General features: G+C 39.9%; 1 protein-coding gene across 1 annotated transcript; it reads left to right on the forward strand.

Moving 5' to 3' along the window:
- The first annotated feature begins 13,440 nt into the window (after nt 1-13,440).
- On the forward strand, nt 13,441-76,528 carry LOC136875756 (glycosyltransferase 8 domain-containing protein 1). The gene is made up of 7 exons (XM_067149330.2): nt 13,441-13,699; nt 22,456-22,704; nt 25,612-25,765; nt 61,169-61,341; nt 63,380-63,653; nt 63,889-64,001; nt 76,259-76,528. Exons 1-7 carry the CDS (start codon nt 13,672-13,674, stop codon nt 76,429-76,431), a joined length of 1,164 nt encoding a protein of 387 aa, XP_067005431.2. The 5' UTR covers nt 13,441-13,671; the 3' UTR covers nt 76,432-76,528.
- The last annotated feature ends 67,651 nt before the right edge of the window (nt 76,529-144,179 follow it).

A 144,179-nucleotide genomic window follows, 5' to 3' on the forward strand; every position in this document is an offset into this window, starting at 1 on the left:
TGCGTGGCGAGTTAGAACAATACATATAGCCTATGTGCCAACTTTCATGGTGTTCGGTCCGACACTTGATTCTACTTACACAGTGCTAATACTACATTCATTGCTCATACACATCGACCCGTACACGACAAAACATTCTTCAAGGAGCGCAAGATGTGCACTTGTCATGGCCTTCTAGGAACACATGTGATTACTCCTAGAATGACCGAGATCGATAACTGCAGTCTCTTAAGTCCGGCCAGTATCCAGTATTCGGGATATAGTGGGTTCGAACCCCACTGTCGGCACCCCTGAAGATAGTTTTCCGTGGTTTCCCATCTTCACACCAGTGGGTCTGTGCCTTAATTAAGGCCACGGCCGCTTCCTTACCACTCCCAGCCCTTTCCTATCTCATCGTCGCCATAAGACCTATCTGTGTCGGCGCGACGTAAAACCAATTGTAAAAACTCTTAGAATGGAGCATAGCAATTCACAGCTGATTTGGGAGCCATTTTTGCGGGTCACGTTATTCGTGGACCATCTTCCTCCTCGCGATACAATGGCGGGTCATCTCTTCGTCCTGCATAGTCACAATCAGCATTTGTTATTCCTGAGAATTGAGACGTCGATATGATTTTTGCGATCGATTGAACGGTATAGAAATTGATATGCTGCAGTGCCACCTAGTGGCGAGTTACTACAAAGTGGATAGCGCTAAAATATTCTTCGTTCTCGGTCAGTTTAGACATTTTATTCCTCATCTCTTCTTGCCCCCATGCCGAAGGGGGTGATAAGGGGTGCAAAATGCGGTAGAATAACACCCAGAGTATCCCTTGCCTGTACCTGTCGTAAGAGGCGTTTACTTGAACGATATCCAGAGGGCCACTGTTTTCTCAGCATCCCCGAAAATGCGTTGGACACCAATATTGGTCGTTTTCGTTTTTGTTTTTGTTTTTTTGCTAGGGGCTTTACGTCGCACCGACACAGATAGGTCTTATGGCGACGATGGGATAGGAAAGGCCTAGGAGTTGGAAGGAAGCGGCCGTGGCCTTAATTAAGGTACAGCCCCAGCATTTGCCTGGTGTGAAAATGGGAAACCACGGAAAACCATTTTCAGGGCTGCCGATAGTGGGATCTATGGCACTCCCTCTCCTAAGGTTGCTACTGTGTAGAGATGAGAAGAATGCAAGAATGAGGAATGTGGCCTGCAAGCACGAACATCCTGTTCTGCTCAGACAGATCGGCTCTTATCTGCTCTTATCTGCTACACGAAAACATTGACTTACACTTCGCAGTTTGCTGGATTACAACTGACAAGAGCGAAGAGCTGCCATTAGAAGATAATGTAAATTCGCCTGGGTAGTAGCGGAGTTGCTATGGTAACCACTGCGTCACTGGCTCTGCTGGTGAAAACCCCTTCGCCCCGTGCCTCACCCAGCATGTGCATTCTTCTGATCTCCCAACAATAGTGGTATCTTGCCCCCACGGTCATTTTTCCAGATAGTAAGTGATATGTGTATCAAGTTTGGTTGAGAGCTATGCTGGAACATACACACATTCTTCCGTAATCTCGGTCATTTAGTATATTTTCTTTTGCAACCCAACTCACCTCCATGTTCCCCTGCGCTAGAATAACACCGACGGTATCCCCTGCTTGTCGTAAGAGGTGACTAAAAGGGTCCCAGGTTCTTAAATTTGGAGCGTGGGTCGGCGACCATGGGACCTTCGCTGAGTTTTGGCATTGCTTCAACTTACTTGTGTCAGGCTCATCACTTTCATCTATCCTATCCGTCCTCACTTGGTCGACTCTTGTTCTTGTTATTTTATTTCATTGGCCGTTACCTACATTTTTCGAAGCGTCGGAGCTCTTCAATTTTCCCTCTGATTAATTAATAGAGGACGGTTGCTTAATTTTACTTCCTCTTAAAACCAATAATCATCACCACTACCACCACCACCACTATCTCTCACCCCCATGGCGATGGGGCTGAACTTGGACCTAAATCGACATCTGGAGTGCATTTATTCATCTCATTGACCCCGAAAACTATGTATTCTACATTAATATTGGTCATTTTATATTATTTTTATATTTCACCCCAGCCCCTAGGAGTGCTATTCAGGATGAAATTTGACTTAAACAGCATTTTGAGTGGCATAGTTCATCTCAGTGTACCCGAAAACTACTAATATCGTTCGTTTTCGATTACTTTTACATTTCACCCCCTCCCCTAGGGGTGGTAGGGGTGACCTGCCCCCACACTATATATTCCACGTAGCAAGTCATATTTGTACCAAGTTTGACTCATAAAACATGGCGGTGTCTTCCCATTCTCCTATATACAACATTTATTACCGGACTATCGTGATGTAGCGTAAGGGTACGTCCAAGATGCACGCTGGTTTTCTGAGTCAGACAGTCGGCGCCGAGTCGGCATAAGTATATCCTTTGTTGCTAAGCGGGACTGGCCATAATGCACCTGCGCGCAGGAAGCCTGCACATTGGTAGTCTGACTCAGATGTTTACCGGAATGATTAGTTCATTCTGGTTTCAGACAACCTGCCGCGCAGGCTATTGATTTTCGTGTTGAGTGTGATAATTCGCTCACTTCTTCGTAAGCCTGTATTCAATTTTTAACAAAATAAAATAAAACGTATCCGAACTCATTCTGAAATATTCGAAAAATCTGTTTTCGTCGGCAAGTAACTGTGGAAAAAAGGTGTTTGTACTCCCCGTAAATATATGAATTGGATATATATCACTTCTCATTCGTTTTAACTTGGTTGTAACGTTGTCACTTAGCAGCAATAGAGCTGCAGCCTGTTATCTTGTTAGTTCAATGCTACACTGATCAGTTGTACCTCATATATTTTCTTTTGTGGCAGCCATGTCTGCTCTGACAACCAGCTTTCATAATGGCCACATTCCACCTGCCGCTCGGAGTCAGACAGGCAGCGCCGACTGTCTGACTCAGACAACCAGCGCGCATCTTGGACGTACCCTAACCTGCTGTCGCCTAGCGACAATCCGTCCATCAAGTCGTTCCAACCTTGGTGCGGCTTTACAATTAAATAAAATTACCTAAAATTACTCATCATAAAAACTACCCATCGGATTTCGTTCAAACCACTTCATAATCCCTCTCAGAAGTAATAAGAACAAACTGTGAAATTTTCAGCGAAATCCGTCAAGTATTTTTTGAGTCTATTAATCTCAAATAGCCTATACTGTACTAACATCCAATTTTATATAGATGTGTGAAATATGAAATATTTTTAAACATTCCACCACTAAGGGGTTAAGTAAGCTTCGGAAACGAAACTATTCATCCCCCGAAAACGTTTGACGTACCGGTACCAAGCTGTAATTTTATAAGCAGGTTGTTCTTTTTAAGTCTTAAGTGTCAAAGACGATATAGGCCTAGGCCTACTTCAAATGATTTCTCCCATAAGGGTTTTAGGTAGAATTCACTCTGACAATCACAATCTTCATTCCTCCGAAACCGTTTCACGTACGAACCTTAAATTTTACATGAAGTTTGGTCATCTGTGTCCTACATTTAAAGAAGAAATATTTTTCCAACATTCTACCCCTAAAATGATTGTTTTATTCATTTCTCCATTACTGTTTGACGTACGAAGTAAAAATTAAACATGGTGGTCGCTTAATTCCTCCAAAATCGTTTTATATGCGAACTGAGGGTGTATTTTACAGGTTCAACCGACAGTGGACTCTCCAAAATGTAAAACTTTGGAAGATAACTTTCAGTTTTAAACCGTAGCAAAGCACGCGTTTATCGCTAGTTGATTTATAAATTCGCGCCTGCAATCGTAATTTCCACCACCGCCGTCTCGATCCTCTTATACTGCCTGCTCTATGCCATTAGTTTAACACAGGAAGGCGCGACTACCAATATTTGTCCAAGTCGCCGTAAGAGTGCAGCAGTAGACTCACAATGCTCGCTGTCAGTTTGGGTGTAGCACTGTGTTACTGGTGCATGAATGTTTGTGAAAAGCTGAGTTTTTTCGTACAATGAGTAAACGTGGCTGGTCACTTCCGTTCGTGCCAGGTATATTTTTCGTAGAACTGAAACTTCAGATTCTTTCCCCGAAATATTCAACTGCTGTGTACCATTTTGCCAGTCTCGTCAAGGTGGTTCGCAGCCAGAAAAGATACGACTCCATGAAATGCCGTCTAGAAGGGAATTAAGAGAAAAGCGGCTGTCGGCTTTATCTAGGCAAGGACCTAATAAAGGAAGTAATTGGATATCCTCAGATTACTCTCGCATCTGTGCCATTACACCTTATTTCAGATGGTGATGGAGCCTCCGCGGCTCAGGCGGCAGCACGCCGGCCTCTCACCGCTGGGTTCTGCGGTTTAAATCCCGGTCACTCCATATGAGATTTGTGATGGACAAAGCGGAAACGGAACAGGTTTTTCTCCGGATACTCCGGTTTTCCCTGTCATATTTCATTCCAGCAACACTCTCGAATATCATTTCATTTCATCTGTCATTCATTAATCATTGCCCCGGAGGAGTGCGACAGGCTTCGGCAGCCAGCACAATTCCTATCCTCGCTGCTAGATGGGGCTTCATTCATTCCATTACTGACCCGGTCGAATGACTGGAAACAGGCTGCGTTTTTTTTTTTTCCAGACGGTGATTAAAGCCGTGGAGGATAGTGGATTCCTGGTAATAACAATTGTTACGGACAATCACAAAACAAACGTCTTCATATTTAGACATTTTGGACAACCTCAGATATCCAGATGATAATATTCCAATCAAACTAGAAACAGGAAATCAATCCTAATGTCCGACTCGTTGCTGAACGGTCAGCGTACTGGCCTTCGGTTCAGAGGGTCCCGGATTCGATTCCCGGCCGGGTCGTGGATTTTAACCTTAATTGGTTAATTGCTACGGCACGGGGGCTGGGTGTATGTGTTGTCTTCATGATCATTTCATCCTCATCACGACGCGCAGGTCGCCTACGGGAGTCAAATAGAAAGACCTGCACCTGGCGAGCCGAACCCGTTCTGGGATATCCCGGCACTAAAAGCCATACGACATTTCATTTCAATCCTAATTTGCGGGTACTACGTTCGTGTTGTTGAAGAGAGGATGGAGTGTGACATTTGTGTCAGCAACATCTCACTGCCTAGAGCTTCGACACTGCTAAATAGAACTGATTAACCATCAGGACAGAGGAGGAGTTCGATACCCAAAAACTTGTATTGTTGCTCTGATGAAGTATCTGCAGGAGTTCGTTTAAGCTGCTGTGCCCTATTGTCGAAGTCCTTCAAACGTACGAGCGTAATACGAGGACTTGCGACGTCTTCCCTTTCAGAATACCGGGCGAGTTGGCCGTGCGGTTGGGAGCGCGCAGCAGCTGTGAGCTTGCATCCGGGAGATAGTGCGTTCGAACTCCACTGTCGGCAGCCCTGAAGATGGATTTCCGTGGTTTCCCACTTTTACAGCAGGCAAATGCTGGGGATGTACCTTAATTAAGGCCACGGCCGCTTCCTTCCCATTCCTAGGCCTTTCTACCCCATCGTCGCCATAAGAACTATCTGTGTTGGTTTGACGTAAAATCAAATAGAAAGAACAACCCTTTCAGGATGTGTTTTGTTACAGTGTGAGATCAAAGAACATCAGCAAACTGTTAGTGATATTATCCTAACAATCATCAATCAAAAGATTTATTTCATTCCCTCACCTCATACGAGGCGGGGCGGGCTATCAGCTCAACTAAGGAGCTCTTCGGCCGTAGAAAGGAAAGTATCCATGGAGAAGAGAAAACGTAGGGGGTATGTGTCGTACATACCAGAGAAAGGAGTGACGTAGTGAACTGGCGTAAGGAGACCGGGACAACAAGCCGGGACCCCGGGGAGACCCGCAAGGCACCCCGCACAGACAAAACCCCCGTGAACACGAGAGGGAATGGAGAGGAGAATTTTATTTATAGCAACGTATCTCGGGCGCGCATTCCGAAAGAGACAATGTTACAGAGAATGACAGAGAGTTACATAATTACATTGCATATAATGTGCTGGTACAATGAGTGGGGTCGGTAGAAAGTTGGAGGAAGGAATAGGGTAGTATGGAGAGAGGAAGTAATAGAGGCTTGTGGTCATGTTAGTGATGGAAGTAGCGAGTAAACGAAGAAGGTCCAAGATCGGGAGGGGCGGTAGGAGGAAGTTGGGTTGGGGAGCGGTGACGTTAATAGGTGGCGGGGTGGGGGTGGGAGGCGGGACCGGAGGGGGCGAGGAGAGGGGGTGTTAGGAGAAGAACGGTCATGACGGGGTGGGGAGCGGGAATGTTCCACTCTGTAAGACCTTCCGCGGAGACGGACGCCAGTGGTGATCAGCCGGTCGACGTCGGTGGCAGGCGAGAGTTGAAGGCGGACTATGAATGTTGGGCTGTGATCGTTGAAGATCCGGAACGCTCGACGGGCCGGGACACCTTTCAGTTGAAGTTCATGGAGGATATCTTGTTCCGTGATGGCCGGGTCAATGCCACGAAGGACACAGCTCACAGACGATGGGAGTTGCCGCGTTGTGGCGTCGGATGACGGTTCTTGATGAGAAGGCGGAGCCTGAGATGTGGTAGTCTGGGGATTGGCAGGGGATTGCAAGGGACTCGAAAAAGAGAGAGGTAGGGAGGTGGTGGAAGTAGACATGATAGGAGAAGAGTGGCTAGACGTGGTAATGACGGACGAAGTAGTCAGGGGAATGGAGGCAGAAGTGGTGAAGGTAGAAGTAGTGGTGGTAGACGTAACGGAGGTGGGAGGCGGTGGGGACGGTATGTTGCGAGAAGAACGGGGTTGGACAGTGAGAGGGGGGGGGGGGTCAGGAAGGTAGCGCAGATCATGTAAAAGACACTGTGGAGTAGGCACCACTTCATGGAGTCTGCCAGAGATGAGGTCGCCACTGGTGATGAAACGAGCCACTTCATCTTGTTCTCGGAAGAAGGCCAGGACTTCCGGTGAAGTTTGACCAGAGGACTTGTCTTGGAGCCGGACAACTTCCCATATCCCGATGCAGGCACGGTGAAGTTCGAGACAGATGAATTGGTCCGAGAAGGTAGTGTCCACGCCTTTAATGAGGCAGGTATACATGGTGGAAGGGAAAGGCAACAGCCAACTGGGCGTCTGCCCGTTAGATTATTTTTGGGCCGACTGAGCTGCAGCAGAGAAGAGCACCACCCAGCCGAAAAAATCGTGGACATGCGACGTACGAAGAGGATGATATTATCCTAACCAAGTTCGTAAGACCTCTATTATTTGATATTGCGTTGGCAAGAACACAAAAAGTACGGTACCACTCCAAGCCTTCGTCCAGGAAAATCGCTAGCTGCTTTACGTCGCACCGACACAGATAGGTCTTATGGTGACGATGGGACAGGGAAGGGCTAGGAGTGGGAAGGAAGCGGCCATGGCCTTAATTAAGGTACAGCCCCAACATTTGCCTGGTGTGAAAATGGGAAACCACGGAAAACCATCTTCAGGGCTGCCGACAGTGGGGCTCGAACCCACGATCTCCCGGATGCAAGCTCACAGCCGCGCGCCTCTACGCGCACGGCCAACTCGCCCGGTCCAGGAAAATCTTTAAATTGTGCATGAAGAGGCCAACTGCGACTTCATACAGGTAATATTGCCGATATTTAATATTACTGATGTAATTTACGAGCTTCAGTGAACATATAACCATAAAGCATAGTGTTTTGTAGTCTGTCGTCATTAGAATAAATTTAGAACATAGTGCGTCTCTATCTGCCATCTAGCGGAGAAATTTTGTCGCTGCGTAGTCGCAAAAAGTCTCGCATAGAGCATGCAGTCTAGGAGGATCGAGATCACGATTACTAGACTAGACGGTAGGGGTCATCAATTGGGTGCGCAGTAGCATGCCACGCCTCCTGACGTCACGCGTTAACCATGTTCGCTAAACGAAGCAGAACACCATTAGTCTAGTGATGGTGTTTACCTTCTCAACAGTGTAAGAGTTTAATTTTTCTGTGCTGTTCTGTGCCATGGTGTGTTGTGCGGCCGCTGGTTGCTCTAACCACGATAGACATCAGAAGGACTTAGACATTAAATTGCATCGTTTTCCAAAGAACAGTGAAACTTTAAAATTTGACATGATTTACGGCCTGACATTTAAATTTGCCACTGAGTAGTAATGATTTAGCGAGTCAGTTTTGTAAAGATCGTGAAATAAGGGCACAAAAGCGAAATCATCGTAAGGAGATATGGCAAATTCTACAATCGCAGGCGCCAATTGAAGCAGAAAATGTTAATAATGCAATCTTGAGGAAGGAATTAGATAACAAAAGTAAACACCAGTCCGCCTCTGTGGTGCAGTGGTTAGTGTGATTACGTGCCATCCCCGGAGGCCCGGGTTCGATTCCCGGCTCTGCCACGAAATTTGAAAAGTGGTACGAGGGATGAAACGGGGTCCACTCAGCCTCCGTACGTCAAATGAGTAGAGGTGTGTTCTATTCCCACCTGAGTCATCCTGGAAGTGGTTTTCAGTGGTTTCCCGCTTCTCCTCCAGGCAAATGCCGGGATGGTACCTAACTTAAGGCCACGGTCAATTCCTTCCCTCTTCCTTGTCTATCCGTTTCAATCCTCCCATACCCCTCCCACAAGGTCCCTGTTCAGAATAGCAGGTGAGGCCGCTTGGGCGAGGTACTGGTCATTCTCCCCAGTTGTATCCCCCGACCCAATGTCTCACGTTCCAGGACACTGCCCTTGAGGTGGTAGAAGTGGGATCCCTCGCTGAGTCCGAGGGAAAAACCAACCCTGGAGGGTAAACAGATTAAGAAGAAAATGGAAAATGAATTTAGTGCCTTCCATGGAAACGACATTAAGAAATGTTCAGAAGATTTTAGGTTTTTAAAGGAAAAAAGAAAAGAAAAACATCCTGATCTTGAAGATTTCGTTGTTTTATGTTTCGTTAGAACCAGAACGTTCATAAGGATGAAAAACATAAACAAACATAGGCTCATGAATTATTGCAAGAGGTGTAAACGAACTCCTAATGAAAAAAGAAGTGTTAAAAAAATAAAGAGTTGTTCGATAGACTGATTTTGAAGTAATGTAAAACAACCAAGTAAACCTCTGGTGTAAATATTTTGTGTGGAACCTATATAATGTAAATATGTATACAGTTTTACTACCATAATATATATAATAATAATTAGGAGTATTCATTAGGTGTTTTTAAATATTGAACATTTGATCGCATTTTCTGACTGAGGGTTTTCTCCGCACCACATTTCTATATGGCCTAAGCCCCACCAAAATATTGTAACCCCTAATATGGTGGAAGAGGTTGACGTTTCTTCAGGGGATTTTTACCAAAATTCCACCGGCCAATACACATTTATAAATAAAAACTTATACATAAATATAATATTAGATGTTTTTAATACTACTTAACACCAACAATCCACCAAAACAACGGTAAAAAGCATCCCGCGCGATTGGTCATGTTTCTTTAATTTTTGTAACTAGTTTTAGAAATAAAACTACGTATAAGATCGTTCTAAAATCACTGAATGGATAGAAAATACGAAAACCGAACCGTAAATACTTTATTTGCGAGGCGAAAGATAATTTATTAGTGAGAAAGCTACTGGAATAGTTCGTGTTAAGCACAGTGTTATTATATTACTTGTAATGTTCTGAAAAATACTGAAATAAATTACAACTTAATTACCTACACATAACAACTGCAATTATATTTGACAAAACTGAAAAATATTTAGCAAGTGGTTAAATAAAAACAAGCAAATCATTAATAGAAACGCACAATTACAATGGGTCGTGTTCACTGCAAGCCCGGCAGTGGGGATCACATGACGTCACCAGCCAAAGTGAGACTGCGCGTGACCCCTACCGTCTAGTCTAGTAACCGTGATCGAGATGGCGATGATTTCCACCACGGCCGACTGGATCCCTCGCTCCGCTCCTTGACAATCGCTTGGGAAGCCCAGCATAAAGCTGTAATTGGAAAGTTTCACCGTAATGCCGCTGGAGCGCTGGCCTACTACCCACTGACAGGAAGCTGTATACCGCAAATTACCGCATTTCCAGTTTTATTTATATGGTTTCGCTGTCGTAAATGTTGGCAATGGGTTCGCAATGAGGTTCTTGTTGGCCTAATATTGAGATCTGATAGTTATGCGCTAGGGAGTTTATTTTTTATTGTGTAGTGTGGGGATTATATTTTTTAAATTGTGTTTACAAATCTTGGAATTTGTGACATTCTTGTGCACCTTGTCGTACTTTGAGCAGAAATGTTATGGAAACAAGAACAAAGTGATTTCTCGCTGTAACTTCGTCCTGAACAAGAATTTTAATTTTTGCGCTAATTCGTTTTTTAATGATGTGGTGATTTGCTTTTCTTTAACTGTGTTAGGAAATATTCGAATATGTATTGCTGTGTGCCTTTTTTGTATTACGAACAGGAAAAAAAGAGCAAAGGGACACTATCATTTCACGAATTCTCTGTAGACCAGGACAAAACTACGGAGTGGCTAAGAGCAGGAATTACTCTCATCTTAGTTTTCCGTTTCTATTTCGGGTATTTACCTTCGTTCTTTCTTTCTTTCCTTCTTTCTTACTCTGTTTACCCCTCCAGGGTTGGCTTTTCTCTCGGACTCAGTGAGGGATCCCACCTCAAGGGTAGTGCCCTGGAGCGTGAGACTGCGCGTCGGGGGATACAACTGGGAAGGATGACCAGTACCTCGCCCAGGCGGCCTCAACTTCTATGCTGAACAGGGGCCTTGTGTTGGGGATGGGAAGATTGGAAGGCATAGACAAGGAAGAGGGAAGGAAGCAGCCGTGGCCTTAAGTTAGTTACCATACCGGCATTTTCTTGGAGGAGAAGTGGGAAACTATGGAAAACCACTTCGAGGTTTCTGAGTGGGAATCGATACCCCCTGTACACAGTTGACCTCCCAAGGCTGAGTGGACCCCGTTCCAGCCTTCATACCACTTTTTAAATTTCATGGCAGGGCCAGGAATCGAACCCGGGCCTCCGGGAGTGGCAGCTAATCACGCTAATCAGGTATTTTTACCCATGAATTTTCTTTCATAGAATAATCCTTTAGGCGATGTCGTATTTGCCATATAAGAGCAACACAACACATTTTTATCCAAGATAATCTGAACTTTAACATTTAAACATTGGCAAGTAAGAATCACTACTGCTATGACAGCAAGGCCATCGTATGAAGTGTTGTTACCTGAGCAATGGGGCCGATGACCTAAATGTTAGGCCCCTTTAGACAACAAGCATCATCATCGAGCAGAGAACAGTTTACAATGTATTTACTCAAAATACTTTTCTCTCACTGAATTTTTATTTAAAATTCTTCTTCTTCTTTTTCTGCTATTTGTTTTACGTCGCACCGACACAGATAGGTCTTATGACGCCGGTGGAATAGGAAAGGGCTAGCAGTGGGAAGGAACCGGCCGTGGCCTTAATTAAGGTACAGCCTCATGTGAAAATGGGAAACCACGGAAAACCATCTCCAGGGCTGCCGACAGTGGGGTTCGAACCCACTGTCTCCCGGATGCAAGCTCACAGCTCACAGCTGCACGCCGCGCGGCCAACTTGTTCCACCCTACTGCATTTCAAGTAAAAATTATTGTCTGAATTTAACACGGCCAACTTGCCCGGTATTTAATATTCTAGTGAAAGGTATGAATGAAATGTAATCTGAAACTATATATATTGAAAATAAAATTTAAACATGTTTGAGTCAAAATATATATGTTATGCATACAACGAATATGGAAAAACTAAGACTTTTATGTTTTGTCCAGCCCCCTTCCTGAGAGCAGCGCCTGAACAATTTTAAAACTGTAATTGAACAATGACTCAATCTCAATATTAACATCAGAAGACAAAAGTATTGCGGTAAGTTCCGCTACGTATCTAAATGCCATGATAATAAAAACGATTACTATTATTCCTCACAATTAAGGAACGTCAGTTGGACTACTCTATCCTCCGCGATTTCATTTCACGACGTTATGTTGGCACATATTGGTTAGTCCACACCAAAGTTAATAAACAATGTTAACGAAAACATTTCTCAAGATGTTAATAAACTCTTGTTAACAAACCTCTTTAACATTGTGTCCACACCAAATAAACTTTTGTTAACAAACTTCTTTAACATTGTGTCCATACCAAAATATCTGTTTGTGAGGTTACAATGGATAAGGTCAGGAAGAAGAAAATACAGCTGCAGCTTTCATTATTTTAATGAGTGCAATTAGAGAAAAATGCAGACACAAAGTGTGGCAAAGAAAAATATTGGAAAAGCGTTTAGAATTAAGTTTGGAGAGGACACTTAGGCCCATGTCAGAACTTTCAATTCATGATGCAGCAGGCTTTCAAAACTTTCTGAGAATGTCCCCACAAGACTTTCAGTTCTTGTTGACAGTAATTGAGTCTGAAATTGGAAGAAAGGATACAAATTTATCGGAATGTCATCTGCATTAATGTTAGACTAAGTATAACTTGAAGATTCCTAGCGACTAGTGACTCCTACCAATGATCATGTAAGAGTGTAAGAGAAATACTCCTACACTTCACTTATGTATTTGTATGGTGTATATGAGTTGCTTCCAATTCGACAGTCGATTTCAAAAATTAATAAAAGTATTGTATTCCGCGCTACGAATTTGCGTGTTCTAATTGCGTCTTTGCGCATGTGCGAACCGAAATGTTAACGAAAACACGAAATGTTAATGAAAAGTTTCATTCACAAAAGTTAAAGAAATTTTGTTTATCAACATGCTCGAAAAGTTAATGAACACGCTATTTTGTTTATTAACTGACAGAAATGTTCATGAACATTGTTCATTAACAATGTTTATTAACAAAGTTAACGAAAACATCTTGGTGTGGACGTACCTTATCAATGACAGTAGCCTTTAGGATCAATCATTTTAACAATATTAGTCAATGTAACATACTATTTTATTCCCTAAATTAAGATACATCGGCAATCAGAGTCAATATCAGAACGTCAGCTGGACTAAGTCATCTCCCCGCAGTTTCATTTCACGACATCATTTTGGCAAATATCAACGAAAGTAACCTTTAGGATTAATAATTTTAACAGTATTAACCTATGTAACATTCTCCATAACTCTAAATTACGATAAATCGGCAATCAACATCAATACATTTTCCATAAAGAAGAATGCATTTCTACCGCAAATAGGTCGGCCGCCAGCGCCACGTGTCGAGCTGTGTAACTACTCCGATTACAGTGCGTGGACCCGATTGTCAAGGCCGGTAAGGAGCTACTGAGAGCGACGCATCAAGTCGGCCGTGTTTCCACTTTCGACTTATTCTCTTTGCTAGGGGGCTGAGGCGCTGCGATCGTAGGTTTTCAAAATGTCTTCTCACTGTTGTGTCAATATTGAACTACGAAATGAGTAGTGAAATGTCTTATATTTTTTTTACAAGTGATGAAAAATATCACTCTTTTGACGCAACGGAAAAGAAAATCGTAAACTGAAATGTCCACTCCTACAGTAATGATGCCCTAGTAAAAGATAATACCGGTGCATCGTTCTAAATGGATGCATGTAAGGCGCGGTCTGCCAACGAGCGGAATACGTGAAGCATTTATATGAAAATGAAGCTAGTTTGACGGCTTAAAAATGAATACTTCTTTGCGAATTAAATTTGGTGAGTGGGCTTGAGAATGCTTGCTCGTGAATTTTAATTTTACTGCATGAGCTTGGTTTCTCTAGGACCAACTACAGTACCGGTACCTCAGTACGGTACTTAACCTCCTTAAATCCTCTGCTTGAATGCACCATTTGCTTCCTTGTGAATACGATCATTACTTTATGCTTTACCGGCTCATAATAATACTAGTAGTGAAGCAAGTTCTTCCAGAATTATCATTATCGGTACAACATCGTCAAAACTCGTTATTTACGGTTGATCCAAGCCGTGCTAGAAACGTTTAGACATAGCTTACTCTGTGATGGGTTTATTAATGGGCAGGATAGGTCCCAATGATAACCCTTGTCAATGAAATCATGAGTGAAAATGATCAATGATCACCTTGTACACTTTAGACCCATTGAACAAGAAATGTTTCCTGTCAGGTTCTACATATACTCCTTTGGAATTAGAAAACATTAACTTTTCAATATTCCCATCCCAGTTTTCTGATTTAATTTTTGTATATAATTATGACTGATATTGATATTGGTTTTTGTGTATAGAAAAATGTCTGTACACAGTAGGCTAGATACAAATTAGGCTATACCTTCAAACTCTGTGGTTATTTTAATAACAATAAGTGAAATGTGCAAAGAGTTTAATAGTTATTTGTCTTAACAGTACTCGTTGATTGATCTTGTTCTTTTTTTTTGCACTTATGTATGTGGTAGCGATCACACACTTCCTCACATAGAGAGCACACACACTCGTCATTCATCTCATAGAATAGCTTAGTTGCACATAGCTTATGGTGGAAGCCATGGACTGCCATCCTTGTAACTACATGTCACTGTTCGTAGTTCGCTTCTGTCCATTTTCGCTCTAGCATGGCGCGGTGGCATAGAATTCAAGGTTGATTTGGGCTCGTTTCATTCTTCTCTCTTCAATTATCTTTGCCCTTTGTCTTGTGAATGGCAGAACTAGATTGATTCTTAGATCCTCAATATAGAATGCCTCTTTACAAAGTTTGTACACTAATTTGGACTTTGTGTTCGTAGGCACACCTAATTCTCGCTTTAGAAATCTGGCTTTTAGTTTCTCAAGAGCTCTAAAGTCAGCCACATATAACTTTTCCCAAATAATTTCAATGCCATAGGTGGCAATTGGACTTATTGCAGCATGAAATTTTTTGGAGGTCTTTAATTCTGTAAATCGCTTTGATGGTTGTTGTTGCCCTTTCCTTTATGTGCATTCTCTAGGAGTTGATTGTCGTTTATAAGATTATTCCAAGGTGTTTGAAGGAATTTGTTATGTTTAGGTCTCTGTTCTGAAATTCAATTTTGTCCTTTGTTGCAGCTCTTCCTCCTTATCTGAAGATCATCATTACTGTCTTAGATTCGTTTATCTGCAGATCATTTTCTTCTGGCCATGTTTCCAGCTTGTTCACTACTTCCTGAAGGTCTTCCAAGTTGGATGACCCAATTACCATGTCATCAGCATATATGTGATGTGATACTGTTTCACTCAATTCTACTATTTTCAGTACGTCTGCAGTTGCAATGTTGAATAGTATTGGACTAATTTGGTCTCCCTGCATTACTCCATTGGTCTGGTAAATATCTTGGGAAAGAGAGATGCCATTACTTATGTTAACTATGTTGTATTCTAGGATGTAATGCTGTGTGTTTCTCCAATCATTTATGCTAGTTTCTTAATCACTACTTTTCTGTTTAGGGTGTCAAAGGCTTTTGTGTAATCGATGAATCGATCGATGTAATCGATGCATAGTATTTCGCTTTTGGAAATCTTAAGGCCTGTTCTACTTCATTTATTAGGTTCGTTATTGCCTGCAGTGTCGAGCGATGTTTTCTGAAGCCATACTGATGTTCAGGGAGGAGATGGTCCGTTTCCCTCACTAATCGGTCCGTAATTATTCTCATAAAGATCTTGAAAGCATTGTTTTCTAGGGTGATGCCTCTAAATGAGTTTGGGTCCATGTTGTCTCCTTTTCCTTTATAGATTATTTTTTTCATGGACCTCCTCCAAGATCCAGGTATTTGTGCGCTGTCCAGACACGCATTAAATGACTCAGTCCACACTTCTAGGAGTACATCTTGGGTTGCCTTGATAAGTTCATTGTAGATCCCATTAGGACCAGCAGCTTTCCTGCTTTTGGTTTTTGATATGGCTTGTTTCACCTCATGAGTCGTTATTGGGATTGGGTGCAACTTTGGTTGACTTCCTGTTCGTGTTGATACATTTGTGATTGGAGTGGTGCACTTCAGGTTGAGGATGTTATTGAAATGGTTTTCCCACACGTCCGTTTGCATTGTCGTGGTTTGCTGGACTTTGTTCTGTTTTAAGACGAACGGGTCTCTGTTCGCCTCTTCGACTAATTTTTCTGCTTCTTGTTCCTGATAATGCCGTTTTTTATCTTTTAGAGTGAGTTTGTACTTTTTTCGTTTCATTGAGTATTCTTTAATGTCCTCTGTTTCTCCGCTATGCCGCGCTTTAAGGAGGGCTTGCAGTGTTATACGTCTTAGTTCATAGCATTCCCTGTCAAACCACTGCTTCGCATTTCTTATAGGGGACGGTGACTGACCTAATGCTGTCTTCTATGGTTTTCACAGCTAGATCGAGGTTGTTGGTTTTAAGGTGGTGTATCGCTTCCTTCGCACCATTCCGTAAGTTCTCCGTCCTGTTTTCAGTGATTTTTCTCACCAGTGTGGGTGCCATGTTGGTATTTTATGTTTCCTTTACTGTTGATTTAATTTCAATGTATGTCTTAATGGGAATGTGCTTCCTGAGCGGTGTGTTGGCCGATGACCACAGTCCACCTTGTGATAGAGCTTAGTGATGTTCCCTTGATAAACATTAGATCTATGGCACTTGCACCGTTGTGCGCAAAGTACGTTAGAAGCTCTTTGCTGTTTACCAGTTTGAAATTCTCTTCTCTCATTAGATTAAAGATTAACTCACTTTTATGGTCTGGCTTGTCTAGCCTGCAGTTTAGATCCCCAGCAATTATAACATTTTCTTCAGATTCAGTTAGAGAGATTGGTCGGGCAACTGACTCAAACGCATCTTCCGTTGATGATGGTGGCTGCATGTAAAGTCCTACGATTGTGATATTTGTTGTGAAGACAATAATCATGTTGTCCTCTGTGCGTGTTTTCGTTACTTTGCCCATTGTGTTGTTATAAAGACAGGAGACACACCCTGTGGTTCAGCCTTCTGCTTTTGGGTTACCAGAGCGTGCACTCCGTAGTAGTCCGGAACGTCCATGAATTCAGTTAGAAAGGTTTCTGTTAGGATAACTAGGTCAATTGTGAAAAGTACTTGACTAGTAGAGATCTTTGCTGCACTTATCAATCCTTCGATGTTCCATAGTAGGACGGGCAGCTTTTGGCTGGTACTCATTTTATTATCCTCTGTTGAGCAAGACCCCGTGATGTTGTGAGGGGCGAAATCAATATCTTCGCACTGTGACGTCTTTTGGCCAGAAGGACGGTTCATAAGCTTTTTCCTTTTCCTGAAAGTCTATTCCAATCACGAAAGCTTTATTGCGACCCAGTGTTGTCAACTCTGCATGTTATGCATCCTTGGATTCCTCCGTCTTTCATATGTCATGTTATATCGTCTGCGGTTGTTGTTTCATGCAGTTTCCCCACGTATAGCCAAGTATTTCTTGATTCAGCTTTGAGGTTGCTTGATGATTGGGCCTTTGAACCTGAGGTTGTTGGTGCGTTCCTCCTTACAGCTTCTGTCCAAACATGCTCATCATTTATTGATCTTGCCCGATTGGGTCCTCTCGTGGGTGAAGAATGAGCAGGGATTGCTGCAGGGCCTGAATCTCTTCTGGTATATTCTTCTTCAGAGGGCTTTGAACCGGGGGCTTTTGATACTTCCCTTCTTGCTTCCATTCATTCATTTGCCCTGTTGGTCCTTCCTTCTGGTTTATCAGATGTTACCGTAGGCGAGTGGATTACGAAGATTTCGGGATCAGTTTCGTTTCTGTCGTATTTTACTTGCCGATCATTTTCCCTTAGGATTTTAGGGTGTATTCCTGCAGAAGTTTTCTCCGTAAGTTCTTGTAAATCACACTGCTGAGATTTAGTTTTGTTTAGTGTCTTCTCGTGTTTTCTTAGAAGATTGACTTGTTCGGTATCTGTTTCCTAGGGTGGTGGGGGTTTGTTATTATTGGTATCATGGGTTTCTCCTATGGTTCCGGGCAATCTTCTTCCTTGCGTTAGACTCTTTTCGTTTAAAATAACCTTTATCTTTCCATCAGTCTTTGAATCAAGGGCGAGTTAAAATATTTAAGAATTAACTCTAACTTTTGGACAATTTCAGGTTTTTTAATTTTTTTATTTGAGTCTCAGTTTTCTCTTGTTTCTTATTTATTTCTTTCAGACTGTCTTTCAGATTCTCAGGTTCTTAGCATCTGTATTTATGAGTGTCTTGCATTGAGGGCACATCCACAACAGAGAGCACGATTTTCGTTTTAAAATGTCAAATTCGCCACTGGATATTCCAGCACAATCCTTATGAAACCGTGAGTTGCATGGTCCATCGCATCCTACAACGATCTCTGTCTCTCTCAGGTCTTTCTTGCAAACTCCGCAGAGTGTGTCGTCGTCAGCGCTGCTGTTTTTTGCTGGCATGGTCAGCTGGGAGAAGGTACTTTTGGAGATGCTTTACGTGCTCTCTTTATTTAATGATACAATAAATATATCTTCTCTGTGCTAATCTGGGTTGTGTTCCTTATCTCTCATGACACATGTCGTATTTCACCATCTGGATGATTTTAAATTACTTTCGCTGAGTTCGCATACGAGTAATTCTATTGTAGGATGAGTTCCTCACTTGTGTTTCATGCGAGTAGCCTTTTACTACGGCTTTCTCGGTTAAGATACAGTAAACTGTAACACGCTGAGAGAGGGGGGGAAAAAAGTAAATACTTAAAAGAAATGTCACTCTGATTTCCTAATAGACTGTTGAATTTAGGGCTATACTAAACTTCAGTTTAAACCAAGCTCGACAAAATTAAAGAACTCAAACGAAACCGTTACAACGCCCATTTAAAATGTGGTAACATTTTCATGTAATGAACGACTTATTCACCTTAATATCAGTTTTTATATCTGATAAGCCATGATTTCAAATGACCGTCACTATCGATATCCACTTGTTTGAATCAACAATGCCCTCCTCCAGACCTGGAAACATCCACATTCAACTATCCTTCTATATATTTAGATCATTAGGAAAGGCATTCTTAATACTACATATGAACAGCATATGAATTACGCCATACTATTGAGAAGCTATTTGCCTTGTATGCAGTCTTTAAAATCATGGAGTTTGGACAGCCAAAGTAGGGGACTGCCTGTAGGGGTGAAGTAGAGTGGGGACTTCGAGGGCCCTGGGACCGCTATGGTAGCTGTGAAGGCCCTTCAGGAACTCTGAAAAGTTGTGGCAAAAGGGGGCTCTGGTTAAGACGCAGCAGGTCGTTATGCTACTTAGGTTCCAAAATGGGTAAAAAAAAAAAAAAAAAAAAAGTAAATAAATGCAATGTAAATTTTAATCTTATACCAGTTGCATAGTATTATTTGAAGTAATTCCACATACTGTATATGAGTTGACTGTGTTTGTAAGTATAGGAGATATTATAAGTAGAATTTTGTAAACAATATCAATTTATTAAGGATGATCTGTTTGTTTAATAGAAAAAAAATTGTTAGCATAAATTGTATATTATTCTAGAAAAAAAGAATTTTTCTCTTGTTAATTTAAAATTTAGTGCTTGACAATAATGTATTTCAGTGTACCATTTGCCACCGAGGTAGACACCTCATTTGCAAATAAAGAGATTTTGATTTCATTTCATTTCATTTCATTTGATTTTATAATGCACTAAATCCTTATGCGGTCACTTCTCACAATAAGCCACGGAAATAACAAAAAATATTGACACTAAGATGTACACACTCGTCATGAATGATTATCAGGTACAAATCCAATTCAAAATTGCTTAATAAAGGATCACACCTTTAGCTTTACAACTCACACCACCTATAAGTGTAGGCTACGCCAAATCACAATCACAGCGCCATATACTCTAGAATTACGCTATCATGCAACATTGGTGGCAATTAATATGTTGCTTCCTGTTTAAACACACAACCTGAAAACACATAATACACGACAAAATATGAATCCAGCTGCCCTCCTCCAGACCTGGAAACATCCACATTCAACTATCTGTATATATAAAATAAGAGTTTTGTCTGTACATTGCTCAATATTTGAAAAGGATGGTATTTCTGTATCAGTCATGCCCATAGTAACAAGGAAATGCATTTTTAATTTTCCGTAATTTCTGTCTGTCTGTATGTATGTATGTACGCGCATCACGAGAAAACGGCTGAAGATAATTTTTTAAAAATCGGTAAGCCGGGAATAAGTCGATAAAATCTAGGCCATAAATAATTTTTTCACGCTGAGAGAAATGGTAGTTTAGGGGACGGCCTAAAATGTAATTCTCAAATATTTATATTATTAGTGGTCCTATTTAATGAAAACCAGTAATGTTCTAAAATAAGTTGCTACAACATAAACTATAAATAATCTTATTCACTCTGAAAGAAATGGTAGTTTAGGGGAAGGCCTAAAATTTTATTCGCAAATATTTGTTATTAATGGTCCTATCTTAATTAAAATAGGTATGCAAAGTCGGCGAATAAGTCGCTACAATCTACGTCATAAATAATCTCATTCACGCTGAGAAAAATGGTAGTTTAGGGAAAGACCTAAAATTTAATTCTCAAATATTTGTTATTAGTTGTCCCTTCGTAAATAAAATCGGTACGCAAAGTCGGGGAATAAGTCGCTACAATCTAGGCCATAAATAACTTTGTTCACGCTGAGCGAAATGGTAGTTTAGGGGAAGGCCCAAAATTTAATTCTCGAATATTTGTGTTATTAGTGGTCTTATTGACAATTACTATATACATAAAGTTACATAGTATTAAATTTCCGATCATTTAGGTCTTACACATTTTGACCGTACCGGCTATGATAACGGAGATATTCATGAATATGGTTTTTTGTTGCTAAGATCATATCAGTGCCGTCACGAGAAAATGGGTTAACAGAATTTAATGAAAATCGGTATGTAAAGTCGGGGAATAAGGAACTACAGTCTACGCTATAATTAATTTTATAAGACGGCCTTATATTACAGAGTCGAAAGAAAACTGAATCTGAAGGCCTACAATACAGAAAACTCATAACATTGATCAACAATAACATTACATTGACCATTGTTTGTTGTGATTCACTTTGTGTGTCTGTTGCCATTCATCTCCGATTGATGGGATTACTGCTGTATACCGAGTTTTTTTTAATTTGTTCTACGTCGCGCCGACACAGATCGGACTCATGGCGACGATGGGATACGAAAGGGCTAGGAGTGAGAAGGAAGCAGCCCCTACGTTAATTACGTTACAGCCCCAGCATTTTCCTGATGTGAAAATTGGAGACCACAGCAAACTGTCTTCAAGGCTGTCGACAGTGTAGTTCGAACCCACTACCTCCAGGATCGAAGCGCACAGCTATGCGCCGCTAACCGCACAGCAAACTCACCCGGTCGTACCGAGTATAACAGCCTGCCTGAAAATTGGCGGGAAGTAGCTGGGGAGTTAGATAAATTTCTGATACTACTGATACGTAACAAACTGGTTCATCATAGCATTCGAGCTATTCAGTTCCTACTCTGAGGCACTGATTGGAATGAGCAGTGTGCATATTTAAGGGAATAATGGCAGAGAAGTGTTCACGGCTGTTTGCGGTCTGGTCATTGCAGCACGGGAACTTTGGACTGTTAGATCGGCACCGTAGTACTGTTTGTTAAAAGTGAGAAAATGTGCGGTTTATTAATTTGATCGAGTATTTTATATAACATTGCTTTTAATCACTACATTCCTTCTGACGACTTCAGGTAGGAAAACCACAAAGACAGTCTTTCTGAGAATCCTGTAGCGAAGCACGGGTACATCAGCTAGTCCTTCTATATATTTAGATCATTCTCTCTGCTAGGGGCTTTACGTCGCACCGACACAGATAGGTCTTATGGCGACGATGGGATAGGAAAGGCCTAGGAGTTGGAGGGAAGCGGCCGTGGCCTTATTTAAGGTACAGCCCCAGCATTTGCCTGGTGTGAAAAGGGGAAACCACGGAAAACCATCTTCAGGGCTGCCGATATTGGGATTCGAACCTACTATCTCCCGGATGCAAGCTCACAGCCGCGCGCCTCTACGCGCACGGCCAACTCGCCCAGTATTTAGATCATTAGGAAAGGCATTCTTAATACTACTATCATAAATATTCTCTTTTCATTCTTAAACTTAAAATAACCCTGGTATGTCTGTGGTTATTTTCATTGCATGAGGAAGTCACCAGAAGACTTTGTAAAATATCTAGGAGACAAATAGATTATTTCTTATGGGACTTAAACATTCCTCAGAAATGTTACAAGAACCATGACTTCCTCTTAAGACAATGATTACCATCACCACCGTGACATTATGTAGCATGTTAATCACGTTGCCAGTCCAGCATTCTATCACTGACGATAAGTGCAAGATTACATTTCAAGAATTTCAGCTTTTCCATCACATAGAGTGTCTATTTTACAGACTCCATTTAGTTGAAGACTCTTCTATATGGCTGTCAATTATCTTGCTACATAACTATTTTATTTGTTCCAGGTGGGCTTCTTGCTCTGGTGATCTGTTGGTGTGTCTTCATGGTTTATTTGGTATCCTATCTTGAGTGGATGCCACCCTTACCTCTGCTGCAGCAGTTCCAAAACTCAGGCCCTAGTGACTATCATATGCAGGAGAGCAAGCCCCTTCTGCTCCCTAAGCTGGCAAAAAATGACATATTTCCAGAAACTTTTCACCAAGAATATTTGAAACATAAAATCTTAACTACCACCATAAAATCTTTAGCAGCTGGTAAGTAGTATCCTACCAATGATAGGCTATATCAATATTAACTAGTATTATTTTGAAGATGACCTAGGAGAACTGAGTGCCCAATAGGAAATAGAAAAATGAAGCAGGTTGATCATTTGTAGGCCTGAGTTACTTCAGGTGTGTATTCCCCAAAGATGGCAGTATAGTCAGTTTTATGACTTGAGTTTATACTGAGAACAAAGGATGAGTTGATCGAAATAGTCCCCTGGGGCTCTTAACTTGGGAGCATTGGTTAGTGACCAGGGGGCCCTTAGCTGAGTCCTGGCATTGCTTCCACTTACTTGTGCTAGGCTCTTCACTTTCATCTGTCCTATCCAATCTCCCTTGGTCAACTTGTGTTCTTTGCCAACCTCGACGGTATTAGTTAGCAAGGCCTAGGGAGTCTTTCAGTTTCACGCCATTCATGACCCATGTTTTTCTTTGGCCAATACCTTCATTTTTTGAAGTGTCAGGTCCCTTCCATCTTTCTCTCTGATTAATGTTGATAGAGGATGGTTGCCCATTTGTACTTCCTTTTAAAACAATAATCACCACCATCACTGCTGGATCAAAATATATTTTTCATATACTTCAGATTACACAAAAGCAATTACTGATACAGGAACTACTATTACTAAAATGTTTTCATTCCTCCCCTGAAGGGGGAGGCGGGCCTCTTAGATGGTAACGCCATCTCTCAAGCCAGGAGATTTGTTATGGTGAAGGAGATGTTCGGAGAAGATGAGGGGGTTGGCGGCCGTGGCGTATACTAGGAACTGTCCCGGCATTCTCCTCAGTGCAGGAGAATGGAATACCACAGAAAACCATTCTCAGGATATCTGACTGTTGGGGCCAGCATTGAGGTCCAGCCCTCCCGAATGTAGAGGCGCAGAGCCACATCAGAACTGTGGCCACCCCTCCTCTGCTCGGTTGGCCGGTTGGAGTGCAGAGCTGTTGGACCACAGACCAGCCGCGGCCACCTGTATGCCGAGACCCACTCTGCATCTGCTGACCTGATACAGAAAGATACCAGTATAATATCAATGAAGACTGGAGATGTTCATAATCAAGAGATAAGGATCAAAGGAGGAATATTGCACATTGTACGTAGGCTATTTTCAAACTAGCCCATCTATGTGATAAAATGAGTAAGGCTAGGTTACTTACATCATGGACTCAATTGAGGACAAGAGGAGAAGAAAGAGAGATATTCACATCTTTAGTTCTTAACTGTTGTCTTTTAGAACTTCCTACAAACAAATGGGGATAGGGATGGACTCCTGCACCAAGTAGGCCTTCCTGTCCTTGAGGAAAAATATTTACAATTTTCAAGTATAGTTATGTTCAAAATCACACTTCTGTAAGAGCTAATTTAAAAATGAGTTGTTCTCACTGATAGATATCTATAACTTATATTTACTTTGAACTTTCTGATCTTTCAAGGCATTTACTGCTCAAAACATGTGTGGTTTTTCTTTGATGTATGTTTTAGTTGTAATAGTTTAGCTCTTGAATTAAATAACTTACATGATAAGACTTTTGTATGCTGCATTTCTTGAGTATTAAAAAAATATATATTTCTGACTTCTTCAACTTTATTTAGCCTATTTCTCTTACAATTAAAAAACTTAAATTTTCCATAGCCTACTTGAAGTTAAAATCTAATAATGTAGCCTATCATTTTTATATTCTCTTAAAATTAAAACTGCCAGGCCGAGTGGCTCAGACGATTTTGGCACTGGCCTTCTGACTCCCACCTCGGCAGGTTCGATCCTGGCTCAATCCGGTGGTATTTGAAGGTGCTCAAATACATCAGCCTCGTGTCGGTAGATTTACTGGCATGTAAAAGAACTCCGGTGGAACTAAATTCCGAAAACCATAAAAGTAGTTAGTGGGACGTAAAACAAACAACATAATTATTACTAACCTTTTCACTGCCAAGTTTTGATGACCTGGCGAACCCTCTGGGCCGGGTTTCTTATAAAGGAAGAAGCACTTTTACAGATAAATTTTTACTGATACTATTAATGGAATGCATATCATCCCCTTAGCCCCGCAGCCCAATATAGGGGCCAGGTTTGAAGTGAGGTTATATTTTACAGCATCTTTTTACGACCGGAGGCCCTTCTCAGTTGAGAAGATAATGAATATGAAATGAATGCTGGTGAATGAAACTGGGGAAGGAAGTGGAAGGAATCAGCTGTGACTTATGAATAGGAACTGTCCCAGCATTTGCTTGGGAGTGAAAAAGGAAAACCATAAATAAAAATTCTCAGGACAGCTGACGGTGGTTCAGGAGATAGTAGGTTTGAACCCCACTGTTTTTCCGTGGTTTCCCATTTTCACACCAGGCAAATGCTGGGGCTGTACCTTAATTAAGGCCATGGCCGCTTCCCTCCCAGTCCTAGCCCTTTCCTGTCCCATCGTCGCCATAAGACATATCTGTATCGGTGCGACGTAAAGCCAATAGCAAAAATAAAAAGCTGACGGTGGGGTTTGAACCCACTTGCCTGCCGAATGCAGAGTTTGGCTCCATAGCCGTAGCATCTTAACATGCACAGCTACTCCGTTCAGTGATATTACTGAAATATAATAAAATATTGTTGATCCAAGAGCTGGTATCATCAAGATCATTAACATTTGGGGGAAAAAAGAATTTATTTGAGGAGGGGATGACAATTCTGCATGAGATTCATAATTACGACTTTGTCTCACACTTTCTTGTAATGGAATTTCAAATAATGACACTATATCCCATTTATTTATGAGATCGGTGAAGTACACGCTGCACCAAAAAGTATATATATGGGTTTGGCATTGAATGGATTAAAGATAAAACTTTTTGTTGCCTTCTTGTATTTATAACTTTGGATTGAAGATAAATTTGTACTTTTCTTTTTTTTACAGCGACACCACTGAGTCCAGTAGTACGAGTGATTGTAACAGGAGACAGTTTAACTATAGGAGGTCTGGTGGCTCTTATCAACAGCATCCTGAGTAACACAAAAAGCCATGTAAAATTCTACATCGTCATCACCGAGGAGGAACTTCCACATCTTAAGTATGTCTGTTTCACTGCCATTCTGAATTTTACATAGTACAGTTCAGTAATATTAATTTTTTTTTTTAATAACAAATATGGAATGAAAACAACTATTTAATTACTTTTGGAAAAGTAAAACAAAATATAATTGGTTTAAAGAAGTTCAGAATGATTTAGAAGAGCTGAATATTACAATGAAGCAAATTGAAAATAGAGAAGAAAAAAGGATTCTCAAGAAAAAACAAATAAGATTGTCATTAAAAACTGTACAACACAAACAATATGTCATATCTGATGAAGAAAGGGCAGCCAGGTCAGCCAGAATGAAGAGGTTTTGGGAAAGGAAGAAGATGATGCACCCTAAATCTTCAGTTAATTCTTTGTTAACGTAAATGTATTTGGGTTTGATTTAAGTGCTCCAATGTGGGCATAAACTATGTAAATAAATAAATAAATATGGAATGGAAAGAAATAGACAAGTGATAAATCAAGACATGTATAGAAATATAGGAACATATAGTAGGATAAACACAATGACAGAAGAGGGAGCAATGAAAAAGGAGACAAAGACGAACATGAAAACACAGAAGGACAAAGGCAATTTCCACATCTTTGTGCACTGCTGTCTTCAAATAGATTGGCTCTTTTCTAATTAAAAAGTATTTTAGCATGCATATTTACAATATCTTCATGTAATTCCCAGTATTCCACAATTTGTTGATTGTAACCATTGAAGTCAAGCTGAGTCTAGCATTGCTAGCTTCCTTTCTTTCATATTTGCTGTCGAATGATATCAGCCAACTCTTGAGTTCTTGTTCTTTGAGAACTGTGGATTGAGAATATCTCAGCCCTCACTATCTTTTATTGGCATTCTTGACACAGCCAGATATTTGTATTTATACTTCAAGGTCCTCATAAAATTTGTATATATAAAATAGGAGTTTTATCTGTACATTACTCAAAATTTAAAAAGGATGGTATTTCTGTACCAGTCATGTCCATAGTAATAGGAAATGCATTTTTTAATTTTCCATAATTTCTGTCCGTCTGTCTGAATGTATGTTTGTACACACATCACGAGAAAACAGCTGAAGAGAATTTAATGAAAATCGGTATGTAAAGTCTGGAAATAAGTCGCTACGATCTAGGCCATAAATAATCTTTTTCACGCTGGGAGAAATGGTAGTTTAGGGGAAGGCTTAAAATTTACTTCTCAAATATTCATTTTATTAGTGGTCCTTTCTTAATTAAAATCGGTATGCAAAGTCAGGGAATAAGTCGCTACAATCTACGTCATAAATAATCTTATTCATGCTGAGAGAAATGGTAGTTTAGGGGAAGGCCTAAAATTTAATTCTCAAATATTTGTTATCTGTTGTCCTATTGTAATGAAAATTGGTATTCAAAGTCGGGGAATAAGTCGCTACAATCTACGTCATAAATAATCTTATTCACGCTGAGAGAAATGGTAGTTTAGGGGAAGGCCTAAAATTTAATTCTCAAATATTTGTTATCTGTTGTCCTATTGTAATAAAAATCGGTATGTAAAGTCGGGGAATAAGTCGCTGCAATCTAGGCCGTAAAAACTTTATTTACGCTGAGCGAAATGGTAGTTAGGGGAAGGCCCAAAATTTAAAATATTTGTGTTATTAGTGGTCTTATTGACCAATACTATATAACTTAAGTATTATAGTCTTAAATTTCCGATCATTTATGTCTAATACATTTTTACCGTATTGGCTATGATAACGGAGATATTCATGAATTTGAATTTTTGTTGCTAAGTTCATATCAGCGCTGTCACGAGAAAATGGATAAACAGAATTTAATGAAAATTGGTATGTAAAGTCGGGGAATAAGGAAGTACTGTCTACGCTATAATTAATTTTATAAGACGCCCTAATATTACAGAGTCAAAAGAAAATTGAATGTGTAGGTCTACAATACAGAAAGCTCATAATATTGATCAACAATAACATTACGTTGACCATTGTTTATTGTGATGTGCTTTATGTCTCTGTTGCCACTCATCTGTGATAGATGGAATTACTGCTGTATAACAAGATTTTTTTTAATTTGCTTAACGTCGCGCCGACACAGATAGGACTCATGGTGACGATGGGATATGAAAGGGCTAGGAGTGGGAAGGAAATGGTCCTGACATTAATTACGTTACAGCTCCAGCATTTCTCTGATGTGCAAATGACAGACCACGGAAAACCATCTTCAGGGCCGTCAACAGTGGAGTTAGAACCCACTACCTCCCGGATCCAAGCTCAGAGCTGCTCACCCCTAACCGCACAGCCAACTCACCCGGTCGTACCAAGTATAACAGCCTGCCTGAATATTGGCAGGAAGTAGCTGGAGAGTTAGATAAGTTCCTGATACTACTGATATGTAACAAACTGGTTCATCATAGCATTCAATTCCTACTCTGAGGCACTGATTGGAATGAGCAGTATGCATAATTAACAGAATAATGGCAGAGAAGTGTTCACGGTTGTCTGCGGTCTGGCCATTGCAGCACTGGAACTTTGGACTGTTAGATAGGCACCGTATTACTGTTCGTTAAAAGTGAGGAAATGTGCAGTTTTAAAATTTGATCGAGTATTTTATATGATAACATTGCTTTTAATCGCTACATTCCTACTGACGACTTCAAGTAGGAAAACCACAAAGACAGTCTTTCTGAGAATCCTGTTGTTGCGGCTTTTGTGTTGGTACTCGTCTGCCGCATTTCATTTTGTAACAGTTGGCAATGTGCTGCTGCGTTTTTGTTTTATACACAGACACTGAACATGGCGACCGGCAGCAGTACACGTGTTTTGGTGTACCTCCGAATTTGTTGTACATAATGTGTAAATATGCAGTGTTTTATTCATGTGTAATAAATGTTTGAATCACCTTGTGAGTGATGTGTTTGTGTCTGCTCGTTTGGGGCAGTCTGGTCCTCCATTTGATTTGTTTCAAAATTGTATTTGAGCGCCTATGGAACTGAACCTTGTTATGTGCGGCCGATATGTTGTTTCGTCGTTCGCAACATAAAATTTTGGTCCTTCCGGGCCGCGATGAGAATCATTGTGAACTTTGAACATTGTGCTAGTCACCAGAAAATTGTTATCGTCATGAATTGCTGCCTGCAATCGCCGTTTGAACATAGCAACGAGCTTGGCGCGAAAAGCATCGTGAACAGTTATTGTATAAAAGCACCAGGATGTCGTGCTTAAGGCTAATTACTACGAATGGTTGAATTCGTCATATTGAGATTTCAACGAAGTCTACATTGTTTTGGAACTGCTTTGATATCGCACGTTAACAATCTGTGGAAGTTACCACGTGCTAATGCATTTGTTCTTGTGAGCCGTTTACGCCAGCTTGTATCTGATACCCTGATGTTCGAGATGTTAAATGCTACTTAATTTGGACTCCAGCGAACATTACATCGCAGACGTCATCCTTTGGACTTTCCAGTCACTTGAGCATGTGATTCCAGCCAAGGAGTGTTTCCAGTGGTAGTGATGATTGATGATACAGCACCGCCATGTACTGTAAGTCTGTTCCATTTGTCTTTATTGTTCCTATCTTGACTAGGGTGGACATCCTGCTTGATATCCTAACCCTACTGCTAGCACTTTTCGTGTATAGAATTAACAGATTTGTCTTGACTTCTCATGGGCATTATACGATTTCGTGCTAATAATTTGTTGGGCCGCTTTGTGTATTTTGTATATTTTAGAACGTACGTGGTTTATTATACGTTATTTCATGCTTTTGTGCATCTACCTACATTGTTGGTTCCATTCAAAGACTGTCACTCATTCTAACAATGCAAATGAATGCAGTGCACTGATTATAGGGCTTATTGTTTGTATAGTCACCATAGTTGTAAGATTGATTTCTATTATTATCTTGTCAATAATTGATTACCTCAACTATTCATCATGGTGTTTGAATCCGAAGCAAAGGCTGTTCAAAAACGTGGTCTACTTAAAAGGTCATTAACTCACCTTGAAAATTACTTAAAGCAAGATAACATCAACCATCACGAACTAATTTCTAGGCAAAATAGGCTGCCAGAAATTTGGAAGGAATTCAGCATTGTTAGGGAGTATCTAGAATGTGAATTAGACTCAAAATCTAGCGAAACTCACTTTGGAGAGCATGATGAATTTGAAAACAGATATCATGCAATAGTTGCTAGGATTCAAGAATTGCTTTGCTCATTTGAGAGACCCACAAGTCCAAGCAATGCATCCATTATTTCTGATAACTCTACTCGGTCCAACTGTAGCTTGAAGCTCCCGCCCATTGAATTGCCTGTTTTTAAAGGAGATTTGACAAAATACTTGAGTTTCAGGAACACCTTTCAAAGCTTAGTTATTAACAATACCCGCATTGGCAATGTGCAAAGACTACACTACCTATTGTCGTCTCTTCAAGGCGAACCTAGGGATTTGTTAGATAACCTATCCATATGTGCTGATAATTTCACTGTTGCTTGGAATTTAATTGATGAAAGGTACAATAACAAACGCTTGATTATTTCACAGCACGTAAAACATTTGCTCAATCTCCATAATTGTACTAGTGGATCTTCCGTTGAATATCGCAAATTGATAAACCAAGTAAAATCTAATCTTAGTGCTGTTGACAATTTAGAGGGTCAGGTTCCACTACATGAAATTTTGCTACAGGAATTGATTCTAAGTAAGATCAAGTCCAACCATAGAAGTGAATGGGAAAACAAATTTGCCTCTACTGATATTCCCACACTAAATAATTTGATTGATTTCTTGGAAAGAAAATGTCAAACACTAGAGCTAACAGAATGCAAGAAACCTGTTATTGAGCAAAAACGAGACTTAAAATCCAACTTAAAAGCCCTTCACATTGCCAACAATAGCACTTCCTTGAATTGTAGGTTTTGCAAACTTGATAATCACAGCATTTCTAATTGTAGAAAGTTCAAACAAGCAAACATTGATCATCGTCGCAAGTTTGTGAGGGAAAATAAACTTTGTTATCTTTGTTTTTCCGCTTCTCATGTTTCTAAACATTGTAAGCAAAACAAATGCTCCCAGTGTAATGGGCCCCACAACTTATTGGTTCACAAGGAACAAACAAGTCCCAATAATAACAATAATAATATGAATGCTACAAGTTCTGCAATTGTTTCACCCACTGCCATGAAGGTTGTTTCAGGACTAGGTTCTAATGTTTTGCTGAGCACAGCGTGTGTAGGAATAAAAAATAGCTCAGGAGAGATTATACTAGTTAAAGCTTTGTTAGACTCTGCGAGTCAATTATCCTTTGTGACTTCTGATCTTGTCAAGAAGCTTGGTATCCGTACTAGGTCTTGTCGTCTACCTATTGTTGGTATAGGCAATTCGAATGTGTCTCCTGTAAGTTCCACATGTAACCTTGTTTTGTTCTCAAATGTATCAGATTATACATTGAAGTTGAACTGTGCTGTAGTGAACACAATCACAAGTCCACTTCCGGCGCAGGAAATTGATTGTTCCAATTGGGTTATTCCTGATGATATTATTTTGAGTGATAGGACATTTAATCAGCCCTCTACTATTGATATTTTGCTAGGTGCTGATGTCTACTATGAAATTGTGTCTTCTAATATTTTGCATAAGAAGGGTTATCCCGCCTTATTAGATACCGAATTTGGTTGGGTGCTGTCAGGCACTTTCCCTGAGTCGTGCATTAAGAATAATGCCAAGGCTCGTCGTGCTAATCTTGTAAAACTTGATTCTATTGACACTAAACTCCAAAGGTTTTGGGAGCTTGAAGAACTTCATCAACCAGTTCTTACTCCTGAAGAAAGGGCTTGTGAAGAACACTTTGTGAATAGTGTTCAAAGAGATGATTCTGGTAGGTTTGTTGTCAAACTTCCTATTCGTGCTGAAGTGCCACCTGTAGCTGAGTCTAAGCATAATGCTGTTAGAAGGCTCAAACAGATGGAAAATAAATTTGCTAAGCTTCCAGACTTGAAAAGGAAGTATGTAGATTTCATGCGTGAATACAGTGAAATGGGTCACATGGAAATTGCTCCTCCAGAGACCTCTAACTCTGTAAGCTTTTACTTGCCCCATCATTGTGTGCTCAAGGATTCTAGCACTACAACCAAGTTGAGAGTTGTTTTTGATGGAAGTTGTGAATCATCAAATGGGACAGCATTGAATTCTATGTTAATGGTTGGTCCTACTATTCAGCCTGACTTGCTGTCCATTGTTTTAAGGTTCAGAACCTATTTTGTTGCTCTTACGGCTGACATTGCTAAGATGTATAGATGTGTGCTAATTCATCCTGACCACAGAAATCTTCAGAAAATTGTCTGGCGTGAATCTACTGATGAAGAAATCAAGGACTACCGTCTTACTACTGTCACATACGGTACAAGTTCCGCCCCTTTTCTTGCTACGAGATGTCTAGTTCAACTTGCTGATGAACACAAGGAATCTCACCCCACTGCATCAGAGATCATTCGCTCTTGTTTTTATGTTGATGACCTGCTGACAGGTACTAGTTCAGTTGAAGAAGCTAAGGAGCTTCAATCAGAAATCTCTTCTGTGCTTGATAGTGCACATTTTCATCTTAGAAAATGGACGTCAAATTGTCCAGAAGCTCTTGCCAATGTCCCTGTAGAGGATAGAGAAATGTTGTCACCTTGTAACCTCACTAAGGATGAAGCTATTAAAACATTAGGTATCGTGTGGCATCCTAAATGTGATGAGTTTCAGTTTCAAATAAATTTGAAGAAAGCACCTAAGGAAGTCACTAAGAGAAGCATTCTCACTATCATTGCTTCCATATTTGATCCCCTTGGATTGTTAGGATGTGCCGTAGTTAAGTGTAAACTTATCCTGCAGTCTCTTTGGCAGTTGAAAATTGATTGGGATTTTGTGTTAGAACCTTCATCTGAAATTATTGAAATCTGGAATGCTATCTACAGTGAGCTCCCCTTGCTTAATGACCTCAGAGTGCAAAGAAATGTAATGCCCTTTGCTAAGAATAAGGTTATTGAAATCCATGGCTTTTCTGACGCTTCAGAAGCTGCCTATGGTGCTTGTGTGTATATTAGGACAGTATCTGATAATGATGAGGTATCAGTGATCCTGTTGACTTCTAAATCGAGAGTTGCTCCATTAAAACAGCAATCTATTGCCCGTTTAGAGCTTTGTGCTGCTCTATTGCTTTCTCGCCTAATGAGTAAGGTAACTGAATCGCTGAAATTGCACATTCCTTTCTCAACATACTGCTGGACTGACAGCACGATAGTTCTGTGTTGGTTACAAAACCCGCCAATTGTTGGAAAACCTTTGTCGCTAATAGAGTTGCTGAAATTCAATCCCTCACTTCAGTCTCAGACTGGAGACACGTACCGACCCACAGCAATCCAGCTGACCACTTGTCTCGAGGTGTTTTACCCTCACAAATGTTTTCTCTTGATGTATGGTGGCATGGACCATCCTGGTTGCGCGAATTATTCCCGGTGTACCCTGATTTTGTTGCGAATAATACACCATCTGCTGTGAATGCAGAATCGAAACCCTCTTTGAGAGTCTTGCTAGTTAATATGCACCCACCTGAGTTAGAGAAGTTTTCGTCCTTTCTCAAACTTAAGCGAGTTTATAGCTATGTTCTGAGATTTATTACCAATGTTCGCTCCACTAAGGATGCTCGTGTCATTGGTCCACTCACCCCTGAAGAACTGATGATTAGTGAAATGAAAATAATAAGTCTGATGCAAGCTATTGAGTATGGTAAGGAACTTCATGACTTGAGGTCTAATCATGTAGTTGCCTCTTCGAGCTCATTGAAAACTTTGAATCCATTCCTCGATGATTACGGGTTGTTGAGAGTCGGTAGTCGACTCATGAATTCTCAGTTGGAATACAATGAAAAACACCCCATCATTCTTCCTCCGAAACACTTTGTTACTAAATTGATTGCTAAACATGAACATGAGATGCTATTGCATTCCGGCCCTCAGGCTGTATTGTTTTCCTTGCGTAACAGATTTTGGATTCCACGTGGGAAGACGGTTGTTCGTGGTGTGATCCATTCATGCTATAAGTGCTTCAAGAGCAAACCTCCACTCACCACTCACATAATGGGTCAGTTACCCACGTATAGAGTTGAGCCATCATTACCCTTTGTTAAGGTTGGTCTTGATTATGGTGGCCCAATCATCATTAAAGGTGATAACCCGAGGAGTAAGATAAAGTTTAAAGCGTACATTGCTCTCTTTGTTTGTCTTGTCACTAAAGCAATACATCTTGAAACTGTGAAGAGTCTAACGACTCAGGACTTCCTCGCCGCATTTAGAAGATTCACGGCGCGTAGAGGATTTCCAAATCTCATCTTGAGTGATAATGGCACAAATTTTGTTGGAGCCAACAATGAGTTATTAAGATTTATTAAGGATAGCTCTACTGAAATAGAGGAATATTCATCTAATTTGAATGTGAATTGGAAATTTATTCCACCCTCCAGTCCTCATTTCGGTGGGCTTTGGGAAGCTGGAATAAAGTCCACAAAATCACTTTTAAAGCGGACCCTAGGAAAATGCATTCTTAATTTTGAAGAGCTGAATACTCTTTTGTATCAAATTGAGTCTGTGTTGAACTCGAGACCTCTCTGTTCAATGACTGACGACCCCAATGATCAATGCTATTTGACACCTGGACATTTTCTAGTAGGGAGACGATTGACCTCTATCCCCTCTCCAGACATATCCAACAGCTCCCGCTCCTGTCTAACTAAATGGAATTTGGTGCAACAGCTGTATCACGATTTTTGGCAGAGGTGGTCAAAAGAATACATACAATCACTTCAACAAAGACGTAAATGGTCTTCTATAGGAAAGTGGACTCCAACTGTGGGAGATTTAGTGCTTCTAAGGGAGGATAACCTTCCTCCTCTGGTTTGGAAAACTGGTATAATCCAGGAGCTCCATCCTGGTTGTGACAACATTACTCGTGTGGTCAGTGTAAAGACTAAAACTGGTCTTTTGCGCCGTGCCATAGTGAAATTGTGTCCATTGCCCAAGGATGTTGTATAGTTGTATATTTGTATATGTTGTATCTGAGTTTACTTTTTTATTAATTTGTCTGTGATGAACATGAACACTTGACTTTGATTTTGAGTGTTGAGATCCCTCAAAGGGGGGAGTATGTTGCGGCTTTTGTGTTGGTACTCGTCTGCCGCATTTCATTTTGTAACAGTTGGCAATGTGCTGCTGCGTTTTTGTTTTATACACAGACACTGAACATGGCGACCGGCAGCAGTACACGTGTTTTGGTGTACCTCCGAATTTGTTGTACATAATGTGTAAATATGCAGTGTTTTATTCATGTGTAATAAATGTTTGAATCACCTTGTGAGTGATGTGTTTGTGTCTGCTCGTTTGGGGCAGTCTGGTCCTCCATTTGATTTGTTTCAAAATTGTATTTGAGCGCCTATGGAACTGAACCTTGTTATGTGCGGCCGATATGTTGTTTCGTCGTTCGCAACACCTGTAGTGAAGCACGGGTACATCAGCTAGTCTGAAATATAAAGTGGAGAAGAAGTAGAAGAAGCAAATAAACAAATTGAAATGCAACCACAGAATAATTGTTCTGTTGTAGGAAGCTGCTAAAAGAACAATTTGCTTGTAGCCTACTTCTTCATAATGCAGTCATTGTGAGATAAATATTCAGGAACTCTCAACTGCTAAATTGAGAAATTTGCAAAATAGACATTTGGGTCCTTTTCCTAGATTTTTGGTTATGTTTGGAATGAACTCTCTTAACTTCTGCTCTCTTGTCTGGTGTTTTTTTTTTTTTAATGGTGCCTGGTGTTATGATAAGTTTTCTCTGTTCTTAATTAATAGCCGTGGTGTCATAAACAGTTGAACCATGTAGCACTTGCAAGTTTTTGTGTGGCCATTTTCTCTGCACAGAATAGTAGTTGCAGCTATGAAATCTGCTCTGTGATAATTGCGAATTCTTTGTAATAACTTTGCTAGCCAAAGTTCTAATGTGAAATATTTTGCAGGTGCAGCAGTGATATATTCCTTTCTCCTATATAGTGTGACACATTAATTTGATGCAACTTCTAAGTCAATTGATGATCTTTTAAAATACCCATTTAACAAAATGTATAAATGGCTTATAGATTAATAGACTCATTTATGGCTTAGTTAAAAAGGCTAGTGCAACTTTATGCTTGTTTATCATCTGCATTCCTGTTTGCATTATTATGGTAAAAAATAAACTCATGTCCTCGTCCTGGGGTGGGGGCAGCTCTTTTCAGGCATACACCAGTGGAGGTGAGCTGCATGTACTATTTTATCCACAGCCAGCCCTCCTGCCATGTTTAAATTTCTGGCAGTGCCAAGAATCGAACCCTGGCCACCAAGGATTGCAGCTAACTGTGCTAACCATTGGGCTACAGAGGCTGACATTATTATGATCATTTTATGTACCGGTAGTTTATTCTCTGTAAATTTGTTTATATAGGCCTAATATTTTGTTTATATTAATGTTTTATCCATTTCTATTTGTGTTATGTTGTCATTATTTATGATCATTAGGATTTGGAATATTGTCCAACCACCAATATTCTGTATTAACATGTGACTGTATTTAATGTACTTACTGTACTGTATTCATCTCTTGTTTCCATAACAGCCTGCATTTGATGTAGGAAGAAATCAAAATTTAAAAAATAATAGCTGGAAACTGATATAAGCAAGTAATACATCCTTTTAAGAGGAAAACAAATAAAAGATGTCATTAATTGATAAAATAATTTGGGCCGATTGCAGAAACAGCATTTAGACGATGTCTACGGTTAAACAATGCCTAAGTATGGCTGCCGCATTGCAGAGACGTTATTTATTACTTAGACACTGTCTAAAACCGATGTTCAACCGGTCATGTTTAAACACTGCCGAGAGCACTGTTTAACCTCACGTGACAGGAGTGAATCACAATCAGAGGTTATGTACCGTGAAATATGTAATTTGTATTATCATGTTGAGACGATTCCGGGAAGAAAGGTTAGTCCGACGGCCTCTCTGTGGGTCGCCCGCTGCTAAATCGCAGCAATTCGTTTGACATGCACGGGGAGATAATAAAAAAATAAGGTTCCGCTTTACGAGAGACTTGTTTCTTGAGACTGACAAAGTGACAGGCCGGTAACTGTCAACTTGAATACAATTCTTGGCAATCGATAAATTTTATTATATACATGGGGTAATTTCCATGGAATTATAGGTCACTTCGACTACATACATATCACAATTACGTGTCCCGATCGTCTGAGGGCTGTCACATACATCAATCGGGAGAGATTCACTTATATTTACTGCCAAGTAAACACACATAATAGTGAAAACTAAAAAGTAGGTTGTATGGGATTTTTACATATATAATCACATAGGTTTTCGGTAACTATCAGATAGAAAAAGGCAAGTGGTGGTGATTATCGTTTAAAGAGGACTGGGGAAGAAGAGCCGTGGCCATAATAGCCCTAGTATTTGCCTGGTGTAAAAATGGGGAAACTACGGAAAACAATCTTCACGGCTATCGATGATGCGTTTCGAATCTACGATCTCCAGAATGCAAGCTACATCTATATGGCCCGTACAACACACTCGGTTACACATTACTATTGCTTCATCTTCCCTTCGTCGAAGCTACCGTATTTATGAGTAGATTACACTCACTGTAACAACATTATAATGAAAGCTACACTTCCCCGTACGGTGGCGTGTCGCTTTAGTGTCAATAATATTATGAGATTTAATTTGCACCGAAAGCGATACTCTTATCTGTGGGCAAGTCATGCTCAGCCATATTTGAGTAATGTGTAGGAAGACAAACAGCTGACTGGTGTTCGGCGCGCGCACCGACGAATTTCATTGGTTGCGACAAGCAAAGAGTTACATGAAAGATACTTCAGTCTCCATTTTCAAACCAAAATTGAAACTTTAAGGGATGTCTAGTTAAACATCGACTGAACATTGTTTATGCAATGGAAGATCGTGAATGATTTAGACGTTGTTTAGGTAGACGATGCCTAAGGCTTAAAACTAGTCATCGTTTCTGCAATCGGCCCTTTATGTTGAAGGAGTGGACAACAACTTCACATTTGACCACAGAAATTAGACAGACATGTTTTATTCTATTTCATGAAATACTTCCTCTCATGCAGAGGCTGCATTGCGACAAAGTATACTTTTGCATTTATTTTGAGAAGGGAAATAGATATACTGTACTTGAGAAATGTTGAAGGTAACCTAATTGTAACAGTGATTTCTTAGAAATATCAGTGAGCCCCTTAAGGCTATGATGGCAATCTCCCGAAACGTAACTGGCAGAGACATCTGTTTCCAGAAATTAGTGGCAAAAGCGGGAATCGTTCCCCTTGCTCCAATCATTAGACCTACTGTGTCACTTTACTCTATCTGGTATTTCTCCCTGTAGTAAGGAATTGTTGGTAAGTAAATATTCCTTTTCTCTAGGTTAACATCTGAGGGCTCCAACTTATGGCTTTCAAAGCGAATTGTGGGGTCGATGATGTAACCTCTCCTCTTATTCTTGAAAGCAATGATGTCATTCCTTCTGTGGCTTCCGTTATCCGCTAAGCTATGAACCTCTTCAAATACCTGGAAACCATGGTCTTTTAGCGTTGCCGCAATTAACGAGCGGATGTTATGATGACGCGTACTCCTTAAAAGTTCACCATGAGGACAAGATCCCAGAACATGTGCAAGAGTTTCAATCTCCTTGAGGCAGCGCCTACAAAGGGAATCGTTCTGAGATTTTCCTGGTACCGATCTAACTGCTGAAATGTTTGCTGTCATCTTAATTGCTTCACGCCATTCACTACATGATAAGCCTTGATGGTCTCGAATCCAGGAGTTGGCAGGAGTATATTCATTGTACAAACATACACCTCTTCCTTTCTGCTGCAAGTTACTCCACTCACTGAATGCCCTTTCTCTCAGTATTCTTCTCACTTTCCTGGCATCTGTTATTTCTAGGCGTGATTGTAGCAAATTGTCAGATGGAGGGACATTGAGGGATTGTAGTGAGAGAGTTATTTCTTCTTTCAGATTTCTTGTAGCACGGATGTATTCGTCACCTGAGCTTAATAGTACCTTACAGATGTTAATGTGCTGAAGAGCTTCCCAAGTGCCGCAGAAGAGTCCCAACCCCTTATATTTTTTCTCAGTGTAGACCATTCCATTAGGAATGTCTGCAGGTATTTGAAGAATTTCCTTAAGAGCACTTCGAATTAGTATGTCTGTATCAGCAAGGAACTTTTTCGGAATCTTCTCTGGCTTGATAGTTTGGAATGGGTATATGAGAGATGGGCATATAACTGTGTTTATTACTTTAAATTTCTGGTCACCGGGCGAGTTGGCCGTGCGCGTAGAGGCGCGCGGCTGTGAGCTTGCATCCGGGAGATAGTAGGTTCGAGTCCCACTATCGGCAGCCCTGAAGATGGTTTTCCGTGGTTTCCCATTTTCACACCAGGCAAATGCTGGGGCTGTACCTTAATTAAGGCCACGGCCGCTTCCTTCCAACTCCTAGGCCTTTCCTATCCCATCGTCGCCATAAGACCTATCTGTGTCGGTGCGACGTAAAGCCCCTAGCAAAAAAAAAAAAAAAATTTCTGGACAGCCTGTAATAGTGGAGAAGAAACCAATTTCTCCATTTTATTCTGTAATTTTTTAAGCTCCTGTGTAGGTTGAAAAATTATTTCATTTGAAAATTTAACTCCCAGATAGCGGATTGTTTCTCCACCAATATAAATGGTCCGTTATTGGACATTATAAATTTTCCAGCTAACTCATTCCTGGTTGCCAGCGTTTCGCCCCCATGTGCTAGGCTGGGCTCATCAGTTGGTACCCAACACACCTACCAAGACGCTGGATAGTGCATACCGTGGAGGCCACTGCGTAGGCTAATTGTAGCCACCGGCAGTGCCAATGCACTATGAGACACATTGTCTCATTATCAAAAATTGATGCCTGCTTGGCCATCAGATGATGTAGATGTTGATTCCCATAGGGAATCAGAAATAATTGTTCCGAATGAGTAAATTTATAATACCAATATAAATGGTCCGTTATTGGACATTGCATTGGCACTGCCGGTGGCTACAATTAGCCTACGCAGTGGCCTCCACGGTATGCACTATCCAGCGTCTTGGTAGGTGTGTTGGGTACCAACTGATGAGCCCAGCCTAGCACATGGGGGCGAAACGCTGGCAACCAGGAATGAGTTAGCTGGAAAATTTATAATGTCCAATAACGGACCATTTATATTGGTATTATAAATTTACTCATTCGGAACAATTATTTCTGATTCCCTATGGGAATCAACATCTACATCATCTGATGGCCAAGCAGGCATCAATTTTTGATAATGAGACAATGTGTCTCATAGTGCATTGGCACTGCCGGTGGCTACAATTAGCCTACGCAGTGGCCTCCACGGTATGCACTATCCAGCGTCTTGGTAGGTGTGTTGGGTACCAACTGATGAGCCCAGCCTAGCACATGGGGGCGAAACGCTGGCAACCAGGAATGAGTTAGCTGGAAAATTTATAATGTCCAATAACGGACCATTTATATTGGTATTATAAATTTACTCATTCGGAACAATTATTTCTGATTCCCTATGGGAATCAACATCTACATCATCTGATGGCCAAGCAGGCATCAATTTTTGATAATGAGACAATGTGTCTCATAGTGCATTGGCACTGCCGGTGGCTACAATTAGCCTACGCAGTGGCCTCCACGGTATGCACTATCCAGCGTCTTGGTAGGTGTGTTGGGTACCAACTGATGAGCCCAGCCTAGCACATGGGGGCGAAATGCTGGCAACCAGGAATGAGTTAGCTGGAAAATTTATAATGTCCAATAACGGACCATTTATATTGGTATTATAAATTTACTCATTCGGAACAATTATTTCTGATTCCCTATGGGAATCAACATCTACATCATTGTTTCTCCACGTCGCAAACTCGATGTATCGTAGCTCTCAAATTCAGCTGGGTCTTCGATTAACTTTCCGCGTTCGATGCAGATTGCCGTACATTTCATTGGGTTGATATAAAGCCCTATTTCATGAAATCTCCTTGTGAATATTTTCCAGACCGGGCGAGTTGGCCGTGCGTGTAGAGGCGTGCGGCTGTGAGCTTGCGTCCGGGAGATAGTAGGTTCGAATCCCACTATCGGCAGCCCTGAAGATGGTTTTCCGTGGTTTCCCATTTTCACACCAGGCAAATGCTGGGGCTGTACCTTAATTAAGGCCACGGCCGATTCCTTCCAACTCCTAGGCCTTTCCTATCCCATCGTCGCCATAAGACCTATCTATGTCGGTGCGACGTAAAGCCCCTAGCAAAAAAAATATATATATATATTTTCGAGAGCTCAAGTACTGCTGTTCGACTATTTCCTATGACAGCCAAGTCATCAGCAAAACCCACAATCGTTAAAGGTGGAAGATGTGGTACTAAAGAAAATCCATAGTGGCTTTTGAGAGAGTCTTCAGTTAGTTCGTTTAAAATATGATCTGTCGCTAGATTGTAGAGACAGGGAGAAAGAGGTGAGCCCTGCATAACACCCCATTTTAGGCTTAAGGTGGCTGTCTTTCCAGTTACAGTTTCTATTTTTGTAGTGTTTTTTGTCTGGAGATTAACTATTAGTTCCTTTAATTTCTCCGGTATTCCTAATGTCCTCAAGGTCTCATGTAAATGAAGGTGCCCAATGTTGTCAAACGCGTTTCTGACGTCTAGAAAAATCACTGTTAGATCAGTTTTGTTCTGTTTCGCAGAATTTAAAACCGAATCAAGTGTAGAAGTATTGATATGTGTACCGGCTGAAGATATAAATCCCCGTTGTTGTGGATGCCGGCTGAAGATATAAATCCCCGTTGTTGTGGATTAAAAGCAACGTATTCTCTCAGGCGTTTATCAAGAGCTCGCTCAATTACTCTCCTAACAACAGAAAATATTGTGATTGGTCTCCAGTTTGCAATGTCAGCAGGGGCACCCCCCTTGTGTATAAGAACAGTTCTTGCCATTCTAAAACACGGTGGTACCTGTCCTGTTTGAAGCATACGAGTGGCTATTGTGGCAATTATCTCGGAAGCGATGTCACTTTTAATATCTCTGACGATGACGTAATCAGGTCCAAGTGAAGTGTCCACCACAATTCTACTTGTTGCAAGCTGTATTTCATCTTTAGATATAACATCATTAAACGTGTCATTGTAAACCATTTGTGTAGCTTCACTCACTTTTGGGGGATAATTTTCTCTCACTCAATTATTTTCATGTCCTAACATTTCATGGAAATAGCCATATACGTGTTGAGAATTAATCAGACATCTTTCATTGTTTTCATGAAGGACAGTTCTAACTGCTTTCCTACGTTGATTGTGGATGTGAAATTGAGTTAACTGATATAAATACTTACTTCGTCTTTTTTCTCTATCCCTATTAGCGGACCTTTGCGGATTTGAACTTTGTTTATATCCTTTTTCCGTATTAACATACGATTTCTTTTTACGCGGCTCGTAAAATTTCCTTGCTGGGTGTTTAGACCCAGGCAAAAAATCAATTGCAGTGGACAGAAACTTTAGAAAGTCTTCTACAAATAAGAAAAATTCAGAATCACTGATGTCACCTTGTAGCTTTTCCCTCCATATCACCATTTGCTCTTTGTAGTACGAGTTATGTGTGTTTTGTTGTTTTATTTCTTTTCTAGATTCATGCCCTTGTTCTGCAGATGATCCTAAATTTATTTCAGTACTTACTTGGTGGTTCGATTCCCCAGCTATCTGTCTATTCACTAGCCGTGTTCGGTGCTCATTCGGATGTGCTTTTGAGATATGAATATTGACCTCCCGAGTGGACTTAAACAGTTGCCTGCAATGGTTACACACAGGCTGAGAGGAATTACTTTTGTCATTAGCTGAAACATTACTTCTGTTTGAATCATCCATCTCAATGCATGATGTGTCAGCAGAGGTGTATAAACTTCGGTTAACCGTACTTACGTGATCACCAGCTGATCATTCAAGTGCTATGGTAACTAAGCACTTTAAGTAAATAAACAAATATGGCTTCCCAGACTGAAGATGTATACACATTCAATTTGAAAAGATTATATCAAAAAAATATACTGACGAAAACACAGATAACATAGTATCATATAAAAATCAATATAAATAACCACAATCACAATCCTATTATGCTGAAGAATACATCACTTAAAAGATTAATCCTATTAATCCTATAAAGACCACATGCAAGTGTACTTAGAATGCCAATGAGTGGTTCCTACTTAGGTGTCTTGGAGCATTACACTTCCTTATCCACTAGAATAATCTCATTCATTCAGCATAATAATAATAATAATAATAATAATAATAATAATTTATTCAATTGGTTTTCAAGTCCATGTTACATCCAATGATTCTACGCATTTATATACACACTTTTTGCACACCATTTACAGTACCAGGACCGCCTCCATCTGGTCCATCATTCTTTGCAAGTCCTCCGTCCATAACTCATTATCCAAGTTGCCTCATATGAAGTCGATTAGCACACTCTCACACGTTCTTTTTAGTATGATGGTCTGTAAGTAGGCCTGTAGCTGTTTGCTCGCTTCCAGTTTGTCCATGTGCTTTTTGAACAAGTTGGTGACTAGCCCGTCCCACGTTATTACCACAGGAACCATCGTCACCTTGGCTCCATTGTACATAAGTGAGAGTTCTTTGGCTAGCATCTCATACTTTCCTCCTTTAGTGGCTTCAGTCTGTTTCAGGATATTTTTTTTTTCTTCTGTGATTCCAAATTCAATTAATAGGATTTCATTCTTTACAAGATCATGTATCATCAGATCCAGTTTGTTGTGTTCAAGGTGAAGCTCAGTCTGTTTGATGTCGTCTGACTTTATTCTAATCCGCTGATTGGATATGGCATTTTCCACTTTATAGTTCCTTATTTTCTTAGAATTATTCAGCCCATACTTTTTGGTGAACATGAAATGCAAGCATCTGACATCATTGTGGCGTTTCTTGTAGTCCAAATTAAGCATTCGTCCACATTGTATTGCCAGATGGTCTAGTATCTTACTGACCTAGTTGCAGTGTGGGCACCTCTGGAATATACTCCCATGACTAAAGATGTTTCTGTCTTGTATCTTACAGAACATTCCTACTTCCTGTAGAGATATATTCCCCCTCATTAGCCATAACGATGACTGTTTTACATCTACATATTTCTCCTGTTGTTCACGGAACAATGTGGAATGCATTGACTTAGCCATGATTCGATCCATTTGCATCTGTTTTTGTTTCTGCTTAACTACTTTATGATCTTTGTCAGGGGATAGAGATAAAACTAACGAGCAATTTTAAAATGTTGTTGGTAAAGCCATAGTGACCTTGCTGTTTGAAGGTTTCATATTATTAACAACTTTTTTCCACTTCTTCACAGACAACCATTCTCCATTTGAAATGTAAGTCAGTTTGAAATTTAAGCTTCTTATCGTTTCAATAGCCATACTACTTGATTGTTGAAATTTATAACAGATGCCTTCCACTGAATGGATGAAGTAATTATTAAATTAGGATCATTTATAGCCTCAGGTTTTTGTAGTACTGTAGATGATGCAACACCCTTAATTACTGTTCAAGCTGCTTTACACGAATTCTTAGAATTTTGTATAAAAATCAATATTTTCAGAAATTTCAGCTCTCTGAGTGCCACTTTAAATTTGTTCCATATGCAAACATGTGCCTTTTTGGTATTTAATGTGTTCTGGAAATTATGTAGTGTATAGAAGAGCATAACCTTTCTTTATAAAACTTTATGTTCAGCAGTATACCATTTTACTTCATGTTTAGTTTTCTGATGATCAGTAGATTTCTTAGTCCATATAAGGGGACAATAATAGTTAAACACTTCAATAATGACACTGAAAAACATATTACAACATTCTAGAACTGAATACTCCAGTTTTCTGAAAACACATGCACTAAATAACTCTTAAGTACCAGTAACTCAATATTCTGTTGTGTAATTTTTCTAATATTGAAACTGGCAAATAAGTTAATTTGGGAGGGAGGGTTTACACAAGTAGTACAAGAATTGACTCGTCTCAACAACTTGCTAGATGTATTCTTGGTTAAACCATGGGAAATTGTTGATAAAACTGAGGTAATTGAAGGCATAGGTGACCATAAGGCTGTAATAATGGTTGTAGGACTTGTACCAAAAATGCTTAATAAGAGGGTCACACAAGACAAGAATTTATACAGAAAAACTAAAGTTGATGAATTTGGGACTTACCTTAAATCACAATTCAGTTGTTGGATAAGTGAAGAGAGTAATGTGGATACACTTTGGGCTAAATTTAAAGGAATCATTTGGGAAAGAGGGAATAGATTTGTACCTGTTAAGAAGGGTAAAATGACTTCAGACCCTGTTTATTATACAAGGGAAATAAGGAAATTAAAAAGAAAATGTAGAATAGTAAACAGGAAAATCAAAGAGGGTAGGGAGAATAGAGAAACTAGAAAAAAGCTAATGAGGGAACTGAATAGAGTGATAAAGGAAGCAAAAGAGAAATATATGAATGGCATACTTCAAGAGGGTAATGACCACAAAGGGAAATGGAAAAAGATGTATTCATATACACTGACTGACAGAGCAAATGCAACACCAAGAAGGAGTGGTCAGAACTTTATGCCAATTGCAGGGTAGACTGACGTCACTGAGGTATGCTCATGATGTGAAATGCGCCGCTGTGCTGCGCACGTAGCGAACAATAAATGGGACATGGCGTTGGCGAATGGCCCACTTCATACCGTGATTTCTCAGCCGACAGTCATTGTAGAACGTGTTGTCGTGTGCCACAGGACACGTGTATAGCTAAGAATGCCAGGCCGCCGTCAACGGAGGCATTTCCAGCAGACAGACGACTTTACGAGGGGTATGGTGATCGGGCTGAGAAGGGCAGGTTGGTCGCTTCGTCAAATCGCAGCCGATACCCATAGGGATGTGTCCACGGTGCAGCGCCTGTGGCGAAGATGGTTGGCGCAGGGACATGTGGCACGTGCGAGGGGTCCAGGCGCAGCCCGAGTGACGTCAGCACGCGAGGATCGGCGCATCCGCCGCCAAGCGGTGGCAGCCCCACACGCCACGTCAACCGCCATTCTTCAGCATGTGCAAGACACCCTGGCTGTTCCAATATCGACCAGAACAATTTCCCGTCGATTGGTTGAAGGAGGCCTGCACTCCCGGTGTCCGCTCAGAAGACTACCATTGACTCCACAGCATAGACGTGCACGCCTGGCATGGTGCCGGGCTAGAGCGACTTGGATGAGGGAATGGCGGAACGTCGTGTTCTCCGATGAGTCACGCTTCTGTTCTGTCAGTGATAGTCACCGCAGACGAGTGTGGCGTCGGCGTGGAGAAAGGTCAAATCCGGCAGTAACTGTGGAGCGCCCTACCGCTAGACAACGCGGCATCATGGTTTGGGGCGCTATTGCGTATGATTCCACGTCACCTCTAGTGCGTATTCAAGGCACGTTAAATGCCCACCGCTACGTGCAGCATGTGCTGCGGCCGGTGGCACTCTCATACCTTCAGGGGCTGCCCAATGCTCTGTTTCAGCAGGATAATGCCCGCCCACACACTGCTCGCATCTCCCAACAGGCTCTACGAGGTGTACAGATGCTTCCGTGGCCAGCGTACTCTCCGGATCTCTCACCAATCGAACACGTGTGGGATCTCATTGGACGCCATTTGCAAACTCTGCCCCAGCCTCGTACGGACGACCAACTGTGGCAAATGGTTGACAGAGAATGGAGAACCATCCCTCAGGACACCATCCGCACTCTTATTGACTCTGTACCTCGACGTGTTTCTGCGTGCATCGCCGCTCGCGGTGGTCCTACATCCTACTGAGTCGATGCCATGCGCATTGTGTAACCTGCATATCGGTTTGAAATAAACATCAATTATTCATCCGTGCCGTCTCTCTTTTTTCCCCAACTTTCATCCCTTTCGAACCACTCCTTCTTGGTGTTGCATTTGCTCTGTCAGTCAGTGTATTAGGAATCAAAAAGGAAAAGGAATCCAAATTCCTACAATGGTGGGAGAAGGGGGGTGAACACTATTCAACAGATACTGAGAAAGCAAATCTATTTAGTAGGGAATTCAGAGATTCAGTAGAAGATTGTCAGGAGTTGGAAACAGTAACAGAAGATAGAGAGGGAGAGACACATAGGGAAACAAGAAGCTTCTCATTCACAAATGAAGATATTTTCAGAGAAATCCAACTGCTTCAGCAAGGAAAAGCAGCAGGAAGTGATCAAATTACTGGGGAGGTATTAAAGACAGTGGGGTGGTACATAGTGCCTTATTTAAAATTTCTCTTTGACTATGTCATAAATAATAGTGTAATACCAAAAGAATGGAAGGAATCTATAATAATACCAATTTATAAAGGAAAGGGTGATAAAAGGAAACCAGAGAACTACAGACCAATCAGCCTGACCAGTATAGTTTGTAAAATACTGGAGAGTTTAGTAGCATAGTACATCAGAGGGATATGTGATGATAAAAGTTGGTTCATGAGGAGCCAGTATGGATTTAGAAAGAAATTTTCTTGTGAGGCACAACTGGTGGGATTTCAGCAGGACATATCAGATCAATTAGATTCAGGAGGCCAGTTAGATTGCATAGCCATAGATCTTTCCAAAGCGTTTGATAGAGTGGAACATGGAATATTATTAAAGAAATTGGAGGGAATAGGATTGGACGTAAGGGTTATACATTGGATAAGAACATTTCTAAATTCAAGGGTTCAGAAAGTCAAAGTAGGAAATAATATATCACAGGAAGAGAAAGTTTGGAAGGGAATCGCAAGGGTAGTATAATCGGTCCGTTACTTTTCTTAATATACACAAATGATTTAGGGAACAATATAACATCAAAAATAAGATTGTATGCAGATGATATAATTGTTTATAGGGAAATAAATAACATTGCGGATTGCTCAGAATTACAAAGGGACCTTGAAAGTATCCAACAGTGGGTTGAAGAAAATAATATGAAGGTTAATGGAGGCAAATCAACTGTTACAACATTTACAAACAGGAGCTTTAAAACTGAATTTGAATATACTTTGGATGAGGTAGTTATCCCAAAAGATGGCAAGTGCGAATACTTAGGTGTGAGATTTGAAAGTAATTTGCACTGGAAGGGTCATGTTGATGACATTGTTGGGAAAGCATACAGATCGTTACATGTCATAATGAGGCTACTTAAAGGATGCAACAAAGAATTAAAAGAAAAAAGTTACTTAAGTATGGTTCGTCCATTATTGGAATATGCAAACAATGTTTGGGATCCTCACCAAGAATACCTAATAAAAGAAATAAATAGTGTGCAGAGGAAAGCAGCAAGATTTGTAACAGGGGATTTCAGGAGAAACAGTAGTGTATCAGAAATGTTAGAGGAACTTGGGTGGGAAACTCTAAGTAAGAGAAGGGAGAAAACTAGACTTATAGGATTATATAGAGCCTATACAGGAGAAGAAGCAAGGGGAGAAATCCGTGAGAGGCTTCAGTTGGAAAATAATTATATTGGCAGAACTGACCACAAGTATAAAATTAGAAGAAATTTTAGCAGAAGCGACTGGGGTAAATTTTCATTCATTGGGAAGGGCGTGAAGGAGTGGAACAGTTTACCATGGGTAGTGTTTGATCCTTTTCCAAAATCTGTACAGGTATTCAAGAAGAGAATAAACAGCAACAGGGAAAACAAATGAAATGTTAGAGGGCATTCGACCAGTGCAGGCTATTGTAAATTTAAAAATGTGTGTTAAAAAAAAAAAATTAATTCCATCCCCTTGAGACGATATTAAATAATGTGAGCCTCCCCCTTATAAACATTTTGAACTGGCCTGTGAGCCCTAGAATATCTGTGTCAATTCAATGCTCGACTTCTCGTTTAATGCTAATGTAAGCCGTGGGGCGTTCTCCTAGCTCTGGTTGGTCGCGCATGCGCAGTCCTCCTACCAGGCAAAACTGGCCTGCTCCTCGCTTGCTTGCCGGTGGGAGTCGGCGTCCTGTAGCCGCCATGGATAGACGTGTATGTGAGTGTTCCGCTATGCGGCGGATGGTGGTGCTGAAACCCCCATGAAACCAACTTAAGAGGGATTATCCCTTACTCTATTAGTTGCTGGCCTCCTACTGTTTCACTGGATTATGTTTTTGCTACGATAATCCCCAGGATCCTTGGTGAACAACTTTAGTTCACGGCCTCGTGGTTGCCGGTCTTCAATAACAATGGCCAAGGTTTGAACTTCTCAATTTTTCTGGACTCAAAGGTATGTAACTGTTTTGGATTAAAGTATTTCTGGGGAAGCAAGAAGATTTATGTGTTTCGGCGTACTTCAAGATAACTGTAATAATAATAATAATAATATTTGGATTAAGACTTCCTCTTCGAAAATTGTGCTGGATATCGTGTGCGTCTGTGAACGTTAGGAAACGGTTTCGGCAATTAATCATTTTAGAATGCAGTTCGCACGGTGAAAAAAAAATTGTATGTTTATCGTAAAATTCTGTAAAAGTTTTTTTTGCACTTGATTGTACAATAAGGTGTGAACCAAGGCGCAGTTTCCAAGGTAGCGGGGTTAGCTTTCCTTCGGGTTCCTTGCCTTTTGGGTTTTATTCCTCCTTTTTGTTCTTTTTGCATTGTTTCCGGGATCTCTGTTTTATTTTTGATTTTAAACCGTTGGTTTCTTCTCTTTTGTAGACCGTGCTTTGTTTTGTCCGTTACTATGGCAACGTGTGTTTGGGTAATTGTTGTGGGGTTTTGTTTTACCGCGGTTGTTGTTGGTTGATGTGTTCTTGTGGGATGAAAATATTTTTGTTGCCTGGTATCGTTGGCATTTATTTCATATAAAGTGATTTATTTCGGCCTACCTTTGGTCGTTTCGTCTCGTTCTTTGGCTGGGCGAAAAGTGTAACTCCTTCCTTTAATTTCGTGTGCCCTTGGAAATTGTCCTTGGTAGAAATTGGAACGAATTGTGGTAAAGTTAAAAGGCAACCGGCCTAAAGGTCATGGGACTAGGGTTTGTTTACTAAACATGGTATTTGTTTTTTTTTCTTAAACGCGTGATCGATCACACTTAAATCAATATTTAATTATCTTGTTTGACGGTATGGAGGTCACTGTTGTTTTTTTTTCCTTGTTGATTTTTACGATTTAGTTCCTTTATTTTGTTAAATGAAGTCTGCATTTTCTTTTTTAAAGCTGCCTCATTGGTTATTTATTTATTAATCATATTAATTTCTTGCAGGTTAATCCAATTATTGTTAGTCAAGTATTTACTTTCTTTTAAACAATATGGTTCAAAGTATTTTCTGAATTTATAATGAACCTAGGTCCACTCCTAATATTATCTTGAAATGTTACCTCTCATTTAAATGTCTATTAAAGTTTCCTTTTTCATATCACTTAAAAGTTGGTTTTCATTTACCACATTTGGTGCAGCGCTGCAACTATTTTCTTGTTTGGTTGTCCACGGACCTTAAGTCGCTTTCCTCCACGTTTTGGGTAAGTGTCTCTTTTTCTTCCTTTGGGTAATTTTAGTATCATGTTGTTGGCTGGTGCCGTTTTTATCCTTGGAATTTTTTGATGTACTGTGACTTGTTGCTTCTTTTTCGCCCTTGTTTTCTCTTGTGTTCGCTTAAACTACCCTCTTGGGGCGGACACAATAGCAACCTTCACACCAGTGTCTCTGTCTCTCTCTCTCTCTCTCTCTCTCTCTTTTTCTCCCTCTCTCTCTCTCTCTTTTCCTATCTCCTTCTTTTCCCTCAACTGGTGGGGTAAGGTTATTAACCTCATCACCGCTGGGATATTTCCGGGGTCCTAGAGGGTGGTGACCGGTTAGAGTGGTAGCAGAGCGGTGGTTGTTTGTTGTTCCACTGTTGTTGCTCTGCTGCCTAATCTCTGTTGTTTCTGCCTTGTGCAGCCTAACTTTCCTCCCCTCCTACCCTTGCTCGGTGCAGTGCTGTGGCGAATGTTGGCGGATGGAAATCAAAAATTGAAAAACTAAAGGTGTTGTTGTCAATAACTATTGTAAAAGGAAATGCAAGGATCTCGTGTAATTCCCTATGTTATTTGTTTCATGTACCTGTGTTTTGGAGTTCCCTGTTGCTTTCAACTGTGTTTATGCTGAGCTGTATGGACTTATCTACTTGCTGATTATGATTTTGAAACCCTTTGGGTACCGGTGCTGTGAATTCTGCTTCTGCCTTGCTGTTTCGAGGTGACCTGTAAATTTTTCTTCCTTTTTCCTGGCGGATTTGGTGAGTGATTGCATGTAATTAATTATTCTGGGTTGGTGGAAGTTGTAATAATTGAACAACTTGTAATGGAGTATGACTTGGTTGACTCAGGGCTACTGGTGTACTACCGGTTGGTACATGTCCTGTATTATGTGTACTGGCTGTCAACCTTGTATTTTTGCTGCCTACCTGCATACTGTGGTTGCGATTTCGGTGGGAATTAATCTGGTTTAATCGTGGAGAGCTTTTCTGATCATTATGTTATGTGAAGGTTGCTCGGTTGCTTTTGGAGAGTGACATAGGGTGTCCTGGGATCACCTTGTTGTGTTACCTGTTCTGGCCTTGCTTTGGGCTCCGAGACTTAATGTGGTTATTATCATTTCTAGCATATTTCCTGTATGGTACCTTGGTGGTGTACATGCTAACCATTTATTTGTCTTCTAAATTTAATACCTTCTTACTGCGTTAACTCTGGTGTGTGATTCTGATTATAATTTGACCTGGCCACTAATCATGTCCAAATATGCCTACTCATATGTGTAATCGGTTATGTGCTGAAGTGCAACGGTGATGTGTTATGCCCTTTCATGGTTTTGAAATGTGACCTGGTGTTATGGTATTGGTGGTCGTATGTGCTTTTCATTTAATTGGTGCTGTGTGGGTAAGTTATTTGCCCCTACTAACTTATGGCTAACCTCTGTTGTTTCCATGCCAGTGACCGTTCTTGGCTGTTAGTGTCTGATAATCTAGTGGACAATATCATGGTATTTTGAAACTTATCTAGCCTGTAATGTTTCTGTGCTCTTTGGTTGGTTTTTAAGTTGGAAATTGCTTAACCTTACTTGTCTTTTATTATTTCTTTAAATTTTGGTTTAAGTTTCTGTTATCTGAAGTGTAGTTGGCTTTTAGTGTGGCGTTAAATATGCACCCTTGTGAGATCCTGTCTGGTTTATTTGACCTGTTACTAGTGAGGTGTTCCCATCCTTGTGTGGAATTTGGTATATTGAAATCTGCCTATATGATGTGCCTCAATCATTACCGAGCTGTGGTGTGTTTCTGCTTTGACTGAGTGCTGTGTGTTGTCGGTTTGTGTGTCCTTTCATTTCATCATCCCACCCGTGAATATGTATGTATGTCTGGTCTTGGTTTGTAATTGGAATTATCTTTCTGTCAACTGCTCGTGAGGCAGTCATCAGTTGTGGTTGGGCCATGTTGGCCGGTATTAGGTTGGGATAACTGGATGGCCTTGTGCCTGAGCTATTATAGTTTTAACTGGTTTTTTCCTTCCTGATTATTGGTCGGACGTACTTAGCTATTTCTGGTGTGTCGTGAACCATCTTCCTCGTGTAACCTATCAACTAGTTCTAGGATATTTATCTGGTGTCTGGGCCACTTCAAGTTTTGCTACTCGTAACTTGCCTTGCTGTGTAGTAATTAATCTGACTGACCTTTTCTGAACTACTGCTTTGGATTTCATCCTGCTGTAAACATTACTTGGTGGTTGAGTGTTTCTTATGCCCGATTATTCACTCCATTTTGGTATCGTGCACTACCGTGGTAATTATAGGCCTAGAATATGTGTTGTCAAAATTTGGTTAACCTATTGGTACTTATCTAATTCCTTTGAGTTGTGGGTTCAAGTATTCCTTACCATATCTACTTGTCGGGTCTTGTGTTGTGTTGTTGATGATCCTCTGCCTGAGGGGTGGTATATGCCCTTTTGAACCTTCATTGGGATGGCTTTGGACATATGTAAGGTGGTTGTGTTGTGACGGTACCGTGGATTATTTTTGGGGATTTATTTTGGGGTGGCATGAGAACTTCACGGCATGTTGTTGAGGATGTTAGTGTTCCTTTAATCCCTTTGTGGAGCTGACACATGTCCGGTGTGGTTGGTCATGGTTTGGGTTATTCTTTGTGTTGTATTATTTGGTGATGTTGGCACCTTGGTATGGGCAGTGTTCGTGTCTGTCTTTGATTTACCTCCGTGTTCTGTGGATATGGCCATTTTCTTCTACATGAATCTACTACTCTCAGAATTAGCTTGTTGGTTTTCAGTAATGTGTCTGTTTTGTTTGCTCGGGTTTTCTTTCCCTGTCTCCCATGCATTTCCTATTGATCTGATGTCGTGTCTGTAACTTCTTCTACTGTAATGCTCATTTTAATTTTACCTACCACTCTATGGTGTTTCATTCTTCACAGTGGATCTCTTGTGTCTGTTGACTTTGGTGTTTGTCATCTTACCGTGCTCTGGGTTTGCTACTCTGGTATGGGACGGAGTAGTGCTCCCTTGGTCGGTACTGGAATCTTCCTGCGAGTAGATTATGGGGTCTTCTTGTAGAGTTCTGCCTTCTTCATGCTACTGTGAGCATTTTCCATGGACCCGCCTCGTATTCCGCCACTTATGTTTTATTTGCTTGCTCTCCTGGTGGATAGGAGAAAGTACCTGTTGGCTGTAGAGCGACAGTGTGATGGAAAAGTCACTTATTTGTAGACCGGGTAATGCCGAGACCCTATTGGGTATCCGGTGGTGTACGTTGTGTGCGTCATTGCTCGAAATTTTCCATTTTGGTTTTCCGATCTGAGGTTTTATTTTGCCTTTTAATTTGATTGGCTGGCCATTGTGGAATTAATGTGTATTTAAGGTTCTGTGTAGTAGGTTGGTTACTGATTCCAGATTGTGTTCCCTCCTGTGTTTCTTCTATCCCTATTTCTGTCCCGTTTAGTCCATGTTGCTTATTTGTGACTAATGATGTGTGCGGTTGCTTGGTGTTGCTTGGCTGTTTTGTTGTCGATGACAGACTGTTCGCGAACCCTCCATCTGGATACCTTAAGAAGTCTCCAACTGGTCCAGTCAATCCTTCCCTTGCTCTAAACATGTTAACCCTTTTAAGCCTTGGATTTTCCATATTTAATACCCTAACTCTGACTTCTTGAAGCTGGATTTATCTATTGCGTTTTGGTTTCTTGTCCTCACTCTTATTCAACTAGGTGGTGTATTTTGATGTGGGAAGTTGAACCTGTATTTGAAATTTTTTCTTTTCCTAATGCTCTTGTCAGTGGATCTCGGAATCTGTTAGTGGTCGATTCTTCACTGTGTCGTGGCCCTGTATCTACTAAATTCAATATCTTGGACTTAACTTGCCTTCTTTGGTGTACTCCTGTATAATGATCTTTGTCTAGATGAAAAACCTTCTTGACCTATGTCATATTTATTTATGTTTAGTTAGTGGTGGTAAGCCGTTGTACCGTTGTGATGGTACTTGTGGACTAGGTGTTGTTTCACTCAGAGTTTCTGATCTGTACTTCTGTGGAATATTGCTATTTGGCACTGCGGTTATGGCACCTTATGTTGTGGTTGATGCTCTTGATTATGGGTTGTTGTTTTTGCTGTAATTTTTAAAACCTGGGTATTGGGTTGCTAACCGAATCGAGTGTTGAAGTTTGAGGTCTTGTTTGGCTATGGTGATGGGTGTGGTTGCTCGTTCCATTCTGGTATTATGGATACTCCGTGTACTGACTGGTGCTTACCCTGTTGACTACTCACTTCTATATTTGAGTGGTGTACCGTGGCCCTGACTCAATCAAGCGTAACAAAACTGTATGGATCTAGATTTGACGGTTCACTTATTTTGAAGATTACATTCACCAATTGCGCCTTCTTTGGTCCTCCCCTGATCCCGTTGTGCGTTTCTATCCCCTGTTGTCACCCTTTGCAACCCGAGATCATGCATTCCCTTAATATCAAAGGAGACTTGTAAAGGTATTCATGCATTGAAAATTAATTTACCACCGTGCTTGAGAAAATAACCTGGATGCGTGGACTTATAGTCGTGTGGTTTTCGTTTAATTTTGGGTCAGTATATCTGTGATTAGTGTGAGAGTTGCCGAACCCCAAGGTGAACTGCGTCATGTGTCATAAACTATATCATTGTCTGATGCATTGAAAACTATGTGTATTGGGTGAAACTGAATATTTGGCGAACTCTGGTCATTGTGCACTCTATTTGATGACAAACTTTACTCTGGTGATTTTCCGAGTGCTCGGTTAACGTTTCTGGACACTGTTGTTGATCGCACCCCGCCAATTATTTCTAAAAACTATGTGATATGGAACTGTGTATTGGACTATTAACCTGGTCATGTGAACTTCTAACTGAAATTAGTTAATCTTGGTGGTCGTTTCCTGTTGGACTACTTCGCCCAAATTTAGTATATATGTGACCACCACATCATCATCGTGTTATGCATGAGATTTTGTCGTCGATTCGGGGCGGGAGGGCTGAGACGATATTAAATAATGTGAGCCTCCCCCTTATAAACATTTTGAACTGGCCTGTGAGCCCTAGAATATCTGTGTCAATTCAATGCTCGACTTCTCGTTTAATGCTAATGTAAGCCGTGGGGCGTTCTCCTAGCTCTGGTTGGTCGCGCATGCGCAGTCCTCCTACCAGGCAAAACTGGCCTGCTCCTCGCTTGCTTGCCGGTGGGAGTCGGCGTCCTGTAGCCGCCATGGATAGACGTGTATGTGAGTGTTCCGCTATGCGGCGGATGGTGGTGCTGAAACCCCCATGAAACCAACTTAAGAGGGATTATCCCTTACTCTATTAGTTGCTGGCCTCCTACTGTTTCACTGGATTATGTTTTTGCTACGATAATCCCCAGGATCCTTGGTGAACAACTTTAGTTCACGGCCTCGTGGTTGCCGGTCTTCAATAACAATGGCCAAGGTTTGAACTTCTCAATTTTTCTGGACTCAAAGGTATGTAACTGTTTTGGATTAAAGTATTTCTGGGGAAGCAAGAAGATTTATGTGTTTCGGCGTACTTCAAGATAACTGTAATAATAATAATAATAATATTTGGATTAAGACTTCCTCTTCGAAAATTGTGCTGGATATCGTGTGCGTCTGTGAACGTTAGGAAACGGTTTCGGCAATTAATCATTTTAGAATGCAGTTCGCACGGTGAAAAAAAAATTGTATGTTTATCGTAAAATTCTGTAAAAGTTTTTTTTGCACTTGATTGTACAATAAGGTGTGAACCAAGGCGCAGTTTCCAAGGTAGCGGGGTTAGCTTTCCTTCGGGTTCCTTGCCTTTTGGGTTTTATTCCTCCTTTTTGTTCTTTTTGCATTGTTTCCGGGATCTCTGTTTTATTTTTGATTTTAAACCGTTGGTTTCTTCTCTTTTGTAGACCGTGCTTTGTTTTGTCCGTTACTATGGCAACGTGTGTTTGGGTAATTGTTGTGGGGTTTTGTTTTACCGCGGTTGTTGTTGGTTGATGTGTTCTTGTGGGATGAAAATATTTTTGTTGCCTGGTATCGTTGGCATTTATTTCATATAAAGTGATTTATTTCGGCCTACCTTTGGTCGTTTCGTCTCGTTCTTTGGCTGGGCGAAAAGTGTAACTCCTTCCTTTAATTTCGTGTGCCCTTGGAAATTGTCCTTGGTAGAAATTGGAACGAATTGTGGTAAAGTTAAAAGGCAACCGGCCTAAAGGTCATGGGACTAGGGTTTGTTTACTAAACATGGTATTTGTTTTTTTTTCTTAAACGCGTGATCGATCACACTTAAATCAATATTTAATTATCTTGTTTGACGGTATGGAGGTCACTGTTGTTTTTTTTTCCTTGTTGATTTTTACGATTTAGTTCCTTTATTTTGTTAAATGAAGTCTGCATTTTCTTTTTTAAAGCTGCCTCATTGGTTATTTATTTATTAATCATATTAATTTCTTGCAGGTTAATCCAATTATTGTTAGTCAAGTATTTACTTTCTTTTAAACAATATGGTTCAAAGTATTTTCTGAATTTATAATGAACCTAGGTCCACTCCTAATATTATCTTGAAATGTTACCTCTCATTTAAATGTCTATTAAAGTTTCCTTTTTCATATCACTTAAAAGTTGGTTTTCATTTACCACATTTGGTGCAGCGCTGCAACTATTTTCTTGTTTGGTTGTCCACGGACCTTAAGTCGCTTTCCTCCACGTTTTGGGTAAGTGTCTCTTTTTCTTCCTTTGGGTAATTTTAGTATCATGTTGTTGGCTGGTGCCGTTTTTATCCTTGGAATTTTTTGATGTACTGTGACTTGTTGCTTCTTTTTCGCCCTTGTTTTCTCTTGTGTTCGCTTAAACTACCCTCTTGGGGCGGACACAATAGCAACCTTCACACCAGTGTCTCTGTCTCTCTCTCTCTCTCTCTCTCTCTCTCTCTCTCTCTCTTTTTCTCCCTCTCTCTCTCTCTCTTTTCCTATCTCCTTCTTTTCCCTCAACTGGTGGGGTAAGGTTATTAACCTCATCACCGCTGGGATATTTCCGGGGTCCTAGAGGGTGGTGACCGGTTAGAAAATAATATAATGATATAATTGTTTATAGGGAAATAAATAACATTGCGGATTGCTCAGAATTACAAAGGGACCTTGAAAGTATCCAACAGTGGGTTGAAGAAAATAATATGAAGGTTAATGGAGGCAAATCAACTGTTACAACATTTACAAACAGGAGCTTTAAAACTGAATTTGAATATACTTTGGATGAGGTAGTTATCCCAAAAGATGGCAAGTGCGAATACTTAGGTGTGAGATTTGAAAGTAATTTGCACTGGAAGGGTCATGTTGATGACATTGTTGGGAAAGCATACAGATCGTTACATGTCATAATGAGGCTACTTAAAGGATGCAACAAAGAATTAAAAGAAAAAAGTTACTTAAGTATGGTTCGTCCATTATTGGAATATGCAAACAATGTTTGGGATCCTCACCAAGAATACCTAATAAAAGAAATAAATAGTGTGCAGAGGAAAGCAGCAAGATTTGTAACAGGGGATTTCAGGAGAAACAGTAGTGTATCAGAAATGTTAGAGGAACTTGGGTGGGAAACTCTAAGTAAGAGAAGGGAGAAAACTAGACTTATAGGATTATATAGAGCCTATACAGGAGAAGAAGCAAGGGGAGAAATCCGTGAGAGGCTTCAGTTGGAAAATAATTATATTGGCAGAACTGACCACAAGTATAAAATTAGAAGAAATTTTAGCAGAAGCGACTGGGGTAAATTTTCATTCATTGGGAAGGGCGTGAAGGAGTGGAACAGTTTACCATGGGTAGTGTTTGATCCTTTTCCAAAATCTGTACAGGTATTCAAGAAGAGAATAAACAGCAACAGGGAAAACAAATGAAATGTTAGAGGGCATTCGACCAGTGCAGGCTATTGTAAATTTAAAAATGTGTGTTAAAAAAAAAATTAATTCCATCCCCTGATCCATGGAGTTTGGACAGCCAAAGTAGGGGACTGCCTGTAGGGGTGAAGTACAGTGGGGACTTCGAGGGCCCTGGGACCATTACGGTAGCTGTGAAGGCCCTTCAGGAACTCTGAAAAGTGGTGGCAAAAGGGGGCTCTGGTTAAGACGCAGCAGGTCGTTATGCTACTTAGGTTCCAAATTGGGTAAAAAGAAAAAAAACGTAAATAAATGCAATGTAAATTTTAATCTTATACCAGTTGCATAGTATTATTTGAAGTAATTCCACATACTGTATATGAGTTGACTATGAGATATTATAAGTAGAATTTTGTAAACAATATAAATTTATTAAGGATGATCTGTTTGTTTAATAGAAAAAATTGTTGGCATAAATTGTATATTATTCTAGGGAAAAAAAATTTCTTCTCTTGTTAATTTAAAATTTAGTGCTTGACAATAATGTATTTTAGTGTACCATTTGCCACCGAGGTAGACACCTCATTTGCAAATAAAGAGATTTTGATTTTGATGATCAGTGAGTTTGGATTTTCATTTGTTTTACCAGGTTGAAGTACATTAAATATTACCCCAGCATGATCAGATAGACAAGGATTAACAACTCATACCTGAAAACATTGAGGGCTAAAATCAGTGAAGATATTGTCTAAGCAGGACTGTCCACGTATTGGTTCATTAACAGTACGATATAATCCATAACATTTAAAAAGATTACAAACCATGCTACTTTCTTTATAAGAAAATCTAAGATCTACATTAAGGTCCCCACATATTATTATTATTATTTTAGGCCTAGACTTTAATATCTTATCAATAAGAAAGATATTTATACTGCTGGAAGGAAGACGATAAAAGGCTACCAGGACTAGGTTAAATTCAGAAAGCAAAATAGCTACTGGTTCTCAATGATATTCAACAGAAAACTGAGACACATCCATAACTTCATATACCAAGCAAAAAAGGATAGAAATACAGCACACACTCCAGACTGATTGGTTTAACAGAATGCATCAGCTAGAATAAAACCATTAAGCTGAATGAATTCCACCTCTCTCTTATGCAACCAATGTTCATTAATATAGAGTATATCAAAATTATAATTTAATTTAATTTTGCATAATGTGCATAAGTAGAGTAGGGTACTTAATATTAAATCTTAAGCACTTTCACAGAATTTTGTCAGAGATATTTCTCTGTGCTTACATGTCAGTTAGTGATATCTGTCACATCTGTTATCACAAAGTTTGCATACACATAGTTCTCCCAGTTGACGGTAGATGTCTCTTGTGCAGATACAGTGGTGAAAACCATAAACTGCAAAACGTGTCATGATGTGTCTCAGTGCATAATTGGCTTTTATCCATTCTCTGTTGATTGCATCTGTAGTGTAAAACTCAGGAAAAGTTTCCTCCCTTTTTTTCTGGTATATCAAAAGTATAATCCCTTACGAATGCATTTAGTTCTAGAGTTTTATTTCTTAAGCTACAAATATTTAGGTGAAAAATGCTTAAACTTATACCAGTAGTTATTTCACTGTGATTAAATTTGTTTCCCATACCTCTACTGGATTCCTTATGTTTAATTTTGTTTAGATTATAATTAGTAGTAATAGTAGTTGCCTTATAACCCTAGTTGCCATCACCTTCATTATTGCTACTACTATACTTATTTGAGTTAAAGAGTGAAATGTGGAACTTTAAGAAAAGGAATTTACCTTGCTCACAATGATCACCACATACTACTGTAAAAGCTCAAATTAAGGCGACCAGATGTCCGGCCCCGCGGTGTAGGGGGTAACACGTCCGCCTGTCACTCGGCGGCCACGGGTTCGATTCCCGGCCGGGTCAGGGGTTTTTAATTGTAAATTATTAATATCCCTGGCCTGAGGACTGGGTGTTTGTGTCGTCCTTAACGTTCCTTTCCTCACATTCAACACTTTACACTTCCGCCATTACAAAATACACGCAAAATACATGCATATGGTGCAAGTAGGGGCAAAAGATCTTTCTAGGTCAACGCCCCGAACAAATAGCATTTAAAAAAAAAAAAAAGAGGCCACCAGATTCTTGTACCATGAAAGACTTTCAGTTCCATAGTGAAGGTACTAAGTATTTATAAGTGAGCATCAATCAGTAACATACATTTGCAAACCCTGTTATTGTTGTTGGTGTTTGAAACAGACAATTCAGATATTATTCATAACTATAGGAGCATGCTTAATGTAACAAGTGCAGCTGTTCAGTAGAATTAGCAATAGAGATTCTTCGAAAAAGAAGGTGATACAGATTCACTCTTACAGAAAAGGTTTCATTATCTCATATCATTCACAAAACATACCGTACATGCTTCTTTCAAATTGTATGACCTCCAAAGAAGTCTTCATGTACCCCCTGGGGTATGTGTACTTAGGTTGAATACTATTGCTCTAGATAAATACCACTGCTCTGGATAATGGAGTTTTGTATTTTGGGAATTAGCCTCAGTCCAGATCACCTCTATCTCTTGAGCCGTTTTTGTACCGAAAAAAGAAGCCCAGGCACATAAGCATGCAGTTAATCTATATAAAGTCTAAAATATGCCTGTATTAAAACTGGTTCACCTATTCTAAAGAGAATATCACTCTTTTCTTTAGAGCTCATATGACGTTTATATTGTCTATATAAATTGAATTGTAAGTATGGAAATAATAGTCTTTAGCAACTGAGTTGAATAATAACTTAATTTTCTAAGCAGTGAGTATTTAGTTTTATAACTATATTCCATAGGACTTGGATTCATTCCACAAAACTGCACACAATGGATTATGAGATACATACTGTGCCACTGAGTGGGAACAAGGCAGCTGCTCACCTGAGGAAAGTGAAAATGGAAATGAATCTCTACTTCCCAAACTTAGAAGGCAAGGTGATTTATATGGACAATGATATTATTGTACAAGGTACGAGTTCATTGTGTTTCTTTTTTACTTTTTTCACCATTCGTTATCCTGACCGTATGGAAGCTAGAACTGTAGGATGCTAATTAGTTTATTATCTCTAGATCTAAAACTTCTGAAATACCATATGTATATGTTTTTGGACTGTATAAAAGCTCAAATTAAGGCAACCAGATTCTAGTACCATGAAAGACTCAGTTCCACAGTGAAGGTACTTAAGTATTTAGAACTGAACATAATTATTCTGTCATAATTTACTTCATCTTGACACTGGTGGAAAATGATATTATTCATGCATAACAAAATCTGAAATTTTGACTGCAAATTAGAAATTATGGGCAAATGAAAGTTCTTTTGACACTTGACTTCAAAGCAGATTATGTCATCATTTTCTCCTTAAAACTGCAATTACCACAATATTGAATTTGTTTGTTTATCAAGTACATAGATCAGATAAAGTTATCAACACCAGAAAACAAATGTTAGCACTCTCATTGCTTTTGGTAAAATACATTTGACAGTTTCCAGATTGAACTTGTCTTATTTCTAATTGTACTTTTGATGGATTCCATTGTATTTTAGTATAATAGATTGGCAAAGTCAGTAGCACTGTCAGTTAATCATTGTCCTTCTGTTCCCAAAATAGCAGCATCGATCACAATCGAGGTCAATGTCATTTTTGAAGTTATTTAAATGTGACAACTCCATGTTCTTGGCTTTCTGCTCATGAGAGAGTTGTTGTGAGACAAAATTCTGACACCCTCCATCTCTTAAAATTGCCACTTACATTTTCTATCTAGTTATCATTATGCCTTTTCAAAATATTGTCCCATGCACTGAATAGCTAATAAAGTGCATATCGTTATATTTTCTCTAAACATTCTCTTCGCCCATGGGCAGATCTCCCCATTTTACTCAGACTGTCTTTTGGGGTCTACATGCCATTCCTTCTCACTATTAAAGAAACTGAGCGAGTTGGTCGTGCGGTTAGGGGCATGCAGCTGTGAGCTTGCATTCGGGAGATAGTGGGTTTGGGCAGCCTTGGCTTTCCGTTGTTTCCTATTTTCACACCAGATTTTCCTATTTTCACACCAGATAAATGTTGGGTCTGTACCTTAATTAAGGCCACAGCTGCTTTGTTCCCATTCCAAGCCCTTTCTTATCCCATCATTGCCATAAAACCTATCTGTGTTGGTGCAAAGTAAAGCCAATTGAAAAAAAAAAAAAAAAAAAAAAGGGCCTGTTAAAGAAAATACCTGTGTTACTAACTGTAACTTTAGATGTGAAAAATGCTTTTAAAGGCTCTTGAGAAACCAAATTAAATTTTAGGGTCCAAAATGGGACTGCAGTAAATAGTGGATGACCAAGTTCTTTGACTTGAAACATCTGGAGAACAAGGCTAACCTGTTCAATGAAGTACCTAAGCCAACATAGTGTCACTTCATACCACGATTGCTTGTCTGTTGTTTTTGTTTTATTTTTTGTTTTGTTTTTTTAATACTTACTTTGAAATTCCTCATAAACATATAGTAATGTACTGTTTACAGTATTTTGTGTCAGAATTTCAGTTTGACCATTTGCACAAAAATGTAATCTTTTCTGCCAGTTTCTGTGATGAAGGGAGCTGTATCTCAGTAGACTCTGATATAACTGTCTTTCCTGTAACACCACAAAACTTGAATTGTTCCTTAAGTAACATGAATATCAGCATCTACTCCTCATCAAATACTTTTTATTTGCTATAGTTAGAACACATTAGTTGGAGCATTCTTCATTAACAAACTCCAACACACCCAAAATCCTTTATTGCTTGGGATGACAAAGATGTACTAAACACACTACACTAACATTTCAATTTCAATTGCTGCTGAAACCAGCTCTGAAATCATAGAAAATTATTTTTGCAAAAGTTTATCATTAAGTTCATCAAATTCAAATAGCAGGCAGCAACCTTTCATTATAATAGTATACACTCAAAACTTTCATTATAATCTAAAATGTAGTTCTATGAATATATCCTTGTAATTAATGTGTATTTTAGGTGACATCATGGAGTTATATGCTGTGAAGATTCAACCTAATACCTATGGAGCATTTGCACAAGATTGCAGTAGTTCATCTGCTCGAGCAGGTGGTGCCATGGGTCGACCAAGATATGCTTCACACATCAACCTCCATCACAGTCATATCCTGGACCTTGATATTGATGGCTCTGCTTGTCCATTTGCTACGGGAGTATTTGTTGCCAATATTAGTGAGTGGAAAGAGAAGGATGTCTTCGAGCGACTTCAGGGTTGGGTGGACGCACATAAAGAGTACTTATAATTCAGGCTCTATCTGCATGACATTTCATTGTGGCATGTGAAGGATGTTATTTGCATACTTTTGCCTTCAAATGAAAGGTAAGATGCAGCTATTGCTCACATCTTTCCCATGTACACCAATGATAACCCTTACCGTAGTTTTTGTTGTTCTTTCATAATTAAGGAATTGTTATTTTACTACTGTATATATAGATACTAAACATGTAAACATTTCACTTGTTTTCAGAGGACCTATCACTGGACTGAATCCAGGAGTGGATGAAATTGAGGCAGCTATGTTGATAGAATTTTATGGAAAAATAACTGCCCTTGATCCTCTCTGGCATATCCAGCATTTGGGTATGTTCATGTAGTTAAAAATTTAACAAATTGTAACATTAATCTTTTAACCTCATTGGGCATTTAAGAGAAAAGAATAACTGTTAGAAGCATAATCTTACTTGATGTACATACAGTATCCCAGTATCAAATAATCTAACATTGAAAGAATTGGTTTAATCTGTTAACTAGCTGAAGGAGTTTAATTTGTAAATAAGAGATTACATATTTTTCCTTTTCTTTTCCTGCAAAAGATTTTATTTGCATAATTCTGTTATGACCACCTTCTTTTTTTTTCCGCCTCTATGGTGTAGTGGTTAGTGTCATTAGGTAACCCGGAGGCCCGGGTTTAATTCCCGACTCTGCCACGAAATTTGAAAAGTGGTACAAGGGCTGGAGCGGGGTCCACTCAGCCTTGGGAGGTCAACTGAGTAGAGGGAGATGCGATTCCCATCTCAGCCATCCTAGAAGTGGTTTTCCATGGTTTCCCACTTCTCCTCCAGGTAGGCTAAATGTCGGGATGGTACCTAAGTTAAGGCCATGGCTGCTTCCTTCCCTCTTCCTTGCCTGTCCCTTCCAGTCTTCCCATCCCGCCACCCAGGTCCCTGTTCAGCATAGCATCACCTGCTGTCTGGGCAAGGTACTGGTCCCCCGACCCAAAGTCTCATGCTCCAGGACACTGCCCTTGAGGCGGTAGAGGTGGGATCCCTCACTGAGTCCGAGGAAAAAAACCGACCCTGGAGGGTAAACAGATTAAAAAAGAAAGTTTTTTAAATGGATTATCTGGCATTGTAGTACAGTACTTACTTGCTGCCATGGCTACTGTTAACCCAGTTGGAACCTGACCTCACCAACGCACTGCTGACATTTATTTTTTATTTTTATTTTTTTTCTATCTGATACATCACACTTCGTCAGGCCCATCCTCCTTATATCTTTCCCAACCTGATCCCATGGTCTTGGTTTAGGTTTTGTTGGTGGCTGCCTTCCCTATGGTACAGCACACCACACTTTCCTAATCATGGTATTCACTTCCTAGCTCATGATATGACCTGCCCATCTCAGTGTCCTGCTCTTAATCCCCTTAAACAGTTCTCTGAGTTCCAAGCTACCGGGTGAGTTGGCCATGCGGTTAGGGGCACGCAGCTGTGAGCTTGCATCCAGGAGATAGTGGGTTCGAGCCCCACTGTCGGCAGCCCTGAAGATGGTTTTCCGTGGTTTCCCATTTTCACACCAGGCAAATGCTGAGGCTGTACCTTAATTAAGGCCACGGCCACTTCCTTCCCCTTCCTAGGCCTTTCCTATCCCATTGTCACCATAAGACCTATCTGTGTCGGTGCAACGTAAAACCAATTCTGAAAAGAAAAAAAAAAAAGTTCCCAGCTATGCTGTATTCTCCAATCTCCCTCCTTGTAAGTTGGTCCAAAAACCCTCCACAAGGTTGTGATCTTTCTTTCTTTTTTTATTCAAGATCCTGTTTTCTGCTTTGTTAATTAGTACTGGACGTATTATTGTTGTATATACATGCTGGTTTTGGTGTGGTGAGACAACAGTTTGAATCCCATTAGCTTCTTACAAGTATAGAAGCTTCTGTATGCTGAATTTAATCTGCTCAGAATCTCTGTTTTATCTGTGTTTTTGTTGGATAACTCTACACCAAGATAGGTAAATTTAGCCATGTTTTGAAAGTTGTGGTTTCCAATGCGTAGTATATTCTGGCTGCTCTGTTGGTGTGCTTTTCCTAGGCCGATTCTCATAAACTTCATCTAATATCATCTATTTTTAGTCTATATACTCTGCAGACAAGCTCCTGGAAGTAGTGGAGACGTTCAAATACCTGGGGAGTGAATTAATGGTAAATGGTCGCTTGGACGCTGAGATTAGTAAGAAGATTCAAGCTGGATGCTGTTTCTATCATAGTGTAAGAAACATGTTATGGGACAAAGATATTCCAATGGAAGCAAAGGAAACTATGTACAAGATGTATTACGTACCCTTAACAACTTACAGAACAGAAACTTGGACAATGACAAAGAAGGATGAGAGTCGAATACAGGCAGCCGAAATGAAGTTCTTGATGAGTATGATACAAAAGAGTAGAAGAGACAAAATAAGGAATGAGAAAATCTGGGAAGAAATTGGAGTGGAAAAAATGAATGAGAGAATAGAGAAGAGCCGACTAAGATGGTTTGGGCACATAAAGCAGATGAGTGATGAAAGAATGTCAAAAAGAAAAGGAGATGGAAATGCAAATGCAAGGAAGGAGAGGCCATGGACGACCACAATTGAGATGGAAGAACACGATCCAACGCAGTATTATAGAAAGAAACCTGGACTGGGACACAGTGTTGGAGGAGGAGTGGTGGAAAGACCAAAGAAAGTGGAGAGGAATCATATTTGCCCCTACCTGGCTACAGCTGCATAAAGGGAAATAATGACGATGATGATGATGATGATGATGATGATGATGATGATGATGATGATGATGATGATGATACTCTGTTAATGTTATTAACTTAATAATAAATAATTAATACAACAAGAGATAGTGCCAATTTCTGTTTCACTAGACTAATTTGTTTCTTTTATTCACTTATTAAGTGAATAATTTTATCTTGGCCCACAGTTTACCCGTTGGTGCACCGCCAATCATGGCAATGTCTGTAATGGGGGAAATTAGGATGAGGGTAATTGTTGGTCCATACTTTGCTGAGTGGTTATGAAATAATCATGTTGAGGTGATGAAATTTCAATGGGAGATATTGCCAATTTCTGCTTCAGTGGACTAATTGTTATCTTTTGTTTTATGTTACTTATTAAGTGAATATTTTTATTTGACCCGTGGTTTATTTTTAATAATTTAAAGTTTTATTCTTGGTTAGTTGTTTACTTTTTTTTTTTGCACTAGGTGAGTTGGCCATGCGGTTAGGAGCGTGCAGCTGTGAGCTCGCATCCGGGAGATAGTGGGTTCAAACCCCACTGTCGGCAGCCCTGATGATGGTTTTCCGTGTTTTCCCATTTTCACACCAGGCAAATGCTGGGGCTGTACCTTAATTAAGGCCACGGCCGCTTCCTTCCCATTCCTAGGCCTTTCCTGTCCCATCGTCGCCATAAGACCTATCTGTGTCGGTGCGACATAAAGCAACTAGCATATATTTTACAAATCGATTTTTGTGAACACCTCATCTTGTATTAAGCAATTATTGCTATGTCATCAACAAAAGCAAGGACATTAACCTCTTAGAGTGGGAGCCATCAGAACACACGTCAGTTGCTGTTACAGGAGGAGGCCAGTATTCAGCGTGAGTTAGGAACGTAAAATGTGTGATATTGGAACTGATGTAACTCAATAGTTTCAGCGCAAATACACACACAATTTTGATACAATATAACACACTCTTTCACAATTCTTGGACCAGGTACATCACACAAAATACGTCTCTCTAAACTACATTGGTAGACATACCTTCCCACTGGATTGCACAGGCATCTGTCACGCAAAGATCACGGCTCAACATCATGCACCATGCTATTGCTTTCACTTCTCGCATTCATTTCTGCCACAGTAACACCTCTTATCAACAAATAATCATTAGAATCAAGAGTTATTGTAACTGTTGTTCTCAAGTAAAGAAATACTCTCATCAGAAAACCCTGCTTTACGGCTACCAGCGATGGCTGGTTGTCACATTGCTAAAATTGATGACTTTCAAGTTGTTCAAAGGAAAAGAAAAATATCAACAGGTAGCGTAAAATATATGAGGGTTGGGGCAAAAGTCATTGCCATTTTCTTTCTTGCAGATACAGCCCAGTTGGAATATGCAACTTACGAGGGGGGATCAAATATAAACGGGATTTTACTTTTTATTTAAATTCATTTAGTGAAAAACACAAGGTAATTACAATTTATTTTTCCACATAGTTTCCTGCTTTGGAAATGCATTTGTCCCAGTGTATGGGCAGCTTTTTGATGCCCTCATCGTAAAAAGAACAGGGTCTTGTCATCAGCCAGTTGCACGCCAAGACTTCCACACTCAAGTCATCTTCAAATCATTGCCCTCCTAGAGCTTCTTTAAGCGGTCCAAAGAAATGGAAATCGCAGGGCGATAAGTCTGGTCTGTAAGGAGAATAAGCAAGTGTGGTCCAGTGCATTTCCTGTAGCTTGGAGACAGTTAGAGCTGCTGTATGGGGCCGCGCATTGTCGTAGAGAATGACCTGTCGAATTGGTTGGTCTCGTCTTTTGCAGCGATATGCAACCCTCGCCTTGTTCAACAACTCGCAGTAGTAAACAGCATTGATTGTGCTTCACTCATGCATGTCGATCGTCGTCAGTGATGTATTTAACCGCACAAATATTTTCGTCTATAATGCTGGTCTGAGGACAGCGATCGTGTTGCTGATTTTCCACACATTCTCGTCCTTCCTTGAACTTTTTATGCCAGGCAAACGCACGTGTCCTTGACAGTGTTTGATCACCGAACTGTGCAGTCAATCTCTGGTAAATTTCCGCCGCTGTAACACCTTCACAAACAAGAAATTTTATAATTATGTGTTGCACAGTGGAGGGGTGCATCTGTTGCTCATCATCATGAGCGTTACTGACGAAACAGTGGGAAATATCTAACAGCACGCTCTCGCCACTCCTAACAGTCCCGCCTAAGCATAGCAGAAGCGTGGGGCCAGTCCGACCAACTGTTGATGTTCAGGAACAACAAGCACACCTCCTACATTACAGCATAGCACAGCCCACATCCAGTTGACATGACAAAAGTGGGTCTAAAGGCCCTCAAAGTCTCCTGCAACGTTCACCACACACTGCCAACAATGTGGGAGGCACTGAATACCATCTGCATCACCATTTGCTGTATCATGTGTGAATCAGGTCATCAGTTGTCGCACAGCATTGGCAATGTCCTCTCATGTCACAAACCACCTACCACGTAGTGGTTCCTTTACTTTTTGTATGAGATGAAAGTCACAGGGTGAAAGAACAGGGAAGTATGGCAGGTGCTCCAATTGTTCCCATCCCCAGTGTCTTGGTTGCCATCGTACACGCTGCTTTGTGTAGTTTTGTGTTATCGTGCAGCATGATTACACTGTTCACAAGATCAGGATGTTTCTCCGTAATGCCACGTTGTAGCTGTCGTACCAGGAAGTCCCTGTAGTACTCTGCGCTCACTGTTCTACCATGTGGAATGAAGTGGCACACAATGACACCCTGACGTCATACGCAACGATCACCATCAATTTCACGGGGGAAGGATTCTGACAGAACTTCTGCTGCCTTGGTGATCCAACATGTCTCCACTCTGCGGACTGACCTTTGAGTTCCGGTTCGTATGCTCTGGCCCAAAATTTATCAGTGCTGATTATGTGTGACAGGAAGTAGTCGCCATCCTGTTGCCAGTGTGCAAGGTGGTCGGAGTATGTTGCATATCACATCCACTGTTGAACTTCCATCAGTGCATGCGGTACCCACTGCTATGCAAATTTGTGCAGTTGCAGCTCTGCCCGCAATATTCTGTGGATGGTGCATTTCTCGATGCCACTTGCCCTCTCTAACTCCATTAGTCTTCCTCCAGGAGCAGTTCGATAACAGAACGTGCCACATCGGTCCGCATACTGACAGGTCGTCCGAGCATTGCTGATCACAGGTTCCCACACGTCCTTGCTGAAACTTTCCTAACCACCATACTACTGTACAGTTGGGAGAGCATTATTCCCAATGGCTTCCATCAATTCACTTGACATTCTCTAGCATTTCTCCCCCAGAGAATGGCTGTTTTGATGTATACGTGCTGCTCAACTCAGATTACTTCCATTTCACATGACGCTCGCCACACAAGTGATTTCACAATGCTGTCTGTGCTACTACCAGCAGTCACACAGCCATCTGTTGTTGTGAATACACACTATGCCTGCATAGCTTCCATGCAACAAATAGCAGTTTGTGATCCACTCACTTATCTGCCAGGAAAAAAATAGTTGTAGTGACTTTTGCCCCAACACTCGTATACACCAAAAGGAAGAGGGAAAGAAAGAAAGGCTGACTTAGTTCACAATCCCTACAACAGACGGTAGTATAATACAAAGACTACATGTTGCATACTAGTGTGACAGTCCACATTTGCCAACGTTTGTCGCGCGCTGTATCTAAAACAACACTCTGTGCTGTAAGGTTAAGTGTAGTTCCTATCTTGATCAGAATGTTTGCAGTGCTCGGCAAATTGAATGCTGTTATTCGTAGGGTCAATGTGCTTCCCACCATATGCATGGAGATGCATTCTAACAGAAAAGGCACAAGATCATAAACATCACCCAGGCTGAATACAGGATGCTCTAAAAGTATCACAACTTTTGTGTGAAATACTGACACACAAAAGTTAATACTAAATAACCTTTCTTAAAGATGTTCAGTGATGAATCAACATTTGCTGAGGCTAAGATTTCTGGACAATGATTGCAAGAAAATTATTCTCTAAAGAACAATGAGTGTGATTGTAGCTAACCCAAAGTTTTTTGGAAATGCTCTCAGCACAGTACAATTTAAGTATTAGGCCTAAATCCAGAAAATTAATAAATGGAGTTTTGACTTTAATTGAAATTATATTATTTTGCTCCACAAAATTCAGACTGATACATGTGTACACAAAAGTCTCCAGTCACCTCACTGAACATATTCCGGCTATGCATCTGAGGGTATATAAGTGCTGGTACGAGGTTTCAACATAATACGTCTGTCAAAATGAGTCAGTGTTGAGAATTGAGTGAGTTCAAACAGGGCGTGATTGTAGGGGCCTGCAAGTTTGGGAGTTCCATCAGAGAGATTTCACATGATTTATATGTGCCTAGGTACCCAATTATCACTCTGGTAGGCTGAAGAAATTAACTGATAGTAACTGCTGAACTCTAAAGCATTCCTTATGAAACAATCATCAGACATCCTTGTCAACTATTGCAGTGGACTTCCGTTGCAGGTCAGAGCAGAGGTCATTGACAGACCAATCTGTCGAGAGGTAATAAGACTCAGTTTTCCGGGTCGTGCTGCTGCCCAGAAGCCACTGATCACACAAATAAATATGCAAAATCAGATAGAGTGTTGCAAACAACACTGTCATTGGTCTCTGGAGCTGTAGAAGAAGGATTTATGGAGTGACGAGTCACAGTATATGCTGTGGCACTCAAATAGGTGTGTGTAGACCTTACGGATGCATAACAAACAGTATTGAGTGTATTGTGGCAACAGTGAAATTCAGTTGAGATGGTATGATGGTCTGGGGCTGTTCTTCCTGGTTTGGGTTTAGACCATTAGTTCTGATTGGTGGCACAGTAAACACAGATGTTTGTAATTAGACATTTTCTGTAGCAACATGGTAATGCTCCTGTCCAGTCCACAAATCAGTGACTGTTACATCCCACTTCAAAGAAAATCAAATGGATGTGCTGGACTTGCCTTCTCAAAGCCCTGACCTGATCCCAGTTGAATACTCTGGGATGAACTAAAGCATCAGTTGCATGCCAAATCAATTTGCCCAATAACCTGGTAACAACTGTTCACCTTGCTTCAGTGTATCAGAACTTAGTGGAATGCCTTCTGCAAAAATTAATCAATGTAATAGTAGCAAAATGAGGTTCTACATGCTATTAGTTACATGGCTGGTATCTTTGGAACACACAGCAAGGGGTGTTGGGAGACTTTTGGTCACATAGTGTATGTAAATATTATTTACACTCTATCTCTTTTTTATTTGTTGACCAAGAAAAGAGAGAATTACTGTATAGCCGTGATTATTCATACCATGATTAACCATTCTGAGGGTATCTGTAACCATACTAAATTGCACAACTTTTAAAAACCTGTATAGAAATTAATTACAGAATACTACTCCTCCAAATTATACCAGTCCTCCTTCCTTTTTCTCTTTCTACCATCACACACACCCCACTTGACCTGTATTAAATTTTTTTGCAAGGACTTCCTTGCTCAGATGTTCCTTATTATTTACTCACCACATTAGGGCAATGAAGACAAACTCTTTCAAAAGTTAGTGAAGATTCCACAGCACTTAAAAGCACCTGCATATAATGTTACTATTTCTAAGCAATGTACTGTATATCAGAGATCTTTGTAGAGATGTCATAATGAACCTGCAGAGAGATCTTTCACACCTGATAACTTTTAGTCTATAGTGGGGACTACTTAACAGCAGCACTCTCTGATCACATCTCATCTTTATCATCCTTCAGCTAGTTCTGACTTTCAGGATGCATCAGCTACTCCTATCTCAGTGTGTCCACATTATTTTTAAATATTGGAGTCTGACAACTGAGTGTGGCATTTCAAATTCCAGCCAATGCTTGTGGGATTTTTCATGATGATGATGATGATGATGATGATTTTTGTTATAAGAGACAAAACATCAATGTCATCAGCCCCTCATAGAATTTTTTTAATGAAAAGTTCATGCTATGTCAAGTCCCTGAGATTTGAGTTCTATTTGAAATGGAGGTCCCATGGCTATGATCTCGATATCAAATCGCATAAAACTACAAGTATGCTTGCTTTATTATTTTTTGATATACCATATTCATAGTTCAGAAAATTTGAAAAGTAATAACACACATTTATAACTTATAATCGTATAAATTCACAATTAAGTATTTATTATTTTCCACCTAGTCGATACAATGATTGCTTAAGGCAATTTAATGGTTAAAAGTGGTACATGTTTCGTATTTTATCAACATATTCAGCCACATAACACTGTTTAGATGAAAAATATATAAAATTGACAAAGTAATGCTTAAGAGGAAGTGTCCTTAAAATTAACATAAGATTGACAACATTAAAACAAACAAAAACTCAAGAGAAAATATATAAATTATTACTACAGTTGAAAGCAGTTGTCAAGGAAACACTTGTACAATATTCCATAGAGAATATGTCCTAAAATTAACATTCTTTTCTTAATAATTCATGAAAAAAGGTCAAATTATAAATTATAAATGATACAGTTTATAAGTAATTGTCGAAATGAAGAAAACCAGATATCACAATGTGGTTCTTATTATTAATGCAGATGAAAATATAACTAATTCCTAGTTGTCAATTCTTATTAAGCCTGCTTTCCTTTGGAACAGTAACTCCTGTCATTCTTTCACAGTCTTGTGTCTGGTGTAATACTGATGATGCGTTTTTCCTTGCTCTTGCACCTGAGGAGGTGGAGGAGCGGGGGATATAGGTGTGTCAAGAACCTCCTTGCTGCCACCTATAGCTTCAACTGAGGAGGAAAATGCTTGAGAAAGATCACGAAAAAAGAATTGGAATTTCTCCATCTACAGATAGCCCTACAACTTATTCCTCCTCAGTTGAAGCTATAGGTGGCAGCAAGGAGGTTCTTGACACACCTATATCCCCCGCTCCTCCACCTCCTCAGGTGCAAGAGCAAGGAAAAACGCATCATCAATATTACACCAGACACAAGACTGTGAAAGAATGACAGGAGTTACTGTTCCAAAGGAAAGCAGGCTTAATAAGAATTGACAACTAGGAATTAGTTATATTTTCATCTGCATTAATAATAAGAACCACATTGTGATATCTGGATTTCTTCATTTCGACAATTACTTATAAACTGTATCATTTATAATTTATAATTTGACCTTTTTTCATGAATTATTAAGAAAAGAATATTAATTTTAGGACATATTCTCTATGGAATATTGTACAAGTGTTTCCTTGACAACTGCTTTCAACTGTAGTAATAATTTATATATTTTCTCTTGAGTTTTTGTTTGTTTTAATGTTGTCAATCTTATGTTAATTTTAAGGACACTTCCTCTTAAGCATTACTTTGTCAATTTTATATATTTTTCATCTAAACAGTGTTATGTGGCTGAATATGTTGATAAAATACGAAACATGTACCACTTTTAACCATTAAATTGCCTTAAGCAATCATTGTATCGACTAGGTGGAAAATAATAAATACTTAATTGTGAATCTATCGAAGTGCAATACGGACCATGAAACTAATTTTATGTAATATAATCGTATAAGACATGATATCCTGGACCTTGGTTGAATGGTTCAGAAAGAGAGCGTAGGTTCACATCAGGAAAGGCATCTGACCGTAAAACTGGGTTAAGCCCACATATTTGCTACAGATTACACCCATGACCCCCAAAAATGAAATAAATATATTTATCTGACTTATTAAACTCTTTTAATGAAACTAAAGCAGCAATGTGTTCCTTTGATTGTTGATGACACTTATGCACTAAATTACTTAATTCCCCACACCTTCATTGTTCCTAATATTTTTTAAGTAACAAAACGATAAACATGCCCAATAGAAGAGTTTATTTACTTTTCTACAATTATCCCTGGTATATCTGTATACTTAGAAACAAAAAATAATGTGTTACTGTTTTGCACCCGTTTTAAGAAGCTGAATGAGATTGGGTAATGATGATGTTAGTCATCATTTAGAAACTAGTTCCTTTCCTTCTTGGTAGTTTAATAAACTTAAAGGTCTTCTTATTAATTTAATTTTACAGTTACAAGTTTATTTACTGGATTTTCTCCTCATTTTCATATACTTGTATTACAAGCCATTTTTATCACATTAACCAACACAAAATACATTAATTTTCCTTCATGCTCACTCCTTTACAAACTGGGAAAAAATGGGCTTTCGAAACATGCTTTCATATCCTCACTGCCAGCAATATATTCCGGCTTTTCCCCTGCCTAATCCGCACTGCCCACCTTTTACATGTCAATGCTCAGGATGAGGAAAGCTCATCCTTTCAGTTACCAACCGGCTTGGAATATCACCACGAATTCTCTTCCTTGAGCACTTTTCAATAATGCTGGTTTGTCACTTCCTTTGTTAATTGCAACAGTGAGTGCTAATTAACATTATGTTGATAAATCATGAAGTGAAGGATAATCCTGACATCTTTTATGGAATAATCACCACTCTCATAGTGCATTGGCACTGCCGGTGGCTTCAAGTAGCCTACGCAGTGGCCTTCACGGTATACACTAGCCATGCGTCTTGGTAGGTGTGCTAGGTACCAACTGATGAGCCCAACCTAGCACACGAGGGCGAAACGCTGGCAACCAGGAATGAGTTAGCTGGAAAATTTATAATGTCCAATAACGGACCATTTATATTGGTAATGTAAATTTACTCATTCGGGACAAATATTTCAGATTCCCTATGGGAATCAACATCTATATCATCTGATGGCCAAGCAGGCATCAATTTTTGGTAGTGAGACAAGGTCTCTCTTAGTGCATTGGCACTGTCGGTGGATTCAAGTAGCCTACGCAGTGGCCTCCACGGTATGCACTAGCCATGCGTCTTGGTAGATGTGCTAGTTACCAACTGACGAGCCCAACCTAGCACGCGAGAGCGAAATGCTGGCAACCAGGAATGAGTTAACTGGAAAATTTATAATGTCCAATAACGGACCATTTATATTGGTATTGTCAATTTACTCAATCAGGACAAATATTACAGATTCCCTATGGGAATCAATATCTATATCATAAGTGGTATGTTCTGAGCTGTCAGTGGAGAGATGGCGTGGGAGAACATCAGTAGATGAATAAGTTTGGATGGTGTCTTTAAAAGTAGGAAAGATCACAATATGAAGATAAAGTTGGAATTCAAGAGGACAAATTGGGGAAAATATTCGTTTATAGGAAGGGGAGTTAGGGACTGGAATAACTTACCAAGGGAGATGTTCAATAAATTTCCAATTTCTTTGCAATCATTTAAGAAAAGGCTAGGAAAACAACAGATAGGGAATCTGCCACCTGGGCGACTGCCCTAAATGCAGATCAGTAGTGATTGATTGACCTTACTCTAAACTCTTACACCCAGCCCCACCATAGCCTGTGTTACCATCCCACATTCTCACAACTTGAATAACGGGCTTCATAAAAATTATGTTCATGTTAGTAACATACTGTACTAACTAAAAATGCATTTAATCTGTTTTTCACTTTGGTTTGCTTAACCTGAGATAAAAACGAGGTGTAGAACAAGCATTCAAAAATTGCAGTCAAGAAAGACAATTACCATATATGCGTATGTTTTGTTATGTTGCACTTGTATATTATAGTACTTCTCCTTCCTGTGTTGACAGTATTATTTAGCATTTGGTACAATTTCATGTAAGTTGAATGCTATACCCATAGCAAAGTCTGTATTTTTACTCTTTTATATTTTGATATAAATAATTTATTTTTTATCTTTGTATAGGTTTGGGTTCCACAAGTCGTCACTCCAAACAGTTCATCGAACGTGCTAAACTGCTGCACTGGAGTGGTCACTTCAAACCATGGCGCCATTGGTCTGCTCATTCAGAGCACTGGGACCGCTACTTTGTACCCGATCCCACCCTGCAGTTCCGTCCAATCCGTAAACGTAGTTAGTTCATGTCAGTTAAAATGAATTAACAAATAAATCCAACTGTCAGATCAGTTGACTCCTTTTAACATATCCTCTTGATTATCCCATCATTTTTGAGACCAGTGCAAGTATATCTGTAATCTTCAAAATAATTAACTTAGGAGAAAAACTTAGTATTAATGGTATATCATAGCTCCTAAGCTTCTAATAAACCAGTATGCATCAATTTCCAATGACAAGTATACTCAAGGTACTAAATTTTGTTACATTTCCTCTTCTATAAAGCGAAATAGCTCTATTCCCTTCCATATTTATGGGGCAAACTTAGATTTCAACTCTAAAAGGGAACAGCTCTAATAGGATCCATTATCTTTTATATTGTGTGACAAGTTGTTCTCATATGATACATATTGAACATATTTTCCTTTAAACAACAGGGACATACTTTTTTCCTCAATTTTAAAAATAATATAATTTTCTAATGGTTTTACTCTTCTGATGAACAGTGGTGTATATATCTTAACACACTGAAAGTCACAGAATTGGCACATGGATTTTACCACATGAATTCTGGACAAAACATTGGATATAAAGAAGATACTGATAAAATTCTAATCTAGCAAAATTTTATGAGCACAGTGTGAAAACACCGTGTGTTGAAGAATATACTCCACTTCCTGTGCTCTATTTCTGTTTTGCCCCAGGTTAAGCAGTTCACATACTGAGGTAGTAGGTCTTACTGCCTGAGTTAAGGTAGCTCACTGGAAATACAGTATAAGCATGTGCTTTGTCACTTTGAACTAATAATTTTTCACTGGATGAAAATTTGTAAATGGTATGTACCTTCTCCATTTTTGTCCAGAACTTACCCATGTGCCCCATACATAAGAATTTCAAGCTCTCTATATAAACTAGTTAGTCATATTTGTTAAACAAATAAATGAAAATATATTTACAACCTGCGGGGAAAATATATGTACTTTTACAAAATAGATAAATGTTTTCAGTCACGTTAATGAATATTCCAGAAAATTGCATTAAATTTTAGAGGAAGAAATAGTACCAGTTGTCTAGATTCTGTATCAGAATCACTGGTTGACAGTTCAGATAAAGGACTCAACTTCTGCTTAACATTTTCCTCTTGATAAAGGGTCTGCTTTGTGGATCTTGTTATGCCACTTAACACTGTCAACTGTATCATCTGGTCATAGATTGACTGTTTTCAGATCTTGATTTATAGTATCCTTTAAAGATAAAAATTTCATTGTTCCGTATTGAAATTATTGATGTTAAAAATTAAATAACTGGAAAGGAGGTTCAACCTATTCAATACTCAAAAGAAAGAAACGTAGCAATCACATTTCTATTTAAATGGGACCGGTTTCGACCTTAGTCTAGGTCATCATCAGCCATAAAAAACATGTAAAATGTTTATGAATGTTGGAGGTCAGTTTCACGCTCTGTTAGGCACAAAGACACGACACCACATTCTGTCCTGCACAAAGTCACAACACTAACAATCAACATGCGAAGATCAAAAAGGCTTGAATTCGCAGACGAACAGATCTGTAGTAGAAAGCCGCCAGCTCCCGGTAACCAGCGCGGCACACTCAAGGTCACGTGCTGCGGCCAAACACCAAAGTAAAGTGGAGAACGTTTCGAAGGTCCAGAACCTGTCACGGCTGCGGGAAGCCAAGTACGTATATAAAAATATACGACGCCAATTAGTACAACCGAATGAGCACCCGTAATCCAGTTAAGTTCTTGGTAAACAGTTGACTTGAAAAAACAATTGTAGAGAGAAGAAAAAAAATGTAGTAAAAAGCGCAATATCGGAAAACAATTGAAAACTTATATGCACAGTGCGCTATTTTTTAAAAAGAAAAAATTTTTAGGTTATGATTGAAGTAGTCGAAGTTGACGCAAGACAAAAATTTTTGAAAGAGGAGAATAAATTAAACGAGGAAGAGTGATAGTGAAATAAGAGAAAGAATAAAAGAAATTGAAGTTAGATGGTAATGAGGAAGGATAAGATAGGGAAATGAAGGAGGGGTAGTTTAAGGTGGGTTAGGAGGGTGGGTTATTGGAGGTAGAAAATGTGGGTGGGAACTATGTAAGACATGGAAAATAGAATAGAATATATGTTCTATTTTCCATGTCTTACATAGTTCCCACCCACATTTTCTACCTCCAATAACCCACCCTCCTAACCCACCTTAAACTACCCCTCCTTCATTTCTCTATCTTATCCTTCCTCATTACCATCTAACTTCAATTTCTTTTATTCTTTCTCTTATTTCACTATCACTCTTCCTCGTTTAATTTATTCTCCTCTTTCAAAAATTATTGTCTTGCGCCAACTTCGACTACTTCAATCATAACCTAAAAATTTTTTCTTTTTAAAAAATAGCGCACTGTGCATATAAGTTTTCATTTGTTTTCCGATATTGCGCTTTTTACTACATTTTTTTCCTCTCTCTACAATTGCTTTTTCAAGTCAACTGTTTACCAAGAACTTAACTGGATTACGGGTGCTCATTCGGTTGTACTAATTGGCGTTGTATATTTTTATATACGTACTTGGCTTCCCGCAGCCGTGACAGGTTCTGGACCTTCGAAACGTTCTCCACTTTACTTTGGTGTTTGGCAGCAGCACGTGACCTTGAGTGTGCCGCGCTGGTTACTGGGAGCTGGCGGCTTTCTACTACAGATCTGTTCGTCTGCGAATTCGAGCCTTTTTGATCTTCGCATGTTGATTGTTAGTGTTGTGACTTTGTGCAGGACAGAATGTGGTGTCGTGTCTTTGTGCCTAACAGAGCGTGAAACTGACCTCCAACATTCATAAACATTTTACATGTTTTTTATGGCTGATGATGACCTAGACTAAGGTCGAAACCGGTCCCATTTAAATAGAAATGTGATTGCTACGTTTCTTTCTTTTGAGTATTGAATAGGTTGAACCTCCTTTCCAGTTATTTAATTTTTATAGTATCCTCTCAAGTCGTTCATGTGGTCATATTCCCTTGACTTTCTGATGGTAAGCTGTTTTTGCAACAGTGTTAGGTGCAGTTCTTTGGGTATACCCTTACCACCGCTGCTTTCATGGGCCTTCTCATCTATTGATCCCATGCCAATATGCTGTCTAGTGGTGTTGTTCCTAATGCAATTAAGTAGGTACCCATCATTCATCAAAACGTCATTTCAAACAAAAGAGTCAGGAATTATTTACTGTAAAGACACCCAGCTTAACTCTTGCAAAAATTGACACACAAAAAATTATAATTTATAAGGAAGCACTGAAACCTCAGATTTGGGGCTGTGATATAAAATTTCCTAGGAGAAATTTACCAAACAGATAATATAATATAATATAATATAATATAATATAATATAATATAATATAATATAATATAATATAATATAATATAATATAATATAATATAATATAATATAATATAAAATATAATATAATATAATATAATATACTGAGCTCGATAGCTGCAGTCGCTTAAGTGCGGCCAGTATCCAGTAATCGGGAGATAGTGGGTTCGAGCTCCACTGTCGGTAGCCCTGAAAATGGTTTTCCGTGGTTTCCCATTTTCACACCAGGCAAATGCCAGAGCTGTACCTTAATTAAGGCCACGGCTGCTTCCTTCCAATTCCTAGGCCTTTCCTCTCCCATCGTCGCCATAAGACATATTTGTGTCGGTGCGACGTAAAGCAAATAGCAAAAAAGAACAAAAACAGATATTATAATTTGTCCTACGGTATGAATTATTTTTCTTAATTATATTGTTATTTTCTTTACGTCCCACTAGCTACTTTTTCGGAGATGCCAAGGTGCCAGAATTTAGTCCCTCAGGAGTTCTTTTACGTGCCAATAAATCTACCGACATGAGGTTGACATATTTTTGCACCTTCAAATACCACCGGGTTGAGCCAGGATCAAAACTGCTAGGTTGGGGTCAGAAGGCCAGCACCTCGACCGTCTGAGCCATTCAGCCCAGTGAATTATTTTTCTTTTCAGATGAAAAGTTTTTAAGCATTTTTATGTTGTTGACATCTGCACATAGGTTCCTCCATATTTCTTTTGACCTAGTGTGGCTTTCTGAGACCAATGTATAGGTTTCAAAGCTGGTGGTATTTGCAGGTGCTCAAACATACTGGTCTCTTGTCAATAGTTTTACCAGCATATGAAAGAACTCTTGTGGGTCAAATTTTCAGGCACCTCAGTGTCTCCAAAAATCATAAAAGTAGTTTGTGGGATGGAAAATCAATAACAGAATGATTTTTTTTAATGCTGCACCAACACAGATAGGTCTTATGGTGACCATGGGATAGGAAAGGGCTAAGAGTAGGAAGGAAACCACCGTGGCCTTAATTAAGGTACAGGTCCAGCATTTGCCTGGTGTGAAAACGGGAAACCACAGAAAACCATCTTCAGGGCTGCCGACAGTGGGGTTTGAATCCACTATATCCTGAATGCAAGCTGACAGTTACATGACCTTGACTTTGAACATGGTCATGGTCATTTGAACATTTTGTCACAACCGGAATGTAACACAGACTTTTGGTCACAATTTAATAGAATGCCACATGGACATTATGTCGCGATATTAATATTGTCACAGGTATCATACGATGCACTTAAAATTATGTCACATGATGTTATGCCATGATATTTAGATTGTTACAGATACAGTAACCAACGATACAAAACAAAGTTAGTGGCTTCTGTGGAAACAACAGATACAAAATTTAAAATTCGTACAGTTTAATTTTGAAATGACAGGTGAAAGAAAACTCATTCATGCTGCTAAAGGGAGTAAGAAACTAATTTATTAGGATTGCATGTACCTGAAATATAGATTGATGAAAAATGGTGTGTGATGGAGATGTGTTGATAGACATCGATGTACTGCAATTATTACTTTATTAATTGCTGAGAATGGAGTATCAGTGGTGTCAAAAACAGAACACAGCCATGTGTCTAATGGGGGAGCCTGCAAAGCTGCTAAACTTAACTTAAAAATACAGCTGCCATGTCTGCAGAACCAACTCATTGATTGTGCAAAATATGATTGCTTCAACATCCAGGAAAACAAGTTAAATTAAGAATACAGCTGCCACATCTTGAGAACAAACTTCATTGATTATGCGAAATATGATTGCTTCAACGTCCAGGAAAACAAATATTAAACTAGAGGAGAAGGAAACCTTGAGAAGAACTATCAGACATATTAAGAGGCGAAACATGCCCAGTGAACCCACAAATTTGGAACAAATTGAAAATTTACCTAAAAAATATTGATTTACTAAGGATGGAGACAAACCAGTTGTATAACAGTAAAGTTAATGATGGGATTTTTTTTTCCAATTTATTTGTACTGACAAAGAAGTGTGATGAAAGGACATATGAGGAACTTTTTCCTGTCCTAGCATGAAATTTTGGACCAATTTCAGATAATTTTACAGCCTGATAACATATCAACCAATTATGAGCTTGCATCCCTATCAGCCATGGAAGAAGTTTAATTGCTGGTTGCTTTTTCCACTATGCACAAATTCTATTGCTCAGGTTACATAGGAAGGTTTGGAGGCCCTGTACACAGAGGAGTACTTCCATACGAGTACTTTGTTCCAGTAAATTATGTTCCTGGAATGTTTACAGTGATGAAAGAAGATATTGATGAAAATCTGCAGGTAATTTTGGACTACATGGAAATAAATTATATTCTTGGAAGAAGATATGTTAGGGGGTGAAGAACACCAGTGTTCCCTCCAAAAACATGGAATTGTCATGATAGAGTTCTTTCATATTTGCCATGTACAACCAACATATGCATGACCTGACATAGTCGCATTAACAAAATGGTAGGTAAGGATCATTTTTCAGTTTATCATCTTGTAGAGTGCCTACAGAATGAAGCCACAAGTCGCAATATCAAAAGACAGCAAAGCAAATTCACCATAAAAAGAAAAGAAACTGTACTCGGATCTTGACAAAAAGGTCGAAAGAGTTGTTGCTAGGTGTCAGGAGTGTGGTGACAAAATCAGGACCTCAGAACATTTTGAACTGTCTCGGGCACATTTTGTAAAAGATGTACTTGTTTAATTAACAGTTTCAAAAGTGATAAATGCCATTTGACATTAATGTATATTGGACATGAATTCTGCTGTGATATCCTACTTCTGTGATAAACCAGCCATGTTACATAATATCCCTGTAACTAAAACAAACATTTTTACCAGTAATTGTAAAGCTGTAACTAGAAAACTAATGGCTCATTGGGACAATACTCAGTATAAATAAATATTAACATAAATAAATAAATGTGTAACTGGATTAAAGCCACTATATATATTTATTTAATAAAGCCGAGCTTTCCGCCAAATTGCATTGGCCTTCATCAGGGCATGTGAAGTTCTGCCTCCAACAGTGAGCAAAGAAATTCTTCGAAGGAACGTGGAAGTCATGACCGTACTATCCACAGCCTACCCCATTAACTGGACTCAAGGATTGTCATGCTGTGCTGTGGTGGTTGGAAGGGAAGTTACTGATTCACTGCCCTCGGTCAACAATTTCTTGAGTGCGTCCCCCTGTGCCATGGTGGAGTTATGCATGTATTTCTACATTACAAGTCTCCATGTATTTGATAACTTGAAGCCATCTTCCCTGTTGATGTTATTCAGGTGTTTGTGTTTGATGCAGATTTCTTGGCATGGCTCTCAAGCCAGTATAAACCACATGCATATTTAGCAACACCACTTTGTTAAGTCCATTTGAAGTCGCCCGCAAAGCGATTTGATTGGTTAACTTCAGCAGCTGACCAAATTACAACGGCGTGAAATATAGAATTATTTATTGGTACAACTAACTCTCTTAACCTTTATATGCTCCATCCACGTTGTTTCTGACCATTCTGTATTTTGTTCCTGTGACTTGCTGGTTGAATATTTTAAAAGCTGGAGCATTTCACACTTTTAATTATGTTTTGTCTGGTAGGAGCTTGTCCATATCAAATGTGGAGAAAGTAAACAACATTAAAGAATGCAGATTACACAGCTAGAGGAGAATAGTGTGATACCATGCATCAAATTGAAAGGGGAAAAATATGTGTATAATATCATGTAATACATGTAACTGAATTGATTTGGTTGTCTCATTAGCAATAATATGGAAAGTGATCAAGAAGAGTACAATGTAATTAGCATGGGTACTTGCAAGGATAGAAATATAAACATAAACTCACGTAATGAATGTGAGAAAATGCTTTTCAGACCATCTCCCTAGTGGCTTAGACATTTGTACATAATACGTTGTTATAAATTAAAATTTGATGATTGTTGGACAGATTAAAGTGAGATAAACTTTCTCTTGGTTTTGTTATTGTTTATGTTCTAGTTCTGTTTTATAACCATCCCTTCTTGTATCACATACGGTATAAGATACATGCCAAGCCTTATCTACTGGTATTGATGTTAGTCAGCTGATCTGGCATAAGACTTGTAAAGAATTAAGTACATTATACTTTTCAAATATGCATATCTCTTTTCATCTTAAAGCTTTGTTTCTAAATTTGTTGCTTTGTAAAAGAAATAGACTCTACAAGTGCCCATGACAATAATGGTTTTTCAGGATATGCTGATTATGTGATTGTGAATATGCAGTCATTTAAAATGACAGAATATGTTCACAGTGGCAGGTTGAGAAGAAAGAGTAGTAAATTCCTCTTGGTGCCTCTGTGGCTCAGGTGGCAGTGCAACGGCCTCCCACCACTGGGTTCCGTGGTTCAAATCCCTGTCACTCCATGTGAGATTTTTGCTGGACAAAGTGGAGGCGGGACATGTTTTCTCCAGGTACTCCTGTTTTCCCTGTCATTTTTCATTCCAGCAACACTCTCCAATTCCGACCTACTTGAAACTGGAAATAGGCTGTGGATTTTCATTTTCATTTCAAATGGATCTTGAATTGGTCCAGTTCCTTAGATGAATGGAGAGCATAGCGACCTTCAGCTCTAAGAACCCCAGGCAGGCCGGAGATTTTAACTGCATCTAGTTACTTCCTCTGGCTCTGGAACAGGGTGTTTGTGTACATCTTAGTACACATAATTTTGTTTGCACACAACACACCAAACTACTAATTACCACATTAACACCCAGTAGTGAATAAATTCCCCCATATTGGGGTTTGCGTCATGAAAGGTGTCCAGCCATAAAATTGTGCCAAATCCACGTATAGTGCTGACCCCAAAAAATTGGGAAAAGGCCATGAAGAAGGAGAAAAAGAAGAAGAAATGGATCCGAATAGCATCCGGTATTCAAAATGTCTACACTTATGGCTCTAGTAGAATTAGTAACATGGTGCTTACTGCAAACTTCAAAAAAAAAATTCAGGTTGGATGACTGTAATATAGTGTTTCAGCTTCAGATTGTGTGACAGACATCGTTTGTTGTTGGTGTTTTCAGTTCGTCAATAGATCAGTTCCAGCTTGTTGACTCTCCCAGGAAAGGTTCCTCTCTCTGACAGTCCAGTCGCCGAGGTATTTAAATTTCTCCACTTGCTTGATTTTACCCTGTTTAAGTGACAGCTTTCCATTAGCTTCTTTAAGTACTTTTTCTTTCTATTCGCTCCAGGAGTCCCGCTTTCTCTGCCTATCTTTTGAGACATTTGACATGGATCACTGCTGTTTCCAGAGACTTTTTTCTGTTACATCTTTATTCTCCCTCTCAAATTGGAAGAAGTGCCATTGACTTTACAGATTTTTTTTTTTTTTTTTTTTTTTTTGCTAGTTGTTTTACGTCGCACCGACACAGATAGGTCTTACGGCGATGATGGGACAGGAAAGGGCTAGGAGTGGGAAGGAAGCGGCCGTGGCCTTAATTAAGGTACAGCCCCAGCATTTGCCTGGTGTGAAAATGGGAAACCACGGAAAACCATTTTCAGGACTGCCGACGGTGGGGTTCGAACCTACTATCTCCCGAATACTGGATACTGGCCGCACTTAAGCGACTGCAGCTATCGAGCTCGGTGACTTTACAGATTATTCCAAAACTACTTTTAGCATTTGCCTATGACTCCATCATTCCAATGATACAGTATTGTTTTATGATCTAACACTTTAGTATAAAAAAGAAGACTAGACCTTGATTCTCATTAATACAAACCTCTTTTCTTGACACTTAGTGTAGCTATTCACACCCAAAAGCTGTTGCCAATTGGCATAAGCTGGATTGTCTTAGTGAAGAACTTAGAAACACTTGAAAGTCTACTATATCATATTGAAACTCTTTATGTTTAAACTTAAATTTTTAATATTTGGACATAACTAATAATTACTGAGTGATGTTCTTGAGAGAAGATTTCATTTTCACTAAATTGTATTAATATATGACTGACACTTAAAATGAAATGAAATGGCGTATTGCTTTTAGTGCCGGGAGTGTCCGAGGACAAGTTCGGCTCGCCAGATGCAGGTCTATAATACCAATATAAATGGTCCGTTATTGGTCTTTCGATTTGACACCTTTAGGCGACCTGCGCATTGTGATGGGCATGAAATAATGATGAAGACGACAGATATACCCAGCCCCCGTGCCAGCGAAATTAACCAATTAAGGTTAAAATTCCCAACCCTGCCGGGAATAGAACCCGGGACCCCTGTGACCAAAGGCCAGCACGCTAACCATTTAGCCATGGAGCCGGACACTGACACTTAAAATTATTGCTCTTTAAAATCACATTGACACATCGCTAATTTAATAGAACGCCTGCCTGTTTTGAGTTATGTATATCAATTAAAAGTGCGCAAGAACCAATAAATTAGTACACATAACTCAAAACAGGGCGTCTTTGAGTTATAACATTCTTGTATTAAATGACCGACATCTTCAGTTGATTTTGAATATCAATGTTATCTATGCAAGAATATACAGGTGTATGTGATAATCTAATAAGTAGTACATTCCACCATCATGCTTTAATCAATACTTGTTATCTGTGATTAGAGTTACTTGCATCAATCATCATGTGCCAAAGTGTATGTGTACTTGAAAATCAATAGATGATCATTCTTAGTTGGTGTATTTCTATGATCATTCAGATGGTAGTTCTTAATATTTGATCATTTATATAAGTTATGTTGTTTTGTAATAACCTATACTGTATTTAAATAAAATTATTTCATTTACATTTCCACACCTCACCAATAGCAGACTAGCAGAACTGAAATTAGAATGAAATCAGAATTTGTAAATTTAGTTTGCTATTTCCTAATGGCTGAATAGTTTTGTGACATTGCAACCACTTGATTCACTACTGCTTTTATCAACTACTGATCATCCAAATAGAAAATATAATTCCTTTGTTGTTGACTAAATGCTGTTATGGTACATAAACTGTTACCAGTCTTAACATTGATTCTTTTTCGACCCAAACTTGTAGACATGATATGGGTTTTTGAGCTTATGCCATGTCAAGAAAACAAGGTGGAACTCTTTACATTTCACAGAGAACTTTGCTCTGTGTCTTCAGAAAAAAATCTTGACTGTTCATAAGGAACGCTCGTTCGTCACCAGGTGGCTCGGTGTATGCTGGCACAACGTTCCAAGCGGGAGCTGGCGACAACATTAAGCTCCAATTAAGATGTTCTCTCACACCGTGTCTGCGTGAGGAGTAACAGAGAGGACATCAGACAAGTGAGGGACGAATGTGGTAGTAGAAATAAATTGAAACTAATAAAATAAAATGCAATGAAAGATACCAGGATAGAATAGAACAGAGCTGAAGAATGGAAAGAAAGTATGTGGAAAAAAACAGAGGATTATAATGATGTGAGACAGTGTGAATGGGAGGAGGGGCATAACCAGTGTACACACATTATGAAAGTATGACATAAATACATAACACATAGCTTGGAATGAACCAACTGGTGATGATGAACATACGAATTTGGAAAACGCCGAAACAAAATACCAATATAGAAAGGGCAGTCAAGAGTTTCTTCTGAAGACGTGGAGCAAAGTTCTCTGTGAAACGTAAAGAGTTTCACCTTGTTTTCTTGCATGGCATAAGCCCAAAAGCCTGTTACCAGTCTTATTTGATTATTGAATTACTCTCAAAAGCATTCCTCACTTACAGATGGAAATCAGGCTTAGATATCCTATAAAGACTCTCACATTCCTTATTTTATGAAATCGGTGAAAAACAGAGTGGTTCAAAATTGAACACAAGTTTTCAGTCTATTAAGGATAGTTCATTATGCTTTTTCCTGCTTACCAACATTCAACTGGTGAAAAAAAAATTCTTTATTAGTAATCTTGAAACTGATAACCTTGCTTCCAAAGTGAATTACATACAATTTACTTTCTCAAGCAGCTGAATTTTAAAGCAGACCTTCTCTTTATATGTGTTTATCTCTGCTTTTCATTATGAGTACACTAAGCACTACCTGTGTTCATTTGTGCTGTTAAAAATTGAACTGAAGAAAAGTTTTATAATTCTGTTTACCTATAAAGAGAAATAAAATATATTTTTAAGTAATAGTTGTTAGCTGATAGTATGTTAGTTACAATTTTGTATGTTATACATATATATATTGTGTATCCTCAGCTGCAGAATGCAAATCCTCTGAGTTTGGTACAACTTACATCTTATTTTAAGCATATCTCTATAGCTAACACTACTACCAGTGGTCCTAACAATAAAATCATTCATTTAAAATGGTGGTGGTTGTTATCTGAGGTAATAAAAACAACTGAAGTAGGAATACAAATAGTTTTGATCCCTTAAAGAATGAGAGTATTGTGTGAAGAAATGGATAGTGTATTATGAGAGATAAACAAAAGACTCTCGATGCCTTAGAAACCTCATACTTATCATAATAAAACAAGAGTTGATCAAGGAAGGTCATACAAAAAAGATAAAATTGAGGATCCTGATACATAGAAACAGTACTACGGCTCTATAAGAACTACTGATTCTCACAAGGTTTAAGTTCTTTAGGGAGAGTGGGTTAGAGGGAACTAGAAAACAAAGAAAGAGTCCTGTGTGCAGATTCTTTTGCTTGATAAAACGAATGACCTAACTGAGCTGTGGATATTCAAAAATCCATCTGCCTCAACTAGGACCAATCATACAATCTTGAACACTACCATCTTGGGTAACAGTGTCAGTATTATCTTGGGTGAGTAGTAAAGGATGTTTATTTTATATCTGGAAATTTGTTTGTAATTAGGATCCTATATTTTAATAAAAATTATAGTGAAGAAGAGTGAATTGTTTTAATCATAGATGATGTTTTAACTTGTATTTTTAATTGTTGTAATTATTGTTTTATTTTGTCTTTTTGTAAGTAAAATATGGGATAGATTCAAATGAGTGAACCAAGTCTCAATACAACATATGAAATGAGTTCTGCAGTGTTTCCTGCAATTACTATTCTTCATTGCAATGGGACTACATACCCACAATGTGTTTCTGTTTATTTATGGCAGTACTAAGATATTTTTTGAGTGATTATAATTACATTTTAAATAGTTAGATTTTCTGTACAAGTAAGGTGTTCAGAGCCTGATTGAAGGTTTGTTTAATTGATTTGATCAATATCTTCTTTAGCACTATCCACTGGCAGCCACTGAGGCATGCTGTTCGTGGTGCCAACGAACATGAAACTTATAAGCAAATAGAACTTTTAGTAATTCACTTCCTTTATTCATGCTCATACCATTTGCACTCTAATAAATAATAATATTAATAACTGTATGACTCTAGGCGAGCTGGCCACGTAGTTTGGGTCACGCAGCTGTTAGCTTGCATTCGGGAGGTGGTGGGCTCGAACCCCAGTGTCAGCAGTCCTGAATATGGCTTTCCATGGTTCTGCCACACCAACTGTATGACCTCAGCTACTGTGTGCAGGCATTTCAGTTTGGTGTCATCTAGGCTGCCTGCTTGTTGATTTTGATGATCTGTTTTTCTCTACCAGATGGCAGAGTAACATGATCTTGCTTGGGCAACCTATGACTGAGATTTTAATTAATTTTGTCGAGTGAACACCAAATGTGCCGCCAGAGATCTCTTACACTCTGGCATCGTATGGCATCAAGTGTCAAATGGACTTCTTTCTGTCCTTCAAAAATCCGTCTTTCTCTGCCGTGTTTGAACCTCTGATCATGAAATACAGAGGTTGACACTTTATCACTGATCCACACTAAGATTCACCAATAAGATACTACTGCACTACTTGTACACAAGCAGTTACACATGCCTGTTGTTCTGAGAACACGTGCTCTTCACATGTAGATACTGAAGCATCATTACTGAGAATCACAGAGTGATATTTAATAGTCATGAAATGAAAAAAATGTAAATGATGCCCCATAATTTTAACAATGACATACGAGCCCTGCTTCTTTATTAGTGGCAGCTATTAATTTCAACATGTACAAAAGACTTAACCTCTATGAAACATCTACAGTCCCTCATTGTGCTCCTGAGCATTGTGCGGAACCCATTGCTGGTGATGTAGATAGTATCTCAGTAGAAGTACCTGTTCTGTGGATGATGCGAAGGCCGCAATATATATCACCTGCAGAATTTCGGGAACATTTCTGAAGCGGCTGCCACAAAGTAATTCCTTCATCTTCGGTATCAAATCAAAATCACAGGGGCTTAAGACTGAGAAGTATGGGGGATGATAAAGCACTTCCCAGCCCCCATCGAGCATATAAATCAACCACCAGTTGTGCAACATGCACCCAAGCAATGTCCTGAAAATTTATGGGAGGCATCTGCAGAAAGCGCCATCACTTCTTGCGCAATGCTGGTCGCAGGTGATGTTCCAAAAATGAACAGTAATACTGCTCATTCACATTCTCTCCTTGAGGTATGCATTAAGATAACACCATCATAGTCGTATACCACAATCACCATGGCCTTCACATTGTAGGGGTTCTGTTGCACTTTTGACTTTCGTGCTGTACAGCCATGAGCATGTTCATTGTTAATCCATCTGCACTGTTCCTGTTTCAAGAACAACTTGGATACTAACTGTTCAACCGATCCCTCACAGGCAACACTGTTCTTCACAGCACAATGTATATGCAGAGCCTGATAAGTCCATGTACTGTGAGGTAAGAGTACAGTTCCAGTGTATTGGACCCACACCAGTATTACTTGATACAAGAACTGGAAAAGATTCAAAGGAAAGTAGCACAATTTTTATGGGTGATTCCCGACAAAAAAGTTGTGTTACAGAAAATATTGTGAACTTTGGGTTGGGAAGACTTTGGAATAAGGAGACTAGCTGCTTGACTAAGCAGGATGTTCCAAGCTGTCAGTGGAGAAATGGTGTGGAATGACATTAGTAGACAAACTTGAGAGGAGCTTTTAAAGGTAGGAAAGATCATATTATGAAGATAAAATTGGAATTTGAGAGAAAAAATTGAGGCATATATTCATTTACAGGAAGAGGAATTAGGGTATGGAATAATTTATTGAGGAAAATGTTTGGTAAATTTCCAATTTCTTTGAAATCATTTAAGAAAAGACTAGGTAAACAGTTGATAGGGAATCTGCCACCTGGGCATCAGTCCTAATTGCAGATCAGTGATGATTGATTGAGGTAGGTTTGGTACAAACCTAACGTGTATACATGAGAAACACCAGTAATGGTGTACATTCAACATTGTTGCCACTAATAAGAAACAGCCCCCATAAACATTAAAAAATTATATTTTACTTTATGAGAAGAACTTTTGCATTCAATATAATAAATCTTTAATTTACATATTGAAATCCACTTGCATTAACTTCTCACAGGGTAGTAACATTACAGAAGTTGGCATGGAAAGTTATATTTGCCACTGTATTTGCTTCTGTGCATTGCTGCTTCGAATGCAGACTACTCTGTCGTTACATTATTGGCTGTTCCTGACTGAATCATGTATAAATGAACAGCACAGTCTTACATACAGTACCATATAAACGGAATTAATATCAAACTAAATTGGCTAAAAGCTGTAGAAAATACTGGCGGAGTGTGCCCATTCAAATGAAAGAACAAGGATAGATATGCTGAAACAGTTTTGAGGTGTCTTATGTAGTATTCATAAGGATTTCCTTCTTTTTCCTTTACTGGTGGTGCCATGGCAGAATGGCACTACTCCATAAGACACCCCTGGTATTATCCCTTGCAGGTGCAGTAGTCAAATAATATACTATATTATACTTCTCTAATACATATGGACCAGAATATGCTGTTAATACCAAACTCTATATCCAGTTCCTTAGATGATGAGGAATAAAACCCTAATTCTACCATACTAGATGTTCACGTTCCTGTGCTCTTTGTAAAATGGTGAGACTTTGCAAATTGTTATAAGTAAGGTAATATGTAAAATTTAGCCCTTTTATGATATTTTAACAAATAATTCCAGCTGAACTTAGGGTTTATACTTACCATTCCTTCAATTTATATTGATTTTTATATTGATTTGAGTGATTGTTTCCTTGTATTGTACAGGTTGAATTTTGAAGTTTTTATAGCACATTGCTTATGCACAATAAATATGAAACATGTTTGTAACAGGTATGGATGCTGTTAGTATAGTCTATATTTTTAACATTCTGTATATAAAAACATTACAGTTTATAAAAATCGTATTGCTTAAGGACCAATATCACCCTCCTGCAGCAAAATTTGTCAACATTAATTTAACATTTCTTTGAGAAGAGTTCCTACTTATTCATATACATACAGTATTTCAGTGATTATTTTATTTTTGACTGTACTTAAATTTTATGATCTGAATATTATTAACAGACGTAGAAAAGTTCATTAAAGTATATTACCTTTGCAAATGATTACAATAGTTCTGTAGTGAAAATAATTAAGAGTTACAGAAATATGTATATACTGTAGTAATACAAATTTAATACCAGTTTTGACAAGATATATAAAATGCTATTGCATTAAACCCAATCCACTGCACATAGTATTTTTGATGAATTTTTTGACATTGAATTATACCTATATCTTATACCTTATAGAATGTTGTTGTTATTATAAGAGATATTGGGAAAAAGAACATTCTTTGTATTTAAATAAAGTTATATATACACAGCATTGTAGTTTTTAATCACTTCCTTCCCCATATTTACATTGTTGTTCAGATCACTGGTTTGATGCAGCTTACGTCTAATCTGTTTGTCATATCTGTGCTTTGGTCTTTACTTACCATTCTTACCTTGCACACTGCTGAGTCCTGAATGTCCTCAAGATGTGTCCTATTAGTCTGTTACTGTACCTCTGTACCTTGGCTCAGGGAGTGATTATTTGTGCTGTCTCAAACATTCTTGCAATTTATACACAACACTATCCTCTACCACAATATCATGCAGTTTTCCATACACAGCAGATGCTTCCTGCTCTCATCTGAGGGTCTGCCTTATAAGTGCTACATCCAGTTGTAATAATTGTACAAAATTATTATTATTATTATTATTATTATTATTATTATTATTATTATTATCATCATCTATATATTTAAAACACCAGGCTGATTTTTGTTACATTAATTTTGAGAGAACGGCTGAACTGATTGACATCGTAAAGCATTCTGACGAAAGCTCTTGGCCTTTAGATTTGCAGGGCGAGTTTAAAAGCTTAAAAATTTCTAGCCATATATTTTTAAATTATTAAAGAGAAATGTAGCATTCTCATTGGTCAATACGCTCACCAGTACTTTCAGGCCGCCTGAACCATGAGAGAGCGCTGAGCAAGTAGCAGTGCTCATCACTCAAAGACGCACATACCGGGTGGGGGTTTTCTTAATGTGGAATGAGCTATAGTAACAATTGGACTTTGAAGGTGTTTTGTAAGGTTATTATCCCAGTGGTTAAATACACTACAGTGCAGAGAATAATTTTGGTTGAGTGTTATTTGCACAAGAAGAAGAAACCAGTTAAAAGGTACCTTTGAAAATTCCTAAGACAATTTTCTGGTTCAATAGTACCATCAAAATGTTACATGTAACAACTCATTCACAAGTGGCATAGTACTCATTCTTCAACTAATAAGAAAAAACAGTAAAGGAGAACAGCTCTCACACAGGAGAGGTTAGAAGATAGGCAAAATTGCAAACAGTCCACATAAATCTCTTTGGAGAGCAGGTTGGGAAACTGGTATTTCACATTTGTCAGCACATAATGCAACAAAACTATTACATTTTCGATCTTACTGGTGTAATTCATTCAATAACGTACAGCCTACAGATTTCATTGCAAGAATAGTATTTTGCAATTGGCTAATGAATAGTGTCCAAGACGGTATCGTGGCTCCAAACTTCCTTGTTCATGACCAATGAATATTTTCAACCACACACACGCACATACTTCCAAATTGATATTCACGGCAGTGATGACACCATCATAACTTAATCTATAGCAGATTTTAAACAATGTACTTACAGTTTCATCCAGTGACGCTTTGTGATAGTACAGTCATGGTTTTCACAAAAATACACTGGGACTAACTATTTCTTTTTTACTTAAAAAGCCTAATCTAAACTAATCAGCAAAATTTAACTGGTATTTTACCGTCGTTGAAGTTTTATAGTTTCACTCGCATACTGAGTGTACGTGCATCAACGACAAAAGAGAGAAAATATTTGTCACGGCATATAACACATGTTATATTCATGAAGAATCCACAGAACTTGCAAAACCTTCACCTATAATCCAAGAGAAACACTACAAAAATTCACTATATACCACCATCACAGACAACTATTCACGCTTAACTCTGTGTTCATGCTGGGCAACCTAAATATTTTTCTGTGGCTATCAGAACACATACTCTACACGTGCCATCAATGAATTGCTCGAAAAAACTGTATACATGCCGAAACCCAAGACTAAAATATATTCTTTTATATTACAATTGATTTCATATACTGGCTCTATTTTTATTAGCAAGACAATGTGCAAGTGGCTATACTGTTAAGATGTTGATATTTTTATTGCAGTCTCTAGTGTGTGGTACTGAAGACTTTGAGTATCAAGTATTAAAACTAACACCCCTTACCTAAGCTAACGGGCCTGTTGCCGTAAATTGCTGTCGGGGGAGGGGCCACAGCTCCGCCTCGAGGAAGCTTCAAGTGCATGCGTCATCCAAGCGACCTTAAATTTTGCTGGGGGTAGCTCTCTATCACGCCAGCAAGGAAACCCAGCTCGCTGGAGAAGCTGAACTGTGGTAGTGCGAGTGGATTGTCGAGACAGCTGTACTTGGTTTGGCTTAGATGTTCGCAATATTTTAAACATTATAAAAAGCATTCTAAGGAATAATTAGAAAATGTCAATACAAAGTTCTTTACCCCAGCAGCGCTGAGGTAGATGGGGGTTCAGTGCACACCACTGCTACTGTATAACCCAGGGAATACAAGAGATTCCACTTTTCAACTCCTGATGGCTAAAGATGGAGACTGAGAAGCAGCTGGAGTTCATGGATTTCACTGGCTCTTCAGAGTACTGAATACCATCTGGAAAAAGAAAGAAGTTCCAGATGACTGGAACAAAGGAAATATAGTCCCACTTTTCAAGAAGGGGGAGCAGAAGGAAGTGCACCAACTACAGAGGTATTACCCCACTTTCGCATGGATTGAAGATCATGGAAAACATAATTGATTGCAGACTAAGGACTATAATTGAACCACAACTAGAGGATGAGCAGTATTGTTTTAGAAGGGACAGATCAACAACAGACCTCATTTTTACTCTCAGAATATTCATAGAAAATCACTGGGAGAAAAGAAGAGAAATGTGCCAGCAACTCTTATCAGAAAAGTGTAAATGCTGTACAAGCACTTCCAGAGTTGTTTCCAAGTAGGAGGCAATTATTCTAAATTGTTTGTGACAAAACAAGGAGTTCAACAAGATAGTGCACTATTGCCCCTACTATTTATTACTGTCATGGATGAAGTTATGGAGAAAGTTAAATGTTACCAAGAAGATTGTGATTTCAAGGCACTTGCATTTGCAGATGACGCGGTAATCTGGGGCTGTACAGAAAGAGAAGTACAGGTGAAACTGAATGTGTGGAATGTCCATTTCTAGCACTTCAGAATAAAAATAATTCCCACAAAAACTGTGGTTAAGACAGTCAGTAGATGAAGGACACAAGCATACACAAGGACGTCTGAAGAACTTTTTTATGGGAGGGGAAAAATTTAGGAAGTTATATTTTAAGAGTATTCACAGTTAGATACAAATTGCAAAGTACTTAAGCATAGTAGGCTTATCTAATGACAAACAACTCTGAAAACAAAATAGAAAAACTAAATGATATTCATAGTAGCCTACTGTACTATAAGAAAAATCATGCCTGCTCACCATTATTGATGACCTTCACATCACCTTCAAACAACCGAACTCGATAGCTGCAGTCGCTTACGTGTGGCCAGTATCCAGTATTCGGGAGATAGTGGGTTCACTGTCAGCAGCCCTGAAGATCACAAGTATGAAGGATGAGTTTTCCACCTAATCAATACTTTATTTACAAAACGTATAAAATTATTTACATTAAAACAGTACCAGTTTTGATCCGTAAATAGGTCATCATCAGCTGTTGGTGAACCTTCTTAATAGCGATTGTACATAAAACATTACTAAAACATTAGTAATGTTTTATGTACAATCGCTCATGGACCATGTTTTCCAGAAATTCATTCCTATTGTTTAGTATTTCTTACAAAATTATATTATTCTTTTGTGAACACTCAACAATCCAAGTCCATTTAAACGATTTTCTGAAATAGTGTTTGATGTCCAAGTTTTCACTCTTTTTAACGTGTTGAAGGATCTCTTCACCCAGAATACGTTGTCACAGGAAAAGCCAGAGCAATGATTAAACCTGTTTCATAGAAGACAATAAGTTTGCCTCTTCAGTTTTACAATCTTAAGTTGTTACTTTTCTAAACTTCTCAGTTTCCAAATATTTTTCAATACAAATGCTTCTGCTTTCAGATTATCAAGTTCATAAAAATATATATTTTTATCAGTTACATTTATGAATTGTTCTTGAGAGTTCTGTGCAGGATATAATATTCACAAATCATAAGCAACAGAATTTTCAGTGGAAAAGCATAAGTTAACTTGACAATATTTTATCTTAATAAGAGTGAGATAAACTAATTAAAAAATAATCCCTTGAATCTGTAGTAATAATTATGTTAGCCCTTTGTGGCAATATTTTTACTTCCTCTCCAAGTTCTGCAACAACAATTACTGCTTTCTGAAAAAATCTTCAAAAATCTCATTATCTGATTCATTTATTGCCTCAATCCATGTTTTAAGAAGCTCTTTCATTGCTAACATATCTAATTGTTCAGCCTGTAGAGCTTTCGGTGATGGCTCCAAACTACTAAAAATTTTGCAATAACAAAACAAGACATAATAAATTTGAATTTGTGAGGGTGCTATATGAGGAGAATGCTTGCTGTTTGGCTGAAGAATCTTGAACTTATTGGAAATTACCTTAAGTTCATCGACAATATGTATGTTCATTGAATAAACTAATACTTTTGTATCATTCCATCCATCTAGTTTCACAGAACATTGGGATATTCTGTATTCATCTCTTGCATTTGGAACTTTGCCTGGAGAATTTAATCACAGATTGTATATTAGCTGCGCAGTTTTGAAGTAATTATAATTTATTGAGATCATTTATCAATGAATTTAGCCTATGAGCTGAACATTGCACATACAATGCATTAAGATATTGTTCTTTTATTTTTACTTGTACACCACCATGTATAGTGTTGTACAGCCATCATCTCCCTGTCCTACTTTTTTCATGTCTTATCTATATTGATGCAAAGCTTTTAGTACAGATTTTGCAACACTTGCATCATCCATTTCATAAAGGAGAACGAAATTTAGAAAATCTTCATTTTTTAGTTACTTTCCTTCATCTTTATCACCAATCTACAATAGTTATATTCCACTGATATCACATGTTTCATCTGCAAGAACAGAAAATGCCCCTGACCGGTTCATCTCTGATACTATTCTTCTTCTTCTTCACCAGCATGATTAGTCCCGCTGACATGTGGTGTCGCTGATGAGGATTTGTCTCCTTCATTCATTTCTATTGACTACTAGGTCCTCCTCCAACTCCAGTTCTTTGAGATCTGAAATTACATATTCTTTTATGTGGAATCACGTTACTCTATGGGTTGGACAAGGCCAATTGCATTGACATATGGTAACTCAGATGGTAGAGTGCTGGCCGTCTGAGCCCGGCTTGGCAGGTTCGATCAAGGCTCAGTCTGGTGGTACTTGAAGGTGCTCAAATCATGTCAATAGATTTACTGGCTCATAAAAGAACTCCTGCGGGACAAAATTTTGGCTCTTCGGCGTTTCCGTAAACTGTAAAAGTAGTTAGTGGCTCATAAAACCAATAACATTATTATTATTATTATTATTATTATCATCATCATCATCATCATCATCAATTGAGACATCAGATACTTAATGGTAATAGTCATTCTGCCATAAAATAATATTTACATACTAAAATAATAATTTGTGGTGCAGTTTTAAATGGAACGAAACGTAGGATGATCAATTAAACCATCAAAACACTACTCCACGCCAGCCATTGTTACATAGACTGTGCATATGATGATAAAATAAGTTATTTTGAATAGAAATCTGGCAGTTTCCTTGTATATTCTAATAAAATATTACATTAATAGCAAGCAGGTTTAATACAGATGATCAAGATTTTATACAAGTACATAAAATTTTAGCCTCTATTATAAGCGATACAAAATAATTAAAACCCCCTTATTTTGATATTGAATATACTGCAAGAGTTTGTCAAATAGATTTGTAGAGTGTACTGTTCTGTACATATTTTCAAAATCTTATTTTGGTATAAAATGTTTTTTGAGGAAGAAGAAACAAACTGCTGGATTGGTCACTTTCCAGTGGAATTTAAATTATACTTTTCTCTTTTAAATTTAGGACTTTTAAAGTTAATAAACCTGCATTTGTGAGAGGGGCAGCTGCCCCTCTGTGTCTCCCCTTGCGGATGCAGTTTTGCACACATCATGGTAAATGGAGTAAAATCAGAAGAAGTAGATTGCTTCCAATATCTTGGAAGTACTGTAATGCAAGGTATCCATTCCCATGCAGAGATCCCCAGCATAATTCAAAAAGGAGTTTAGTTTTACCATCAAATTAGAAATCTCCTGCGGTACAGTCATGTTCCATTACGATCCAAACTAATACTGTACAAAATGTACTTTCTGCCAACTACCATGTATGGTAGTATATACTGTAATCTTGAGACATGTATAGTTACCAGCAGAGATACAAGCAGACTCCAAGCCCTGGAGATTAAATTTCTCAGGACTGTGGTCTGTAATGAGAAAATCCATTTTGTGATCCAAGTTAAACAGGCACTCTGTAATGTAATAGCAAAATCGAGACTGGAATAGTTTGGACATGATAATAGAATGGAGCCAAAGTGAGCAGCTAAAGAGTGTTCCGGAAAGAGATCTGGACAGCAGAAGACCTAGAAGCTGAGCAAGGAAATGGTGGATAAGTGAAGTGGATCAAGACCTGTCTGGAAGAGGCACAGAATGGCTCTAAGTGGAAGAGGAGAAGCTATACTTGGACAGAAAATGTTGGCAAGTGCTTTTATACTGCACCTGGGCAACTAGAGACAGTTAACTGATGATGAACACAAACTTTTTTTTTTTTTTTTTTTTTTTTTTTTTGCAAGTTGCTTTACGTCGCACCGACACAGATAGGTCTTATGGCGATGATGGGATAGGAAAGGCCTAGGAATGGGAAGGAAGCAGCCGTGGCCTTAATTAAGGTACAGCCCCGGCATTTGCCTGGTGTGAAAATGGGAAACCACGGAAAACCATCTTCAGGGCTGCCGACAGTGGGGCTCGAACCCACAATCTCCCGATTACTGGATACTGGCCGCGCTTAAGCGACTGCAGCTATCGAGCTCGGTGAACACAAACTTTAGACATGGTTAAGATTCAGGCAGTAACTAGCACAGTGTGCTAATGATTGCAATCTGAGGATACACACCTGTAGACCTATCCTGCTATGTTTTTCTGCTATATGAGGCTATTGATATCAAAAGGAGCAATCTCCACTTTTCTTTGGAAATGAGTTGCTGATACCGTTGTATTGTATTAATAGCTGTCTATAAAACTATGTTGTTTGTCTTTTTCAAAAAGAACAAAATCCCATCGTTTCAGAGCACAAAAGTACAGTGTGACTTTCAAACAGAACAATCTCTGCTATCTGTTGGTATCAAAAGGGACAATCTCCAGAACCACCGATCAGCTCTTTCTGCTCATGCCATGTGAGTGCTACCATATTGGTTCAATTGAGTTATAAATTGAGATTGTCTTGCTTATGTAGGCCTATTTTTCGGTTTTAGAGTTATACTGGAGGTATTTTTGGTGTTTTGAAAGTATATGAACGTGCACGAACATATTATATTACCAAAACAAACTGAAGCTTCCTTCAGTGTGTTCTGTGATGGACATGCTACCGCAAGGAAAGGGTGATAGATATAAAGCTGAAAATTACAGGCCAGTCAGTTTGACATGCATTGTATGTAAGCTTTGGGAAAGCATTATTTTTGATTATATAAGACATGTTTTCAAAATTAATAATTGGTTCGATATAAGGCAGTTTGGGTTTAGGAAAGGTTATTCCACTGAAGCCCAACTTGTAGGATTCCAGCAAGATATAGCAGATATCCTGGATTCAGGAGGTCAATTGGACTGTATTGCGATTGACTTATCTAAGGCATTTGATAGGGTAGATCATGAGAGACTAGTGGCAAAAATGAGTGCAATTGGACTTGACAAAAGAGTGACTGAATGGGTGGCTCTGTTTCTAGAAAATAGAACTCAGAGAATTAGAGTAGGTGAAGCTTTATCTGTCCCTGTAAAAATTAAGAAGGGAATTCCTCAAGGCAGTATTATTGGACCTTTATGTTTTCTTTTATATATCAATGATATGTGTAAAGAAGTGGAATCATAGATAAGGCTTTTTGCAGATGATGTTATTCTGTACAGAGTAATAAATAAGTTACAAGATTGTGAGCAACTGCAAAATGACCTTGATAATGTTGTGAGATGGACAGTAGGCAATGGTATGATAATAAACGGGGATAAAAGTCAGGTTGTGAGTTTCACAAATAGGAAAAGTCCTCTCAGTTTTAATTACTGCGTTGATGGGGTGAAAGTTCCCTTTGGGGATCATTGTAAATACCTAGGTATTAATATAAGGAAAGATCTTCATTGGGGTAATCACATAAATATGATTGTAAATAAAGGTTACAGATCTCCGCACATGGTTATGAGAGTATTTAGGGGTTGTAGTAAGGATGTAAAGGAGAGAGTATATTTGTCTCTGGTGAGACCCCAACTAGAGTATGGTTCCAGTGTATGGGACCCTTACCAGGATTACTTGATTCAGGAACTGGAAAAATCCAAAGAAAAGCAGCTCGATTTGTTCTGGGCGATTTCCGACAAAAGAGTAGTGTTACAAAAATGTTGCAAAGTTTGGGCTGGGAAGACTTGGGAGAAAGGAGACGAGCTGCTTGACTAAGTGGTATGTTCTGAGCTGTCAGTGGAGAGATGGCATGGGAGGACATCAGTAGACGAATAAGTTTGGATGGTGTCTTTAAAAGTAGGAAAGATCACAATTTGAAGATAAAGTTGGAATTCAAGAGGACAAATTGGGGCAAATATTCGTTTATAGGAAGGGGAATTAGGGATTGGAATAACTTACCAAGGGAGATGTTCAATAAATTTCCAATTTCTTTGCAATCATTTAAGAAAGGCTAGGAAAACAACAGATAGGGAATCTGCCACCTGGGCGACTGCCCTAAATGCAGATCATGATTGATTGATTGATTGATTGATTGATTGATTGATTGATTGATTGATTGATTGATTGATTGATTGATTGATTGATTGATTGATTGATTGATTGATTGATTGAAAGCAAAACGTGACACCTGTGTCACCCACAAAAGCGAGGAAATAGACTCACGATCATAGGAAATGGAAATCAATTGTTGCAAAAAAGTGGCAATAACATTCAGTCTGTAAATATTTTTTTTACCAGATAGAAATTCAATTGGGAAATGGACTTATATACTCTTGTATAGTCAATATCCATATGAACTAATCATAACCTCAGGGCACTTTATTGTAACAGCTATCCTTAGTTTACAGACTTCTCTTCCTTCTTTTTACTGACTATCTGAAGGATAATGTTAATTTTTAAATTCTATTGTACCCTATATTGAATGTATTGGTAATAAGATAGTTTGCAAATCTAAACTGATGTGTTTTGTGCTGGTGGTCTTCTGTTTTTCAGTCTAGGTAATATTATTCATCACTTTTGTAACTTAAATAAATGTACAGTACATTATAGTGACATTCTTGACCTTTCAATCTAGTGTTAAGAAAAATAGTGTGGGTATCACAATTCTGTAAGTTATTAGCAAAAAGAGCAATCTCCTTACATGTTGGTATCAAAAAGAGCAATATCCTTGAAAATCTGAAAGTTAGTATCAAAAGGGACAATCTCTGAAATACAATTTAAAATACCTAATTAACCATTAATTATATGGTAGGTTTTCTTTGATTACTCGCTCACAGCCTGTCTGTTGTGTATATAAAAGAAAAATCACCCAGATAGAGCGAACAGAAATGCATTAGATAAAAAAATCACTCCCCGCTGTAAAGTGCAGGAAGGTGGAGATTGCTCCTTTTGATACCAATAGCCTCATATTTGTTCCACCATCATATGCTTGTCCCCCTATGTCTTGAACTGACAAGCCAATGAATGCTGTGCAGCTTAGTCACAATAGTGTCTGCTAATCGTTCTTCTGTTAGATCATTAACACCACAGTCTTCCTTTAACATGTTGCTTTATACATCCAAGTCTCTAATGCACAATGTATGTTGTTTACAGATAATAATATCTTTTCTCATCAGCTAATATTGAAAAAATGGCTTAATTTAATTTTCTTAGCAGTATCACATCAGTCTAAAATGCCTTGCTTATTGACATAACTTCCATTATTTTGTTCAGAGTTCAATTAAAAATTTGTCTCAGAATATTTATTGCAGCATGCAGACTGGTCAATATGCAACACAGCACCAACTCTTCCTTCTCCATTAACACTTTCAGTAACACCTCCAATATTTCTGAAATTTTTGAACAGTTTATAATTGAAAAATGATTGAAGGTTGCTTGGGCTTGATTTTGCATCAATTTCACTTTTTTATTTGAATTAAGTTGAGAAATTGCCTTTAAATAATAACATACTATAAGAAAGTACAAAAACACTACACTTCTTATTACTTTATATCACATTAGAAACTCAAATTGAATTGCCTTTAAATAATAACATACTATAAGAAAGTACAAAAACACTACATTTCTTATTACTTTATATCACATTAGAAACTCAAATTGAGCACTGTTAGCACTAAAGCAACTAATCTACAAAGTCTAATTTTTATCCCAATAACTTACTGGTGGTAAGGATTTGAAACAATGAGATTCTTGTGATTGGCTTCACAAATACAGCGTTACTTAAAACTCTATTTTCAGATCTGATTTGCCAGAATTTTCTAGTAGGTAGAGTCTAAAAAGTTCCCACACCAACTACCTAGGAAATATAAAAGCTTAAAAATGAAGGTAGAAATATTGCCAATTTGAAATAAGAAAAAGTGGATTTCAATATGCTTTATGATGAGTATGAAGGCAGAGACAGCAACAGACATAGTACTTCAAGCAATTCAGTATACCTTATTTAAAAGAAAGTCCCATTCAGCAAATCTGAAACATTTAAAATTAATGTAGAGACATTTCCAATCTGGAGTAGGTAAGTACATGTGCAATTTTGGACATTTTATGACAAGTATGCGTGACGTTTAAGGCAAAGACAGGATCAGACAGTGTGTCCCTTTAGCTATTGAGTGGATCAGCAGTAGTACTCAAAAGAAGGTTCTGCGCTTACCATAAAACAGCCTCTCTTATTGTGATCATGATTAGGTGGTTTCATAACTGGGTTGTAGGGGTGCACTAGACATTATATTGTTATGAATAAAATTCTGACTGCATTATTAAACTAATGTAATCAAGGATGACATAATAAGTACACACACTTATACTCAACAATGATTAACAACATTTCACTAATAATGGTTAATTAATGGTTAGGTATATACAAAAGTCTCTTGTCCTCACAACAGGGTCCAGCCAGCCAATGAGGCTAACTCTGAGGTAGCAAATGTTGAAGAATAGATTTGAAAACAAGAAACTAATAACAGCCACTCACATTAAAGAGCTCTTAACTCCCCTATCTCACAGCATCCTACACCATTGCACAGGCAACAAGCTGAGAGGAATAAATCTCAACCACATGGGGATATTCAAGCATGCCACATTTACATCACCACCACCACCAATTGCTCCTACTGTCATGGTAACCATCCTATATTTAAATGTGAAGTGTTTGCAGCTTGCAGTGTGAAATAGGGACTGGGGAAAGTTAAGGAAATGGACTTGTGCTTGAACTATATGCACACAGAGCATTCTAACAAACAAGTCTATAAGTTTTGCAGTAGGAAGCATCAAACATCATTACACATTCCATCTGGTAGAGAGGAAGGTACAGCCCCACCATCAAACTACATCCAAATCGTCTCACACATACTGCAATGCAAAAGATCCTGTATGGGTTCTTGTCCACTTCCATGGTCAAGGTATTGGATTTTATAGGACAACTGCACATCTGCCAGGCACTTCTTGGCAATGGCAGCCAGGTTAATCTTTGCACTGAAAGTTTAGTTCAGTGATCAGTTCTCAAGAAAATTAGGAACCCCATACCAGTCAGCTATATATATAATTCTGTATTTCAGTCGAAGTACAGTGTTCAGTTACAGTTGCTATCCACTGCAGGTAACTTCACTATTAGTATGTCTTGCTCTGTCTCTCCACGTCTCGCAGGGAACATGGTTAATAGTTACATTCAGCATGAGCATTGGAACTTGCCCAAGGACATGCAGTTCACAGATCACAAGTTCTTCTAGCCAGGGGATATTGAATTGTTAACAGATGCAGACCATTTCTTCTCATTGCTGAAACCTGGTCACAGAACTCGATTACTAGATTATCCTGTCCTTCAAGACACTGAATGAGGATAGATTATTGCTGGACAATATCATTGTAGGGAAGAGAAATGTCTTACTGTAACCACATGTCTTTTGAAGATGAAGGACAAGTTAGACACCCAGCTACAAGGGTTTTGGGAAATGGAAGAGTCAGGTGGGGGATTTTAACCTTGATTGGTTACTTCCAGTGGCTCAGGGGCTGGGTATTTGTGCTGTCCCCAACATCCCTACAACTCACACACCACACATAATACTATCCTCCACCACAATAACACGCAGTTACCTACACATGGCAGATGCCCCTCAGCCTCATCGAAGGGTCTGACTTACAAGGGCTGCACTTAGCTAGAAATAGCCACACAAAATTAATTACAGAGGAAGAGATAGCCTCTGAAAGCCACTTTACAGAGAATGCAATAAGGGATGCTACAGGTAGATTTATAATTCCCTTATGCCTCCAGCAAAAACATGCGGCTCTGGAAAACTCCTTAAATCATGCCATGTCAAGACTGGCTCAACTAGAATGGTATTTCAGTAGGCAGCTGTCGCTTAAGCATAAGTACTGTAACTTTAAGGTGGATACATCTGCTCAATAAGGAATGAAAGCAGAAGCTATTATCTACCCCATCATCCAGTTTTTTAAGCTTAGTAGCTCAACAATCAAAACAAGGGTTGTATTTGATGCATCTACTAAAACAATGTTTAATTGAATTATGTATTAATGGTAGGAATAACAATACAAGAGCACCATCTTGGTTAACTGAACCCATTGAATCATGGCCAGCCACAATCTCATCCCGCGCAAAAGTGAAACTACCTGAGTCACGAAGTACACTTCCTGTAGTCATGTTGGTAAGTATTAATTTGGATGAGTTTATACTGAAGTAATCAACAATGTCCCAACTGACTCTAGTAACTGCATTGTGCTTGCAGTTCATTCACAATAGTGCCAATCCTCACCTTTATGTTTTCTTATATAGCCTATATATCAATGATATGTGTAAAGAAGTGGAATCAGAGATAAGGCTTTTCGCAGATGATGTTATTCTGTACAGAGTAATAAATAAGTTACAAGATTGTGAGCAACTGCAAAATGACCTTGATAATGTTGTGAGATGGACGGTAGACAATGGTATGATGATAAACAGGGATAAATGTCAGGCTGTGAGTTTCACAAATAGGAAAAGTCCTCTCAGTTTTAATTACTGCATTGATGGGGTGAAAGTTCCCTTTGGGGATCATTGTAAATATCTAGGTATTAATATAAGGAAAGATCTTCATTGGGGTAATCACATAAATATGATTGTAAATAAAGGGTACAGATCTCTGCACGTGGTTATGAGAGTATTTAGGGGTTGTAGTAAGGATGTAAAGGAGAGAGTATATTTGTCTCTGGTGAGAACCGAACTAGAGTATGGTTCCAGTGTATGGGACCCTTACCAGGATTACTTGATTCAGGAACTGGAAAAAATCCAAAGAAAAGCAGCTCGATTTGTTCTGGGCGATTTCCGACAAAAGAGTAGCGTTACAAAAATGTTGCAAAGTTTGGGCTGGGAAGACTTGGGAGAAAGGAGACAAGCTGCTCGACTAAGTGGTATGTAATACCAATATAAATGGTCCGTTATTGGACATTATCAATTTTCCAGCTAACTCATTCCTGGTTGCCAGCGTTTCGCCCCCGTGTGCTAGGTTGGGCTCGTCAGTTGGTACCTAGTACACCTACCAAGACGCGTGGCTAGTGTATACCGTGGAGGCCACTGCGTAGGCTACTTGAAGCCACCGGCAGTGCCAATGCACTATGAGAGACTTTGTCTCACTACCAAAAATTGATGCCTGCTTGGCCATCAGATGATATAGATGTTTTGGAAAATTTATAATGTCCAGTAACGGACCATTTATATTGGTATTATAAATTTACTCATTCGGGACAAAAATTTCAGATTCCCTATGGGAATCAACATCTATATCATAAGTGGTATGTTCCGAGTTGTCAGTGGAGAGAAGGCTTGGGAGGACATCAGTAGACGAATAAGTTTGGATGGTGACTTTAAAAGTAGGAAAGATCATAATATGAAGATAAAGTTGGAATTCAAGAGGACAAATTGGGGCAAATATTCATTTATAGGTAGGGGAGTTAGGGATTGGAATAACTTACCAAGGGAGATGTTCAATAAATTTCCAATTTCTTTGCAATCATTTAAGAAAAGGCCAGGAAAACAACAGTTGGAAATCTGCCACCTGGGCGACTGCCCTAAATGCAGGTCAGTAGTGATTGATTTGATTGATTGAACAAAAGATTGGGGATATTAACTGCCAAAGAGGTACAGATGACCTTGCTCTTCTGCATCAAGATTCCACAGTAAGTGTGTTTTGCTCAGGAGACAGCTGATCACAATGCTAAATGCTGCATCTCAAAGAATAGCAAAATTACAGATTTACATATTTCCTTAGATGGTCAAAGATTGTTATGGGTAGGACGAAAACTTGTAAATTCAAATCTACCTTATGTTAATAAACACCAGCTAATCTTTCCTCCTCAGCATGCTTTAACAAACCTTGCTGTGAGGGCAGAACACATTAGGCTTTTGCATGCAGTTGCACAACTAGCAATTACATCTTTACAAGAAAGATTTTGGAATATTATTGTCAAGGCAGCTGTGCGAAGAATCATCCACAAATCTTTAGATTCAATGCTTCAACAGCTGAACAGCTTATGACACAACTCCCTGGGACTAGAATGCAAGAGTTACCCATTTCTTTATGTAGGAGCTAATTATGCCAGTTCCTTCCTCATCAAAAGGAGAAATGTAAAATGCAAACAGACAATGAAGAGCTACATCGCACTGTTCATCTGTCTGGTCACAAAGGCTGTTCACTTGGAAGTTCTGCGTGACCTCTCTGCTGATGCCGTCATAGTAGCCTTGAGGAGATCCACAGCTCAATGTGGAAAATGCTTTACGATCTATAGTGATAATGGCACTAACCTCATTGGAGCCAACAGAAGGATGCAGGATCTGCTAAAGCTGTTCTTTCCAAACAGTATATTTTTGAAGAGATAAATGAGTTCATTAGTAATGGAAGGCATAACTTACTAGCTCTCCACACTTTGGCAGACTTTTTTTTTTTTTTTTGCTATTGACTTTACGTCGCATCGACACAGATTGGTCTTATAGCGACGATGGGACAGGTCCTAGACCGGGAAGGAAGTGGCCATGGCCTTAATTAAGATACAGCCCCAGCATTTACCTGGTATGAAAATGGGAAACCACAAAAAACCATCTTCAAGGCTGCCAACAGTGGGGTTCGAACCCACTATCTACCGAATACTGGATACTGGCCTCACTTAAGCGACTGCAGCTATCGAGCTCGGTTTGGCAGACTTTGGGAAGCTGCTGTCAAGTCCATGAAATATCATTTGAGAAGAGTTGCAGAAAATGTGCTACTGACATTCGAGGATCTGTGTACATTTACTGTGCAGATAGAAGCATATCTCAATTTTTGTCCTTTAACTGCCTTATCTAATGACCTTAATGACCATCTTTTTTATTTTTTACCATTTGCTTTAAGTCACACTGACACAGATAGGTCTCATGGCAGTGATGGGAAGAAAGTGGTCGTGGCCTTGACCAAGATACAGCCCAGCATTTGCCTGCTGAGAAAATGGGGAACTGAAGAAAACCATCTTCAGGGCTGCTGACAGGTCCAAACCAACTGTCTCCTGAATGCAAGCTCACAGATGTGCGACCCTAACCACATGGCCATCTCACTTGGTCCTTGATTAATTATCACCCGTTCACTTCCTAATAGATGGCCCTCTTACAACCATTCCTGAGCCTGACATCACTGACCTGTCCATCAATAAATTTTCCTGGTGACAGCATATCCATTCAATGCAGCAGCATTTATGGAAGAGGTGGTCTTCTGACTACCTAAATTCACTGCAGCAGGGGAAGAAATGGACCTGTTGCAAGGAGAACCTAGATGCTGAAACAGTTGTTCTGAAAGAGGACAACCTTCCTCCTCTTTGTTGGAAGTTGGCTGCACTATTCATAACCTTGAAACTAGGTGGGATAGAGAAGTTAAGAAACAAAATTTACCTAAATTAAACATAAATAATAAGCTAGCACAACGTACCCATCACTGATGTGTTGGTTGTTTACGATATCGTCAACTTACATTTCAGAAGTTGCCATGCTTGGTTCCAAGGCAACATTCGCCTGTGCAGCTGCGTCATTTTAGAGTTTGAAAGTATTCCAGTGCCCAAGGAGCTCATTTCTGCTCCCATGGCTTCCCATACTAAAATTTACCAAAGTAGGCAAAATTTGTGTACTACTACTCTTTTGGTGGAAATCACCCAGAACAAATAATGTTGCTTTCCTTTGGATCTCTTCCAATTCTCATATCAATAATCCTGGTGTGGGTCCCATACATTGAAACCATACTCTAGTTGGGGTGTTACCAGAGACTTATATTTGATCTCTTTTACACCCTTACTACAACCCCTAAATACTCTCATTACCATATGAAGAGATCTGTAACCTTTATTCAAAACCTCATCAATGTGATTACCGCCATGAAGATCTATCCTTATATTAACACCTAGATACTTACAGTGATTCGTGTGAGGTACCTTCACCACATCAACACAATTAAAACTGAGAGGGCTTTTCCTTTTGGTAAAACATATAACCTGATTTTTCATCCTGTTTAAAGTCATACTGTTGTCTGGCATCCATTTCCCAACATCTCACAACTTTTCCCATATGCCTAACAAGAGAGTCGCCCATGACCAGAGCCTGGAGCTCACACAGTTCACTACTCTATACAGTAGGTACAACACCATTTGCAAAAAGCCTTATCTGTGATTCCAGTTTCTTTTACTCATATCATTGATATACATAAGAAAACATAAAGGACCAATAATACTTCCCTGCAGGACCCCCCTCACCCCCCCCCCCTTAATCGTTACAGATCAGATAATGTTCATCTTCTCTAATTCTGTGTTCTAGAAATATCCTACCCATTTAACCATTCTTTTGTCTAGTCCAATAGCCTTCATTTTCATCAGCAGTCTCTCATGATCTATCCTCTCAGAAGCCTTGGATAGATCAATAGCGATGCAGTCCATTTAACCTACTGAGTCTAAAATATCTGGTATGTCTTGTCAGAATCCTACAAGTTGAGCCTCACTGGAATAACCGTTCTGAAACTCAAACTGCCTTCTATAAAATCAATTAGTAATTTTGCAAACGTGTCTCATATAATCACAAAGAATGTTTTCCCAGAGCTTACACGCAATACATGTTAAGCTGACTGGCCTGTAATTATCTGCTTTATACATTTATCACCCTTTCAGAGGTGGTTCATAACATTTTACTCTGGCAGGGCTGTGCCGCCATCTCTTTCCCCTCCCAAATCAGTCAAGTTTTCACTAACTAGTACCACGATACTCTATACAGTAGGTACAACACCATTTGCAAAAGCCTTATCTGTGATACCAGTTTCTTTTACTTATATCATAAGGAACACGGACGTCCGGCAAAGGTTTGGTGTCGCGCCCATCATAGACAAAGTGAGGGAAGCCCATCTCCGCTGGTACGGCCACGTCATGAGAAAACAGGACGACTCAGTTGCCAAAACAGCGCTCCACATCAACCCAGAGGGAACAAGACCACGAGGAAGACCGGCAAAGAGATGGACTGACAACATCAGGGCAGACATGCACAGTGTTGGCTTAACACCAGAAGATGTCAACGACAGACAGAAATGGAGGAGATGTAGCAAAGCAGCAGACCCTGTAAGTCGGGATTAATGCTAAGAAAGAGAGAATAATAATAATAATAATAATAATAATAATAATAATAATAATAATAATAATAATAATAATAATAATAATAATAATAATAATAATAATAATAATAATAATTGTACCGGGTGGTACACCCCCACGCCGCTAATTCAAACTTTGCGCCAGTTGAAACTCCTCTACTGGAGGAAGTCTGAACTTTATCTACTGTGTTAATTTTCAAGTTTCTCAGAAGATGTCACTACTTGTAAATTTTGAAGTTCTGAACTGGGTCGTTTTCGATGTATTTTTGTTTTGCCTGTAGTAAGAAGTGTGGACATTCTCTTCCAGATGGCACTACTGAAGAACTACAATTGTGCACCCTAGTGCGAAGTGAAAGAACTATGTTTTTGGAGAAATTTTGAATTCATAAGTTTGTTCTTTGTTAAATTTCTTTCAGTTATTGTTTAAGTTGGCAATATTAACCCTTTCTTTCTGCCAGTTTTGAAACTGGCCAATCATAATTTTCTGTAATTAAATTTCCACCAATAATGTGTTTCTTCTTCATCTTGTGTAGGGGTTTTCGTGGGTAACCAATAAAATTCTTGTGGGAGGGTGTTCTCATTCCTGAAACGCCTCGAACTTTCCACGAGGGTATATAAACTGCTGATTTTCGGGTCTCCGCGCCACTTCAGTAACATCTATTCGTGTGTAATGTACGTAGCAGGGGGCGGGAAGCGCCTCTTTCTTTGGGCAGCAGTTCAGCCACCAGGTAATGGCCGTTTAATAACTTCTTTTCTTGCTAGCTCAGCAGTTTAACTCTCGGGGCAGGTCCGAAGCCTTTCTACCATGTAACTTTCCCCTAAAATGTAAAGACACTTGTATCAGTTCTATCTTTTAAACTACATATTGGGATAGAGAGTGCTTAACCCTCTCGAGCTCCCACTCATATTGCGTTGAGGTGAATTTATTTTCTCAACCGCTTCTTCCTTAATGTAATGTAAATTGTCTCTTTCTATAAATCGCCTCTCTAGTATGGGATTAGCCCTTGCAGTAACGGCCTAGTGCCAAGTAGGTTTTATATAAAGTGTATTAGGAGGGCAAGAACGCCTCCTCTCAAGTTGGTATTTTAGAGGCCAGGTAATTGACCTGTTTATTTTCTTAATAGGCCTCAGTAGGTTGGGTATTTTTACCCCTGTGTATATGCCCTTGGAAGACAGCTTGAACGTGGAGTTTGGTGTGGCCTTTGATAGGCTTGAACTTAAGGGCGGGTCGCTCTTTCTTGAAATTTGTTTCTGCGTGCCTCAAGGAGGCTTTACTGTGTAATTGGGAGCAAGAGCTCCTGGGCATGATTGGGGTCTTCTGCCCCTTTGTTGAATCTTGTATATAGTAAAGTTGGGCTCATTGCTCAAGAATTATGTGTCCGGCTCTCGGAGCCCAAATCTTGTAACACTGTAACTGTACACTTTCGAATTAGTGACTTTGCTACTCTGTACCTGCCATTCTTGTTATTTCTTGATTTTGCAAAGAAAATATAACCTTGTTAAATTTTATCTTAACTTTAATTTCGTATTTTGAGACCTGTTCACCCCCGCACCTTCTTTCACCTCTGCTAATCCACCAAACCACGGTAACAATAATAATAATAATAATCATAACAACATGGCACTAGCTGAATATAAATCTGCTTGCATTACAATATTAATTTAATGAATTAACTACACTATAATGGTATTTATGCACACACATTAATAGGCTAACAGCTAATGCAATCCCGACTATTATGGAGCTGCACTGTTTCACTGAGCCCCGTTGGTCAAAATAATTTTCACCTTCAGAATATTGGCCGGCAGGATAGGGGAGGTGGTGGTATACAATTTCTAATCACTAGATTGTATGCCAAAAGCCTGGATTAGACCTCTCCGCAGTGCTTGTATGGAGCAAGGGGCATATAACACTGTTGATGGTGATTCGTCCATCGGATGGCGACGTTAAGGCTTGAGCAGACCCCTTGGTGCTATTCGACAGGAGTAGTCTATGTGCCGGCACCTAGTTTCACCCTCTCCCTTCCTACTACCAGATATCACGTCATTCATTTCATCTCATTGACTCTTCTGATGAGGTTGACGTCAGGAATTATTATTATTATTATTATTATTATTATTATTATTATTATTATTATTATTATTATTATTATTATTGTGATTTATGTATTGGCATCACGAAGTCAAACGTAATTCTAGAAAGCAAAAGCAAAAGCCGTCGCAAAGCGGCTACAGAGCAGCTCAAAATAGAACGAAAGATAAAAACACTAAGAAATATGTAACTGTAAATGGAAATGATAACAGCGCAACTACCGAACTGATAAGAGGCGTGTGTATGGACCGTTCATTACCATTATCTTACAAGAAGTCAAGGACTAACCGACTGTATAAAGTCACACGGGATGTAAGCTTGACGCCAGGAAATTTAGCAGAACATGGGGACAATTTCGCACAGGAACAAACGTTCTGTGGCAACGAGGGGAGATGAAGGACAATTCGCGCGCGAACACCAATAATAATAAAAAATCAGCCAATACTGTATTATTTCAGGTCTTGGCCTTTATGAGGTATGGACATAACCTGTTACCACGATATACTCGACATCAACACGTCTTGGTCGTCCCAGGTAATTCCATAATTCTAAAAACATAATGCTACAGGAATCTTGCACTGAACAAAACTATTTAGAATTCCGTCTAAAACTTTTTTTCCTACATCAGTCCGACTTACAACATTTCTTCGTAAACCTATGTCAACGCACGGAGATAATTGAAATTTCTTGGCTCATGCTACCTGCAAACGCTCACCTGACCGGTACGGTACCGTACGTTCGTGGATTTTGAAATGATATGTATTAAAGTAGCCTACCTCCCTTAAGAGAAATATTCTTTAAGTTGGTGCGCCAAACCCAAAGTGAATTCGCAAAACAAAACAAAAAAAAAGACAAACCTCTGAATTTTATATAGATCGTATACTGGAAAATGTAACTTGTCTAGATCTAGAGATTAGCAGAGTACGGTATGTCTTTCGTTCAGGTGGGTCGAGATAGAATTCCCAGCTTTGCCACAAATTTTAGACTGACTGAAGATATAGAACGCGATATACTGCACGTATCTTCAGGAACACTGCCAGCTCACTTTATCTTATCATTTTAATTAAAAGCAAATGCGAGGTTATATTTCAATCATATTGGCTTCTTTTCTAGTCAATTAGGTCCTACACCACAGTATCTCGGGTCATCAGACTGGCTTCTCACGCCCCAAATACAGTAGTCTACATGGGGCTGTATGAGGGAGCAGAAAGAAGTACCGTAAGCGTTTCCGTGCCTTAGTTAAAACGAGTTCTAATCCTATGCAGCCCAAGGCCGTTGTATCTTTAAAAAAAACGGCAGGTTGTTTACAACTTCCATTGCTTCGTCCTTGCCTAGTTGATATATGCAGTTTATGTTGAGGAGGGAGACTGATAGGTGATAGGCTTCCTTCCAAGTTGCTACTTCCGCTCTAGCAATAAATTAGTGATGACGACGACGACGATGATGATAGTTGTCGTTGAAAGAAGAGATACCTCAACTTCATGTATAAAATAAGGCATTCTACAATACAGGAGTATGATGCAAAACACCTTTCTTCTTCTTATACTACTTCTCTTTCATTCAAAGAGAGTTTCTACCAAAGACTCCATGGCTAAATGGTTAGCGTGCTGGCCTTTGGTCACAGGGTCCCAGGTTCGATTCCCGGCAGGGTCGGGAATTTTAACCATAATTGGTTAATTTCGCTGGCACAGAGGCACGTATCGTCTTCAACATCATTTCATCCGCATCCTACGAGCGTCAGATCAAAAGACCTGCACCTGGCGAGCCGAACATGTCCTCGGACTCTCCCGGCACTAAAAGCCATACGCCATTTCATTTTTCTATTATACCAAAGACGATACGGTTGGTTAGGCGCTTCCTATGTTCAAGATTCGGGTGCAGTTTCGAACCCTAGCACGGTTCGAGTTCCAGTTTAAGCATGCCTATAAGGACAAGAGAAGAGGGGGCTTCAGCCGAATGAAGGGGTGTTAACTCATATATGATGATGATTATGATTATTATTATTATTATTATTATTATTATTATTATTATTATTATTATTATTATTATTATTATTATTATTATTATTATTATTATTATTTCTTCGTTATGCCCGCTTACAGAGCGCGTTGGAACTTGTTAGCTTGATGATGGTTTTCCTTTCTTCTTCTCCTCCCAAAATCTCTTCATGAACTCGCTATGCTGTTTCTTGCGTTCTTCCGTCCATTGTTTCCCTGTGGTTCTTTTAGCCTTTTCCGTGAACGTGTGCTTTGCAACCAGATTCCCAAAAGCCTTGCGATCCCTGATGACATCTTCTGTGATGTTCATTTCTTTTAAGCCCTGCTTTATTTCCTCAAACCAGCTTATTTTGACCTTCTTTGAATTAATTATACCAAGCAATCTTTTTGCATATCTAGTGTCGTCCATAGTGTGGCCATAGAATTTCAATCGTCTCCTGCGTACGGTATCGGTGAACTTGTCGATCCTCAGAATTTTTCGTTCTTATTTTTCAATTTCATCAATTTTAGAGTGGCCTCCTAGAGATGTGGTTTCTGAGGCATACAAGGCTTCCGGAAGAACAACAGTCTTGTAATGCCGAAGTTTTGCATTTCGTGACATCACTCTTTTATTGTAGTGGTTCCATGCACTGCCTGCTCGATCTGCATCCGATGGCTGCTTATACTGCCTGCTCATTACCACATTTTAACATGGCTCTAAATGAAACACTCCGTTTACAAATACCCACAGCAGATGGCAGCACCAACCGGCTCCTGAACGGTAGGAATGAAATAGTGGGAAATACGGTAGTAGTAGTAGTAGTACTGTATTTGTTTACAGTGAAAATGGTGTACTGCTGCGTGCCTTTCTGCAAATCAAAGAAAGTGAAACCAGAATGCCGTGGTATTTCATTCCATGACACGGGCTTTTTCAGGAGATCCAGTTGAAGCCATGTTTAGTTCTATAAGAATGTTTTTTTTGTTAGGGGCTTTACGTCGCACCGACACAGATAGGTCTTATGGCGACGATGGGATAGGAAAGGCCTAGGAGTTGGAAGGAAGCGGCCGTGGCCTTAATTAAGGTACAGCCCCAGCATTTGCCTGGTGTGAAAATGGGAAACCACGGAAAACCATTTTCAGGGCTGCCGATAGTGGTATTCGAACCTACTATCTCGCGGATGCAAGCTCACAGCCGCGCGCGCCTCTATAAGAATGGGAGAAGGGTGCAATGACATGACTGACTCCCGGGCTACTCAGAATTCCATAAAAAGAATTCTGAAATCCGGTATTTTAATGTCCACCGATGGTGCTAACGTTGTCCACAAACAAAATTCAAAATTTTCTGCGTCAGTATCCTCTCCCGGAATTGACGAAACAGAACCAGTAAAGTAAGTAAACTCGTGTCCTCATCCCGAGGTAGTGCAGCTCTTTTCAGGTACACCCCCATTGGAGGTGAGCTGCATGTACTATTTCAAGCACAGAACAGCCCTCCTGCCATTCTTACATTTCTGGCAGTACCGGGAATCGAACCCGGGCCCCCGAGGACGGCAGCTAATATCACTAACCGTTACGCTACGGAGCCGGTCACAGAACCAGTGATGCCCGCTGAGTATGTACTTGATTTACTGGAAGATGTCCGTGAGCCCCCTAGTCAGTGTATGTCACTTTGGAAACTGCTTCCCATGCATTAGTGTGTGGTTATTTAGTGCATGTAATCGAAGAAAAAACACTGCAGCACGTGCTAGAGTAACGTTTTCACCTCAGTTAATGCATCCCCATTGATGAACTTAATCAGACAGTCTGATAGAGGAGGCCTGCGCTATCCCCAGCAAGGATTTATTGGCCTAATTATGGGGCTACAGACATTTGTTGAGGCAGCTGTACCGTCCTGCAAGAAATCTGCAAGTCTGCTCCAGACTATAATAAACTATGTTCTACCCTCTTTAAATAATAATGTTATTTGTTTTACGTCCCACTAACTACTTTTACGGTCTTCGGAGACGCCGAGGTGGCGGAATTTAGTCCCGCAGGAGTTCTTTTACGTGCCAGTAAATCTACCGACACGAGGCTGTCGTATTTGAGCACATTCAAATACCACCGGACTGAGCCAGGATCGAACCTGCCAAGTTGGGGTTAGAAGGCCAGCGCCTTAACCGTCAGCCACTCAGCCCGGCTCTACCCTCTTTGTGCCACTGTAAGATTTTAAAGTGTGTTAGTAACAGTAAGCACCAGGAACTTGTGTCAGAAACTGTGGTGGCCAAATTCTACTTAGTAATGTAGGGAAGTACCATACAGACAAAGTTTACAGGTTTTCTTATTCGTCGAAATCTCTTTCTCGAAAAGTCCTGAAGCTATCACTCTCTAGAGTACCACTTTATGCATACAATTCTTTAATTTTTCTGTTACTTTCAAATTTAAAATTTTGATTGTATGCTTATCTAGCTGTATTCACGCGATAACTGGGTACGTCTGGTGCTGCGATCTAGCGGCAGATTGTTTGTAAGTCGTGTTACACATTTGAATATAGAATGAGCAGGCAGTATAAGCAGCCATCGGATGCAGATCGAGCAGGCAGTGGTTCCATGTTATTCGGTATGCTTTCAGGAGTTTGGTGGCTCTTTCTAAATTAGCTTTCCTGTCCAATCCGGATGGTACAATGATTTCTCCTAGATATTTGAAGGAAGGGACCTGTGTGATTATTCCATAATTTGTCTGTAGTGGGGATCTTTGGATATTCTGGTGTCCATTAGCCATGATATGATATTATTATTCAAAGGAGGCCGGTGTCCTCGATGTTTGATTCCATTCAGACAACAATAATTACCATGATTATCATCATATTCTCAAATGAATTGTCCGACTCCTTGGCTGAACGGTCAGCGTACTGGCCTTCGGTTCAGAGGGTCCCGGGTTCGATTCCAGGAATTTTAACCTTAATTGGTTAATTCCATTGGCACGGGGGTTGGGTGTATGTGTTGTCATCATCATTTCATCCTCATCACGACGCGCAGGTCGCCTACTGGCGTCAAATAGAAAGACCTGCACCTGGCGAGCCGAACCCGTCCTGGGATATCCCGGCAATAAAAGCCATACGACATTTCATTTCATTCTCAAATTAATTTACCAGATGCTATTTGTTAGCTATATAGGTTTAAGATAAGGTGACCATATTCCTAGTGGTCGCAGCTGCGACCAAACGGCTACCGGTACCTACCGCAAGACCGCCTCCCTTTTCTTGCGTAGTGCAGATTGCGATTATTTTGCATTGGAATTTCAAATTGTACACAGCCTTTGTGACTTACAAATTCAATCTCCGATTTCTCTATACTGTGATTTGTTTTCTCAGAAGTGATCTGTATCCGTTTAAAATCCATGGAACTCCAGACAACTGCATTTCAAATTCATCTTAGATCTTAATATCCGTGAGAATTGCTTTTAGAGTAGCCAATCTACTTCAGATTGCGTTTTGTTACATGTCGGTACCTTATTCAATAGAGAAAACGCATGTTTGACTGCCTCATTTGTACCAAGAAAGTATACCGTAAAACACATTCTACAATCAATCACCACTGATCTGCATTTAGGGCAGTCGCCCAGGTGGTAGATTCCCTCTCTGTTGCTTTCCTAATCTTTTCTTAAAAAATTGCAAAAAATGTTGGAATTTATTGAATATCTCCCTCCTTTGGTAAATTATTCCAGTCCCTAACTCCCCTTCCTATAAACGAATATTTTTAACGCGGTATGCGTGTGGATAAGAGATTGGTAATTTGATCTGACTTGGAGAAACAGGAACATCCAAGTGTCCAAGCCGTAACTAACGACCTAACAGAAACAAGGAGACGTGACGAAGAACTTCGCATGTAGTTGCACCTGCCATCTACTGAGGCATATCAACAATTGTTGCACGAGCTGCAAGAGAAACGGAAGGAAATATGGGACGATTTCTATGTGACCGAAGCAATGATGTCGTCTGAGTGAATGGACTCAAACTACGAGCTTTGCGGTTCATAGGTTTCACCATAGAGTGTGTAGCATGAAGAAGTTCCACGTCCTGAATATACAATGTCTGTGTGAACTATGCGGACGGCCATGTGACAGATATCACGTATTGTGGTGTAATCGACGCGGTTCTTCTCTAAGAAAGTTCTGTGAAAATTAATCATCCCATGCACATTGTGCGAAATTCTATATTATTATTAAAACCGGAACTGTTCCGGCCAAATCGAGACGTCTGATTACAGTGTCAGCATTGAATTCCAACCAAATGCGTTTTCGTAAACCCACAACAGATGTATTTCTGTGTACCTACGTAATCATTCGATCAATAAAAGACAATAATTGAAAAAAGTAATAGGTGAATAATAACACTGCTATACATTATATTTTTGGTTAACGTTTACTCTGAATAGGACATTGACATGTTCTTTATCTGCATAGATGAGTTCTTCTGTTTATACAAAGTTATAATCCATAATATTCAATGGCGCACATATGCTAAGGAAACTAAGCCTCTTCCAGATACCAGTCGAGGGTCATGATAGCCGCATAACATCGCCAACCGACTGTTCAGTACAGTAGCGGCTACTAGCGGGGTTTGTGGAGAAAACATGAAATTTGCATTCCATTTTAGCCGCCTGAAACTAGGAATTATTATTTTTTAACAATTTGCACAATCTAATTCGTTCCTTTATTTTCTTTAATTATTAACAAACCCGAGTACTTTTTGCTGTCTGTAAATACCCACTCCCAATTCCAATTCCTAATCGCCCCTACTGGTTCAATACTGTACAAGGAATGCCACAACCTTCAGCGCAGAAGGCAAGCGCCCAACCAACCAGCAACCAACCTTGTGCTGCTCATCCTGCTTGTTTGTTTAGCTTTCTCGCGCCGTTATCATTCACCGTGTTTTCAATAATCATTGCACAATTTTTTTGTATCTTACAGAATAATTAAACAATAGCCAATAGCGTACTCTCAAACTTGTAGGTCTATTGAACGCGCGTTTAGACGGTCGCTTGTTGTGCACAAAGTAGTACGATCGAATCCCAGCACAGTTATTTTATGTTAGAGAGTGAAATGAAATAGACCTGACACATCTGGTCCTCCGGACACGAACTTGCATCCTTCCGGTTTCCACGTTCGTGAGTTTTCTTGCTAGAACGACTACCAATCTAATAAATATCAGCCAGAGATTGCGAGTTCACTCTATACCGGTATGAAACAAAGAGTTTCAAATTCAGTTGCATCCTATTCAAAAACAACCGCTTCTCCCCTCCTAAAGTCCACTCTTCCTAAGTAAACATACCGGTACCTAAAAAATGATACAAATAGAACAAATGCAATTTCAAACTTTAACTTATAACCAGCAAGAGCAATATCTTCTTTTCGCCATAAATTATCTTTTTTCTTTCAGCTGTATGTGAGAAAAGTAACAAGGATTATTTGAAGTTACAATATACGGTACTCCTATAGTCTCTCCCACTCCCACACCCTTTGTCAAACTTCCATCTTCCCGCCGGGATGTGTATTTTCCTGCCATCTACCGGCACGGAGCTGAAACTTTACGTCATCACGCGGTAATGAGAGCATTGGAGTGGTACGCTCTCTAAAGCCAATTTCAAGAACTTCATCATCGATCCACTGCAAAACGTAAACTCGGTACGCCCCCAACAACGAACAGCAAAGTGCCGAAGTTCAGAATCCAGTATGCTGAATCACGTTAAAGATCGCAGACTAGGAATAGGGTTACCTGTTTTTAACCTCTTTTTAATTGGGGTGGTAGAATATATTCACGGTATCCCCTACCTTTCCTAAACGGCAACTAAAAGAAGAACCAGGGATCTCACCTTGGGCGTGTGGGTTGGCGACCACACGGCCCCTAGGTAAGACTGGCTTTGCTTCCACTTAATTTTGCCAGCCTCGTTACTTTCTTCTTTCCTATCTGACATCCCTTGACATACTCTTGTTCCTATCTGACTTTGATAGCAAATTATTAGGTTTGCGAGTCCTAAGGAGTCTTTCATTTTCACGCCCTTCATGAATGGCCCTTCCCTTTCTTTGCCGATACCTTCACTTTTCGAAGGATCGGACATCCTCCATTTTCCCTCTGATTAGTGTTAATACAGGATGGTTGCCTAATCTACTTCTTCTTAAAACAAAAATCACCACCAAGACTGAGAAAGTGGCAGTGAAGTGTTCTGAGGGGAAACTGGTTGTGAAATTGCCCCATAAAGCACTGAAACCTGATTATTATTACCGAAGTACATACATTTATAGAAGGCATAATGTTGACGTAGACCGTAATATCTGCCATCTTTTGGCTAGTAAATATCTCATTTTACTTTTATCAATAGATTTTTTATTTGTTTTTCATTGTGGTCATATGATAACCCTAGCAAGGAAGAAATCGAGATTGGCTACCGAACGTTTCTAAATAAAGTAAATGAAGTACTAGTGACCAGGGCTTTTTTTTAAAAAAATCAGGTTAATGAAATAAAATATATTTAAGGTTCCCGCGCTAAAGTATATTTCATTCCATTTGTTTTGAAATTGGCATAAGTGGTAGGAAGTACTTAATCAAGCGATATATCATATACCAATAGACCATCTGTCCAGAGCGTTCTTCCACCAATGTTTGCATCGCTCTGCGTGCCGTATTGGAAGAAGGAATACGCACACTAACAAGAAGACGTCATCTCAGTGAAAAAGAAGCCATTCGAACCTTTAGAGATCATCTTTAAATTCAGGGAAGCAATGCTCAAGGAAATGGCCTATGTAAGATTCTACGGAATCTGAAAGGGGATCTTCCCAGATGAACCTCATCGTGATTCCAGAAAGATCTTCCATGTCAATCAAAATATTAACTTCCCTGTTGTTCATAAACAGTGTTGGACCTCATCTAATTCTGTTTGATCCAAGTACCGGTATGTTATAACTTGGGGCCCGGACTTTTTAAAAATGCATATGCGCATATGCAAATGCATATTTTGAACGTTAGTGCATACTTTGAACGTTAGTGCGTATACAGACATATTTGTCTCTTATGTGTGATCGATTACCTGTGTCGCAATACAAGTAGGTAGATGGATAATGACGTTTTTCACAACAGCAATTGCCTTCTTTCTGACTTTCCTTTCTCCTTCTTCTTACAGTAGCCTCCCAAGGTTTGCTTAAACAAGTACGTTCATCCGTTAACTTGCTCTTCGTCTATTGCAGTGTTTTACCAGATTAAACTGTAAAAATGCCTAAAGTCTTTGTCAGAATAATGTTCCGAGCAGTCAGTGCCTATGTACAAGTATTGCCCAGTTACATCCGTCGACGTAGAACGATCGTTTTTAGCGTATAAATTACTTCTGTCCGACAACAGAAAGTCATTGACTCCTGAAAACATTGAAAAACTGTTGAAACCTACTGCCATGCATCATTTCTAAGGGATGAAACGTGTTTATCAATTTAACACTGAGTTAAAATTAAATAATGCGTTTGATAATTGAATTTTGTTTTATTTTTACTGCATATTTCCGTGCATATTTTCAACATTTTAAGTGCATATGTGCGTGCATATTTTCGGAGTTTTTAGTGCATATGAATCCGGGCCCTAGTTATAACATGACTGCTTCAAGGTCGCCATTCTGCGAAACCAAGGCCCGGAAACAAGCCGAGGAGCATGATGACATTTCTTAAGTCTGGAAGCTATTTTAAGATGATAAAATCATGTATCGTATTCTGATCCGATAATGTCCGATATGAAAGGCAATGGGCCCAAGTATTACGGCTGAGGATGTCATCTCGCTGACCACGTGACATTCCGTTATCTGCAAGCTATCTGACTAAATAGTCAGCAGTCGTGGTACAGGCCTATGTCATACTGTATGTAAACAGCGAAATTAAGGCAAGAAAAACTATTTTCTTCCTTAATACACACACGCTTGATATTTTTTGTTTAGGTTTGTCATGGACAATTAGGACTTCTTTTTCTTGTAGAGCCTCCACCATTAGGGCCTACTGGAGTTTGGTCACGGTCGCAGTGAAATCCGTACTATGTTCGGGTGTCCTCATCAGTCTACTCGAATCTTGTCCTATCCAATCCCGTAAGTTCCTCAGCCGAGAGTGTTTCCTTCGACCTCGACGTCCATCAGTTTTACCCTGTATGATCAATTTTAGTAGTATGTATGTATCATTCCTAGGTAGTACATAACCAACATTCGTTCCCTCCTTAAGCGTTTGAGATGTAGTCAGTCTACGAGATCCGTAACATCCTTCGGAAAAGGACTAAAAGTGTTTTATAGTGCCTAAGACATGCCTTAATACGTTTACATGGGGATTGAGATCGATTTGAGTACACTTACCGTATTCAATACGATCCCCGTTTACATGTAGTATTTGAATATCGTATTGAATCCGCCAGGCAACATCGACGTATACAGACGATGCAGAATTGTAGTAAAATCGATATCACCTCTTAGAATTTAAAAACGCCAAATGAAGTAGAAGCCCAGGAGATAACTTTCAGTTTTGAAAGTATGTGTGGTATTCCAAATGTAATTGGTGCAAATAGATAGAAAGCACATTCCAATTTTACCCCCAACATAAGGTTATCGTGATTTTTTTTAATCGCCAGGGCTGGCCGTCTTATAATATGATTGCAGTTGCTGATCATTTATACAGGTAAATATATTTACTGGGTTATTATATTTGTTATTTCGACAGAACTTTAATGATGATGATTTTGTCAGAACAAACTGGAGTGTGTGCGCAGTCGTTTTCAATACGATCTCAGTACGATCCGCGTTTACATGGAACTCAATTCGAACCGAGTACGATACGATCCCAGATTTTACCGGATCGACCTTGAGACTCAATCCGAACTGAGTCCCCGTTTACATGGCGTTTTCAATACGGGAAGTGTACTCAGATCGATCTGAATCCTGCATGTAAAGGTTCTATATTTTGACGTTAGAACCTCTTTTTTTTTTTTTTTTTTTTACTATTTGGTTTATATTTCCGCATCAGTCTCCGTGGTTGAAATCCCGGTCACTCAATGTGAGATTTGTATTGGACAAAACGGAAGCGGGACAGGGTTTTCCCTGTCATCTTTCATTCCAGCAACATTCTCTAGTATCATTTCATTTCATCTGTCATTTATTAATCATTACCACAGAGGAGTGCGAAAAACTTCGACACCCGGCACAATTTCCATCCTCGCCACTAGATTGGGAGCTTCATTCATTCCTGACCTGGTCTAAGGACTGGAAATAGGCTGTGAATTTTCATTTCCACATCTGTCTACTTTTTTTTCTTAGCATGTATTGCGTACACCAAGATAACAGGTGGTAGTGGCGGTGGTGATTAATGTTTTAAGAGGTAATACAACTTGGCAACCATCCTCTATATAACACTAATCAAAGAGAAAAGAATGGAAGGGATCCGACACCTCGAAAAATGAAGATATCGGCCAAAGAAAGACAAGAACCATGAAGGGCGTGAAAATGAAAACTCACTAGCCCTCGAATGCTGGAATAGCGTCGGGGTCGGAAAAGAATAAGAGTTGACCAAGGGAGGTCGGATAGGATAGGTGAAAGTGCTGATGATGCTTGTTGTTTAAAGGGGCCTAACTTCGAAGGTCATCGGCCCCAAGTGAAAGTGAGGATCCTGGCACAAGTAAATGGAAGCAAAGCCAGGACTGATCGCCAACCCACGCTCCCAAATTCAGAGTCCCTGGGGCCCGTTTAAGTCGCCTCTTAGGAAGTGGGGGGGGGGGGGGGAGGGACAGATAACAACCCGTCCCTTTTCGCACCGTCGGAAAGTCTAGTAATGAGCGACAATGAGAATCCTAAAATTCCATCTTTCACCAAAATAGCCATGGCACATCTTCTCTTATCAGAGTCCGAAACCAGTTCGTCCTCTGACTCTCAAGTATTCAAAATTAGTTATGTGCACGACTTGAAATTCATGTTTATATGAATATTGTATTGTTTAATTCGAAGAGAAGATACCATATTAGAATTCTCATATTTTTAAAAATTGGTATTTAATTAGCAATGATGGAAAGCGGCCTGGGTGGAAGAGAAAAGCAGTGCAGAATCGTCCTGGTACTGAAAATGGAACTATAGTTGTTGAGAAGCAAAGAAAACGTTCAAGCTCTTGGCTGCCTGAGGGTATTTTCCTTGAATAATCTTCTAGGTAGCGAAGTTTCAGTAACTGGGAAATCCATTCATTAGACTTAAAACCAAAATTCCATGTGGAGTTGATTGACAGCTGTCAGCAGATGAAACGAGATATGTTGTTATAGCTACTGAAAATATGGACACTTGGTAACATCATCATCATCATCATCTGTTTACCCTCCAGGTTCGGCTTTTCCCTCGGACTCAGCGAGGGATCCCACCTCTACCGCCTCAAGGGCAGTGTTCTGGAGCTTCAGACTCTTGGTCGGGGGATACAACTGGGGAGAATGACCAGTACCTCGCCCAGGCGGCCTCACCTGCTATGCTGAACAGGGGCCTTGTGGAGGGATGGGAAGATTGGAAGGGATAGACAAGGAAGAGGGAAGGAAGCGGCCGTGGCCTTAAGTTAGGTACCATCCCGGCATTCGCCTGGAGGAGAAGTGGGAAACCACGGAAAACCACTTCGAGGATGGCTGAGGTGGGAATCGAACCCACCTCTACTCAGTTGACCTCCCGAGGCTGAGTGGACCCCGTTCCAGCCCTCGTACCACTTTTCAAATTTTCGTGGCAGAGCCGGGAATCGAACCCGGACCTCCGGGGTTGGCTGCTAATCACAGAGGCGGACACTTGGTAACATATTCGTCATTAATTATTGCAGATGTATTAAGCGACAACGGCGAGACTTTGTTGCTTTTGTTTACAATAACGCGTTGTCCGACTCGTTGGCTGAACGGTCAGCGGGTCAGAGGGTCCCGGGTTCGATTCCCGGCCGGGTCGGGGATTTTAACCTTAATTGGTTAATTCCAATGGCACGGGGGCTGGGTGTATGTGCTGTCTTCATCATCATTTCATCCTCATCACGACGCGCAGGTCGCCTACGGGAGTCAAATAGAAAGACCTGCACCTGGCGAGCCGAAACCGTCCTGGGATATCCCGGCACTAAAAGCCACACGACATTTCATTTACAATAACGTGTTGCACTACAATATTCCACATCACGATACTTGCTTTTAATTTTCAGTACCTGTGCCTTTGCTTAACCCCTTAGGGACTAGTTTTCCAACATCTGTAATAGGTCCCCTCTCCTAAGATATTTAATCACATTTCGACATTTCGTGAAACTCTTTTCTGTGTGCCTAAATATTTTGCCATACATTTGGTCACAATGCCTCCGTGACTCAGACGGCAGCGCGCCGGCCTCTCACAGCTGGGTTCCGTGGTTCAAATCCCGGTCACTCCATGTGAGATATGTGCTGGACAAAGCGGAGGCGGGACAGGTTTTCTTCGTGTACTCGGGTTTCCCCTGTCATCTTTCATTCCAGCAACACTCTCTAATATCATTTCATTTCATCTGTCAGTCACACATTCTCTTTGGTCAGTCATAAATCATTGCCCCAGGGGAATGCGACAGGCTTCGGCAGTCGGCACAATTCCTATCCTCGCCGCTAGATAGGGGCTTCATTCATTCCATTCCTGACGCGGTAGAATGACTGGAAACAGGCTGTGGATTTTCATTTTCATTTGGTCACAATTTCTGTATTCTGAAAAAGACACTGTCCGACATTTCACTACTGTTTGCTGACAAAGAGTAATTCTCTAATATACTATCGTCACTAATATTGATATCTGACTCGGCAATAATAATTAATAACTCGTAATACTTCTTTTTCATTCGGCGAACGACAGTATACAGAACTCACTGTGTCAGTCATTCTAAATTACGTAACATTACCCTGGACAATAAATCACATATGCTAATAATTAATGAAGAAACTACACAACCTAGAACAATAATCATACTCAACCGCTATCACACAAATTTCACGATCCCAACACACAAATTAATACTCCCAAACAACGAACAGGATAAATAAGATCACACAACAGAAATAAACTAACTCATAACTCAGTAACCTAGGATGCGGTCACCCGAAAGAGTGACCCCATCTCATCTTATTAGAACACAACTGAGTACACCCACTACAGACCGACAGAGGAGCTCCGAAGGGAGCACCGGCATCGGTGCCTCACATATCACCTGTCTCCATGAGACAGGTGAACTATACAGAATCTAGGACACTTGATCCCGACATTATTATTTACAAAACACGACACTTCAGATTACTTACATCACAGTTATAGAGTTACAGTTCAGTCTGTATCGACGAATAATATCAACTCGGGGCATAATTCAAAAGCAGAAAGACGGATGTCACCAGATGTATTATAAAAGGGATCGTACATGTGCCCTCAACCGCAAAAAATTTGGCCGTCGCAGAAAATGACTTTCTTTCAAAATCATCTTGTTTGAAATAGGGAAAACATATTGTGCATATGGTGTGAGTTCAAGTATTATCTCTTCGACCACCGGCTATCCACAGTTTATTAATATCCTCGCGTTTTGGGAATGTATAAATTGTTTGAGCGGTTGAGTGCACGTGCATAGTAAACGAGAAAAACATCTCTGAAACGTAACAATACGGTCATAGGCCATAAATGACACATACGGGAGCGAACGTAGCGGTATGTTATACGTGAGTAGCACCTGATTAAAATATTAATTCTATATTTATTTTTCCTGGACGCTTCAGGTTCGAATTAACCAAGTTCTACTGTATCTGATATGTGACAGAACTTTACAAAATATAATTTGCGATATATGGTACCTTGGATATTTGATATTTTAATTGAGACAATAGGCCAAGTTCATTTTTTTTCTATGAATGAAACTCAAGCACACACTACGTTCTATGTTAGGGTGAGAAGTCCCAGTTCAGTGACTTGATTTCGAAACTTGGCAACTTTTAGTGACGTATCTATGTGGATTATTTAATAATAATAATAATAAGAAGAAGAAGAAGAGACTAATAATAATGTAATTGGTTTTACGTCCCACTAACTAAATTTACGGTTTTCGAAATGTCGAGATGCTGGAATTTTATCCCTCAGGAGTTCCTCTGTCTGGCAAGTTATCAACTCCAGAGGCTGGTTTGATCCTCAAATAGCACTACGAAAGTCATGAGGAAACCACAAAAACCGATGGTGGAGCAATAATGAGGATTCTAGGCAAGGTGAGGAGTGATGTAGTTTGTCATTGCTTTCCTCACTGAGCCAGAAAATGCTATTGCAGGACAACTGACAATATGAATTGCACCTTTCATAAAATCCAGGGGTACTAGCTGTGCTCCAAATGTCAGTACTCAGCACTACCTATACTTCAGTAGCGTCCATACTGCCACAGCCATAAATGAGACTGAGACTTCGGTGGAAGCTATATTCTGCGATGGCCTGTGCCAAGAGACGTAAAAATACTTGATATATTAAGAAATAGCAACATGCAAGAGCGTATCAGTAAATCTCCCGAGATGAAGTCGGCGTACAGAGCACCTTAAAATATCAAACCTGCAAACTGGTGTCAGAAGGCCAGCAGTCGAATCCGAGCAGGCTGTGTGATAACATTTATCTTGCAGCTATTTTACCTTTCTCTCAGCTCTGCAATAGGTTTACGTTCGTAAACATATTATATACAGTACCGGTACTGTACATCTCCAAGAAGATTTTTATTTGGTGTAATTTGAAAATCTAAGGACATCCACTTGATTGGACAACGCGTGTCATTCCGTACTTCATTTTTCTGCGCCTTGACTTTTCGGTTATCTTATAAACATGTTTTGTTGGCGTACCCCCAAAATCCAATAGTTTTACCTTCGTACCCGCGAAGTACGAGTATATTGCGATTATACCAGAAATAACAAATGATTGTTGCTGGATGCCAAATAATAATAATAACAAGAAGAAGAAGAACTATCATCTTTATTTTTCGCCGCTTATCCCGCTTGCTGAGGGTCCCTATACGTACTTAGGCAGGAGAAAGTTGTGCCCTTCCTGGTACCACGGGATTTTCAATTGAAAATTCCACCACGGCCAGCGGGATGATGCGCATGCAGCTAAGCCGCTATATCACCCTGTTCCCCGTCTGGCTCCATGGCTAAATGGTTACCGTGCTGGCCTTTCGTCACAGGGGTCCCGGGTTCGATTCCCGGCAGGGTCGGGAATTTTAACCATAATTGGTTAATTTCGCTGGCACGGGGGCTGGGTCTATGTGTCGTCTTCATCATCAAAAGACCTGCATCTGGCGAGCGAACTTGTCCTCGGACACTCCCGGCACTAAAAGCCATACGCCATTTCATTTATCCTGTTCCCCAATAATGACAATAAGTACAAAATTGTATATAGGCCTATACATCGTCGCTAGGTAAAGGAAACCTCGTAACCCCTTTTTCTCTTCTTTATCTTGGTTTTTCCCTCGGACTTAGCGAGGGATCCCACCTCTACCGTCTCAAGAGCAGTGTCCTGGAGCTTCAGACTCTGGGTCGGGGGATACAACTGTGGAGGATGACCAGTACCTCGCCCAGGTGGCCTCACCTGCTATGCTGAACAAGGGACTTGCGGGGGGATGGGAAAATTGGAAAGGATAGACAAGGATGAGGAAAGGAAGCGGCCGTGGCCTTAAGTTAGGTACCATCCCGACATTTGCCTGGAGGAGAAGTGGGAAACCACGGAAAACCACTTCTAAGATGGTTGAGGTGGGAATCGAACCCACCTCTACTCAGTTGACCTCCCGAGGCTGAGTGGACCCTGTTCCAGCCCTCGTACCACTTTTCAAATTTCGTGGCAGAGCCGGGAATCGAACCCGGGCCTCCGGGGGGGGGGGGGGCAGCTAATCACACTAACTACTACACCACAGAGGTGGACCGTAAAGTTTACAGAAGCCCAAAACTGAGCGGTCAGCAATGGCCGGGGAACTGTTCTGTTCCTGGCACCTTATTGCTTACCGATAGCCCAATATGATTCACCATTAGAGTATTCTGCTTCCTTCTGAGGCAACGCAGCAAGCCTTCACAAGACAGATGAAACGTGGTTTTCTCGTGTTGTTGTTCAAATGCTTTCATTCCCCACCCTGAAGGGGTGGGGCGGGCCACCTAGAGGGTGTCGCCCTCTCTCTGGCCAGGAGAGATGACGGGGTTGAGAAGATGTGAGAAAAGAGGGAGGTGGGTAATTTGATGTATGGACTTAGGAGGTGTGTGCGGATAGTAGTTAATGATCGGAGATGTGTGCAAGGATTACATATTTAGAGGAGAGTGCAATGATTGACAAGTTTTAGATGGGAGGGCTAGGATGGAATTGAAGAGTTAGAAGGTGTAATGTTGCGGTTATATTGTATAATGAGGTGGTGAGGAGTCTGAGGAGTTCAAGTTGCAGAGGAGGTTGATAGAAGAAGTTAGGTGGAGGTAGGGGTGGACGGACGGGTTGACAAGGTTGAAATGGAGGACTGGCTGGCCGGGGGCGACGAAAGGGAGTGTTGGAAGTATGGCGAAAAGGTTGGGGTGGGGAACGTGAGGGCTCCACTTTGAAGCGACGTTGAAAGATGTAGGCACCAGTGTTGATAAGTTGTTCCACATCATTGGCGGTGGGAAGGTGAATTCGGACCATAAAAGTAGGCCCGGACGCGTTGTAAATCCTGAACGCCCGACGAGCGGGGATGCCTGCTTCCTGGAGTTCTTGGAGAATTTCCCGTTCTGAGATGGTAGGTTCTACGCCGCGGATGACACAGCTTGACATAGTGTCCAGAGGTGGTGGTTGCGACCGTTGCGAGGATGTTGCGGCGGCTGTTGCGGTGTCGTCTGGTGGTGACACGGCGGGGGAGGCTAGGATGTTGTCGGGAATTTGCTGGGGACGAGGTTGTGCAGAAGTCAGGATAGAAGAGAGGGAGGATACCATTACAGGGGAAGGATGGCATGACGTAACGGTAGTAACAGGAATATGGTGGCGAGTAGTGGCTGACATCGTAGTGGTCGCGGTGGTAGTAGTAGGTGGTGTGTGATGAGGGGGAAAGGAGGGCGATGTTTGTTGTAGCAGAGGCTTGTGGTGAGGCGCGTTGACGACAGGCAATGTGGTGGGATCTGCTGTAAGCTGGGCTAATATAGGCTGGCTGGTAGGCTCCACTAGGTAGTATCGGTCGTGAATAGACACTCCCGTGTCAAGGAGGCGCTTCCAGTCGTCCAACGTAGGTAGATAAAGAAGAACCTGCGATGATGGTGATGAAGTTGAGGCATCCAACATCCGGTGGGCATCGTGGACTGGGTAGCCAGCGGTGCGGAGGGCGTAGCAAATCTCTTCTTCGGATATAGCAGGATTAACATCGGGGATGACACAGGTGCGCATGGTGTGGGAACGGCCGACTTCCAACTCGGTGTCAGGCCTATATGCTTGAGAGTCCGGCGGGGAGCTGAGTTAAAGATGTAGAGCCACCCGGCCGGCAACAAAAATAATGAGGAGAGTCTTCGGAGATTTTGAAACCAGCGCTCCTCGAGAATGCAGAGGTAAGATCTTTCTCGTGAGTGGAATGACGAGGTTGTCATTGCCTAACAACGATTTATATACGAGTATTATTAATGCAACAATTATTATTATTGTAATATATACATTGCTAATGAAATAAAAACTAGCTGCCTCTGTGGATCAGTGGTATATTGTCGTCCTCCGGATTCCAAGATAGCGGGTTCAAACCTGGCAGAGGCAGTCGGATTTTTGAAGGGCGGAAAAAAAAGTTCATTCAACACTCCATGTCGTACGATGTCGGCATGTAAAAGATCTATGGTGACACATTTGGTGTTTACCCGACAAAATTCATTAAATCTCAGTCAAAGACGCCCAAGAAAGTTTGGGTTTAGTCGGTCTGCCGTCTAGTAGACCTAGAGTAAAACGGAATCTCGAAATTGACGAGCAGACAGCCAGATGGCGTCAAATTGAAATGTCTGCACACGGTAGTTGAGGCCATACGATTATTATTATTATTATTATTATTATTATTATTATTATTATTATTATTATTACTGAAAAACTGAAGAATGAGCGGATTTCGAAACAAAAAATTAAAACAAGAGCAATACAGCATAAGTAAGCATTTTTACATACCTAAACAATGAGAGGTGCAAAATTTAACATATTTTAGAATGAATAGTTTGGAAGGGGAACTCTGTGTAGTGGTAGACAAAAACAGTACTAATCGAAACAAGATTATATTCAAAATGAGCAGGCTCGACTCTTTTCTGAACTATTCACTGAAAACAGTTAGAAGCTACGATAAATTTACGTACTCCTTGAGACGACACCGCGTACAATACTTTGAATACCACTGTTATAAACTAGCTGTAAGTCCATCCTCCGTACGCTGCGCTAACTGTCTACAACAGTTCAGTGAGCTGCTCTTCAAATTTGTCAGTATGATCGTGTTTGTGGTAGCAAGTAGCAAGCAGCTCACCGTTGGACCGTTCAGAACGCTGCTGTTGTGACTCAGAGACTCACCCTATCTACAGAGCATGACGCTGATTCTGATGCTAGGCATTCAGTGCGCTGGGCTTCTGACTCCCTATCTCTCTCTCTCTCCGATCTGAGCACGCAGCTTGTCTTTCAATGCGCCGATGTTCAAATTCTCGTTCCCTTCTCTTGAGCGTGATGCCGGCGACCAGCGTGCAAGTCTTGCATAAAGATACGAAGTTGAATAGGTACAGAACGAAATATAGGCTACTAATGTTCCCACAAAATATATTTTATAAAGCATAACGTATCTAGCAACTTGGCTGCTAAAACCAGCATAAATACACTTGGGACAAATACACTGCAGTCAGTTCTAGCAAATACTCTATTTGATTCTAGCCTCAACAGGTCAAATTGAACTAATAACAGTGCCGTACGAAAGTCATGTGCGAAATGAAAGCAAGTTCGTTCAAGTTCGTTGCCCGTTCTTAATCTTGCCACGAGCTAGCCCATTAGCCAGCGAACTCTCGCGGCATTTTCGGAACATTGCTACCGTGATCGGCGCGAAAAGGCGAAGTACACTGCTCCCATAACTGGCAGGAAGCGGCGCAAAAAGTATCCGTTCGTACACATTTAAAATATATTGTATTGCTCGCATTTTTCGCACACTTGACAGGAAGTGTTAACGCTGGGCTGAGTGGCTTAGAAGTTCGATACAGGCGGTAGAACGCTGACTTTCTCAGCCCTAGTTGGCGGGATCGATCCTGGCTCAGTCCGATGGTATTCGAGTGTGTTCAAATAGTACGACAACCTCGTGTCGGTAGATTTATGCCATGGAATAGAACTCATGTGGGAAATAATTCCGGCACCTTGGCGTCTCTGAAAACCGTAAACGTAGTTAATGGACGCGAAACCAGTACTGTAACTTCTTCTACCGCTTTCCCCCATGTGTGGGATCTTGGGTACGGACTGTGTTGCATGTGTGGATTTGGCGCTGTCTTGTGGCTGGATGCTCTTCCTGACGCCAACCTTATATGGAGGGATGTAATTACGATTGCATATTTCTGTGGTGGTTGGCAGTGTAGTGCGTTGTCTGTGTAAAAAGACCCAATCCCCGGGTCAGAAGAATTAATCAGACGCGATTAAAATCCCTGTCCCGGCCGGGAATCGAACCCGAGACCCTCTGAACCGAAGGTCTCAACGTTGACCATTCAGATAAGGAGTCGGACGAAACCAGCATTGTAACATTTATGATTGAATCACTAAGTCAAGAATGCAGAAGTGGGCCACGTCCACCGATTAAATTAACGATCGCCTTGAATTCGCGTTGAGAAGTTGCTAATTTAATACCAAACAAAGAAAAACCGACCGCCTCTGTGGTGTAGTGGTTAGCGTGATTAGCTGCCATCCCCGGAGGTCCGGGTTCGATTCCCGGCTCTGCCACGGAATTTGAAAAGTAGTACGAGGGCTGGAACAGGGTCCACTCAGCCTCGGGAGGTCAACTGAGTAGAGGTGGGTTCGATTCCCACCTCAGCCATCCTCGAAGTGGTTTTCCGTGGTTTCCCACTTCACCTCCAGGCGAATGCCGGGATGGTACCTAACTTAAGGCCACGACCGCTTCCTTCCCTCATCCTTGCCTATCCCTTCCAATCTTCCCATCCCCCTACAAGGCCCCTGTTCACCATAGCAGGTGAGGCCGTATGGGGAAGGTATTGGTCATACTCCCCAGTTGTATCCCCCGACCAAGAGTCTGAAGCTCCAGGACACTGCCCTTGAGGCGGTAGAGGTGGGATCCCTCGCTGAGTCCGAGGGTAAACCTGGAGGGTAAACAGATGATGATGATGATGATGATAATGACAAAGAAAAACCGCTGTGTTTTTCGCCCAGGCTGCGAGGCATGTGAGGACAAGGGCGCCCATAGGACAGCTTGTAGGGTGGAGCAAGACCTGGGGATATGTGGTATTTTTTTAATATTTTGGAAGATGAATTGCGAGTTGTATTCCACGGTAGAATACCACACACGGTATCCCCTACCACTTCTACGTAATACCGATTTTAAAATCATTTTCTTGAAAGAAAAACACCTGAATATATTAGATTTTTTCCTTTCCCTGAGAGCTGGGGGGGGGGGGGGGCGGTGGCGTCCCCACCTTGCCCCCGGGCATGGACGCCCATGTGTGAGGATGCAATAAATGTAGTTCAGGTAGTGCACGCTTTGATCTTACAGCATGAGAGTGCGAGATTTACTATAATTGCATGTTAGTTAGTATAATACAGTGAAGTCTAATTTATTCTACGCTATGTTAAGAACGAATAATAAGGATAACGTTTTTCATTACTCTTTGTACTACTTCAATCTCTTGAAATTTTAATACATAATTTAAAGGTTACGTTTCTCAGCACTGTATTTTATTTTATTTTTATTTTTATTTTGCTATTTGCTGTACGTCGCACCGACACAGAGAGGTCTTGTGGCGATGATAGGATAGGAAAGGCCTAAGAATGGGAGGGAAGCGGCCGTGGCCTTAATTAAGGTACAGCCCCAGCATTTGCCTGGTGTGAAAATGGGAAACCACGGAAAATCATCTTCAGGGCTGCAGACAGTGGGGTTCGAACCCACTATCTCCCGATTACTGGATACTGGCCGCACTTAAGCGACTGCAGCTATCGAGCCCAGTCAATGTGGTTCCATTTCGATTCGTACGATTATGTCAGAATTTAGTACCTTGAATATCCAGTATTGGTCAGTGGTTAGAATCGGTTGTGAAGGTGTGGGGGAGAGGCGTGGTGATAAAGGGGAGTAGTATCAGTATGTTGGTAAAGCAGGAACACCGATGAAATAAATCGGAGCCGTTGATTATCTAAAAGGGAAGACAGCTCTTGAATAAAGCAAGGTGGTCTTCCCGTGCTCTGTTCGGCATTCTCTGTATGTCTTTGGAAACCAGAAACTTCATCCCATTTAACTTTTTGCGTAGAACAAATACCCAAGTTTCATTAAAATACATTTCGTAGTGTTCACACTGAATGGAGTAGCCGCGCTTGTTATCGCGACATGGCTATGGAGCCAAGTTCTGCATTCGGGAGACGAGTGGGTTCGAACCCCACTGTCGGCTGTCATGAGAATGTCTCTCTCTGTGGTTTCCCATTTTCACTTCCAGGCAAATAACGGGACATTTCCTATTCATAGGCCACAGCCGATTCCTTCCACCTCCGTACCGAATTTCATTTGTCATCATTCACTTCATTTTCATTAGCTCCGCATCCGATATTGGCGTCAGGGAAGAGCATCCGGCCCTAAAAAATCATGCCATTCATTTTCATCTCACCTCGTCCCCTGTCACGTATTGAGGGAACGGGACTAAAATGTAAGCAGCTAATGGGATGGGTTTAAAGCAATTGTTGACGAATGTGAGAACAGGTATGAACCTTTAAACGTGCCAAGGAATGGTAGATGCCTATTATATTATAATAAGGAAATAAAGAGATTAAGAGGAAGGCGCAAATAAGAAAAAAAATATATAAATAGGAATGGATGCGGGAATAAGGAGACTGAAGGAGCTTATTAGGAAATTGAATTTACCAAAAAGGTCAGCTAAGGATAACATGATGGCAAACATATTGGCAGCCATACGAATTTTAGGGAGCAAGGGAAGGATATGTACAGACACTTTAAGGCAGAAACTGGTTCCAAAAAATAATACCGTGTTTCAGGGATCATTAATGAACAAGGGGATAGTATATGTGCAGATGTTCAGAAGGCAGAATTATTCAGTCAGTAGTATGTAGAGGTAGTTGGATATAGTCTAAGGATAATGTCCAGACAGGGGAGGCGATTAATTTTGGCGAATTATTGAAATTTACCTATAATAATAAAGACATTTACGAAAAGATACAAACGTTGAAAGTCAGAAAAGCAGCTAGAATTGATAACATTTCTAGGGATATACATATATTAAAGACAATGGGTTAGGATATAGTGCCATGTCTGAAATATTTGATTAGTGTTTGCATGAAGGAGTGATACCAAATGAATAGAGAGTTGTAATAGTAGCCCCCAGTGTACAAGGGAATGCATGATAAACATAAAGCGAATAAGTACAAGCCAGTCAGCTTGACGTGTTGTTTGTAAGCTCTGGGAAAGCATTATTTCTGATTATATTATACATGTTTGCGAAATAACTAACTGGTCTGATAGAAGACACTTCGGGTTTAGGAAAGGTTATTCCAGTGAGACTCAACTTGTGGTATTCAAACAAGATATAGCAGATATTTTAGATTCAGAAGGTCATGTGGACTGTATCACTATTGACCTATCCAGGGATTTTCATAGGGTAGATCATGGGAGATTACTGACGAAAATGAGGGCGAAAACTGGGCAACGTTTCGGAGCGATAGGTCACGGGTTGTTATAATAGTTCTTTTTTATTTCGCTTAAATAAATATACTTTATAGTTCAGTACAGTATTTTCATTCAAAAGAACGTCAGATATTTCTATTTTCAATCTCCAATGCATGTGTGTCTACTACTCAGTCCCGGGTCCTGATACGGGGTCGAGAATGACGTGAGATGAAATTATATGGCATGTTTTACGGCCGGATGCCCTTCCTACCGCCAACCTCGGTTGAGGAGCTAATTAAGTTGAATTAAACTGGGTAAAGAGGCGGAAGGAATCGACTGCGGAACTCTCCCGGCATTTGCCTGGAAGTGAATATGGGCAACCACAGAGAGGTATTCTCAGGACGGCCGACGGTGGGATTCGAACCCACTCGTCTCCCGAATGCAGAGCTTGGCTCCATAGTCACAGCGCGATAACACGCGCGGTCATTCCGCTCGGTATTTTCAATCTACAATATCTACATTAAATATTTTCTTAAGATTATGTTTAATGATAACGCATATACATTTGAACATTTCTAACGCAGTAAACAAAAATCATCTGTCGGGTGGAGAGAAAGTCTTACTTTTCCAAATATTCCTCAAACGAACAGTAAGCATTAATAATAAGGAATCTGGGTTAACTGTTCCAGAATTGCTCACATTTTGTGCTAGCTTTAATATATTATAGTAAGTCATTTTACAAAACGTACACTCATGTAGCTATTCGTAGGTTTCTTCTCGAAAGTCTACAGTAAGCTTGTGGCCTACGAGTGCCATCAAATATTTTCCTTTCGTGTTGTAGCAATGTATACCTGAGTTTCGCTGCATTGGAAATCTAAGTTTAACGACATATATAATTGTTTTGAAGATGTATATGCTAGTATGTTGAGTAGTCATTCCGAAGGGTAGTCGGATTCTCAACAGCTCCGTTAACAGCTGTCATAGATGGCCTAGGCCAAGGAACATGTAAGAGGAATAGATCTGTCACTCCTGTACAATAAAGTTCACCGAAAAAACAGGTCATGGAAGCTATTGACGTCAGAAAAGTTGTATGGCGCAGCCACGCGGTAGAATGTTGAAGCTGCAACATAGTGACTGGTGAGCTTTATTTACATGGCGAAGCATTGACGTCGTGATGGAAACAGAAAGAAAATTGTCAAATTTGAGGAGGTACTGCTCTGTATACGGTTGCAAATCGTATAAAACGGATGCGAAATCTCTTCACTACTTTCCTGTACAAAAAGTTCAGAGAGAAAGATGGGCTTCCGCGCTGTCAATTGGAAAACGCGTTACGCGATACATAACAGTGTGCAGTCTGCATTCTCGTGAAGACGACTTTTTTACACAGCGTAGGTACCGGTACTGTTTATTGTACTCATTGATAGTTATTGTCTCTAATTTGTATTCACAACGATTTAGCTACATCAAAAATATTGTTAACTTGTAGCCTAATACTTCTGTGCCGCACATAGAATGTAATCCGCTCTTTGTAAACTTCTTCATATGTGTAACAGCAGGCAGTAAATTAACTATCTACGTGTGAGTAATATCTTTAACTGGTAGTAATTAAGCACTGCATTTAAATTGCCTATAAAATACTTCTTTCAATGAAAGAAAATATGTAGTATTTTGCCATCATAAATTAGCTTTTTTTTGCTATTTGTTTTACGTCACACCGACACAGATAGGTCTTATGGCGACGATGGGACAGGAAAGGTCTAGAAACGGGAAGGAAGCGGCCGTGGCCTTAATTAAGGTACAGCCCCAGCATTTGGGAAACCACGGAAACCCATCTTCAGGGCTGCCGACAGTGGAGTTCGAACCCACTATCTCCCGGATGCGAGCTCACAGCTGCACGCTCCTAACCGCACGGCCAACTCGCCCGGTCATCATAAATTAGAAGCCATAACCTAATTATTTGGTAGAATTGGACAAACCAAGTATTCTTCAACCCCAAACAGCTGTGACTGTAGAGGTTATACTACTCTTGAATTATAATTTTCAAACTTTGCTCAGCATATTCTGTAGGTAGTTATACATTTTATACTTCCTATTGTCGGTTCTAAGTTCTAACTTTTGTGCTGATGGTAAAAATGGAAGAATGTTAAGATTAGGATGTGGGCTGTTCCAACAAAAGCCTGTATAAAGCCTAGGATTTATTTGCTTTACAACATTTACTTAGTAGAATTATTATTTTATTTCTTCCCCAAGATTGCAGTTTACAAGACAGGTAACTCCCCCGTCACCTGGCTAAAGCTTTGGCATGGACCAAATCAACAAGAAATTACTCCATAACTTCTAATAGTTGAAAATTACAGTAGCTTAACTGTTAAGGTGCGTTAGCGTGTCAACGGTAACATTTCTCTAACAAACCCGCTTTACATGTACAGCTGCACTTCACATTTTCACTCCCTTTGTTCAAGACAACATTAACTTTGTGGGGTTTTGAATCGATGTGGGATGATTGTAAACACAGCGCTACAACACCAGTTTCATCTTCTGTTTCAAACTTTTTACCTACACATATCAAGTAATTACGCTTGAATATTTCTTCCCCTTCCACTAATGGACGCGTGAAATCTCCGACAACTCTCAACAGTTGCGCATACGACACCAAAGACATTTTGAACATTTAATAAATCCTACAGACGCACACCCGATCACTGTCGTGTTTATTTCCCGTCACTATCTCGCCGCCATATTGGAAACAGCTGAACGTAGGCTCCTCCCCCGTTTCGGGCGTCAATAGTGGCCAACATAAGGAAATAAATACCACGATAGTACCTCGTAATAAATTTGATAATGACAGTTGTTATTTTGTTAAACTTGTAATTGTGATAGAGATAATGATTGGATTTCGGTAGGAAAGTTGTCTCACAAGCTTCTCTCGTGTCTTTTACTTGAAAAATAAATTGCAATTACCGTATTTGTGTGTTGGCAATCCTGTTATTACGTTAGTTTGTATCGTTGTTTAATCGTTCGCATTTTAATGTAAATTTACATCTATTAAATAATAAATGAAACATTGATTACTGAAAATGTTAATGCAATTCATATAAAACCCCAAAACGCCCATACTTACCTAAATCACGATCTAACATAACCTCATTCTTTCGCTCGTTCGTTCGTTGAACCCTTCCCACGACTTTTATGTATGGGAATGCAAAACAGGAGAAGGAAAGGAAGAAGTAAAACACAGCATAATGCACACAGTTTATATTTTGAATTTATTTATTCCAAACAACAGGTAAGAAGCACAAACACACACTCTTACTCGCAACAGCTAGGTAGTTCAATGTGAAGTAAGTTCATGATCATAATACTATTACTTCACACTAAGAACGCGTATAATTCTAATTTCACTCCATACTCACAAAAAAAAAAAAATCTCGTTCAAAGCGAAAGAATCTCAACAAATTTTCGTCTAACAAGCACTATTACTTGCCGTACGACCAAGTTCCCTTCGCGCGCAACGATAACGGTGTTATGTTACGAATTTGCTGTACCGCGCAACTGCATGTGTAATGTCAACCACTACCTTCTAAATTAACCCTCCAAAAGGGAATTTTAGTTTTCACTAGTTGGCGGAGATTGAGGATCTCGGAACTGCTTGGGACGCTCCCTATGAAGTGTCACCCCCCTGGCCTAGGCATTACTGAAGGGGCGCACTAGGTAAATTAGGAGCGAGGTGTTTCCCGTTTCTTTCCTCATCAAACCGGAAGTTGCTATTACATAATCAGTTAGCCCAGCCTACCGAAATGTACGCACTAACTGGCCCTATGAGCGACATTTTCACACCATTCATAACAGGGACTGCCTGCATAAGGAATGGTATTACTAGTGTTGCTCATACCTCAGTCACTTTCGTATTGTCAAAGCCAAGCTTGAGACTGAGAGAGGTCAAATTTGTTCTAGCCCATACTAAAAGATACAGTGCACTGTAAACATTAGGTACCGCCAGCAAAGGCATCGCATTCCAATCAGGGTCAAAATCTGTAAATATCTGAATACCTCTTTTGCATTATCCATTACATTCCAATTTTGCTAGATACATAATGGCTCTTGCAGATATTGTACAAGTTGCTTTTCGTCGCACCGATTGGTCTTATGGCGACGATGGGATAGGGAAGTGCTAGGAATCTGCGGCCGTGGCCTTAATTAATGTACAACCCCAGCATTTGCCTGGTGTGAAAATAGGAAACTACGGAAAACCATTTACATGGCTCCTGACAGCGTGGTTCGAGCCCACTATCTCCCGATTGCTAGCTTACAGCTACGCGCCCCTAACTGCACTGCCAACTCGCTCGGTGGCTCTTGTAGATTTTATGACATTTTGCTTAGAAGTATTGTCCCACAACTCTATGTCATATAGGCCCCAGTATTTTGTTTGTCCAATCCTTGTCCCGTTTCTCTACGGGGTCGGGTAGGAGGTGAGATGAATCTATCGTGGCGGGTTTTTATGATCAGATGCCCTTCCTGACGTCAACCTCATAGAGGACTTAATGAGATGATCCTTTTTTTTTATGTTAGTTGTTTTACGTCGCAGCGACACAGATATGTCTTATGGCGACAATGGGATAGGAAAGGCCTGGGAGTGGGAAGGAAGCGGCCGTGGCCTTACAGCCCCAGCATTTGCCTGGTGTGAAAATGGTAAACCACGGAAAACCATCTTCAGGACTGCCGACAGTGGAATTCGAACCCACTATCTCCCGGATGCAAGCTCACAGCCGCGCGCTCCTAACCGCACGGCCAACTCGCCAGGTGATGAAATAAATGACGTGATATATAATAACAGGAAGGTAAAGGGGGAAGGGGGTGCCGGCACATAGCCTACTCCGGTCGAATAGCACCAAGGGGTCTGCTCAAAGCTTAACGTCACTATCTGACAGACGAATCACCATCAACAGCGTCATATGTCCTCACTTTGGCTCTACTTATACCCTCAATGTTTAGTTAACAGATGGTTAATTGAGGGCCTAGTGTCCATGTGTAGGATGCTGCGCCCTGAAAAGGGCTAAATCTTTGATTGTCATTGCCGTGAGGTCGCTGAGGACAGTACGGCGGCATCTAGTCTCTGTTGCTCGCTTAGCACCACCCGGAGGTCACGTGTAGGGCAATGTGAGGTTAAACCTACGGACGTGAGCAACTTCATTAAAATATAAAAGTGAAGTCCTGATGCTGTCACCAACTTGTATATTTGTATATTTTGTATTATGTTTGTATATACGCTAATAATAATAATAATAATAATAATAATAATAATAATAATAATAATAATAATAATAATAATAATAATAATATGTCCTCACTCCATGTGAGCATTGCGGAGAGGTTGGGAATTTAAACCAGGCTTTTGGCACGCAATCTAGTGATTTGAAATTGTATACCACCACTGCCTTCGCAATATACATACCACCATCTCCTCTACCCTGCCGGCCAACATTCTAATGGTGATTTCTTTTTTCGACCAACGAGACTCGAACATGTGTGAGTAAATAAGGGAAAAATTGATCATTCTTGCAATGCTGACAGGAACATACTTAACTAGATTTCTCCAGTCACTTACTGGTCTTAAGAAATAATGTCTGTACATGTTCATTACAAGTAAAGGTTAGATCTACTGTCATTTTTAATAATTGCACATCATCACTATCTGCGTTTCAAAGTCAGTACTTTGGCAGCGTCCATGTATTTCAGTTAATAATAATGGCGTGTGGCCTCCAGAGAGGCCTGGTGCAGGTCTTTTGATTTGACACCCGTAGGCGACCTGCGCGTCGTGATGAGGATGAAATGATGATGAAGACGACAGGGGAGTTAACCAAGTATGGTTAAAACTCCCGACCCTGCCGGGAATCGAACCCGAGACCCCTATGACCAAAGACCACCACGCTAACCATTTAGCCATGTGTCTCAGTTAGCAGGGGCACTGCCTTCGTAATGTCCAGGCCGTATTGTACCTCTGATGACGTCACGCTTTGGGGGGGACTTGAAGGCGATACGCATACGCTCCGCTTGAATAGTACACTCGTTTAAATTATTTAAAGAACTGTTAACACCTTATAAAACCAAAACCTATCCTCAAGTATTTGTTACTTCTGACATACAATGCATATTCTTCTCCGTAACGTTCTATTTCTCGCGTATATACGTTCGTTTGCGTGAGTACAGCCTAACACTTTGAGACATATTCTTGCGATTTTATCCATTTTCTGGTCAACTGGAACATTCACATCATACGCACTGACAGCAAACATGCAGCCAATTACCATTACTATTTATTACAAATGTAAATTATTTCTGTACCTCACTGTTTCCACTCCATGAACACTGCAGCTTTCCTGGACCTCTTACAGGAAGTTACACCAGTATGGAGTAGGTCTGTTCTCTTTGAAGCACTTTGTTGAATACACAAGCCGGTGTGAATGTTGGAAAAGTTATTTAAATGTATATTCACCCAAATATATATACACTGTCCGGCCAGGTCTTCCAATTTCTTCCCGCAGTCACAAATGACTGGGGAATCTGCCAACTGCATTGACTCCAAAGCCAAGGATTTTGTGACACACTTAGGATTGTCTGAATTTGGAAATACCATCTTATATGTATCTGGCACTAACACACAAAATACTTTGTACACCTCAATTCCAAGTTCTATTGACATGTCTGATGGATACTTTAAGCCCCCTCGATTTAGGAAATTCAGATATCTTACTTCTGGAGGTAATTCATAAATAAGATCTGAATCTGTCAGTAGTATAATACAGGGATTCGGCGGCCTCCTCCTCCTCCGGCTCTCGGGAGAGGCCTCCTCCTCCCGCGGGAAATTTGAATTTTGGCGGGAAATTTGAATTTTGGCGGGAGATTTGAATTTGTAAACAAAGCCACGTGCTTTTTGACAGCTGTCATCGACAACAACGCATCGCTAACCTCAGTACTGCCATCTTGACGGGCCTAAACCTCAGTAGTGCCAACTTAACCTCACTAGCTCGAGATAAACAAAGCCACGTGTTTTTTGACAGCCACGTGCTTTTTGACAGATTTGTAAACAAAGCCACGTGCTTTTTGACAGCTGTCATCGACAACAACGCATCGCAAACCTCAGTACTGCCATCTTGACGGGCCTAAACCTCAGTAGTGCCAACTTAACCTCACTAGCATGAGGTAAACAAAGCCACGTGTTTTTTGACAGCCACGTGCTTTTTGACAGATTTGTAAACAAAACCACGTGCTTTTTGACAGACAACAACGCATCGCTAACCTCAGTACTGCCATCTTGACGGGAATAAACCTCAGTAGTGCCAACTTAACCTAACTAGCTCGAGATAAACAAAGCCACGTGCTTTTTGACAGCCACATGCTTTTTGACAGCTGCCATCCGCCATCTTTAAACTACAGAGCGCTGTGCTGCCCTCTTGCGTCACCTGTCATCGGCAGTGCTGCCATCTTGGCGGGCCTAAACCTTAGTGCTACCAACTTAACCTCACTAGCTCGAGATAAACAAATCCACGTGCTTTTTGACAGCCACGTGCTTTTTTGACAGCTGTCATCCGCCATCTTTAATCCATAGAGCACAGTGCTGCCCTCTTTAGCTACTTACCTTTGAAATGTGGTGGCGGATAATTTGAAAAATGCTTTTTGACAGCAGCCATCTTGCATCGCAAACCTCAGTGCTGCCCTCTTTAGCTAGTTACCTGTGGTAGCAGACAATTCCACGTGACAGCAGCCATCTTTAATCAAGAGAGCACCGTGCTGCCCTCTATGTGGTGGCGGCAAA

Source organism: Anabrus simplex, chromosome 6, assembly GCF_040414725.1.
Source record: "Anabrus simplex isolate iqAnaSimp1 chromosome 6, ASM4041472v1, whole genome shotgun sequence".
In the NCBI taxonomy this organism is placed as follows: Eukaryota; Metazoa; Arthropoda; class Insecta; order Orthoptera; family Tettigoniidae; genus Anabrus; species Anabrus simplex.

Excerpts from the sequence above, each read along its gene's own strand:
- LOC136875756 (XM_067149330.2), top strand. The coding sequence starts at position 13,672 with ATGAATACTTCTTTGCGAATTAAATTTG. Across the intron at positions 13,700-22,455 it reads TTCTTTGCGAATTAAATTTG|GTGGGCTTCTTGCTCTGGTG; the intron begins GTGAGTGGGCTT and ends TATTTGTTCCAG. Across the intron at positions 22,705-25,611 it reads CATAAAATCTTTAGCAGCTG|CGACACCACTGAGTCCAGTA; the intron begins GTAAGTAGTATC and ends TTTTTTTTACAG.